This window comes from Mytilus galloprovincialis, chromosome 4 (assembly GCF_965363235.1).
Source record: "Mytilus galloprovincialis chromosome 4, xbMytGall1.hap1.1, whole genome shotgun sequence".
In the NCBI taxonomy this organism is placed as follows: Eukaryota; Metazoa; Mollusca; class Bivalvia; order Mytilida; family Mytilidae; genus Mytilus; species Mytilus galloprovincialis.
In genome coordinates this window covers 72142451-72286629 of record NC_134841.1, presented here as the reverse complement: position 1 = coordinate 72286629, position 144179 = coordinate 72142451, and the positions used below count along the sequence as shown (strand labels likewise).

Below are 144179 nucleotides of genomic sequence, written 5' to 3'. Positions count from 1 at the left end.
GTCTTGTCTGTAGGTCTGTAGGTCTGTATCTGCAAGAAAAAAACAAAGTCCACATTAGTTCCACATTAATACGACAATTTTGGAAAAAGGGTCCACTAACATTAAGGTCTACTTAACTTTTGAGCTGTGGGGTCTGCGCAGTGGCGGTCTGGACCCCTTCCGTCTTGTCTGTAGGTCTGTAGGTCTGTATCTGCAAGAAAAAAACAAAGTCCACATTAGTTCCACATTAATACGACAATTTTGGAAAAAGGGTCCACTAACATTAAGGTCTACTTAACTTTTGAGCTGTGGAGTCTGCGCAGTGGCGGTCTGGACCCCTTCCGTCTTGTCTGTAGGTCTGTAGGTCTGTATCTGCAAGAAAAAAACAAAGTGCACATTAGTTCCACATTAATACGACAATTTTGGAAAAAGGGTCCACTAACATTAAGGTCTACTTAACTTTTGAGCTGTGGAGTCTGCGCAGTGGCAGTCTGGACCTCTTCCGTCTTGTCTGTAGGTCTGTAGGTCTGTATCTGCAAAAAAAAACAAAGTGCACATTAGTTCCACATTAATATGACAATTTTGGAAAAAGGGTCCACTAACATTAAGGTCTACTTAACTTTTGAGCTGTGGAGTCTGCGCAGTGGCGGTCTGGACCCCTTCCGTCTTGTCTGTAGGTCTGTAGGTCTGTATCTGCAAGAAAAAAACAAAGTGCACATTAGTTCCACATTAATACGACAATTTTGGAAAAAGGGTCCACTAACATTAAGGTCTACTTAACTTTTGAGCTGTGGAGTCTGCGCAGTGGCGGTCTGGACCCCTTCCGTCTTGTCTGTAGGTCTGTAGGTCTGTATCTGCAAGAAAAAAACAAAGTGCACATTAGTTCCACATTAATACGACAATTTTGGAAAAAGGGTCCACTAACATTAAGGTCTTCTTAACTTTTGAGCTGTGGAGTCTGCGCAGTGGCGGTCTGGACCTCTTCCGTCTTGTCTGTAGGTCTGTAGGTCTGTATCTGCAAAAAAAACAAAGTGCACATAAGTTCCACATTAATACGACAATTTTGGAAAAAGGGTCCACTAACATTAAGGTCTACTTAACTTCTGAGCTGTGGAGTCTGCGCAGTGGCGGTCTGGACCCCTTCCGTCTTGTCTGTAGGTCTGTAGGTCTGTATCTGAAAGAAAAAAACAAAGTGCACATTAGTTCCACATTAATACGACAATTTTGGAAAAAGGGTCCACTAACATTAAGGTCTACTTAACTTTTGAGCTGTGGAGTCTGCGCAGTGGCGGTCTGGACTCCTTCCGTCTTGTCTGTCGGTCTGTAGGTCTGTTTCTGCAAGAAAAAAAACAAAGTATACATTAGTTCCACATTAATACGACAATTTTGAAAAAAGGGTCCACTAACATTAAGGTCTACTTAACTTTTGAGCTGTGGAGTCTGCGCAGTGGCGGTCTGGATCCATTCCGTCTTGTCTGTAGGTCTGTAGGTCTGTATCTGCAAGAGAAAAACAAAGTGCACATTAGTTCCACATTAATACGACAATTTTGGAAAAAGGGTCCACTAACATTAAGGTCTACTTAACTTTTGAGCTGTGGAGTCTGCGCAGTGGCGGTCTGGACCCCTTCCGTCTTGTCTGTAGGTCTGTTGGTCTGTATCTGCAAGAAAAAAACAAAGTGCACATTAGTTCCACATTAATACGACAATTTTGGAAAAAGGGTCCACTAACATTAAGGTCTACTTAACTTTTGAGCTGTGGAGTCTGCGCAGTGGCGGTCTGAACCCCTTCCGTCTTGTCTGTAGGTCTGTAGGTATGTATCTGCAAGAAAAAAACAAAGTGCACATTAGTTCCACATTAATACGACAATTTTGGAAAAAGGGTCCACTAACATTAAGGTCTACTTAACTTTTGAGCTGTGGAGTCTGCGCAGTGGCGGTCTGGACCCCTTCCGTCTTGTCTGTAGGTCTGTAGGTCTGTATCTGCAAAAAAAAAAAACAAAGTGCACATAAGTTCCACATTAATACGACAATTTTGGAAAAAGGGTCCACTAACATTAAGGTCTACTTAACTTTTGAGCTGTGGAGTCTGCGCAGTGGCGGTCTGGACCCCATCCGTCTTGTCTGTAGGTCTGTAGGTCTGTATCTGCAAGAAAAAAACAAAAGTATACATTAGTTCCACATTAATACGACAATTTTGGAAAAAGGGTCCACTAACATTAAGGTCTACTTAACTTTTGAGCTGTGGAGTCTGCGCAGTGGCGGTCTGGATCCCTTCCGTCTTGTCTGTAGGTCTGTATCTGCAAAAAAAAAAAAAAAGTGCACATTAGTTCCACATTAATACGACAATTTTGGAAAAAGGGTCCACTAACATTAAGGTCTACTTAACTTTTGAGCTGTGGAGTCTGCGCAGTGGCGGTCTGGATCCCTTCCGTCTTGTCTGTAGGTCTGTATCTGCAAAAAAAAAAAAAAAGTGCACATTAGTTCCACATTAATACGACAATTTTGGAAAAAGGGTCCACTAACATTAAGGTCTACTTAACTTTTGAGCTGTGGAGTCTGCGCAGTGGCGGTCTGGACCCCTTCCGTCTTGTCTGTAGGTCTGTAGGTCTGTATCTGCAAGAAAAAAACAAAGTGCACATTAGTTCCACATTAATACGACAATTTTGGAAAAAGGGTCCACTAACATTAAGGTCTACTTAACTTTTGAGCTGTGGAGTCTGCGCAGTGGCGGTCTGGACCCCTTCCGTCTGTCTGTAGGTCTGTAGGTCTGTATCTGCAAAAAAAAACAAAGTGCACATTAGTTCCACATTAATACGACAATTTTGGAAAAAGGGTCCACTAACATTAAGGTCTACTTAACTTTTGAGCTGTGGAGTCTGCGCAGTGGCGGTCTGGACCCCTTCCGTCTTGTCTGTAGGTCTGTAGGTCTGTATCTGCCAAAAAAAAACAAATTTCACATTAGTTCCACATTAATACGACAATTTTGGAAAAAGGGTCCACTAACATTAAGGTCTACTTAACTTTTGAGCTGTGGAGTCTGCGCAGTGGCGGTCTGGACCCCTTCCGTCTTGTCTGTAGGTCTGTAGGTCTGTATCTGCAAGAAAAAAACAAAGTGCACATTAGTTCCACATTAATACGACAATTTTGGAAAAAGGGTCCACTAACATTAAGGTCTACTTAACTTTTGAGCTGTGGAGTCTGCGCAGTGGCGGTCTGGACCCCTTTCGTCTTGTCTGTAGATCTGTAGGTCTGTATCTGCAAGAAAAAAACAAAGTGCACATTAGTTACACATTAATACGACAATTTTGGAAAAAGGGTCCACTAACATTAAGGTCTACTTAACTTTTGAGCTGTGGAGTCTGCGCAGTGGTGGTCTGGACCCCTTCCGTCTGTAGGTCTGTATCTGCAAGAAAAAACAAAGTGCATATTAGTTTCACATTAATACGACAATTTTGGAAAAAGGGTCCATTAACATAAAGGTATACTTAACTTTTGAACTGTGGAGCTGTGCTGGCGGTCTGGACCCCTCCCGTATTTGTAAAAAACAGAAAAAAATATATATATTTAGTTCCACATAAATAAGACAATTTGGGAAAAGGTCAATTAACTTAAGTTTTGAACTGTGGGCTGCTGTCGATTTATAATGAACTTGGCCCATTAGTAAAGAGGAAAATATTTTTTTTAAATTTACAAAAAAATACAAAATTTACAAAATTATTAAAAAGTTGACTATAAAGGACAATAACATTATATTTGTATAAAAAATATCTGTCCATCTGTCTGTAAGAGTGTTCCATAATTTAATTCAACTTTATAGGTCAAAGGTCAAAAACTAACTAAATTAAAGTTACAGTTCAGAAACCTGTGTCTTATGTATGGTAAAGATCGTGTATACTCTATAACTGAAAACCCTTATGCTTTCAGTGTTTATACTTGACACGTATATAAATCAACAGACGATGTGTCATAATTCTTGTATAAACTTGTAGGTCAAAGGTTAACGTCTTGGTTTGTTTTCTTGAAAAATCTTTGATTTTAGATATAAAAAAAACTATTTTAAATAAAATGACAGTGCTGCATTTTATTGTTGTTTTATGTCTTTCTTTAAAGGGATAGTAGCTACGATTTTGACAAAAATATGAACAAGTGAACTTTATTGCATTTTATTCTTGTTTGGGCTTTCTGTAGCGGGAACAAGGTATTAATATTTTGAAAAAAATCTTTGTCTTATATATATATTATATAATTCGGGATTATTTCCCTTGAATTTATAACTTTGGCTATTTTTAGGCTTTAAACCTAAATAAATGTGACAGATGGACAAATATCTTTAATGGGGGAGTTTCAGAATAAAAATATCTATCTTATCTGAAAATTATAGACTAATCTAATAACACATAATTAGTCGACGTGCTGTATTTGCACAGCATGAGATTTTTGGGGCAGGATAGTAAATATCATGAAACTTTTTAAAACGCACACTAACCCATATCTAATTGTTTAAAATTGTTTAAAATGTTAAGTGTAATTATGCTTTCAACTGCATATGTGTTGTATGATTTTTGATCATGAAACAAGGTATTGAAAAGATAAAACACCCAAATTCGGTTATTATTATATTTTTCTTTTTTAAATCCACATATTGCGTTTTTGTTAGAAATGTGATTTTTGGGGCGGGTTGGTGATAGTTAAAATAACTAAGAACTTTTTTTAATGTGCACTAACCCCTAATGTTTGTTGGCTTAAAATGTTTGTCTATGCTTAACTGCATATTAACTGTGGAAAAAAGTGAACAGAGGAAGTGTGCCATTTTTTATGTAAATGTTTGAATTTAGGCCTGTTTTGGTTGAAAATTTCTGATTTTTGGGGTGAAAATTATAAAAAAAACCAAACAATTTGTATGTTTTTATACTGTGTGTTTTATGATTTTTTTGTCTTTGAGGCAGATTATTAAAAAGATGAAACACCCCAAATAAGTATTTATTAGACAGTTTTGGAAAATTCATATATATTATGTGTTTTATGATTTCTTGTCAATGATACAAGGTATTAAAAAGATGAAACATCCAAAATGAATTTTTATTAGATAGATTTTGAAAAAATCCATTTATTGCTGTTTTTGTTGGAAATTAGTATTTTTCTCGTACTCTGTAAATTTCCCTTTTTCAGATGGCCATACTATCTTAAAAAGAGCACAAGCCTATGATTATTTTTTATGAATTCACTTCAGAAAACACTTATCTTCCAAAATATAATGACCATTTAAAAAGTTTAACACAGGAAAAATTTGACTCCTCAGAGGTGTACATCCTTAAGGGGTCAACTGACCTTTTTGGTCATGTTAACTTATTTGTGGATCTTACTTTGCTGAACATTATTGCTGTGTACAGTTTATCTCTATCTATAATAATATTCAAGATAATAACCAAAAACAGCAAAATTTCCTTAAATTTCCAATTCAGGGGCAGCAACCCAACAACCAGTTGTCGGATTCATCTGAAAATTTCAGGGCAGATAGATCGTGATTTGCAAAACAATTTTACCCCATGTCTGAATTGCCCTTAATGCTTTGGTCTCAGAGTTATAAGCCAAAATCTACATTTTACCCTATGTTCTATTTTTAGACATGGCAGCCATCTTGGTTGGTTGGCAGGGTCACCGCACACATTTGTAAACTAGATACCTCAATGATGATTATGGCCAAGTATGGTTAAATTTGGACCTGCAGTTTTAGAGAACATTTTTGTAAAAGATTAGAAAAAAATAGGAAAAATTGATAAAAAATAACTATAAAAGGGCAATAACACCTTAAGGGGTCAACTGACCATTTTAGTCATACATTATCTATGTATTAACATATTTGTAGATCTTACTTTGCTGAACATTATTGCTGTTTACAGTTTATCTCTATAATAATATTCAAGATAATAGCCAAAAAACAGTATAATATCCTTAAAATTACCAATTCAGGGGCAGCAACCTAACAACGGGTTGTCCGATCAACGACGACGGACGACGACGGCGGACGACATCGAATGCAAAATGATGAGAAAAGCTCACTTGGCCCTTCAGGCCAGGTGAGGTAAAAAGTTGATCAACCACCATTTTAGAAATAGTTTTGATATTGCTGATAATTACAAAGTATTAATTTTATAAAAATCTGGCAAATATTGTATCCATGAGAGCACTAACGAGGCCATTTCCCACAAATTCAATATTTCCAAGGGACATAACACTTTTAAAAATTGTTTATCGGCCCCAATTAAAGAGCTTGTCAAAAAAAAATAAGAGGCTCTCAAGAGCCTGAATCGCTCACCTTTATTTTTTGGCATTTATCTTCCGTTTAAGAGTGTAAGTGTCCAATTTCATCATAGTTTTTTTTTTTTAATATACATTGATAAGTGTTTGAAAATGTAGTTTTTTGTCATACTTTCTTCAATTTGGTTGGAATTGGTTCAGTAGTTTTAGAAGAGAAGATTTTTTAAAGTTAGAACACATGATAAAGAAATTGTGTAAAAATTGTCCTTAATGAACAGTTGGAACAAGTATGGACAACATTCAAGCGTGATACAGCTCTGAATTTGGATTGTGATTAAATATTTGACACAACATAGGTTTTTGACACAAAATGAATGTGTTCCAATTGAACTTAAAAAAATTAAATTAACCTACTATGGTCCAATACCCAAAACTAAATATATATATATATGGTAAGTTTCAGTATGTCAAAAAATTCCAAGAATTATTTTTTTGATGAAATCCAACGAGGTTTAATATTGTGGACCCTTTTGATCTCAATGTGGACCAATTTGATAATGGGACCAAAAAAACAAAAATCTAAAATTAAAATACATGGTGAGATTTAGCATATCAATGAACCCCAACAAATTCGATTTTTTTAAAAATTACTCTAAATTAAATTTTGGATCCTTTGGAACTTAAAGTAGATCAATTTGAAAAAGGACCCTGGGCCCCAGATTAAAAATCTAAAAACAGTTAGATTCAGCCAGAGACATATAATACAATTGTATATAAATTGTATTATATGTCTCTGATTCAGCATATCAAAGAACACCAATAATTCAATTTTTAATAAATCAAACAAAGCTGAAATTTTGGACCCTTTTGACCTCAATGGGGACCAACTTAATAAAGGGCCCAAATATCAAAAAATCTAAATACATTGTTAGACTCGGCCTATATTCAGTTTTTGTTGAAATAAAATAAAGTTCAATTTTGGATCCCGATTTGGACGAACTTGAAAACTGGGCCCATAGTCAAAAATATAAGTACATGTTTAGATTCAGCATATCAAAGAACCCCAAGAAATCATTTTTTGTTAAAATCGAACTAAAGTTTTATTCTAGATCCTTTGGACCTTACTGTAAACCAATTTTAAAATGGTACCAAACATTACGAATCCATATACATGCACATAGTTAGATTTGGCATATCAAAAAACCCCAATACATTTTAATTCAATTTTTTTATGAAATCAAACAAAGTTTAATTTTGGACCCAAATTTGGATCAACTTGAAAACTGAGTCCATAATAAAAAAATCTAAAAACATGTTTAGATTCAGCATATCAAAGAACCCCTAGCATTCAACTTTTAATGAAATCAAACTAAGCTTAGTTTTGGGCCCTAAAGACCTTAATGTAGACCAAATTGAAAACGGGACCCAAAATTAAAAATCTAAGTAATAGCTTTGACTCAGCATATCAAAGAACTCAAATAATTTCATTTTTGATGAAATCAAAGTTTAATTTTGGACCCCAATTTGGACCAACTTGAAAACTGGGTCCATAATAAAAAATCTAAAAACATGTTTAGATTCAGCATATCAAAAAAACCCTAGAATTCAACTTTTAATGAAATCAAACTAAGTTTAGTTTTGGACCCTTAAGACCTTAATGTAGACCAAATTGAAAACGGGACCCAAAATTAAAAATCTAAGTAAAAGCTTAGACTCAAATAGTTTAATTTTTAATGAAATCAAACAAAGTTTAATTTTGGACCCCAATTTGGACCAACTTGAAAACTGGGTCCATAATAAAAAATTTAATGTTCCAAGAATTCAACTTTTATTGAAATCAAACTAAGTTTAGTTTTGGACACTTAAGACTTAAAAGTAGACCAAATTGAAAACGGGACCCAAAATTAAAAATCTAACTAAAAGATTTGACTCAAATAATTTAATTTTTGATGAAATCAAACATAGTTTAATTTGGGACCCTTTGAACCTCATGTGGACCAATTTAAAATGAGGCCCAAATTCCAAATACTTAATATACGATTAGATTCAGCATATTAAAGAACCCCAAGAATTCAAGAATAAAACCCCATTGAAATTAGTCAAGAACCAAGAAATTTATACAAAATATTAGAAATGTTTTTGGCCCCTATAATTCCTAAACAGTTTGGACCGTAACACCAAAAATTAATCCCAACCTTCCATTTTTGGTATGGAACCTTGTGGTTCAATTTCAGAAAGATCTGTACACTTACACACAAGTTATTGTCTGGAAACTGGAAAAAATGCTTATTTGGACCCCTTTTTAGGCCCTGAATTCCGAAATTGATGTGACCATAACACATAAAATCATTCACTTAACCTTAAGTTATTGTCTGGAAACTAAGTGTCTTTGGAAAACACAGACGGCTACAATGTTATACCAAACTTTGTTTGCTGTCATATAAAACAATCTGTCAAAAAAAATTGCTGTAAGAGCGCTAACACAGTCATTTTCCATAAATTTGTAATTTTCAAGGGGTATAACTCTCTTCAAAAAAGTTGATTGGCCACCATTATAGAAAATAACAGTAACCCTAGTTATTTGAGATCTCTGATGATTTGTAATTAGGATATTTTGACAAATCACAATCAAATTTTAACCAACTTGACACTTACTCATTAGTATGTAGTAGCAGAAAATGAATGCTTGACAACTGAGTTAAAGAACATTTCTATCCTCTTATATAAGGGAACAGCAAGTCTCATAAACTACATAAAATTCAAAAACTGAAGTGAGATGAAAATTATCATGAAAGTCAATGAATTTTAGTCTTAATAAGAGCCTACCCTAAAGATTTAATGGGGGATTTTTCATTTAGTCAGAATAATTTGCTCCCATAGACTCAATGTAAAATTAAAATAAAAAATCCCTACCTATCTACAATGTACCCTACCTTTTATTTAGATGTAACAAGTTGGGCTCAAGTCAGAATAAATAGCTGTGACATGAGTGCATGATATGCCCTTCGTCTTGTGTAAGAAGTTTTATGCAAAGAGCAGATATAGTTTCTGAGATACAGCACGACATGTGAAAAAAAGAAACTCAAGAACTCTAAAATCAAATTTTGAATCATCACCAAAAAAATCAGATCTTTAGATTAATATAACTAAGAAGTGTGTTAAGTTTTAAGCAATAATCATAAATCATTTATGAGATACAAAGTGGCATGTGAACCCTCCCCCCCCCCCTTTTATACAAAAAACTCAATTACTCTAAAATAAAATTTTAAATCATCACCAAAAAGTATACAGATCTTTGGATTAGAATAATAAAAAAGTGTGTGAAATTTAAAGCAATAATCAAAAATCATTTTTGAGATACAACGCAATATGAGAAAAAAACACATCCCTGTTTTAGTTATAAAATCCCGTTACTCAAAAAGTTTAAATCCTATTTTCACCAAAAAGTATACAGATTGTTTGACCATCATAAACAACTATCTTCAGTTTCATGAAAATTTGGACAAGCGGTGCGTTTTTGACGTGCGTATAAAAAGTGGGGTATTCCCTGTTTAAGAGTGTACCAGTGTTTAGAAAAGGTATACAGGGACTTCCTTTTCCTATTAAAATTTATGGTATGAAATTTACCTATGAGCATTTTCAACTACATATCAGTTGTATTTGTAAATACTTGAAGCATTTCAGGAACAACAACGCATGATTAACTGAAGCATTGTTTTTTTCTAGAACTAAAAAAATGCAAATCTTTTATTTGGAAATCAATTGATCAAGCTACATGCTCCAGGTGTAACTGACCAGAACTGAATTATGTTCACTTCTATTGAAAAAAAATCTAATGGTTGAATTGAAATGCCTAAGTGATTAACTATCTTTTTGTCATCTCATAATTGATGAAAGATGAACCTTCTTTCCTATTGCTTCTTCTGCTTCTGTCAGATAATAGCCATAATCAACGAACTGATTATACTGCCATGGTTTGGTGTGCATATTAGACCACCCCTCTCCCCAAAAATTTTATAAAATTTAATTCAGCTTTGTCATATGAAACATATACATGATCATACATGACTCATACATTTCAGATCTTTTCATTCATTTCATTCATTTATGAATATGTAAAATTGTGCAACATCATAATAAACTGTCTTTTTAATAATGTTAATAATTAAAAAAAAAATTGACAACAGAGTGGATTGGGGGTACTGTATTTTTTTATATTAATCGGTTAACTTTAATCATAGCATTTACCGGTCTATTCGACTCATTTGAATTTGTCAACTTTTATTGGCATGAGAAATTTGGACTTGAAATGAATATGGTGGATCGAAGGTAACAATAAAAGACATTAATCTAGCCATAAACAGAAGGGGTATGAAAAGTCGGCTTAGCAAAATACAGGTTAAAGTCCATAAATATACTTAAAATTCGTTCTTCTTCTTTTTGTGGTATCCAGTCATCCATCAGATTGTTTGGTGTTTACTAACTACTGCGCATGCGTACTAGGATAAAAATATTAAAAAAAATATTTATAAAAGAATAGTACCAGCAAAAAATAAATAAATCCTAACATGACATGTGGTTAAAACTATTTACATGCCTACTAAGGTTTACTGTTCAATATTGTAGATAATTGTAGGTGTCAACTTTTCTCTAAAATATTTAGTGTAGCGGAAATTAACGTGGGAGAGGGGGAGGAGGAGGTCACATTTCAGTGGCGGAAATTTTCATAAGTGGGGGCCTACTGGCTGATTAAGAGGGAGCCCGGGCCTACTGGCTGATTAAGAGGGGGCCCGCTCCCGTCACGCTTCAGTGATTACCTATTTTTTTTCTCAAAAAGGGGGGGGGGCGGGCTACTGTAGTAGTCTCAGTTTATTAAGTACATTATGAGTTTAGTTGGGTTTTTTTTTAAGTCTGCGTTGTTGTAATAAAGGAACCTAGGCCATTTAAGAGTATTTAGCATGTCTGTATGATAACGATTACAGTTATACCTAGTCGCACTCCGGGTCATCTCAAGTTTATTGTATTGTTCACCAGTATGAGGGTTCCAAACCAAGCAAGCCGCATACTCGTTTTGGTCGAACATGTACAAGTGTCGTAAGTAGGTATTCCTGAGACTTATTTTTGACGTCCTTATGTTTGGGATAGATGTTTTGATATTTCTTTTAACAAAGTCTATGCTTTTGTTTGCATTTGCAATAATATTGTTTGTGTGTTGATCAAGTCCATTTTAAATCAGGTTGAAGAGTAATATCAAGATATCATGATGAAGAGATGATTATATACCGTAGGACTGCGACGAATGTAATTATGTTTGACGGTATAGCTTTCTTGTTTGAGGCAGTGTCAGGATGAAAAGCCATCAGCCAGTTTTCTGTTATCAATGGTTGTATCATATACGGTATAGTCTTCGTATGTTTTAGAGCTTTTTCCTAAAGCATGTAGTTTAAAGCTTTGATTGGCTTGTTTGCTTTGTTTAAATAAACTTTTTCTCAAGCATCAAATAACATTAAACAAGCTGCAGCCCCACCTATATATTGAGTGCAATGTAAATCTTAATTATAATGCTTGAGCAAACAGTTATATATAAATACAAACAAATCAAGCAAGTTCATATCAAAACCTTTAAACGTGACATGCTTTAGGAAAATAGCTGTAACTCGTTCTCGACATTTAAGATCACTGAACATATATATATATATATATATATAAACGTTCGCGTGTAAAATTCTAATTACGCCGTTAGTTACAGATAGGTCACTTGTATTGTACCGGCGAAGAAAAAATAAGACGATTGATAATATAAGGAAGTTCCAATCATGACTTTTATAGTAAAATAAATAACTCGATAAATACAAACCAATAAATAGATAGCCGGCCTTTATTAACCATGAATCGGGAAATTAAGGACGAACTATAAAACAGGACTTCACTAAAACTTTAAACTGGGACTAAATATTGAGCCATAGACTATAACTCAAGTCAAAATTAGTTTGTCTATAGTCTAGGTCGACTCAGAGTATTCAAATAAGAGGGGGAAAATTACACACGGCTTCCGTAAGACAGGTAACGGTCAAGGATTTGGAAAACGGTCCTCAAACAATCCAATTTTGAGATTGAAGTGTACATGTGATACAGATACTTTTTAAAAGAGTTTGCAGATGCGGATTAAGGGGGGGGGGGGGGTCATATAGCCCGTCCCGTTTTTATTGTGGGGAAAAATGGTTGATTATTCAGGGAATCACTGTCAAAGCATGACTGGACTGGGCCTCCTTTTAAGCAGTCAGTAGGCTGTCAACGTATATTTGTTCCACCCAACAGAAGTTCCACTGGAAACTTTGTTATAAACAATGTCATAATACCTATTCCTGTTGGAACAAATATTCTATACCATTTATTCCATTAGGAATATATACTGTAATATTTATTCCTGTGGAAATAATATTCCAGAATATTTTTTCCTTTTGGAACTTTTATTATGAGGGAACTTCTATTCCGTGACAGCCATAGGTCATATAACGGCCTTCAATAATGAGAAACATCAATACTGTGTAGTCAGTTATACAAATTCCCGACATTACTTAATGTGAAACATATCAAGCCAGGAGAAAAGGGGCCATTTAAACCTAGCTGCTCTGTGGGAGCAAAGGCTCCATGTTGAAGACCGTACATTTACCTATAATTGTTTCCTTTTATAAATTGTGACTTGGATGGAGAGTTGTCTCATTGACACTCATACCACATATTCATATATCCAGTCAATGACAAAGTGGAAAACAGTTGCAATAAGACAGCAAATAAAACGACATTGACCATGTTCCACAATCACACGAAGAGTTGGAATGGTAAAACATGTTTTTGAGCCCTCAACCTCCATCTAATTTGGGGGGAAAAGAGTGCCAATACACATGGAAAACAACCAACACTTCGAATCACCAAGTTATTTTTATATGTTAATCGAAATTTTGGAATCCTAATGAAGCATGCAGTGTAATAGTATCATTATCATAGGCCGTGTTCACATTGACCTAAACTCGGTGTTGTGTAAATGTAACCCACGCGTAAACTAAACAAAATTACGTTCCCATTGATAAAACTCAATGTTTACATGTAGTGTAAATCATGTTTTGTCTACATACAGTCGATACTCCATGTAGGCCTTGTGTAGATTAAGTGTACACAAAACTAGGCATTTAAAACATTAGTTTCACCTTGTTTATTTAACATGTTTAAGGAAGAAACAATTTTTGAATAAAATTGATATTTATAACAATTATTAATAAAGTTCTTATCAGAAATATTTGTCTAAACATGATATATATATATATATTTTTAAACTTAACGTAGCTTTATTAAGCCCTTATCAAGACTCAAAGCAGCATCATTGTCGAACACATAATTCATTTGAAAATTAATGTTCCGAATCGACTTGACTTGCACTGTATTGTTTGTATAGTACATGTATCTCGGATCCGTTAAATTACCCTTAAAACAAAAACAAAAACATTACCCCCTCCCTTTGCCAAATACTCCTTGGAGAAGAAATACCATTTGAAACAAACAGAAAAGATAAGAATATAGTGATCCGTAATTATATCATTCCTTCTTCTCCTTCAATCTCTGTACCGATGTAATGCATTAATAGGCTTTATGAGAATAAAAATATATATTCTTCGCATATATAGAAGCACGCTGCTGCAGCCTTCGTTTTCTAATGCTTAATCGAGACATCTTTATTATTTTTAAACTACTGTAATCATCAAAATGGCTTTCATAAAGAAGCAACTACTAAACTTAAAAAGGGGGGGGGGGTATTATCTGAGCCAGAAATTTTTCCGCGCAAACGTTTTATTCCGGTTTTTTTTTTTTTTCGATGCTGGTAATCAATTTTTTTTACAATATTTAACACTATAATTTATGGGGAAACTCTTGATTTAGAATATTTTTGTATCATCTGTAGGACCTTTTTTTTTTTTTTTTTTTATCCAATTGGGGTTCGGAATATTTCCAACAATTCCCCACCCCCCCCCCCCTGATTTGAAGTCAAATGGTCGTTCCCTTACTGCTAGAAAAGTTGTCTGAAAACTTTGCATTCGGTTCTACGTAATGAACATTTAAATGACATAGAGTTTACAAGTGTGAACACATCTTATGTACAGGTAATTAAACAAGGTGTATAGATGTGAACAAATTTAATGTGAAACCAATGTCCAGTAAATTAAACTAATTGTAAACAAGTTTACTGTACATGGCGTTTGGTGTGAACACGGCCATAAATACGGAAGCGTATTAGGGACATAGAAAAAATAAAATTGGCAGTGATTTTTTTTTTTCAAAGTCGAAATTTTGACTTTTCAAATCTCGAAATTTTGACTTTAACTTGAAATTTTGACTTTTCAAATCCCGAAATTTTGACATAAACTTGAAATTTTGACTTTCAAAAATCTTGAAATTTCGACTTTTTGAAAAGTCGAAATATTGACTTTTTTGAAACTCGAAATTTCGACTTATGAAAAGTCGAAATTTTCACTTTAAACTCGAAATTTCGACTTTTTTAAACTCAAAATTTCGACTTTTATAAAACTCAAAATTTCGACTTATTTTAAACTAGAAATTTCAACTTATTTTAAATTCAAAATTTCGACTTTTTGTAAACTCAAAATTTCGACTTTTTTAAAACTCGAAATTTTGACTTATTTTAAACTCGAAATTTCAACTTATTTTAAACTCAAAATTTCAACTTATTTAAACTCAAAATTTCGATTTTTTTTTACAATCGAAATTTCGACTTTGATCTCTTTTAAAACTTTGATGTTAGTATTCAAACACAGTTATTACAATTTTAGAAGGAGTAGACATGGACGCAAATTGTTAAAGCGTCATCAACACATTTTGGCAATTTATATTTTGAAATAGGTTTTGTTCCATGTTTTAGTTCCCACGACACTGTCATAGAATCGTCATATCTGAGAACATATAGCATCGCAGTTTCAAAGGCCTGTTTGGTTTCCCAATAGCAAGTCACTGACTTTGCCTTGTTTGAACAATGGTAAATCAAGTAGCCAAAAATGCCATGCCTATTCAGGACGACAAATGAGCTGCTCGGTTTTCTAGTTTTGGAATTTTGAAATAAATAAATGGTTCTTTTTTCTGAAATATTGATTAAACTCTACAAGTTGACATTCTTATGACACTACTATTAACCCTTGTCTTTATATATCAGACTGTTGTATAAAAGTATGTCGTAACATGGGTGTATCGGAATAACGGGGTTGTCTTGATATACATATCTGAAGTCCAGACTTGAAATATTTATTTGAACGTGAAACATATTTTACTTATTCTTCGGCAAGAACAAGATTTTCTATCGAAAATAACCTCTTTAAAATGGTTTAGTTTATTAAAATGTGCTTATTAAGTTTATGAATTATATATTATATATCCGCTTGCTGATATAAATGACTGTGAATGTGGTAATCGCAAACGTATAAATACTTAGGAAAATTCGAAATTTTGAGTTTAAAACAAGTCGAAATTTTGAGTTTAAAACAAGTCGAAATTTTGAGTTAAAAAGAAGTCGAAATTTCGAGTTTAGAAAAAACCGAAATTTCCAGTTTTAAAAAAGTCGAAATTTTGAGTTTAAGTCGAAATTTCGACTTTTTATAAAGGCAAAATTTCGAATTCTAAAAAAGTCAAAATTTCGACTCTTTGAAAAGTCGAAATTACAAGATTTTAGAAAGTCAAAATTTCAAGATAAGAAAAGTTAAAATTTCGAGTTAAAGTCGAAATTTTAAGATTTGAAATGTCAAAATTTCGACTTTGAAAAAAAAGTTCACTACTACTTTTATTTTTTCTATGTCCCTAATACGCTTCCGTACATAAACTAGGTAACTCTAAGTGTTGTTCAAAACTGCGAGACGTATTCTCTCATATAATTTTTCATAAATATATAGCATATGGAATATCATATTCAGCGCATTTTTAAGCATCCTGGTCTAGACATGTGTTTCAAGGGGTGTGAATATGAGTTCGCACCGAATAAAAAACACTTCCTGATTTAGAATAAAATATCAAATCCTGACATCCCGAAATTCGAAACAAGTGATCCCTGACCCCGAAAGTGTCAATCCCGAAATCCAGAACTTAAAAACACCCTATACTGACGTCCTGAAAAAAAATCCTGCCCCCTCTCATGTAACTTGCGTCTAAAAAGATGACTCAACTTTAAAATTTCCCTCTAATTTGTTCCCCTTGAACTCTATTTGGTCCCTTCCCCGTCATTTTCCTCTACATTTGTTTAAAAGTCATATATACTTTTTGGTCCATTTACAGTTACAGCTGTTTTGTGATTTTGATTCGGTTTCCATGTATTTGTGTCTTATATGAAGGAGGTTTTAGGTCATGTTTTCCTTAACATCTTATTGCTATTTGTCTGCCATGACTGGGCATCACCCAGGTTTATGTAAAATTTTGACTTCACAATACAAAATAACTGATGCCACAATGGAAACGGGATTGTTGTATGAAATCAATAGTTAAAGTGGGACAGATTATCTGGTCAGCCGACAATAGTAAGTGATATTAGGTGACTTGAATCTAAGAGTAATTTGCTCAAATTAGTTCCAAAAATGCATTGGACATACATAAATATGTAAGGTTTTTCTGTTGGTCAAGTGACAATTTTTATAATGTAATGATGTTGTCGTCGTCTCTTCGTCCGAAGACACATTTAGTTTCCAGACAATAACTTTAGTTTTAAAGAATGGATTTTTATAAATTTTAAACAGAAGGTTCCATACCACTAAAGGAAGGTTGGGATTGATTTTGGGGTCGTATAAAGCTTTATCCTGTGGAGCATCTGGTTGTAATATGTACAACTACTAGTATCAAACATCAAACTGAATGTAATTAAAAGACATCTAAAGGTCAATATACAGTCTCCAACAGAAGACAAAAAAAAAATAAAAATATAGCGAATTTTGGAGAAATTATATTGTTACATGTACATGCATTTGAAATATTTAAGATATATTGTTTCAAATTTTTAGTTTTAGGTTCCACCTAGCTACCATTTTAGAAAACTGGGATTTCAATGCTAGTCTATTAGAGGGATATTTGATTTTCATTGGTTGTACATGTAGATATGGAATCTTATTTTATCATGAAGTCAGATTTGAAAATGACTTGGGGAATGTAGTTGTCAGTAAAGACCGAATGTCAGTTTTAGTCTTATATATGTACTTTAAAATTTTAGTCTTACATGTATATAATTATGTGTACATATATCACTGATTCAGTGGCAATGGTAAATAGACACTGACAAGTCTTGGATAACATTTTATAGTTTTTAATGTTTTTTCATCAGTTAACTAAAATTAGGTGGAGGTGTATTCTTATTTCCAACATATAGTTTTGAATTTTTTTTCATCAGTTAACTAAAATTAGGTGGAGGTGTGTTCTTATTTCCAACAGAGGGGCACTCAACCTATATCAATTTGTGCATGAAGCAAGTTGATAGTTGAATGATTATACCACAAAAAAGTTTTAACCTGTGCATATATACTTAAAATACGATAAAAAAAATCACGTCTTTTTCAGGACTTCTGATCCAACCATGTAGTATGGCATGTTATTGAGATATGGTTTTGGTCGATGGATGTTCGTGAAGGACCTGCAGTACAAAGTATATCACTGGATTTAGCTCTTTGTCTAAGTGTATTATTAAATTACTTTGCTTTGAGTTCAGTTCATTGTTATGCAATTCATTCTTTGTGAAATAAAGATATGACAGACAACTCTCATGTACAAGGATTTGTCAAAGAAGTATCACCTCTATGTACAACGTAAGTAATAGGGAGCCGATAAAAGCATTCTATTTCGATTGTTTATTGACCAAATTTAAAAAAAAAACAAAAGACCAAATTTACCTGACAATGCTACTCCCGCTACTAGCAAATGATGCTAGGTTGTTTTAATACATCTGTACTGCCTACTGATGACTTGGTCCTGAGTGTAAATGGTCCTTCGAGTATGTTTAAAGGGGCACTAGCTACAATGTAAGAGCTAAAAATCTAAAGTATGATTTGTTTTTGTTCAATCAATTATAAAACTGAAAAAGTGAAATAATAATTCGCTTTTAGCAGCCAAAATGGTTCAATGTTGTCAAATTATGCTAAATAATATTGATAATGAAGTATTCACTTGCAAGTGATTAAGTCGACCTCATTAAATCCGTATTCATGTGAACTTCAATTTAACCTGATTTCTAAAACTATATTTTATTGTACATGTTGAACATTTTTCATTCATTTGTTTATTTCTTAATTTGTGTGAATTAACATTGATACATTAAATGTTAATTACTACACTTTCATACCACAACAAATACTGTATTGGTACACGTATCACTTATATTAGTATCCATATAACAGAAAAAAATGAAAAGAGAATAAGTTTGCATAACCTTTTGAATACTATTACTTTTTTAGATATTTAGACATATTAAGACTAATTAAGCTGTTGATAATTTCCACTTGACATGCTTGAAATTCTATCAGATTACTTTTGGAGCAGTTGTGAGTCTTTGAAGCATGCTCACAAAGGTTCTTTTGGTGAAATCATTGTCATATTGGTCAAAAATTTCTTTGCTTCGACCAGATTTGGAGGGGATATTATCAAAGAATTGATAAAAAAAATCAGCACAAAGCCCAAGGTTCTCTTCCTAGATCATATAGCCCCAAGCATCATGTCAGGCATTGTCATTACTAAAAACCAATAAATGTATTCTAATATGAGGAACATTTTAACAATTTTTTTTATTAATGATACTGATGACCACAAAATAATATAAATAGAACCATACAAATAGTAAGCAAATACATATAAAAAAGATGTGGTATGATTGCCAATGAGACAATTCTCCACAAGAGACCAAAATGACACAGAAATTAACAACTACAAGTCACCATATGGCCATCAACAATGAGCAAAGCCAATACCCCATTATCAGCTATAAAAGGCCCCGAAATGACAATATAAAACAATTCAAACGAGAAAACTAACGGCCTTATTTATGTACAAAAAATAAACAAAAAGCGAATATGTAACACACAAACAAACGACAATCACTAAATTACAGGCTCCTTATATCATGTTATCAAATATTTATATCATCTCCCATTTAGAAAAAAAACACATGAAAAAATGAACCTATTATGTGTTGCTCTCTTAGCTACAAAATGAATCCAAAATCAAAGATGTGGAACATATTCGATCATAATCATTTGGTAACTAATGTAATTACTGTCTCTTCCGTGCCCGTCTTGAACATAAAAACTAAATATTGAATAAACAATACTCCTAATGCTCAGGTTGGTTGTCATCGTGCAACGCCGTTAATAACACCATATAGGAAAACATAGAACTCCCTTTTGTCATAAGACACTGTCAAACATCCAATAAAATTGAGAATGGAAATGGGGAATATGCCAAAGAGACAACAACCCGACCATAGAAAAAAACAACAGCAAAAGGTCACCAACAGGTCTTCAATGTAGCGAGAAATTCCCGCACCCGGAGGCGTCCTTCAACTGGCTCCTAAACAAATATATACTAGTTCAGTGATAATGAACGCCATACTAATTTCCAAATGGTACACAAGAAACTAAAATAGAAATAATACAAGACTAACAAAGGCCAGAGGCTCCTGACTTGGGACAGGCGCAAAAATGCGGCGGGGTTAAACATGTTTGTGAGATCTCAACCCTCCCCCTATACCTCTAGCCAATGTAGAAAAGTAAACGCATAACAATACGCACATTAAAATTCAGTTCAAGAGAAGTCCGAGTCTGGTGTCAGAAGATGTAACCAAAGAAAATAAACAAAATGACAATAATACATAAATAACAACAGACTACTAGCAGTTAACTGACGTGCCAGCTCCAGACTTCAGTTAAACTGACTGAAAGATTATGATTTCATCATATGAAACATACTATCCACACTCATCTGTGTCCACACTTGTTTAGAATATTAAAATTCTATTTAGGTATTTGCCAAATCTCAGGTCAACAGAGTGAGCGTCTTCTGCACGACAAGCTAATCCATTTTGAGTTAGTTTTGAATTATATGACAGTGAATAGTACACCAAGTTTTGAGATCAGACGTTTTCTTTTTAAATACAAATGTAGAAGACAATATAATCTTATCATATCAATACAATTACATAGCTATTTTGAGGGAACAACATGGGAACGGGATAACTATCTTGTGGAAACGACAAAGCATCTTGAGGGAACAACATATTTGTTCTTTCATAGCTGCATTTTGCCGCCGTAGTTTATATAGTTTGATTGCAGTCAATCAAAATCTGTGCTTTAGCTTTTCAGACCTTTGTTGAATTTGAAAATGTAAATAAATAATAAATAGACGGAACATATCTTATTGAAAGCAAACGATATGTCTACTCTAAGCAGTACTGAATTTGCGCTGAAACTTAACTTAAACGGTACCACTAATAGTCGATAACCACTCTGACTGATTTACTACAATTAATAATTCTGAAAATGTATTAACAAACTGAACATGATTTGTTTAATAAATGATCAGTCTTTTAAGATATACGCACGTCAACAGACGTATTGTAATGCTTCTTTTCCGTCGCTTTAAAAATAACCGTTGACATATCAGCAAGCAATCTTGTGAATCTGTGCCAAAAATTTCACCAGTAACAGGATTAAGAGGACGACCATTTGATATTTCCCGGGGGAGGAGGATTGTAATCTTTATTTTAACCTCTTACTTTTTTCGCAGCGCAATCTAATTTTCGACATTTTTTACATCTAGCATAGATACGGCGTTGTTCTGTAATGTTCCCTGTAATATTGAGAACAGACACTTTTCTTTGAAATAGACCCGTTATAGCTAGTCCACTACCTACAAAGCTGAAAGGGGCTGTAGGTTTGCACTCCGTCCGTCTGTCTGTCCGTCTGTCCGTCCGTTATCAGTTCTGTTAATCAGTTTCACGATTTCCCCCGTTATATTTGAATGTATAGATTTGATATTTGGTACAAAATTTGATCCTGACCAATTATTACAAATCAAGTAATTTAGTATGTTATATAATGTCGAAAGATTTGTTTAAATAGAAAATTTAAAATCTTACTCAAAAACGCAAATGGAAAGGAATATGCATGAAGAAACATATAAATGTAAAAAAAAAATCTGCTGTTCCTTGCGGGCTAGAGTGCTCAAAAATGATTCAGAATGAGATGAACAATTGAATAAATATTCCGTGACTTTATTCACTTTATTCTCTTCGTTCACTTCATTCTCTTCATTCACTTTATTCATCTTTAAATGAAATAATATTAATATAAGATAAATGTTTGTCTAAAAATCAACCTACATGGTTTTTTTCATATATTTTCCTGACCATATGAGTATATTTGGACCGTAATCGTATGTGTTTATGTAACAAAAAATGTGTTCCGGTGTGACATTTATTCCGCTGGAACTAATAGGAAATATGTTCCACTTGAATTTATTTCACAGAAAATATGTTCCAGCACTAAAATTTGTTCCGGACCTAATTTTATGATTAAATGAGATATAAGTTCTGAAACAAAAATCATAGCTCCGTGAATTTTGTTCCGATTAATATTAAGAGTTTTTAAAAAGTTCAATAAATTCCTGTGATATTATTTTTAAACAAACATATACATATTTTAAAAAATCAATGAACAAGTTCCGTTCAAACCTATTTTCACAGAAACTTTGAGAATCAGAAAATAAGTACCTTTGCTTACTTCTAACAAAATTGAACCATACTGGGTCTAGAAGCGAATTATTTTACTATTCAACTTTCATCAATGTTTGGGTAAAAATCATACTTTTGTTTTGTTTTTATCTTGTAAAACTAGTGCCCCTTTAAATGCATTTCCCAAAATCTTAAAAATGTTGATCACGCGGACGTCGGAGAAGACATCACATGAACATGTATATTTATACAGTTCTTCTCCGTTATAGATTTATTCGTATCCGTAAAGTACCAAAGTATGGTAGCCAGAAAAAGAAAACAAGTTTTTCTAGTTCATACTTTGTATAACTTAACTTTGCAATAAAATATTACATTACTTTGTGAGAAACTATATATTTCCAGCTGGACCCCTATAATGGTTTACTTTTACATATTGTTACTTGGATGGAGAGTTGTCTCATTTGCATTTGACTCATACCACATCTTTTGATATCTACATGTATGGGCGTTTTTCAATAAAAACCTGATTTCTTGTCCCAGCCACTTTAAAAAAAATGTGTTTGATCTTTACAAGTAATTTTTTTGTGCAGTCAGTACATTGAATTAGATTTAACATTGTTACGCAAAGAAACATATAGTATTAACTACATACTCGTGGCAAATATAAACAACGCAAACATAATCTTAGTTTGCCGACAGCCCGTCATGTTCGATGGACGCCAGATTGTATTATAAATATTTACAAATATTATTATCATCATTATTACAATTACAATGCATATTCAAACATTCCAATGTACGTATTATCCTAAATACACCAAAACCAAACTTCCGACTAAATGCACCCCTTCATAGACGGTGAGGGCCGGCAAGGAACAACTAGAGATAAAACGATATAATCGACCAAAATTCTCTAGAAACCTGTGTCAGTGAATGCCAAGTGCGCAATCTGGTCTCCAGGGCCAGGTGCTCTGACCTACACCTTAAACATGTGTGTACTGGCAAATTGAATGCAGTAACAATATCAACGTATATACATGTACATCAAAAATTAAAATTGCCGGAGTGTTCACTCGTTGCACGACAGCTAGAAAGTGACCCTATGCTTTACTACCAGAAAGTATACCCATTGGTCACTCACTATGTGTGACCCTATTATATATTCAATCATACGACCTGTACCCGTCAAGACAATATTTTCCCGCTATACTAAACGAACCGCGGGAAAACACAAGTATGAACTACATACTCGTGGCAAATATAAACAACGCAAACATAATGTTAGTTTGCCGACAGCCCGTTATGCTCGATAGAAAAACACAAAGAACGGGGGATCAGGAAAAAAGTAACGTTACAGTCCCAGTGTTTATGACACTTTAAGCCTCTTTTCAATGGAGTCCACAATATAACTATCTTTACTTTTCTCAGTTTTCCATCTCCCGTGTCTTTTTCAATCATCTACTATCGTTAGCAACATGATTTGCGGCTGCGGTTGCCCCACCAGAACGATGAGAATGTAAACCTAAATTTAAATTACCAGAGACTGATTTAAGTCTAGAACTAATGTTCTCTCTAGCTGACGTGTAACTAAGCTTTTTATTTTTGTAAATTAATTTACAAGTATTCCCTGATCTAAAAACAGGTCTGAACAAAAACATTTCTGACCCCTCAACAAAGCCTGCTAACCGAACATATTTCAAATACATATTAAAAGGACAAGCCACTAAAAACCTTTGGAAATTAACACTTCATTTTCTTGCTTATATTGGTTAGTCTTGCTTTTGTTTAAATACAAAACTAGAAAATCATCTTTAACTTTAACATTGCTAAAAAGTAAAGAGCTTAATTCATCCTATCTTAGAAAGCCTGCAAACCCTAATAAAGTCATAGTTAAATCCCTTACAATCAACAAATCTTCCATCTTCGCTCAGAAGAGAGCGGGAGTGGATCGTAACCCTTGGCTAGCGAAGATGCAAATTTTCTGAATCTGAAAAATTTTCACAAAGTTGTATCAACAAATCAGTAGTAACCGGTTCTTTTTTAGTAAACGTTTTGTAAGCCGTACGTTTTGCAGCTTCCTGTATGGATGAAACAAATGAGTTTTCTGTAGGATCGGTCAAACCATTGATCTTGTGTGCCCATTTAATCCCGTACTTAGCATTGTCAATAGGGTGAAAAGTCGAACCTTGATCAAGCAAATGAGTAAAATAAAGTGCGATAACACAGGTTAGTAGTTGAAATGTATTTTGGAAATACTTTAATTTTTTTTAATTGAGTAAATAATATTTTTGCAATAATTGAGATGCAATTGGTATTTTTTTTTTTGTCATCTGAAAAACTATCATACAATTTCAGTGTATGATAAGTTTGGAAGGGTAGATTTTAAGTTTTTGTATGCATCTTTTATTAAATTTCTCATACATAGAACAACTGGTGAACATTGAACCTTGAACATCCACCTGAAACTTGAAAAATGCGTGTTTTGGGCCCCTAATTCCTAAATAGTTGGGACCATCATCCCCAAAATCGATCCCAAACTTCCTTTTGTATACAGCTACTTTTGCATAGGTACTATTTCTGTACCAAAAATCTGTAGTACTGAAAATTTACTTTTAATATTCAGTATAGTTTTGTTACCTTAACATTATTGTAATATTTAGGTACGTGTATTTTACAGTACTTGATTTGTACTTAAAATCTTAGTAATACAGAATTTTGGTTACACCGTTACATTTTCAGCAGTTTGTCTATTTAAAATCTCTAAAAATTTGATTTTTAAACATGGAATATTGCGATCGTTGTTGGTATTATTTCTGTACCAATATTTTAGTACAAATCAAGTACTTTAAAATTCAGGTACCTAAATATTACAATTATTTTAACGTAAAGTAATAGTACTAAATATTAAAGGTATATCTCCAGTACTACAGATTTGTTTGGTACAGAAATAGTACCTATGCAAAAGTAGCAGTGTAGTATTGAACCTTCTGAGAAAATTTCATAAAGATCTATTCACTTAAACTTAAGTTATTGTCCGGAAACTAATGTGTCTTCGGACGATGGATAAGACGACGCAGACGACGCTCACGACGACATCATACCATTATACAATCCCAAATTTTGTTTGGCGGTCATATAAAAAATGTGTACGGTGACCTGGCCAACTAACCAAGATGGCCGTCATGGCTAAAAATAGAACATAGGGGTAAAATGTAGGTTTTGGCTTATATCTCTGAAACCAAAGCATTTAGAGCAAATCTGAAAAGGGGTAAAGTTGTTTATTAGGTCATTACCTATTTGCATTGAAATTTACGAGATTCACGAGTATCGAGTATCGAGTTGTGAGTATCGAGTTGCAAGTTACAAAAGTCGAGTTGCGAGTTATGAAAGTCGAGTTGCGAGTTACGAAAGTCGAGTTGCGAGTTACGAAAGTCGAGTTGCGAGTTACGAAAGTCGAGTTGCGAGTTAAGAAAGTCGAGTTGCGTAAAAATGTGGAAACGTAACTATTTAAGTGATTTGGTGTAACTGTTTAACATTTTGGAAAGGTGATTGCTTATAGAATTGTATACAGTATTGTTTATTTGTTTTGTTGTTTGGACTTCATCTAAGTCTCTTGTAAAAGTAAAATGAATTGCTTACATAATCACTACGTATAGTATTTTCTGAAGATGCAGATAGCCTTTTGAAATAAAGCGGATCGCTTGCAGTTTAATTATTATTAAATTTCATAGCTAGCACCGTCATATTAAATGTAAAGGGAGATAGCAACTAAACTACAGTACATATATGTAAAAGACCCCTTCTGTAGATTTCGTTTAGAGTGGGCTTTTTGTGGCGTTATCCGTTAGGAACCGCAAATTTATTCTTTGGCAGTGGCACTCAACATTATGGACGTTAAAATTATATATGTTTACATTGGCTAGAGATGAAGGGGAAAAGATAGGCGTGCATAAAACCAGTTTATACCCGCCGCATTTTTGTGTCTGACCTTAGTCTGGAACCTTTAGCCTTTGTTGCTCTTGTATGTTTTTTAATTTTGGTTCATCTTTATATTTAGGAGCATAGAATGTCGTCCATATTCTTGATCTAATGAACATTGTGTATCGGGGCATGCTCGGGGATCCATCCAGGTGTATGATTTCTCGCTGTGTTGAAGACCAAATGGCCTTTGTTTGAATTGGATATTTTTTGTTGGGTTGCTGTCTCTTTGACTCGTTCTCCGTTTTCAATTCTTTAGCATATACATGTAGCTGTCAAAGATACTAAGATAAGAGCGCCATTTTATAGGTAAGATTTAATTGGAAAGTTTTAAAAGTTTATTGCTACATCGTAAATAAGTTTTTTTTTAAGTATTCCTCCTAGGTATTGGGTAATTTATATATTCATACTTATAAGTAACATATAAAACTGAGTCACTTAGGTTTAAAATTATATAGTGTTCACATGTTTGAGATTGCCAGTTATGAGTTAGTAAAACGGTTTCCGTTAGTTTTTTTAAGAATTCAATTTGTATTGTTTCACATGTTTCATGCTTGGGTCATTTATAGCAGACTACAAAGAATGGATTTTGAAGGCCATACGATTTTCTATAGTGGCTTTAATCCACTTTATTTGACCTTGATAGTGCCTCATTGTCAATCTTACCCAGGGGCGGCTCCAGCCATTTTAAAAAGGAGGGTTTCCCAACCCAGGACAAAATGGGGGGAGGGGGTCCAACTATATGTCCCCATTCAAATAAATTGATCGGCAAAAAAAAGGGGGTTCAAACCCCCCGGAACCACCCCCTCCCCTGGATCCGCCAATGATACCACATCTCCTTATTTTTATATAAAGGAAATGATTCTGTAGCTTTTTATGACCACACATATAGGCAGTTATCCAGTGTAAATTAGTACGTCAGACCCGTTGCTTTCAAGTCTTGTGTTAGAATAAACTTTTGGTTTAACAATAGTGTATATAGTGCTTTCTTTTAGTTTTTATGATGTCGTTAATTTATAACAGAACTGAGCTTTAACATTATTAGTGGTTACTATAACCGATTCTGGAAATCAGCAGCAATGTATTTCGGAATATCTCCAGAAATAGTTTTATGAAGAAAAAATCATTTGTTTTTCTGACATCTATTCTGGAGGGAATCCCAATCTTATTCCTTGTATAGTTTCCATCTAGGAATTCCCTTTCGAAGCCCAGTTACAATTCTAGCAGCAGCTTGTTGAACTGACGCAATTAGATCGGATTCTTCTTTTCTGCCGCTATACCAAATTATGTTCCCATATTTCAAAATAGGCCTTATAAATGCAATATAAAGTCTTTCCAGAGACTGTCTATCGTCTTATGTTTTAAATATCTGATAATATTAAGACGTCTACAAGCTTTTGAATAAATATACTGTATGTGACTTGCCCATCTGGCAATAGATGATAGGGTTATACAAAGATGTTTATGTTTTGTCACTTCTGAGATATTTTCTAGTATCATCTGCAAACCGTTTTATTTTGTTTGTAACTACATCTACTATGTCATTCACAAACAATAAAAGGAGAAAAGGACCCAAGATGGACCCTTGATGGACTCCTGCCTTGACAGTATTCCAATAAAAAAAAACAGTTACTCCAACTGTTGTCTTTCAGAAAGATAACTTTTGAACCAGTTAAGCAAATTACCCTTTATTCCATATTTTGTTAATTTATACAGAAGTCCCATGTGCCAAACGCGATCAAATGCATTTGACACATCAAAATAAATCTGACATATTTCCCTTTGTCCAGATTATTTACAATCTCATCATATACTTAAAGTAACTGATGTATAGTACAATCCTTGATACGGAACCCTGATCAGTAAATATTGCATGATCATGCATGTAGTTATGTAAAGACTTAAAAATATTTTTTTCTAAAACAATAAGTAACAGAGATAGGCCTGTAGTTTGAGACACTGTCCTGATCTCCTAAATACCCTTGTAGATAGGTGATACGTTTGCAAGTTTCCAATCACTGGGAACTTTTCCAGTTTGTAAGCTTTTATTAATTATGAATGTTAGAGGTGTAACCAGTGATGAGAACATTGCCTTAAGAAATTTTGGAGGTAGCTTTTCAGGTCCAGCTGGTTTGTTAAGATTTAAAATTTGGGAATGTTCAATCACTTCCTGCTCTGTTATCACTATGTCCGACAACTCATAAGGTGCCAAAGGTGGGACATTAGGCAATTGCGTTTCTGTGTCAAATCTTGATATTGATAAAAAAATAATCATGTATGGCTGTGGCTTTTTCAACGGGGTGAATAAGAATCTCTTCATTTACTTAATAAGAGAATTTTGACTCTCTTTATTTTTTAAATTTGCAAGCCAAACACTCTTAGCTATTCTCCGCCACTTTCCGAGGGGGGGGGGGGGGTTATCGACCAGGGACTTGTGCAAATTAATCAAGTACTGACGTTTTGCCTCTCTTACTAGATCAATCACTTCATTTCTAAGTTTTTTTTTATCTTTTTCCAATACGCTTTCCATTTTAGCTTTAATACTGGTTGTGATCCGATAATAATAATAATGATAATAATATCTTTATTTAGAGAGAGTAACTCATTTGGATTACACCAATTCTCAATAAGGCTCTCTTAATACAACAATAATTACATTAAAAATAAACAATACATTTGCAATAATAATGATAAATAAACATTAAATATAATTTCAAAATACAATAAACAATTATGATATGCAATATAGTACAGATATCATGGTAATGTTAAAAGTACATTGATTTGTAGTTATGTTTAAATTCTGATACTGTATTTGATTTTTTTATTGAATTAGGAAGAGCATTCCATACTTTTGGTCTAGTGTTCGAGAAACTAGACTTATACAACTCTGTATTTGGTTTTGGAGTTAAGAAATTATCTGAGGATGAAAATCTCGTATTATATTTTTGGTTTGCAGAAGCTGATAAAATAAGACTGGACATATATTCTGGAGCTAACCCATGTTTTGCTTTATACATTAGTAATGATTTATGATAAAGTATTCTTTGTGTGATGGGCAAGGTTTGACCCTAGGTCTAACCAGTTTTTTTCTATTTGGAATATATGTGTCCATGACTTGAATGAAGTTCATTCTTGGTTATAAATTAGACCATTTATTTTATTCGTGTCATGATTATTACATTCATTCCAGTTTTTTCCTTGTAAATACATGTTTGCTGATGCATTATCATCACTCTCATAGTGAAAGACTACTTTTGAATAAGCCTTTTGTCTAGCAGTGGAAAAAATTATCTCAATTAGTGTTGGACAGTGATCGCTACAGAAACTTGCATGGTAGTACCATACTGTTTCTTAGTATACTAATATTATTCATAGAAGGTTCCTGAACAACTTTTTCTATGCCATACATATCTTTCACAGATTCTTGATTTCCTACTAGTCGGACTTGTTTTTAGTAAATCTATATGTTCAGTCACCAAGCAATATTACTTTTTTATCAGTATCTATTACATTATCCAATAAAGTATCAAAATGATATAGTGATTTTACTGGTGCATTTGGAGGTCTATAAAAACATACAACTAAGAATCTACCAGTTTCAGTTCTTGTAATTTTTTAAAACGATGGATGGAATTCGAAAAGTAAACATAGATTCTGCTATTTTTTTTAATTATCTTCTAAATTGATAAGTTCTATTACTTTGCTGCAAATCCTCATCTTCAAACACATTGCAGAACGTTCGTTATTTAGCGATAGTCTACACACATGTCTTTGTTTGATAACTTGTGATGCATATGAACCACAAATAAATTATTAGTAAATCCATCTGAAATTCCAATGAGCAAAAACAAATTCTCCATGATTTTGCAGTGTGCTATAGTCCGCACGAGATGTAGAATTTCCTTTACTATTCTATTTTTAGGATTATTACTATACTATATATAAAAATATTAATTTTCGCGAACCCTTTAGGTCACGGAAATTCCAAAATATGTTATAGTTATTGACCAAGCAAGTCGGTATATAGAATTTAATCTGCACAGCTCAGGTGACACTTATAAGGGCCCCACCTTTAGGCGGGTCGCCCTATAGTGATCAGTCTGTCCGTCCATCAGTCCGTCAGTCAGTCCGTCCCATGAAACTTTCGTCACATTTTTCTCAGGAACTACACATCCACCCTTTCTGTAATTTGGTATCAACATTTATATATGTCAGCCATACCGTGTGATGCGTTTTCAGATTCATCACTTGACAACTTCCTGTTTACCGAACACTTGTATGATTTTACACATGATAGCCAAGTTGAAAATTTTCGTCACATTTTTCTCAGCAACTACAATACAAGGATTTCTGAAATTTGGTTTCAGGATTTATATAAGTCAGCTATACCGTGTGATGCGTTTTCAGATTCATCCCTCGACAACTTCCTGTTTACCGAACATTTGTATGATTTTACACATGATAGCCAAGTTGAAAATTTTCGTCACATTTTTCTCAGGAACTACAATACAAGGATTTCTGAAATTTGGTTTCAGGATTTATATAAGTCAGCTATACCGTGTGATGCGTTTTCAGATTCATCTCTCGACAACTTCCTGTTTACCGAACACTTGTATGATTTTACACATGATAGCCAAGTTGAAAATTTTCGTCACATTTTTCAAAGGAACTACAATACAAGGATTTCTGAAATTTGGTTTCAGGATTTATATAAGTCAGCTATACAGTGTGATGCGTTTTCAGATTCATCACTCGACAACTTCCTGTTTACCGAACACTTGCATATTTTTACACTATTAATATTATCCACTTGCGGCGGGGGTATCATCAGTGAGCAGTAGCTCGCAGTTTCACTTGTTGATATTATGTTGATAGTCCTCAATATAAAGCTTTAATTATTACAACTGTCACACAAACTTACCATTAACCAAGAAAACTAAACATTGACCAATGAACCATGAAAATTAGGTCAAGGTCAGATGAACCATACCAGGCAGACATGTACAGCTAACATTTTTTCCATACAACAAATATAGTTAATCTATTGTTTATAGCTGAAGAAAAACAGACCAAAACACCAAAACTAAACACTGAGCAATGAACCATGAAAATAAGGTCATGGTCAAACAAAACATGCGCGACTGACATAAAATATTTCTATACAACAAATATAGTATAAGAAAAAAAAGACCAAAACTCAAAAACTTGACTTTTGAAAACTGAACCATGAAAATGTGGTCAGATGACACCTGCCAGCTAGACATGTACACCTTACAATCATTCTATACACCAAATATAGTAGACCTATTGCAAAAAGTATAAGAAAAACATACCAAAACACAAAAATTTAACTATAACCACTAAACCATGAAAATGAGGTCAAGGTCAGATGACACCTGCCATTTGGACTGTGCTTCCATACACCGAATAAACAATACCTATTGCTCATAGTATCTAAGATATGGACTTGACCACCAAAACTTAACCTTGTTCACTGATCCATGAAATGAGGTTGAGGTCGAGTGAAAACTGATGGGCATGAGGACCTTGCAAGTTAATCACATACCAAATATAGTTATCCTATTACTTATAATAAGAAAGAATTAAATATTATAAAAAATGTTAACTTTTTTTCAAGAAGTCACTGAACAATGATGACGTGAAGGACATTGGACATGTGACTGACGGAAACTTCATAACATGAGGCATCCACATACAAAGTATGAAGCATCCAGGTCTTCCAGCTTCTAAAATATAAAGCTTTTTTTAAAGAAGTTAGCTAACACTGTTGCCGGATCACTATCCCTATGTCGAGCTTTCTGCGACAAAAAAAACAAGATGGCATATAGACAAAGCACATAAGCAAAAATGAAAGACAAGATAACAAAAAATGACCACAGCAGAACAACACATTGGCAGGATGTTTAAATACCAAGCCACACCAAAAATGGACTATAAAAAAATGTATAATCAGTAAAGGCAAGATCTACATGTCAAATTTTGCTGTTATAGTACTCACTCTTTATAGGAGTGGTTGTCTTTAATTGAAGATTTTTTATGAGCCACCTAGTGGGCATTATGTTTTCTGGTCAGTGTGTCTGTTCGTTTATTTGCCTCTCTGTCCTGCTTCAGGTTAACAGTTTTTGGTCAAGTTAGTTTTTGATGAAGTTGAATTAAAGTCCAATCAACTTGAAACTTAGTACACATGTTCCCTATGAAATGATCTTACTAATTTTAATGCAAAACGTTTTGACCCCTATTTAACAACCCAATGAACATAGAAAATGTTAGTGCAAGTGGGTTAGTGGGTTAGAAAATGTTAGTGCATCCGTTTACATCCATACATTCTTGTTTTACCCTAGTTTGTGTTTTGAGCAAAAATTAAAGAAGATAGCAGCTAATCACTGAATGATCAGCAATACAAGATCAATTAAACAGCTTTTTGTCATGAATTATATTCTTGTCTACAATGTTGGAGATTGTTGAATATACAAATAGACATAACTGAGCGACTTTAGAGCCTCTAGGTACATCAGTTATGCCTGATGGAAAGAAAAATTAAAATAAATCTAGTTTTGTGAGTTATTGCCTTGGGCAGATAAAATACTGTATAGCAGGTCATTTTCATGGGTGTAAAATTTCTCAATTTTCATTGAATAAGGTATACGAAATATTTTGGCAGATTCAAAACTTTTATTAATACCTTAGCATGTACACTTTTTTGCGGAATTTATTTAGGCAATTTTGTTCTAGCCGTGAAATTAACCCGCTATACAGTATGTGCTGCAGATGACATTTGAACACTTTTTTTAATTATTTGAAAGATATAAGGTCATGAGCAGCTAGTGTTGGTTGATTGTTGAACCCTTATAACTTTTTGAGTAAAGTTAAGGTTTATGTACCCTTCTGTAGCCATTTTTGTACGAATTTTTCAAACCTCAATTGTATCAAAACTAAAGATATAATAAATAATAGATATAGGCCATTTAGTACATGTTCCAAGGGGAAACTTGATGCAAAGCATTATTTTTTACTCACTTTCATTGCAAAATTGATAGAAAAAGAGGACTTTGTGGCAAATAAATCAAGATTTTTATAGAAAATCCACAGCCTTTAAGGCAGCAACCATTTGATTTTCTGGGGGGGGGCTATGGTTTTTTTTTCTGGACAAATATTTTTTTCGCGACAAGTCAAAAACAATTTTTTTCTTTCAATTTTAGCATTACATATAGTGGCAGCTGAGGGGGAAACAAACAAATTTTTTTTCTCAGAATCAAAAACAAATTATTTTTTTCTCCGAAAACTGGAAACAAACTTTTTTTTCCATAAAAAACCATAGCCCCCCCCCCCCCCCCCCCCCAGAAAATCAAATGGTTGCTGCCTAATACAGAGATTTTTGTTATAAAATTTGAAACATAAATTACTCACTTGATTTTCTATGATGTGCTAGTGTTTATTTTTTACAAAAAGTTCTAAGTAACCTGTAAATTCCAAAACACCTCGTGCTGAGTCACTAAAGTCGAGCGCACCCTAAAAGGTGTACTTGATTTTGGCCATATTTATACTTGTCTTAACCAATAACTACATTTATAAACTTGTTTTAAGGAAATCAATGCTATAGCACTGCATGCAATAATCCTATATCTATCAGTCATCAAATTGCCAAATATGAAAGTACAAGGAGAAAGGCTGTGGATTTTCTATAAAAATCTTGATTTATTTGCCACAAAGTCCTCTTTTTCTATTAAATGCAATGGAACAGTAAAAAATAATGCTTTGCATCAAGTTTCCCCTTGGAATATGTACAAAATGGCCTATCTCTATTATTCATAATATCTGTAGTTTTGATACAATTGAAGTTTGAAAAGTTCGTACAAAAATGGCTACAGAAGGGTACATAAACCTTAAAATTTCCATTAGTCTGAGAACCAGCACAAATTTTTGTTAGCCTAGTTCTGAAAGGTGTGCAGATTTTAAAGTCACTGTGCCCTGCATGTCATACTTCTTTTGACTTTGTTCCAGTTTGATAACAGACATAACATCTTGATAATAATAAATGATAGAACAGTCAAAACTTGCATAGAGATGTATCTTTGTGAGTAGATTGGTCTGGGAGCAAATGAAGATCAATATAACCAGCATTTTATGCTTCTTTGACTTTGACATACATTTATATCTTGGTACCTAAAAGGATAATTTGGACTTTTGCATCCATAATATATTTTCACATTATTTATCTAATTTGGGTTTTTTTCTGTGAGGGAATAGCAACCTAGCCAGGAATGTGTAAATATGCTGAAATGTTATGACCAAATAGAAACCTAAACAAAATAGCAATATTATTCATTTACATGTAAGGTCGACTTTGCCTGAGGGAGAATGTTTGAATTTACATAGGAGATATTCACCTTTTTTGTGTTGATAATTGAGAATATTATAGACAATTTCTACAGAATGTAAGACATAGAGATGCTTATCAATGTAATAGTCTTTTCCTCATTACCATAATTCATGATTTTTTTCAGTTAAAGTTTAATATATGAGACGTAAGACGGCCATTTTTGAAAATTAGAATGCATGCATATTTATCAATTTAACCGTTAACTTATTTCGTAGTTTAGTAATCAAAGATGTTATGTTTTCATGATAAGGAGTGTTTTTAGGCACTATAAATAGTACATAATTTATATAGGTTGTATAGATTGCTTTTTTTGCCTTGACCACACGTTCGTGGTTTATTGGTCAGGGTTAAGGTTATGTGCTAAGTTATGTTTTTCAGATACTTTAAGTAACATTTAACTATGTTTGGTTTAATGAATGATAGTAAGGTGTACATGTCCATCTGATAGGCTTCATATTAGCTCAACTTCATATTCATGGTTTATTTGTCACAGTTAAAAGTTTTTATGACTTGGTCATTTTTTCAGACACTATTTGTGCATCTCTTATTATATAAGTTCATTGAGTCTGTCTGTGCAGTCAGTCTAGTTAAATAAATTTTAGCAAATCCCTTGATATAGTGCAGTTTTCCTTGGAATTGCTTTTTTGTAGAAACTGAAGAAACCATCTTTTCGTACAGCATTCAAATACATGAAGATGTCATCTAAAGAATAATTTTTATATAGTCTGTCAAATTACAAACCATATTTTTTGCAAGATGGCCAATTCAGATTTACTGAAGGTCTCATCCTTCTCTAAATACATGTTACTAGTATTGTTTGCCAAAAAATGACAATCATTTTAATATGTGTAAATGCTATAAAACCGTTATCCCCAGACAATATAGCAACAATAAACTAACATTTTGAAAATTTTATTTTCAACATTCCTTTCATTGGATTGTCATAATTCATATTTGTAAATAAATAATGAAATGTCTAAGAAACAACATAAAATGCTCATATAATATAAAATAACATAGTAAATAAATACAACTATCAAAATTTCTACAGAACTATAATACATATATCAATAATCTTTAATGGAAAATAATTTTTCAATAAATAAATCAATTTAAGTAAGTCTCCAATACATTTTAATACTAACATTTTTCATTTTTGAGGCCATGAGGTAAAATTCTAAGTTATAAACTCTTGAAAGAGTGACATACCAATGTTCCATATTCACTGTATGTTTGAATGTAAACATATAGATTTATCATTAGTATTTCATTTGACCAAGCTTTGTCCCCCCCCCCCCCCAATAAAAAGGCATTTATTTTTCACAGGGTTAGTTCCATAATATATTCCACTGCTCAGCTTTTTTTTTTTGAGGATTCTGAACCATAACAAACTGTTAAATATCTAGTACATTTTTGTACACAGTATCAGAATAAACAGATTTTTAAATTTTATACCAAGAGCATATGATGGTAGCTCATAGCTAAAATTCTCAACTATATCAATACACATTGTTATGATATATAAATTATTCAAAGATGTTACATTGAAATGAAATCATAACATACTGTGGATTCATTATTATTCATTGGATATCAATTTTCGTGCTTTTCATGGGAACAGGTGAACCACGAATTTAAATGTTCAACAAACTACAAATTTATCTCATGTTGTATGCAGACTTTGGCAAAACCACGAAAAGGCAAGAATTCTGCAATCCACGTAAATTGGTACCCATGAAAATAAGTGAATCCACAGTATTTCATTTTTTTGTCATTCCAAAAGCATGCATATTACATATACAGTGAAATGTATTAATTAGTATCTCAAAAGCAAATTAAGGTGGTACCTTAAACACTACAGGCCCAAGACCACAATTAATGACCCCGCTTTTCGTTGTTCACGAATAAAGTTCCCTTTAATTATAGTGTATTTTTTCTTTATTTTTTTTCTTTCCCTTTCTCATTCATTTCGTAGCTTTTCTGGGGTGGAAATGAAAGAAGAGAGCTGAAATAAACTTTTGGATGTTTTATTTTAACTGATTTTAATAAGGAAAGAGTGATTAGGCCAGGTGCAGAAAGGTTATATTTACACTTTTCGGAACATCTCTTGACTTGCCTATAGGGGTATGGATGTGTATTGGCCAAATTTGTATGATGTAAAGATGTAATTTTTCTGAAAATTGCATATATTTTTGGACTTGTACTGTACATTACACACACACAAAATTAGACAAAAAGAATAGGCAAAATTTTTTTAATGCGACAAAACGTTATAAAGAAATGATAGAGGAATTAATTGTGGTCTCGGGCCTACAGGGAGATAACTCTGTAAAGTCAGCTAAACGTTTTAATTACATTGTGTTGTAAAAGGATTATTAAGCTTCTCAATGATCAAAATTGGTGTTTGTCAAATTGCTATATAACCAGTGTAATTTTTCTGACAAAACGGTTGGTTCAAAATTTTTTATATTTTAATATTTTTGTTAAAGGGTCAAAGTAAATACTTTGGCAAAATTTTATGAAAATTAAACGAGCCAAATTAATTTTAGTGAAAGTGTTGGGTACCACCTTAATAGTACCAATATTGGTATAAGACACATTTCCTATGAAATTTAGCAAAGCTAGTGATCTTTCAATGCCATTACTTCTAGGCAAGCTGAAATCTGTGATGTTTCAAGTGTGTTTAAAGATGTCCTGTTTTTGCATTTGCATGACATTATTAATATTTATATTTTTGTGGCAAAAATTGGCTAGATGCGATACATTTTACCAATATTTAAAAGAGTAATTTCTTTTAGAGTTTAGTTGTATTCTGCGAACACTTTATCTTTTTGAAACAATATCACTTTACTATATGTAAAAATCCTTCTGATATCTAGGTCACAGTGTCCTGGTCAGTAAATTGATATTTAGGTCTAAAAACAAGTGATATTTAGGTCACAGTAACTTTTATAAACAGTCAGTAAATTGATATTTAGGACACAGTGTCCTTGTCAGTAAATTGATATTTAGGTCACAAACAAGTAATATTTAGGTCACAAACAAGTGATATTTAGGTCACAGTAACTTTTATAAACAGTCAGTAAATTGATATTTAGGACACAATAGAGACAATGTTATCCATTTGTAAAATAAATTACAGAATGCTGCTGACTAATAAACAATTTAAAACAACTATTAAGATTCACTCTTCTCAAAGATGCAGAAAGTTAATGAACTCAGCAGACAACAAGAAAGAGGATCACTCATTGGATGATTGTAAGATTCAGCAGACAACTAGAAAGAGGATCACTCATTGGATGATTGTAAGATTCAGCAGACAACTAGAAAGAGGATCACTCATTGGATGATTGTAAGATTCAGCAGACAACTAGAAAGAGGATCACTCATTGGATGATTATAAGATGCAGCAGACAACTAGAAAGAGGATCACTCATTGGATGATTGTAAGATTCAGCAGACAACTAGAAAGAGGATCACTCATTGGATGATTGTAAGATTCAGCAGACTATATGATAAGGTTCATTAGTTAAACAAAAGGTCACTATAGTCATTCAGCAGACTAACAATACTGGTACAATAGTTCGTAGTGGTTCGTACAACCTTCTTTCTATCTGCTCTTTCAAAGTTTGATTTGACCATCTCGTAATACTCTCCATCACTCAGGGTAAACGATTTCATGTATGGACATCTCAATCTGAAATATAAAAACTCTGAATTCTAATGCAATTTGGATGTAACATTTTTTTTTCATTGGCTAAAAGTTGCCGTCAAATCCACAGTTGACCAGGCGTAACTAAGGAGAGACCCGCCATTTTGAATTGTTGAATCAACATATGTTCGATTACTACTATATAATCGAAACCAAAACAACACCTACCTCGAATTTGGCATTTTAATGTAATTTTATCCGAATTTGAAGCATACAGGTAATGTAAAAACCTCCAGTTTGTAAGTTTTCATTTGTATCATATGACGTCATGTTTAGCCATGATGTCTTTGTGCCAAAATCATTCATGAAAATTCCCGGATTTTTTTCTATTTGTCAAATTTAGACGTTTTTTAAAGTTTTATCGTACTTTTTCTTTTTGTAATGCATTAGAATCAGAATAACAGTACTGTAGTTGAAGAGTTGCCACCGTCAATTTTGATTTGACGGTCGCAAATCTCCGTTTTACTGTCTCCGCTACGCGTCTCCAGTAAAACTGCATTTGCGACCGTCAAATCTACAATTGTTTCATTGGTGAATACAATGTAATAAGTTTTCATGGTTTGGTCTCTTACTTGGAAACTGTAAGCTATAGGTCAACTATATTTGATGTACAGAATGATTGTAATGTGTACATGTCTGTCTGGCAAGATTCATCTGACCTTGACTAATTCCATGGTTCATTGGTCAAAGTAAATTTTCCAGGTGTGGATTCTTTCTTGGATACTATGAGCTATAGGTCAACTATGCTGATGTATGGAATTATTACAAGGTGTACACTCTAAAAAAAATTACTTGGAATTACCAAAAAAAAGTAATTCAATTACTTGATTCAAGTAATTGAATTTGTCAAAATTATTGATCATTGTAAGTAATTATTGGTGATGTTAAGTAATTTCAAGTAAATACAAGTAATTTACTTTTTAAGTAATTCTAAGTAATCCAATTCAGTAAACAAAATAATCAACATAAGTAATTCTAAGTAATATTTTTAGTAATTTCAAGTATTTATTACAAGTAAATACTAGTAATATAACAAGTAATTGTAAGTAATTAACAGTAAAACGTCAAGTAATTCACAGTAATAATCCAAGCAATTTCAAGTAATCCTTAGTAATAATCTTAAGTAATACTCAGTAAAATAATAAGTAATTACAAGTAATTCTAAGTAATAATTTCAAGTAATCATTAGTAATAATTTCTAGTAATCCTAAGTAATAACTGTAAGTAATCCTAAGTAATAATTGTAAGTAGTCCTTAGTAATAATTTTAAGTAATTCATAGTAATAATTTTAAGTAATTCTTAATAAAAATCTTAGTTATTCAAAATAATAATTTAAGTAATTACAATTTAAAGTAATCTGCTTAAAGTACACGAGTTCAAGAAAACAAAATCTAATCAATGAAATATTTATTCAAGAACAATCTAAGAGTAAATAATCTCTGTACTGATTAATCCACACTCCCATATATTTGTATGTCATGTGTTACTATTTATAGGCACTAATTTATAATATATTTATAGATTGAAATAAAAATTCTACCCTGTTTTATTATAAATGCATATAATTTGAAATAGTAACATACCTTTTTAAAGAATAATCATATACTATATCCTTTGTTATAATCCATAATTTCTCTTGTTTGTTTTAAGTTATTATGGGCAACCTCCCCAGCAACTCTTTGTGTTATATTTTCATTTAATTGAATAAGTACACAAAGAGTAGCCAGAAACATGAAAACCCACAAAGTGTCCTTTTTGTAAGGTTCTCCTATCCTTTCATGTATGTAACTCGTGTAAGTATTTCAATAAACTCTGTAAACTTATGTTCAAATTCAAAACTGAATGAGCTCCATCCAATTTTCAAAAATAGCTTACCAAAGTCAAATGAAACCTTAATTCTGATTGGCCGATTTTTTTTTCAGTCTCAAATCAAAAACTGCTTATTAAAAATACAGGAAATATTATACAATTTTGTACATTTATAATAGTTATTTTTTAATTTTAGTAAAACTAAATCATGTTATTTGACATTATAAAATTATATTAAAAATAGATAATAATAATTTAAGGATATTTTGAAATGAAAATAGGTTAAGTAATGACTAGTAATTATAAGTAATACTAAGTAATTCCGATCCAATGTTTTAAGCATTTCGAAGTTTTATCTAAAAACAGGCTATTTTTTCAATTTGGAATTATTTTTAATTATGTAATTTGCATGATTTCTTGTGCTTAAAATTCCATGTTTATTCTGCATTATTATTTTTAAGCATTGCATAATACTTTCCATACAATGTATTTTGTATAGATAGTATTGTGCGCAGCACAGTACATTGTTCTATTGAAAATGTGTTATCTACTTTGAAATAGAAAGTGTTAAGTGCCACACTGAACATTAGAATACAGAATATACATGAAATTTATGAAAATTTTCAAGCACAGGAAATTATGTAAATTCCATATAATTAAAAATATTTCCAAGTTGGAATAATTGCCTCTTTAAAAAAAAATTGTTATCCAAAGTTATGCAATTTTCAGACTTAAACCCACATATTGTTGAAATTGTTAAATTATGGAGTCAAACTTCATAGAAAGCAATTATCATTATATATAATAGAAGTTGTAAAAGTTTTAAATATATAGAGTAAAATAATAAAGTAATCATTTTTAGTAATTTATCTAATCCTACCTAGTAATGAATAGTATTTTTTTTTTTCAAGTAATCAGAAGTAATTTTAGTAAATCATTTACTGCATTTAAGTAAAAATAAATTACTAAGTAATTTTTGAAATAGTTTTACTAAATTCAAGTAATCAATTTTTACTTAAAACTATTTGGATTACTTAAATCAAGTAAAAAAATAAATTAAGTAATTTCAAGTAATTCCTTCAGAATATTTAGTAAAACTAAGTAAAAGTAAGTAATTGTAAGTAATAGTTAGTAAATATGTAAGTAATAGAATTACTCAAAATGAGTAAAGAAAAATTACTAAGTAATTTTTTTTTAGTGTGTATACATGGCTGGGTTTATCTGACCTTGACTCCATTTATACTCAACAATGGACCATAGATATAGTTGAGTTTATGAAATATTTGTAAAACAATGTAGTAAAACTCTTGTTTTTACATTTATCCTTAGACTTTCAAAATACAATTAATTATGGTCGGTAAAGCAGGCAAGACCTTTCAGAGATTACACTCTTATATTAAATTACTTATAAAAATAAGATGTGGTATATTAAATTGCCAATGAGACAACTTTACACAAGAGAACAAATGACACAGAAATTTCCATATCTTGTCTAAAGTAACTAACTCCTTTCTGTATTTTCATGACCTACCGTATATGATCTATAAATTTACTGCTCTTATCGCTGAATCTGATTGTATCAGGATCCCACTGAATTTCACATCTCAACATTTTTGGGCAGTTTTGTGCAAATGCTTCAATAATCTGATCAATATGAACACGACTTTGGATCTTTAGAAACCATCCATTAGCTGTTCCAAGGACACAAATTCTAAAAGTAGAAAAACAGGAAATGATTAAAATCTGTATTGAATGTCACTATTTTCAAATGTATTCCCCCAGGTTTGACTAAGATAATTAAATAATTTATGGATTAAATCTTCAGTTACAATAAAAGTATCATTTATACAAATGTATCATCATCAACATTTTTTCTTCTTCAAAGACTCTGATCTTTTTTTCAATCATAACATAAAGATCATTACATGAGAATATAGATTGTTAAAGGAGTAAGTTCGGTATGGGCCATATTTGGCCCCAATTATAAAGTTCATAGTTATAAGACAATAAATGTTTTAAGTTTATTTAAAGACATATGTGAGAAAGTTAAACAGAACTATTTTTGTCAAAGTTTAATTCTAACACGTTGATTTTTACATCCAAAAAAGGTCAAGATAAGGGACTTTGGTAAAATTTGACAAAATCTGCTGGATTTCAACCAAATTAAGGACCAGGAAACATAAAGCGCAGGCGTCGACAAATCTAAGTTTTAAATGAGACATGTAAAATGTCTCCACAAACATTATTTTAAAAGATCTTTGTTGTCGACGTATGCGCTCTATGTTTCCTGTCCCATAATCTATCAAAATTTACACATTTTCATTGATTTTTTCGTAAAAACCAATATGAGTACAACTTGTGACGTCATAATGAAACGCAGAAATGTAAAATTTTCAACAAAATGGCTTATTTCCTACCTAGTCACTGTATTAGCTATAATTTAGTGTGATATTGGTCAATAAATCCGAATTTGAAATTTACGCTAAAAAAGGGGGCCATTTTAGGACCTTACCGAACATACTCCTTTGCCTGTACCAAGTCAGGAATATGACAGTTGTTATCCATTCGTTTGATGTGTTTGAGCTTTTGATTTTGCCATTTGCTTAAGGACATTCCGTTAAGAATTTTCCTAAGAGTTCGGTATTTTTGTTATTTTACTTTTTGCTTGTTGGGTAATTAACATGTGAATGATTTAATACTGTATAGCAGGTTATTTTCGCGGGTGTAAAATTTCGCGATTTTCATTGAAAAGGGTATATAAAATATTTTGGCGGTTATTATTTTGGTGGATTCAAAACTTTTATCAATACCTTTGCATGTAAACTTTTCAATTGGCGGAATTTATTTTGACGATTTTGTTCTATCTGCGAAAATAAGTGAAAATTTACACCTCGCGAAAAAAACCCACTAAATGGTAGTAAAAAAACAGGCAAAGACCACAACTAGAGTACTGTTATGATAAAAAAACAACAATCTTTTTTGATTCATCCTTCTTCTAATTATAAAATGAAGATCTATAAAATACTTGACTATAGATATTAGATTGTAAATTTGATTGTTTTCGATATTAATTTTTAATAACATGTAAATGAATAAAAATTGCAGTTTAAAGTGATTCTTGCAACATATGAGAATTTAATTATCTGTCAGCAATATTGTTATGACATTTAAAGTTTTACATAAAAAGTCTGATATTAACTATAAATCTTTTTTTAATTGGAATTTCTACAAAGTTCGCCTAAAACTGTTATCAATCTTTATTTATCTTTTTCCTTTTATTGGTACGTTTTGATAATCAATATTGTTGTCTGTCACTTATATGCAGATCTCATACATTATTAAATTGATCAATTGCATGTTATACATACAAAGCAATATATTACTTCTAAAAGATATTAAATTTGTAAACGAAAGGCTGAAAAAGTTACAAAAGGCTAATAAAGTGATTTTTGACACTTATGAGAAAAGAAGTGTTCTTTACTAATTTTTTCATTTGTTTTTATGTTATTAAATCAAGCTATTTACCCTTGGTCAAGGATATTGAAAAAATTATAACACCTTGACATTTATAGATATATTGAAAAAATTATAACACCTTGACATTTATAGATATATTAAAAAAATTATAAGACCTTGACATTTATAGATATATTGAAAAAATTATAAGACCTTGACATTTATAGATATAAAAGGAAGTGAAAGTTTAGCTGTAGGACAAACAACAAATCATTTTAACAGGAAACAAGAAAAGTTATCCAACATTTACCACACTTTTCACACATTCAGGATGTCAATTTTTGAAGTTATTGCCAGGATTTGTTTTAATTTTATTACTATTATCCTGACTTGATGCAATGATAAACCTTTACTAATGATTATTTTTTATAATTTTTTATAATTAAAATGGCAAATTCATGAAAATATCAGAAGAAGCTTAAATCAGGAAAGGAAAAATAAGGCAAAAAATAATTAGTTTTCACAATAAATATAAAAAATGATTACAGAAAAGTTCCTTTGGTTAGTGCTTGTTATTTGAATGATATTTATAGAAAATAGAGTTATCTGTGTCCATTAAAAGTCTTTAAAAAAAATCCTAAAACCAAATAAAGAGTAAATCAATTTTGTGGAAGGTATTTATGAAAAAATCCGATAATATCATGTTATTTCTGTAAAACAAACATCATGTTGAAACTAACATTCAACATTGTTATTTTTTATTATCAGAAAGTTAAAATTGTATAACTGAATCAATAACCAATTTCAGCCAATACACAAGTTTCTGTTTTCCAATAACAGAACATTAATTGATCAATTATGTTGCTACAAATAACTTAAGTGGTGAAAGTGTGTTCAATTCTCATCATATGACTGATTGTTTTGTACTATACTGATCAGACTTATATAACATACAAATCATGTCAATACATGAAAGCCATGATCGCAATTCTAAACAGGATTTTTGCATTTGGAATTGATAATATTTTTCACGCTCTCACACAAATCAATTATTTTTACTATGTCAATTAAGAGATAACTGTATTGTATTTGAAGCTGTAAGGACGTCCATCGGTAGTTTTACTGTCGCAAATTTAGTTTACCTGGCGACGCGGAGCGGAGACAGGTAAACGGGTATTTGCGACAGTAAAACTACCGATGGACGTCCGAAAAGCTTCAAATACAATACAGTTATCTCTATTCTAATGCAAAACAAGTTCATAATTAAATTGCAATCATAATTTCAGTGTAAAATCTTCATTAAAGAAAACTCCGCGAAAAGATGTTATCTTCTTTGGTCCCTACACTACGTGACGTCATAGGTATGCTTCCGCCGTCAAACATAAACACCGGGCTTTTTCTGGCTTCTGTGTCGCTTCAGAATGTAATAAAATTTGATAAAAAGAAGATTTTTAGGCGCAACAAGTGAGTTTTTTGTTTATTATTGTAGAAATAACATGTCAAAACATTCCGAAATTCAAAATGTCGGCTTCCTTAGTTACAGACAAGGAGATATAGAATTTTACACTTGCTGTAATCCAATCAAAACAACTGTTACAAAATAATTGCATTAGAATTTCATATGGCTGTTTATTTCTTTTTAAACTAGCCTGGCATATAAAGCCAATGAAGATGGACTGCGGTTGTCTACTAGTATCTTGCATTTGTTCATCTACCCTCTGAGTCTGTCAGTCTGTCTGTCATGAAATTTTGATCATTTAAAAAAAAAAAATTAACTGACCCCATGATAGTAATTGAAAAAGCCTAGCCTGAGACATCCTTAAAGGTGTCTACTGAAATAAATTGGGATTTTGACAGGGAAATATCTTGAGGATAATAATAAAAGCTTCAATATTAACTCAAGCTTTTTCAAACAAGCATTACTTCTCTCTTAGGAATAATTATATCATACACTAATCCTACAAGAATAAATAATAATTGTTTCTATGTTTTTCTTGCAGCTGGTCACATTGACAACTGAAATCTCCTGACTAGATTTATTTCTTACTCTCCCAATAAATCTTATATCCGTTCTATCCCCTCCAGAGTACTAAGTACCAAGTAATATTATTAGGGTTAATTTCTCAAGCTCATAAGCTTGGTAGATTACACTGCTAATGTTTTATGATGATAAATCAATAATCTAGCTTTAGAATAGGCCTGTAATATCACTTGCTAAATTATTGAATGGGTTGTGTTGGCTTTATTATTTCATTAGTACTTTCCTCAATAATAGCTTCATGAAAGTGTGGTCTAGTAAGCTAATAACATTTTATGACTGGTAATACTTTTATTCCATCAGGGCTTTTTAGTAAATATTTTCAATACTTCCTTTTAATATCCCACTAATCTTCCTTTATGGCAGACCAAAAGCTTTATTGCATTATTGAAATAGCAATTTTATTGCACTATTGCTAAAGCAGTTTTATTGCATTATTGATACAACAATGTATTCGTCTTTTGTAGATGAAACGCGCGTCTGGTGTATATACAAAATTTAGTCCTGGTATCTATGATGAGTTTATTTATACTTATCTCAAAACTTGTCAATGTATAACGCATAAAAGTCACTTTTTTTCATAGAATCAAACACTATTCCCTAGTAAAGGTTTTGCTTATGATTAAGGGAAAAAGGGAAAACATTGGGTATTCCAACTGATTCTGTGGCTTGTAATTGGCTACCATATAATTTGATTTTCACATTAATGTCCTTGCTTTAAAAAACATAAGTACACCAGAAATAGATTGACATGATAAACTTATGTGACCCAGTGACCATTCTGGACTGTTTGGCTACCTAAACTTCTGTAAACACCTGCTTTTAACTGTCCTTTAATCTATTAGTATCTCTTATCAGGTGTGATCAACTATATTACCTTCTCTGTTCATATCTTAACATTGAAAGAAAAATTACATAAGACACAGCATATGTGTCCATCAATTTTCCTACAACTGGTCATGAGTTTAGTTCCTAAAAAAAAAAACTCAGGGAAAATGTAGCATAATGTCCTGCCAACTGTCACTATTTGCAGGGGATTTCCCCCATTGAGACTCCCAAATGGAAATTTTGAAAGAGCAATTTAATGTACACAATTTTAAACAAAATAATGAATTTTACAATGGCTTTAGGCTTATGAGAGTATAAAGAAGCCAAACAAAACCAACAAATATATTAAAATGCAAACTTGAAGGTTTTGTAGAACTATGAGAGCCATCTTGCATGTAAAACCCCCATTTGCACTATGAAAAGTTGGCAGGTATGAACATTTTAGACAAAATTTTGATGAAAGAAATCATAAAAAATGTCCTTTAGAACAAAAACACAGGCACTTGTCTCTGAAAAAATTAATATTTAATGAAAACTAAGAGAAAAAAATGCTTTTTTATGAGAGAAATCTGTGTTAATGCTTATTGAAATAACAAACCACCCTAATTAATAATTAAGGTCCTCTTTCTTGGAACTTTTGTTTAATTTTTGTGTACATGTATCTTGAACTATCACATTTTAGGATATTGAAATAAATCTTGTTCAGATAAAACAGCTTTCTTCAGTCACTTTACCATTACATATTGTACTTTAGTTCTAAAGAAACAAAAGCTGGTTTGAACACCTGTTTTCTTACTTTAAAGGCACTTCTCGATATAAAAACAAGAAGTGCACTGAACAAACTATCCAGAAATTGATTCATGGTTTCTTTGTATTCTAACAATCAATTATAGATTATTTTTTTATGTTTTCATGTAATTAATTATTTATATAAAAGTACAGCAAAGTACTTGTGTATAGAAAATAAACATATGAGCTAGCATAATAGTGCATCTTTCCTAAAAAAAAAAAAAAGACTCTAGGGTATCATTTCTGATGAAATAACTACACTTTTAAAGTGTGAAGAAGTAATGCACTAGTGCATTTTATGTACCAGAAGTTCTTAAAATACTGAAAGTACGCTTATACCTAGCACTGATCGATCGCCTCTTGTTTATTATCAATTTCTGTATACACCTGCTTTGAATGTCATTATCTCTGATAAAGTGAGAAAACTAATCTGTCAGAAAATTGATCATGTCTGCAGTGACTATAAAAATAAGGAGATGTGGTACTATTACCGATGTGATAACTATCTACTAAAGTCCAAATGACATTTGGTCACTGCTTGGCCTTTAACAATGAGCAAAATCTGTACCGCCTAGTCAGTTATCAAAATCACATGACAAAATGTGAAAAAGTTTAAACAGGAAATCCAATGAATGCATATTACAAGGGGTGTTGTGAGTGCCAATGAGACAACTCTCCATCCAAGTCACAATTTGTAAAAGTAAACCATTATAGGTCAAAGTATAGTATCCAACGCAAAACCTTGGCTCACACCTAACAGCAGCTATAATGGGCCCCAAAAATTACACGTGTAGAACCATTTAAACAGGAATGGCCTGATTCAAGCTTTGGTTTTGAATTCAATTAACTTACTGTATATTCTTTAGCAATGGTATGACATTCAACCAAAAGTTCTCTGTTAGTTTTGGTTTTCCACTCAGCATCAATCCAGTTAGTTGTCCCCCATGTTTCTGGATGAGTTTGTAAATGGTGTTTTCTGACAAGGCATTTGTGTAGCTTATATCAATAGCCTTGAGCTGATTCAATTTTCCTCTTTGTACCAGTGCCTCTAATATCTGCAAAAGATTTTTTAACTCTTTTTCTGTTGATAATTCTTTCAATATAATTAGAATAGTGACTTTAAATTTTTATTCTAGACTGTTCACTGATCATGACAGCAATTTTGAAAGTGTTGATTGTGAAAAGGATCGGCATGACAAGATGTAGCTTCTATAAACATTTTGAAAAAAATCTGTCTGTTTCAGAGATACTTCCCCTGAAATATTCATTTTACAGTTTTAGCTGTTATCATGAAAACTATTGGAGTAAGGTTAAAAGTATAAATTGAAAAAATTATCAGCGTGACAAGATTGATCTACTCTGAAAGTTTCATTACAATTTTTGGAGCACTACTCCTTAAATTTAGATTTATACTGGGTTTTATAAGTTTACGCTACATAAAAATCTTTAGTAACTTGTTTAAACACAAAATTGCAAAAATGATCAGCAACATAAGAGCAACTATAAAATTGCGACAATTTTAATAGAGGCCATCTTTACCCTGATTGTGGAAATTATTCATCGGAATTAATAATATTTCTAACCAAATTGCTCTATAAAAAACACACATACAAAAACAGCAGACAGTGACTGACAGTGTCATTCTTTTATCATCATTTTTCAAAGAAATTTTAAAAACAATTTCATTAACTAACGCTTTGTACAGGATGAGAAAAAAGAATGGTTGTTTATTATTTAAAACAAAGTTTCTTAAGTTAAGAGTATCGAACTTGAAAGCACCAATGAGAATAACATTAACTAAAGTAAAGTTCCTTGAAAAGTATTGGTAATGAATGAGATCAAAAGAGAAACATATACAAAAGAAATCCCTATAATTGAATAAAAACCCATACAGTCATTATATTTCTAAGGAGAAATTAATTTGAGACTGTCAGAAATCCAGGATATAAAAGAAGCTCTCCTGCAATCAATAAACAGATTAATTACTATATATAGACTTTTTTCTCGATAACTACCAGTGGTCTCTATGATAATATCTTTATTCAGTACATTTTATTGTACGGTTACAGACAGGCTGATTATGTTACAAGACATCACATCACTCCATTCATATACATTTGACCTTAATCAAATAAATTGAAAGAAACCAAAAATTGATTAGCCATGATGAAGGTGCTATTGGTGATTTAGTTTTGCTGGACAAATATGTCTATAGAATAGCAACAAGGAGAGGCTAATTTTGAGTTTATATTGAAATTAAATTGTGAGTCACAGTGAACTAGCAAAATATTTCCTTGGCTTACAATTCTAATTTGGAGAAATTTATTTTGATCATCTCCACTTTATAAATGTAAGACCAGCAGTGGTGGATCCAGGTGAAAAAATGGGGGTCCTGGGGGGTTGGATCCCCCTTTTTTGGACGATCAATTCATTTTAATTGGGACTGAAAGTTGTAACCCATCCTTTTTTTTGGACGATCAATGCATTTGAATTGGAACTTATAGTTGGAACCCCCCCCCCCCATGCATTTGAATGGGAACTTATAGTTGGAACCCCCCCATTTAAAATGGATAGATAAGCCCCTGGGCCAGGTTTATATTACTTTATGCACATCCACAAATAGTGTTTTTTTTTTCTTATTTCTTCATATCTATGCTTATTGCAAGTTTTTTTTTTTTGGTGTCTTTTAAAAATTCAACAGCCCTTCCTCCTCTATCAACTAAATCAATATTGGAGATTTTCTTACATCAGAAATAGATTTACTTGTATGGGATAAAGTCAAGCAAGACAAGAGGCTGTCACAACGACAGCAAACCGGATTTATTAATATTTATTTGTGTCCTGGCAATATCACAAGAACCATTACTGATGAATGGTGAAAGTGAAAATCGTCAATATCAAATTTGACCTCCATTTTGTCATCAGTATCAACATATTAAAATTTGAAAAGCTTAGATTAAATGGTTCATGAGTAAATGCAACAACTTGAATGGAAACGCCATTTTACAATCTTTCAAGAACCATAACTCCTGAACGGTAAAAGTCAAAATCGTCATTATTGAACTTGACCTCTATTTTGCCATCAGTAACAACATATAAAAATTTCAAAAGCTTTGGTTGAATGGTTCATGAGAAAATGCACGGACACGACTGGAAACACCATTTTTCAATCTTTCAAGAACCATAACTCCTGAACGGTAAAAGTCAAAATCGTCTTTATTGAAGTTGACCTCTATTTTGTCATCAGTAACAACATATTAAAATTTGGGAAGCTTTGGTAGAACAGTTCATGCGTAAATTCACGGGCACGACTGGAAACTCCATTTTTCAATCTTTCAAGAACCATAACTCCTGAACGGTAAAAGTCAAAATCGTCATTATTAAACTTGACCTCCATTTTGTCATCAGTATTAAACAACATATTAAAATTTGGGAAGCTTTGGTAGAACAGTTCATGCGTAAATGCACGGACACGACTGGAAACTTCATTTTTCAATCTTTCAAGAACCATAACTCCTGAACGGTAAAAGTCAAAATCGCCATTATTGAACTTGACCTTCATTTAGTTGTCAGTAACAACATATTAAAATTTTAAAAGCTTTGGTTGAACGGTTCATGAGTTAATGCACGGACAACATTTGATTGCCGCCCGCCCGCCCGCCCGACTGCCCGCCCGGCCGCCCGCCGTACATCCCCAAATCAATAACCGACATTTTTGTCACAAAAATCCGGTTAAAAATAGGTTAAATTCAAAAATAATTTTCTACTAAAAGTACCAAACTTCTTTAAAGTTTTTTTTTTTTTTGTGAAAGTAGAAAAGTCCAGTAGTATGGTATGGGTCTTATAAATATATTATGGGTCTTATATTCTATATAAATCTTGTAAAAGTCATATATTGAATAAGAGAAATAACAATTTAAGTCAATATCAAACATGAACAGAAGGAGACGTGTGGATGTAAATGACATAAAAAAAAGACGCATATATAAAAGTAAGCATTCATTCAGAGTTCAACAATTGACAGGTGTTTATACTAAATCACCCCTTGTCTTAATAAAGTTGTAAATAGATTTTACCTATCAAAGATCTACCATTCCCCGAATGACCAATAAAAGAAACATTATGATATAATATGTATTGGTTTCTTCATTAATGTTAATATTGGGAATAAAATGACACAGAATGTGTCACAGGCATGTATAGTGGTTGATATTATTATAATTATCTAGTTTTAGGAAAGCTTGAATCACAACTGAATAATAAAAAAGATTAGTTCACTGTAAGTGTACTTGCCAATGAAGAAACTGTCATATGAAGAAAATTTTATTCATAAATCTAACATTAGGGTATACCAATTGTGTTCTTATGTGACATGGCTTATATTTTTTGTTTCATCGTTAACTTCTCGTTAAACCTGTGTGTCAAAATCTCTCAGATGCTAAACCTTTATAAGCTAAAAAGTTAATGTGATAAATTTTTGGTTTACCACAAGGCTCAATTCTTGGTCCTTTGTTATTTGTTTTGCACATTATTGATCTTCCATTAAATATAAAAAATATGTAGTACTGATTTGAATGCAGATGGTACAATTATGCATGTGTCAGGATAATCTCCAATGGATTCAGAAGTGTTCTGATGAAAAATGTGTTCATAAAAGATTTGAACCTAAACTCAACTGAGCAAGTCATGTTATTTACTTGTGTTATCTGTTTCATCTAGACTATATACTTATTACTTTTGAAATATATATTCAAGAATCATTTTCATCCTCCTACTGATTGATTGCTGTTGTATAGATGTAAAACTTACCCTATCAGTAAAGAATTCACAGTATCCAAGTCCCAGATAGGTAAAGCTTGGAATACGAAGCAAAATATTTTCTAAGCATTCCTTTGAAAGTTCTGTTGATGTCAAATCAAGTTCTGTCACAACAGATGATTCCCATGGTGCATTTTTCATATGCTCATCTTCAACCCCTACAAAAAATATTGGAACTTTGAAAATAACATCTATCAGTTACATGAAAGACACAAAGTACTGATCTAAGAGTACTCACAATTTCTAAAGTAAAAAGACAAATTCAACTGAAAAATAAACTATTTTCTCAGAATCAATGTCAATCAGAACACCTCCAATGGATTTAGTAAGGATGTCAGATGCATTATGAGAAAAGCATACTTTGTGAAATGTTAAAATAAAGTATCTACTGAATGAAGTTCATATTAAAGTAGGTATTCTTTCAGAAGTAAATTTTCCAGTAGAAAATGGCAAAATAAATCATTGCTTTTATGTTATGTTTGAAAAAAAATATATACGAATACACTATAATGTATAAAAAACATTAAAATTAATTCTACAAAGTTGTCATGAAATAGCTGATAGAAAAAGATATTGGGAAAATATTTTAGGTAACAGTATATAATTGTGTGTGGTTTTTTTTATATATATATAAACTCTTAGGAACAACAAAGAAAATATAATTTATTATGTGCTCTTAGGATGATTTCACAAAATAAAAATTATGAATTGAAATGAAAATTAAATTATATAATAGGACAATTTCCCCACAACTTAATTGCTCAAAAACCATTATCTGATGTCATGTGAAGAAAGGCAATATTAAGAAGTCGTTAAATGTCAGAGCTATAAACTTGGCTTAATTTGAGAGGCTTGCCATGGAAAGTACCAAAGTAAACATATAATCATGAAACATTAATAAATGTTATCGTTAAATAACATGTAAGTACTTAAAACTTAAAATAGTACTCCAGCAATATCTATCCTGGTTACCATCTGGTAATCAATCTATTTGTAATTAGTTGATTCTATTCTCATTGATGTACAACATACTTTTTAAAAATATGAATTTATTGTGAGAGATGTACAATACATGTATAACAAGTGTTTTTAGAATATAAAAAAGCTTAGATTTTATATTAGCTATGGTAGTTACTGTAGGTTCTTTTGATTGCTCTAACTATATGTTACTTCTAGCATTCACGAATACAGTATTATTTATTATTGTTTCCTTAATATTCTTTTTGATCTGATGTCCATGCTTGTATGGAAGAGTTGCATTGATTTCCTGAACTGATATCTATTTTACATTTTTAATGTACCTATGGTGATTTCATAAGTCAAGATTTAAAATAAGTCACAAACTGTGTCAGTGGTTGCTTTAATTTTTTGTCCTTTCAGGGCCTTTTATAGCCGACTATGCAGTATAGGCTTTGCTCATTGTTGAAGGCAATAAGGGGACCTATAGTTTTTAATTTCTGTGTCATTTGGTCTCTTGAGAAGAGTTGTCTCATTGACAATCATACCACTTATATTTAGTATTTTTGGTTTAAGTTTTAACTTTATATATTTTATTGCTAATTAAAATCTTCTAAATATGTACTCAGGAACATGATGTTTTGTCGTTTGTTGATGTGGTTCATAAGTGTTTCTCCTTTCTCGTTTTTTATATAGCTTAAACTATTGATTTACAACGTAATTTTTGGACCTTTTATAGCTTGCTGTTCGGTGTGAGCCAAGGCTCTGTATTAAGACCTTACTTTGACCTATAATGGACCTTTTATAGCTTGCTGTTCGGTGTGAGCCAAGGCTCTGTATTAAGACCTTACTTTGACCTATAATGGTTAACTTTTACAAATTGTGACTTGGATGGAGAGTTGTCTCATTGGCACTCATACCACATCTACTTATGTCTATCAGCTCAGTTGGCACATTAAAGATAATGCTATAACATTGGTATTCACTAACAAAGTGTCATATAAACCCACCTGTGTGTTGCAGCAGCAGAGATTTCAGCTTTTTACATCTTTGGAGAAGTGTTTTGAATGAAGCACCTTTGACCCTCAGACAGAAGTTCAAGGCCAATGTTTCTAGATGGATACAGTTGGAAGTCAGTAATTCAATGTGAGAGTCATCAATAAATGAAATACCATATAAATTAACAACTTTTAAATTTGGTGTGTGTGATTTGATCTTCCCAATATTAACAACTTCATAGATGTCCTCCTCAGCCTCAGTTGACATTTCGAAAGTGCCTACAATATTAAATTAAGAACATCAATATCATTTAAAATTTATTCTTATAGATTTAAGGTTAAAAAGATATAAAACTCAGCATGTTAATACGATTAAAATATGAAAATGTCAATTAAAACAACAAAAAATCTGATTGAAACTTTTTACAGTTAGACTTTATAGTTAATAAATCAAATTTTATGGTACACTAAAATAAAGACACGGTAGTTCTTGCACAGATTTTAAGTAAACTTTTTGTTTGACCACCTCATGCTTTGCATTTCAAAGTCACAAACCGAATCATTTATTGCCTTCACAATATGGTTATTTTTTTGTCATTTAGGAATTAGATGTTTCTGGCAGATTTTTAATAATCTCCTTCAATCTTTTTCATAATTTGTATAGAGTGTAGTATGAGTATGACATATAAAGTTGATACTGTGTATTGTCGTAGACTTTGTTTTTCCCTCTAGTTATTGTTTTGTATTGTTTTGTTGCTGACCATTGATTGTATACCACACATTACTTTGTATTTATTATTTCAATATTTTTTTTCCTTTTAAGCTTATCCCTTGAGAAGCTGTGACATTCAAATCAATATAAAAGAATATAAAAAATTAATCTTGTTATGTTCAGTTTATATATAAGCGATAAAATTCTGTGTTATATTAATTAATTTGTAAAGAATCGTTAAAACAAAAATAGTAATACTAAATTTAATTTTCCAGTCAAGTTATATATTGACAGGATGATTTTATTAACATCATTATCAAAGTTTAATGTATCAAAGTTTAGTTAACCATGCTTCAAATGTTCAAATATAAACATGCTAAAACTTTTTATCGACTCCAATATCCTATGAAAAGGAAGCTGTAGGTTTAATTATTGACGGTTTGTGTAAAAATTTATTGCATAATATCGTTACAAAGCTTTCAACAATTCACTTTCAATTTCTCAAGCCAGGGTGCACTTACTGCAGTTAGAAGCCTAATTGAGAGAAAATTAGCCAATGATGGTCTTTTTATTGATTATCTTTAAGTGAAAAACAATAAGATAGTGAAGGTTAGGCAAGAATGTTACCACTGGTTTCTATGGTTACTAACAACTTTAACATTATAATTTGATATGAAAGTGTAAAAATAATTACCTATAAGATGCAACACCTCTAGAGAAGATAGACAGCTGTATATTCTTCTCATAAAACCTTCTAAGAATATCACTTCAGATAGACAAATACACATGGTTCTCAAATTGCAAGGAAACGAATTCAAATCATTGAAATCATGTAGTTGCATAGCATTTGAAAAATCAAGTGTCATGTTTTTTAAAATCGGACACTTGTTCGAAAGCTCGTGTAGTACTGGAGCAGTAATAAGTTCACTCGGGAGTTCAATTGTTTGCATAGTGTTTCCAAATCTAATGCCAATCAACTGCATCAAAATTTCGATGTTGTTCACATGGAGGCCACCGTATTCTGGCCGTAGGGATACATTTTTCCATAACTGTGTGCTGTAAACAATCATTCGCCATTTTTTGCAGACTCTTGCTAGTTTTCCGTAATCTTGGTGTTTTATGTAAGAGAATACTTTCATTAACAGTTTCTCTGGAAGCTGATGAATCTTTAATGACTAAAAAAAAATAAATTAAATCACTATATAATCCATCCTTCATACATTTTTTGCTTGTCAGGATACATATTCTTTTTTGCACTGATAAAAGCAACCATCCATCAATCAAACATGTGTGTTTCTTTGATATTTATAGTACAAAACTATATATATAATTAATTGAGAGAAAAGGGATAGTTCAAACCAGAAACACTTTATGTTAAAAAACTTAATATATGTTCACAGTGCATGGATTTGTTAATATTTTATATAAAAAGTTGTGTTTAAAAAAAAAAGCATGTATAGGAATGTGCTGTCATGAGGCTTTAATAATTTAAGCTTAACATTCAGTTTTGGTCAAATAATCATTGTTTTGTGTGTGTGAAGATTTTAGGCCAGGTTGAATAAAGGAAAACTTTTATAACAAAAAAGGGCAATAATAATGTTATTTCAAAAATATTATTAGTTTCACATGTTCAAACTCATAAGTCGAAAACACATTGAAATTTTTTCTACTGGCAAAAAAACCTAAACACTTACCAAGAGACAAACAACAGTAAACAAAACACAATATAGAGATCTAAAGACATGAACCCCTAAGGCCAAATAAAAATATATGTGTGGTTCCAGTTACCGGGTACCCTACATATGTACCTACCCTACTTTTTAGTCTTAAAAATAGCCTACCCTAAAGATTTTTTTATCATTTTTCATTAAGCACTGTTAAAGTCAGAATGTTGCTCCCATAAACTCAAGGTAAATATAAGACATAAAAATAAAAAAAAATCCCTACCTCACCTACCCTAACTTTTTTTAGTTGTACAAGGAACCACACATACTATTTTATTTTGCCTAATTATCCAATGACTGACAACTAACTTTGATACTTGATGAGGTATATGTATGATACAACATTAAACTTGTTCTCAATATTTAACTTAAAATTGTACTTGATTACCATTACAGAAATACACATTTTATAACACTTTAAACCACAGATATAAATGTGCAGGAACAGATGTTTTTGCTCTTTAATAAACAAATAAATGTTAATACAAAGATAACACAATATTACTGCTTTATAGATAAGAATTTATTGTATACATTTAACACTTGTTATTCCTAAATGTATGGTTTTTTTTTTGGTTATGTTTTGGTGGGTTTTTTTTTTGGGGGGGGAGGTAAGTATCTAAATTTTCTATTATTGCATAGGCGGATCTAGGGGGTCCTGGGGGGCCAGGCCCTCCCTTTAGCAAACAAAATTTGGTTGATTATATAGGGAATCACTAAGAGGGCCCACCCTTATGAAAAGTTCTGGATCCGCCACTGGATTGATTGGATGTGAAATTTCTTTTGGTCAAATTGATGAAATTATCATTACGAACACAACTTAATAATGAGAATTATATATAAATATATAAAAAAAAGTATATTATCAATAAAACATTCATAGATTTAAATTTGTATACGATCCCATATACATGTTCTTACTTAACAAATAAACCCTCTAGCTGTTTAGGGGAAAATATATAGGTTTTTCAAACCGAATATAAAAATTGTCAAGGTTTTACAGATGAAATTCTTCGTGTTGCAATATTATAAATTAAATAATAATAGTTTGTTAAATAATTTCCTTTAAATAATATATCATCAACCTATAGTTTGTGCTTTAAAAAAAACAATTGAAACTTTAAAATGTGTCGTGTTTTGTATTAAACTTTTCAGTTAAAAGAGTCATGCAAGCAATATAAAATAAAGAAAAAATTCAAAGTATTTACTAACCGATATGACAATGAAATGATCAAAAGTATCCTGTTGTGAATTAGAAAGTGCTAACTTTGTCCTGGCCGAATCAATATCAACATCATAAATTGTTGATCTTGCAAAATCCATAATTGAATGTTTTTAATATACATCATACACTCCTATCAAAAATATTTTAACATACTGACAAGATAAAAATTCTGGATGTTGTTAAAAATCGTCTGCAGAAAGATTTTCTATTATCTTGGAACACCTCTGAACTTATCCAATACAATTCAATTGATAATTTTCAATCAGTTAACCTTTTGATATAAGAACTAAATTAGAATTGACATTGTTGAAAAAGTGTACTAATGACATCAATACGTGTTTTAGAATTAAAATTATTGTTATACTTTATGATTTTTTTGTCCAGTTGATGTCAAAACCTTTACGTGCAATCCGTTATAGACAGCTGATCTTTATTTAATGAAAAAGGTCAAGGACGTTAACGTCAGTGAATGGTAAAAAGCCGAGGACTTTCGATATTCTATTTATGAATGGGATTTCCCCAGTCAACAACTCATCATTCGGAGATAGATAAATATGTGAACACAAACAATGACAGTCACCTCCCAATATTTGTTAACATTCACTATCTGTTTTATACTGATAGGACTGTCAAATGGAGAGATACATCGAGCTAAAAGTCCACATATCAAATCTAACGGTAGAAACACGAGGACAACATCTGCCGAATCAAACGTGGCAAACAATTTCGAGGAAAGATCAAACAGTAACAGCAACATTATGGATGGGGAGCGAAATATGTCTGAAGTGTGGATTTTTTCAGTGTGTGGTTCGATAGCCGTTGGTCTCAGTGGCATTTTCCCTCTGTTGATTATCCCGATTGAAGCTGGACCTGCATTGAAACACGGAGGTAAGTTGCTCTCTCAGAGATATCAAATTACTAACAGATGCCAACAATCTGGAACATGGGGCGACTTATATAGAGTGAAATCATGTGGAAAATATCTTACTCTGCTTACATGTTTTTTATTGTACAAAGAATGAATAGAGAATGACAAATAAACATTTTTAATAACTATAATTGTTTTATACTAAACTTCAATACAACATAAGAGAAACCCTTTAAATTCTTAGATTAAAAAATTAAAAATTATTTTTTTCATACAGTTACATATATTATAAATACTTACTGACAGATAGGGTGAACAAGCTTCACGAAAACTCTCTGAGGCTTTTATTTTAGATCCCATAGTCATTTTGAAATTTTCCAATGACACTTATACAAATGTGTGAATAAACAAATGATAACACTTTTAATATCACCTTCAAAACATCAGCCCACTTAATTAACTTTCCCAAGTTACAGTTACATGATTTTAAAATGTAATTCCAAGGTCATCATTAGCATCCATGTGCATTAGTTGTGCAGAATGATCATCCCAATACACAGTTTGGCACACATCACAGAATATGATCTAATTAAGACAAGATGTACAAACATTGTGACTCTATTTTATGGCTTTGGCTTATATACTAGTTAGTCTGTGATTGCACTATTACTACACATACACTGCTTTGTTTTGTAAATATCAAGAAACTAAAGAAAGTACAAATTAAATGTTACTTTTTATTCTAAATTTATAAAAAAAAATCAGGTAGACAAGTATTTGACTTATATTGTTAAAAATGATGACCTTTGATTAGGTATATTACATTTGACAACTTCTGACTTCAGGCCATTTTTAAATTAATTTTTGTTTAATTTGAAAAAAAAATTAACACTTGATAATTCCTTAATAGTTTAAACATTGTTAAATAAAATCTCCAAAGATTCAGTCCAGTTTTTCAAAATTTTATTGGTATTATAAAATGAAAGCAGTGTATCACTGTGAAACCTTTACAATGTACTAGCAATAAGGTTATATTATAATATTAGACCTTCTAATATACCTTCTAATATAACCTCCTTGGTACTAGGAATTCATTTAGTCTCTGTTCAGGGTGGATCGAGCCATTTTCAAAAGGGTAAAGGGGGGTTCCAACCATATGTCCCCATTCAAATACATTGATCGTAAAAAAAAAAGGAGGGGATTCCAACCCCTAGACTCCCTCCCCCATCCTTTGCCCCCTGGATCGGGCACTGCTGTTTTATCCTTATTTGATTTTAACTGAAAATAATACTCCACAAAGTGATTTTAATATTTGATCTCTGTGAAATTTTATTCCTTCAAACAATCAAAACATGCCATGTTTTATCTTATCTTTATGTAGAATTTACTTAGATTTATATCCAAAAGTGTCTTCATATGACCTTTTGTCAAGAACTTAGGTACATGTACTAATTCTTTACTTTCATATAACCATGGCAATACTTATGTAATCAGAATAAGAAAAATGCAATTATAAAGACAAATTGATTTGAATATATATCTATTTCCTGGGGTGTGTAATCATCTCAGAAAAAGACATAACCTCTGTTTATCATTGCTGTAAACTGTAACCCATTAAATGGTTCATTGCAAAGGAATGATAGCAAAGTTAGTAGTCTACTCTTACTTTAAGTCAAGGTAGACTAATGTTATGATTATATAGAACATATTTGAGTGTACTGTATATTGCTATGGTGTTGCATAGTTACTAGATCCCTGCATTAAAGGTATAGGTTTTGCTTAACACTTTCACTTTACAATGTTTATAAGTAAGCAACTAAAAAACTGTAGAAGTTTATATTATATTTCATAGTTGTATAATTAAGCTACATTCAAATAGTTCCACAACTGTAATCTTTTAAAAACTTAAGTGTGTACTATTTGTCAAATTAATAGCAGATTAAGAACTTTTTGTAAATGGGGGCCCACTGACTGACCTAAGGAGGGTCCACTCCAGTCATGCTTCAGTGATTCCCTATATAAGCAACCAAATTTTTCCCACAAAAGGTGGGCCTGATTTTTATTCGGCTCAAGCTTTTTTTTCCTCATTTATTAGCACTGTTGTGGAATTATGTTTTTTTTTCTAGTCTAAAACATCCAAAGTAAAAGATTTGTTAGTCTATCTACAAGCTAAAATGTATATGAAAATAGTGATTTGAATTTTAACTTTGCATAATTAGATGTACCTAAAAGATTTATGTTTTTCATGTAAGGACAGAATTTTTTTCAGTAACATATTGGTTTGACAACATCAATCAATTCCAGAGTTTAGTACAAGTATCCACATGGCCCAAGTGGGAACTAAAGTCGATGATTCATATATTTTATTTGTCATTTGTTAAAGTATGCTGTCCAAATTTCAATGAGAAAACTTTAAAATATGTCATATGACAGTAATGTGCACCTGATTTTTTCAATGTGGATGCTTAAGAATAATATATCATATGATAGAAGTTTGCCCCTGATTGTCATATGTTTATGACTTTCTTGTAAAAATAAGAATTAATAGTGTGCAAAAACAAAACATGTAGACAATACTACTAGACATATATCATAATCAGATAAAACATTTTTTGTGGAATATCTGATCAATGCCATATATAAATACCTGTAAATGCAATCCTATTCCAATTCTTTACAGATTTTAATAATAAAAAAAGGTGTTGTGGGGTATAAGTCATAATTGAAACAACGACCCAACCACACAAATAACTAAAAATATCCACATGTCAACATACAGTCTTTAATGTTGTGATATTTGACTCTATACAACATTTGTACAATAAGTGAAGCTTTATTAAACTTGCCAGTGTATTTAAAAATTGAATTTTTGTCTAATTGATCATGGAAGAATTGTATTGACAATATAATACTTTTATTATAAAGTAAAGTGACTTTTAAGCCAGTCTAGTGAAAAATTAAAAATCAACAGACATTTATAACATATTGTAGACTTACAGATATATAAAGAGAAGATTCCACTTGCTGTACTTCACTGTGCAGAGTCATCATTAGATATATCACCAAATTACAAGGTCATTCCATTAATAAAAAGATAACTATCTCCCAGCAGGTGCTCTTTTATAAGCTGAACCAGCTACTAATCACATTAATTATTTAATGGAAAATTATGCTCACAAATTGATTAATTGGTTCTGTGTTTAACTTCTGTAAACTTTGGGTGGGTAGATTAAAAAAAAACCAGCCCAATGTCTGGATAGGATAATTTGTAACAGAAGATAGTTTGATGGTTTTTCCATAGTTTTTTTTTCTATGGAGACATTAATATTTGAGTACTTGTTTGTCACTCTGTTGGTGAGAAATCAATAGAATTATTTATGAACTTAAAAGGTAACATAATATACTTCCATGTTCAATATTGGCTGATGTGAATTGTTCCTTGTTGAATTGAACAAAGGCTAATATCTATAATTGAAATTATATTGCATGGTCTAGAATTCACCAATGATTTTATTGGCATGATATGATTATGTTTACTTTAATTTTAATTCATATACTAATGGATCACAGGAAACCTGGGGATAAATATAGAAATGGATTTCTGGTATTAAATATATTTATAGAAGAGACAAATGTTCTGTGTGTACTCATGACAATTACCGGTAAGGAATATTCATGACTTCAAGATGAATATTAAAATAAAGCGAATTCAGACAAAACTTTACATCGTACCCGTAGCCAGGGGGTTTCGGGCGGTTCGGACGAACCCCCCCTTGAAAACAAATAAGCACTGTTAAAGTCAACGTTCAGTTCGAATTGTGACTGTTAAAGTCGAGTTTGTGAGTCCAAATAAACCCCCCTTGGAAATTCCTTGCTACGGACCTGTACATTGTTTGCATAACCAAAAAACATAGTGTCTAGGAAAGATGAGAATGTTTCTATTGCTGAGCAAACTAAATATATATTTTCCACATCGTCGCAACAAAAATGTTTTATGATAGTACTTTTAGAAGATGGGCATCATGATTTCAAGTCTGTGTATCCATAGATCTGTCTGTCTGTCCTGAATCTGGTAAATGTTTTGGTTTAAGGTAGATTAAAGTTTTCTTTTAGGCTAGTGTGTGGTCACACCACAATTGAACCTTAGACTAAAGTGCACATGTTCATTATGAAGTGAAATGCCAAAGTTTTGTTATTTAAAAGTAGTTTGTGGTCACATCAACTTGAAATGAAGTACATGTACATAAAATTTATATCAATTGAACTGTTATATATATGCTAAATAGGGTTTTGATCAATATTTCATGATTCATAAGAATCATTAAATATGGAAATTTGCTAGTTCTCTACTAGAGAAACATGAAAACATATTCTTTTTTTTAAAATAAAATTATATGATTGAATATTTAAAGCCATTTCAATTGATATTTGATAGTGTACGTGTCTTTCTATGTTGTGATGTTACACTATTGTTTCTGGTTAGGGTGAAGGTTGGCGCCTATTAAAATGTTTAATCCTGCTGCATTTGTTTGCACCTAACCTAAGTCAGGAACGTGATGTTCAGTGGTTGTAGTTTGTTGATGTGTTTCATAAGTGTTCCTCGTTTTTTTTTTATACAAACTAGACTGTTGCTTTTTCTGTTTGAAAGGTTTTACACAAGTAATTTTTGGGGGCTTTTATAGCTTGCTGTTCAGTGTGAGCCAAGGATCTGTGTTGAAGGCCATACTTTGACCTATAATAGGTTACATTTAAAAATTGTGATTTGTATTGAGAGTTGTCTCATTTACACTCATACCACATCTTCTTTTATCTATGAAAGTAAATGTGGGGTATATATCAGTGAGACAGCAATCCAGCAACTCTTTTCAAAAACACCTATAGGTCAACATACAGCTTTATTACTAAATACCATCAAAAGAAAGAACAAACACATTTACATAAAAGACTTTATACATATAATTATATCAAGTTGATTGACCCAACCTGAGAAAATGGAAAGTCAAGGTAAATGAGGATAAAAGATAGATGATAATATTACTATACAAACTATCTTGTGGACCTTTGATAAAGATATGGTGATTTTGATATGTTCTGAATTTTAAGCTTATCTGGTTAAAAGGGTCAAATAAGAATTTATTATGAGACAACTGTTAAACATTGTAACTGTAGGGCCTTCAATGATGAGCAAAACACATACCTCATAGTTTATTAAGGCCACTGAAGGTAAAACAATTCAAAGGGACAACTAACAGCTTGATTTAAGGAAACCACTTGAAATGATGAAGTGCTTATTGCACACTACTATGACAACCACTTGATTACTTGCTCATAGCCAGGGAAAGGGACATAAGTATGTGACAGGGTTATTTATTTCAGCCTTTCCTTTAACTTAGGACAGTGGTGCAATAACAAAACACACAATTTTCACCAAAGTGCATTTTAGTATAATTTTATTTCTTAGTACTGGTAGACAATGCATACTTTCGTCGCCTTTTAGGTTCAAATTATTTTTACGAATCCCTATTGAAAAAAAAATATATTATTAATACATTTGAGATCAAGATTGAAGTTTGTCTGTGAAAGTCAAGTGTGATGACCCCAAAATAACCACCCTCATAGACATCCAGACTATAGAGCCTGATGCACATGTATAAAAATGTTCACACAATAAAACAATTCAGAAAAAAACTTGTATCATGGAAAGCTACTATATGTATTTAGATGAACATTCTGTGCAGATGTCATTCAAAAAGGTCGCAGACTTCAAACTGAACTTAGAATGGATATTGAATCTCTGGCCGGATATATTGAAACATATGCAATTAGATACCTAAGAAATCAGCTTATTCTGAAATACTTATAAGGTACAATACGCTTTGCTTAGATACAAATCTGTGTGTTACGTAACCTCTTTTTATACTATAGGGAAAAGGAAATGAATAATATAATCACACTTATATCATGTATACATTATCTGTAGGATCTGCTTGAACTTGATAGCAATACATTTGTAGTATCAGTTTTATAAAAACAGTTATATAAAGTATAATCACAAATAGTGTCATATATATAGTTTTATATAGAAAAGTCTTAAAACTTAAACCAAAAAGCTTTGCCTTAAGTTTAAACCTAAAAACTTTGCAGTCATGGCGATAGCGACAAATCTAAATCTTTAGTATATATGTGTGTGTATTTTGTTGTGTTTTTCGAACATCTGCTGTATTAATTGAAGTATCGATAACCCCTGATTCTTGATCAGTTTTAATCTGTAGTTTATATTTTGCACATGTACATGTTTCACTGAACTCAATCAGATTAACACATAGGCAGTCATTATGCTACAGAGAACCTTGTATTCCAGCTTAACTTCTCCAATAGAACATGGAAGTATTATATTTTACTTCCATGATTAGAATATATTTTCTGCTTCCTTATCATGCTTATGTCATACAAAATATGTCACAATTAACGTATTTGATATGATTGATGCTTTTATGTATATGACTATGGAACAAAAAAGATTATGTTATATGTTTCAGTCTTAGTTGCAAGTATATGTCAGAACATTTAATTTACTGGTAACAAGTTTTGTTTTTCTTTCAGCTATAATGTAAATATTTATGTTATAAAAAGTTACAAAGTAAGAAATTATGTAATGCAATATATGTATATATAGAGATTTCCTGCAAGATTTACAATAATAATTGATTAACAGGCAAATAAAAAGTTTACAGACAAAACCAACCCATTTACATAATATCTAATGTGCAAGTTTAATTAACATTAAGGAAGGACTTTGTAATATATTTGTTTTACAAAATAAATCAACCTAGAAACAAACATAATTTGTTATCAGGGGTGGTTTCCCTTGTTTGTTTGTTATTTTTGTTATTTTTTTTATATTCTGTTTACTAGAAAAAGGGGTGGGGTGTAAAGAAAAAAAGTCTTTTCTTGTACAACTAAAAGTATATGTTTTTTCATATAAATTAGGGGAAAACACAAATATCCTTCATATTGCTTTGTAATAAAAAAAAAAAAAGTCATATTTTGTGCTGTTGTTTTGTATGGTCGAGTGAAGGTACACCCTTGTTTCACTTTCAATGTTGACATTTTTTTCCTTTAATTACTAGCACTTGTCCTGAATAGTTTGAATTATTTGCCACTGGATGTTGAGCAACCAACAATCAATCAATCTTTACTAGCTGAACTCGCCTAGTTCATGTGCAATCCATCTCTAGCTAAGAGGTTTGGTTGATTAGTTCACATGAATACGGATTTAATGAGGTCTATTTATTGACTTGCAAGTGATAAATTCATTAGCAATGTTTCTATGCCTGTACTGACAAAACTGAATCAAAGTGGTTGCTAAAAACCAATTTTTATTTAGATATTTCACTTTCATTAATAATTGAACCCAAAAAAAATCAAAATTTATGTTTTTATATATTTCGTAGCTAAGTGCCCCTGTAAGAGTGACTTTAAGCGCTTATATAATTTGACACAAATTCAAATGGGTAAATAGCAGAGTTCCTTACACACTTGTAGTATTTGATTCTAATTAACTTATTAACACTTGACAGCAATTACAGTTATTGACCCCCTGACCGTAAAACAAACATAGATCATTTACAAAAGTTAAAGTTACTGATGTACGCAAAAAATTTCAGGGAATTTTTTTCTGGAGTTTCTTTCATCCTTTAGAATAAGCGAAAATAAACACCTGTGAAAAATAACCTGCTATACAGTATTTTTTTTTTTTATCCAATTAAGTTTATAGAAAACTGTTCTTGGTGACGTTGCAATGAAACAATGTGATTTGCAAGTCAGATCTCCAAACCCTTGCAAATTCTTCTCAGGAATCCTTCTCAATGTCATTCAGTGGTTGTTCTTCTTTACTGTTTATCTTATTTGTTTTTCATTTGTTGTTTTGTACAATCAGACTGTAAGTATTTTTACATTTGTCATTTGGAGGCCTTTTATAGCTTGCTATGAGGTATGGGTTTTACTCTCTGTTGAAGGCTGTACGATGACCTATAGTTGTTTACTTTATTGTCATTTGGTCTTTGATGGAGATTTGCATTGATCACTCTCATGCTGCATCTTGTTCTTATTTTTATAATGTATGTTACACGTTAGAAAAATAATGCAGTCTTTACTAGACAAAACAAAGAAACACAAAATAAATAAAATGATATTTTCCCTCAATGAACTACTGACTTAACAAACAACATTGCTACAGATTATTATACATATTAGGTATTTCTTTACAATTTCCATTTATTCATTATTTTCTTTAATTTAGCCTCATTTTTTGAGAATTGACTTTTTCCTTTGATATCTTGATTAAGTCTTACCTGAGCTTTGCTATGGGATATATCCTTCAGACAAGATTTGATTTCAAATCTGTATGCTTTAGCTATCATTATTTGCATTTGGCCAATAGAGTTGCTTAATTCCTTTCTATTAGCTCCGTTCAGTTCATTTTGTTTCAACAAGATTTATTGAAGAAAAAAACCTATTTCTGTTAAGAAACTGTCAGCGCTTTTTGCTGTAAACAGAATTGTTTACAAGTTCTTATCTTGAAAAGACATGGTCGTCTTTAAAATGTTCCATTCATTGCATTATCTGAAAACAGATTTAATTTGCAAGATCTGACTTGTAATTTATCGTAATTTGCTGAAAGAAAGCTATCTTCTTGAAAATTTCCATTCAGTGCATTTTTACTGCAAAGAGATTTATTTGGTAGTTCAGAATGGAATTATTGAATATCTAACTCAGTGATGGATGAAGGCTTTGGAAATCATCAGATATATTGAAGGGAGTCTGTGCCGGAATCTATCTCAATTTATTTTATAAGTCATTGCAATAATAGGATGCATTCCATCAGAATCTTATATTGTCAGAAAACAGGCTTTTGAATAAATTACTCTAAATAAGTATGATAAAACATTAATTTAGGGATTATTATTGATTGTTTACTTTTATGAGAAACTGATCTATTTCACAAACTGTTACCACTATTTACCTAGATATGTTTTCTGATCAATACCCTGGGAAAAAATGTGACAGAGATTGAGAACATTCTCAAATTGATTTCTGGTTATCTATCCATAAATATTTCACAGCATCTGTAGTTAGGAGTAACCAGATTCATTGATTTGACTCAGGTGTGGTTTCAGAGAGTACCGTAGTAGGAAAAGATTGATGGTTCTATACATATCCAAATTGTTGTTGACCCTTTGTAATTTTCGCGCAGTTTGCAAAAAATGATGTTTTTATCAAAATTACATTAACCTTATAAACCCAATGGGTAAAATATTGAATTTTAACTTTAGTTAACTTTATTTACCATAAGTCCTTCTTAAGAAATCCTGTTGCAGCATCTTGTATATTTCCCCTACCTTAAATTAAATATCATGTAAAAAATGAAATGTATCAACTCTTTCTTTTAATGAAAATAATCTCTCTCCATAATTCACAACAAGTATTGGATGCAAATCTTAAATCTAGCTTTATACTTGTCAAGGACTTGCATACAATATCTATATACCACAATAAACAACCTCAAAAAGTTTTCCTTTGCCTGGGTTTTCCTTGCCATGAACACTTCCAATTAAAAGTTTTTGTGATGAAGTAAATGCTAGCGAATAAGGATAAATAATACCAAGGTCACGAGTATCAATGTATACTAGAAAACATCCATTGCAGTCTAAGACATGAAGAGCATGATTGTTGCCATCGGTTACAAGAATTTTGTCTTTTGGGGTTGTTGCTATGCCTACTGGTGTAAAGTTTACTTTGTTGCTAGGGTGACCTGTGTAAATTGATTGTTTGTTTCCATCTTCACTAAGAACTACAACTCTTCCTGTGTCATCTTTCGATAACTGGTCAATAACAAAAATATTTCCATTTGAAGTTGATGTTATGCTCCTTGGATATGTGAACAAATTCTTTTCATTATCACTTTCATGTACTGCAAGGTGTTTTCCCTTTCGGTCCATCACAATTACTACTCTTTTCCCATATGCTGGAAACACGGATCCTTTATTATCCCTAGCTCCAACTATTACTTTCCTATTATCTTTCGTCACGTGAACAGCTCTTACATGTAGATTTCTAACTCTATATTTTGAATTCCCAATTTTCCCCAAATTTCTTGATATTTGCATTAGTGATGATTCATATGGGCATATAAGAAGATTGCCTGTAGAAAAAGAGGCAATCCCAAATATTCTTATATCATATTTTGATTCAACTAATATGTTTTGTTCATCTATTTTGACTTTTTGGAGCATTGCTGATGTATTATCTCCAATCCACAAGAGGTCATAAGAATCAGATGAAATATAATGAATATTTGCTAAATCTGTTGTAAATTGCTTTGCCACTATGAATTCAGCTGATCCAATTTCACACTTAGGGATGGAGCTAAAATTCTGGTGATGTTTTAGCTCGCATTTCTTTACTAAATTTTTGTAACTTTCTTGTTGTGTTAAAATATCCATTTTTTCAGCATCCTCCAAAAAAGTTGCAAAATCAGTAGACTTAATAAGATTTTCAAATTTCATATTTAGGCGATGTAACAACTTCCTGTCCTCCTCAATCATTTTCTGTTTTTCCCGAAATGCTTTAATCACATTTTTCCATTTATAATTTATGAAATTAAGTTCAGCTTTAAAAGAATCAGTGTTTATAATGGACTTTATTTTTGCAGCTTTTTTCCTTGCCAAAATTTCTTTCCTCATCTTATAATAATTTGAAGTTTCAACTTTTCTTTTCTGATAAATCTCTTCTTTGGCCTCTTTTATGTACTTCAAATTTTTAAATGCTCTGTCTTTCTGGTAAATCATTATATCCAATTTTCTATTATATTCTTCTTTTTGTATAATACTGTGTCTTTTATGGTTTGCATTTAAGTTTTCTTCTATACATTTTAAGCAGAGTAGCTTTTTGCAGGTTCTACAAAATGATGACACTTTTTCTCCGTGTTGGGAGCATTCTGTTACTGGAAAATCTGAAGAATTTTGTGAATTAGCCTTTTTCAGAGAACCAATCAGGCGAATATCTACAGAAAAATGGTCAAATGGATGTTTTTCATTTCGGCACTTTGTACAAATTAAAATATCGCAGTCAATACACTTCCATTTGATTTCTTTTGCATCACACAAGTTACAACAAACTGAAACTTGTATCCTTTTCTGACCAGTAAGTGGTCTGATATCCTCCATGATGAATAAAGAAAGATACGATACGGCTCATCAAATATATCTTATAAAATTGTTATTAGAATTGACATAAAGCGTGTCCTTTGTAATCTAACATTACACTTTTGAAATTATTTATTTGACCTCTTTGTACTATGTAGAAAACAAATTAAAGTATGAAGTTTTTGTTCAAATAATTTAAAGAGAATAATAGCTGTAAATTTTCAAGTCTTTTAATGATAGGAACAAGGCCAAGATCAAAATGTTTAATATGGTATACATTGTACTGGTATAATTATTAGAAGTTTTTCAGAATAATATAGTCATTGAAATTCCTTACAACTGTTACAGGATATTTTTAAACTATTGAGACTTAGAACTGTGTTTGAATAGAAATAACTTTATAATTTCAAATTTACTGTGCAGTTTTAAACATAAAATATGTCACAACATTAGGCCACAAAACTCAACCTTACAAACAGGATTGTAAATATTAACTTTTCCATAATAAAAACATATACATTTATAGCTCACTCATAAAACAAATATTTTTCAAATATATTAACCTATTTTCTATTGAAGAGGGTCAGGATGGGGATGTGGATCCTTCGTTTCTGTATTCTGTAAATTTTACTTATTATGCCCCACCTACGATAGTCCGTCTGTCTGTCCGTTCGTCCGTTCGTCCGTCTGTCTGTCCGTTCGTTTGTCTGTCTGTTCGTCCGTCTGTCCCGCTTCAGGTTAAAGTTTTTGGTCAAGGTAGTTTTTGATGAAGTTGAAGTCCAATCAACTTGAAACATAGTACATATGTTCCTTATGATATCATCTTTCTAATTTTAATGCCTGATTATATTTTTTGTCCAATTTCATGGTCCATTGAACATGGAAAATGATAGTGCGAGTGGGGCATTCATGTACTTTGGACACATTCTTGTTTTCTCTATTCTTTTTTTTGATTTTGTTCATTTTTCTGTAATCATGGCCCATTATTCTCCATTCTGTATAAACCCAATCCACACCTTCATAGAAATGACTGACAGTGAATGATGAATTGATTGATTGATTGATTGGGGTTCAATGCCACTTTCAGCACTTTAAAGCTGTTATGTGGTGGTCAGTTTTTGTTGATGGAGGAAGGAAAACTGACAACTGTAGTCAATTAAGACCCCAGTCCAGCCACTTGCCACGTGCAGAATTCAAACTCTCAAGCTCAGTACTGACAGGCTTGTGAATGTTTGAAATATTTAACACCGACAATGTATAAGGCAATAAAGCTAGATATTCCTTGAGTTTTAGAGTATGTCAATCCCATAAATTCCCTATTTATTACACACTCATATATTTTAGTGAAAAAGATAGTGTACCAGAAACATTGTAATTATGTTTATACAAAAATGTAATAGCATGTTTATATTTATGTATTTTAGCTGCAGAAAAAAAGTTGAAGCTTTCATTATGTTTATTATTTTTATGTATTTTTAAGCTGCAGCAAACAAATTGAAGCTATTATTAGATTTATTATTTTTATATATTTTTAGCTGCTGCAAACAAATTGAAGCTGTTATTAAGTTTTGCTGTTGGTGGACTGTTGGGAGACGTCTTTCTTCATCTGTTACCTGAAGCATGGGAATCTTTAGATAAAAGTATGTAAATTAATTTCTTCAAATATAAGTATATTTTAATTTGTACATGAAAGGTAATGCATGAAACTGTATTTATCTGATTTTAAACATCAGGTCAATTTTGTTAATTTTATTGTCTTACAAGTGAAAGGATTTCATTCTCATCCTATTAGAATTACATCCCCTGTTTATATCACTTCTACATATTTTTTGCAAGTTTTGTAATTTTTCATGAAAAAAGCGAAATATTCTTTAAATTCAGACTTGTCTCACCTGCAACAAATATCGCCAGCAGCCAACAGTTGTAAATTTCTAGGTCATGATCCAGCAAATTTCAATTAAATTACCAATTTCAATGCCCTAAGTCTTTTTCTTAAGTTAGCTTTAAAGGAACTACTTATGATCGACAATGGTATTTTCTATAAAGTTACATTACTATCAGTACATCTCAGATTGACCCTGCCCTCCAGCAACTTTGAATTATCAGCAATGTTGCTGTCCATTAAAGACAGATTATCTTTAACTGAATTGACTGACGACAGCCAAGACATATCTCTTTGTCAACAGTTTATTAATGTAAAGACTCACTGTCATATCTTTTTCAGTATTTCACCACTATTGTTGTATACAGGCAATTCTGTTTAGCAATATTTGGGTCAGTGTGACCTACATTCACAGTGCAATGCTGTTCAACCACAATTTGCTTTAAAAACTATATCCAGTGATTTTCGTTAGCCCATATTTGTGCACAGGCACTTGTTTCTATCCATGCAAAGACCCACTATCAACATCTGAGATCAATGTTTTTTTTAATGAGTGGTAAATAATCATTGATAGTGGGTCTTCCCATGGATAGAAACAAGTGACTGTGCATTTGTGGGTTATAATTCTTACATACTTGTCATCTAATATTTTTTATATTTCAGATAGCCATGACCATGGAGGTCACCTGTCAGTTGGATTGTGGGTATTAGCTGGAATACTAACATTTTTAGTTCTAGAAAAGGCTTTTGCCAAAGAAGGAGAGTTTGATCATGTATGTATATTTTTCTAATTTTTGTGCTATTTTCACATTTCCTGACCGGTGTGCGAAAAATATTTCTCCTCACTAGTGAAAAATTTTCTTGGCAAATGATTAGTCAAAATTTGATTATGACGTCAAAATGTTTTGTTTTCTTCTCAATTTTCCTATTGTGACACCATGATAAAAGGCGACCTTACCTGATGATGTCACATATAAAGAACACAAGTTTCTGAAAATCTTTGCAAAAGAATGATAAAAATCATCAGAGAACAGATTCGGACACTATAACTTTAAATAATAAAATTTAACTGTCTCGAGTGGAAAAATATCGTAATAAACTAGTTGCAGTGTAGGAATCTATATATATCAACAGATTGTCTTTTGCAAACTAAATGATAAAAAACAATGTGATGTAAATACAGATCCTGTAATAAAATACTGTGTCATTACTTTGCATCCCAAAATCTGACAACATTCTGTCAGCCAATTAAAATCCTGCTTACAAATTTTTGAAGGTGTGTATCATTACAAAATCAGAGGATCCAAAAAGATCTCTAAAACAAAAAGTTGTTTACTTATAGCTGAAAGCTGTAGGATGACCTGTAGTATTCACACCCTTGTCCTTTGGTCCTTGGTGGTTAGCTGCCTCATTTGCAATTATACCAAATTTCCATACATTTATAAGGATTTTTTGATTTCCATTGATGAACTTAATCAAGTGGATGCATATATACATATGTTTAACCCTGAGCAAATTTTGCACCTGTCCCATTAGTCAGGAGCCTCTGGCCTTTGTTGGTCTTGTATGATTTTTAATTTTAGTTTCTTGTATATTATTCGGAGTTCAGTATGACATCCATTATCACTGTACTAGAATACATTTTTTTTAAGGGGCCAGCTGAAGGGCGCCTCCGGGTGCGGGAGTTTCTCAATTTTACTAGTCTTTGTTTCAGAATTATTTTTTAATTTATCAAAGCGCATGCAAAGCACCAACAATTCAACTTTTGTTTTGACAAGTTTTGTTTTTTAAATAAATTGAAAGTTTCCAAATTTCTTCAACAAAAGAAAATTCATTTGTTTTAGAAGAGTAGTGAAAAAAATAGTGAGTTTCAGTAGAAAATTAAGAGAAAAAAAACATTTAAATAATTACACGTTCCAGTTTGCAATTGGGAATAAGGTTTGTATTAGAGAAAAATCACCCTCATCACAAAAGATTAATGTTCAGTGCCTAAAGAAATTTGCTGTAATATAATGATTTTGAAACTGGCTTCTGGTGAGAGACATAAATATTGATATGCAATGAATATTTTAGGATTAATATTATGTAATACTAAAGCAAGAAATTGTCAATAATAAATTAAAAATTGCCATATAGAAATCCTTGTATTGGAATCTAGCACAATAAGTTTAATACTGAAAAGACAATCAACTTCATTGTTAACTTATTTGAGTACATGTGTACCATGAATTATAAAATTCACTCCTGTACCAAGTCAATTAATTTTTCAAGCCAATTATTATCACAGTGGTATTAATGTTCAAAAGAATAATTAATTGTTACAATCAAACATTGATCCCAAACCATGAGGGAACAATTTTCTGCCGGTGAAAGAAGGATTATCTATGCTTTAATCTCTGCAATTTCTGGAGAATTCAGGCAGAAAAAAATCATCTATAATATATATCTGTGTTGTTTGGGGGAATGCTGTATCATTAAAGTGTACCTACCATCTCCTTTTATTGTTATGTTACTGGTTGGATGGCAAAGGAGAAGGTCTGGTAAGGACCGATTTTGGCCTCAAATTTCAGGTTCATCTGACGAAAGATGTTGACCACTTTTTAAACACTTAAGTGTCTATTTTTTTTTATTCAATTAATTTATGTGAAAGATTTTAACTAATTTAGTCATTAAAAACGCTCCAATTCAAGCTCAAATATGAAAAATCTACCAAATATGCTGAAAAATGTCACTTTTAAGATGGTTTTAGTCAAAAATGAAAAAGGCCGCTTCCGTGTTCATCCTCAATCTTTATATATAGTATGAAATTCAAAACAGTGTAGCTGTGGCCATTGATTGACCCATCAAAATCATCCATTGACTGGGACAATTTACGTGAACGTTTGTCTGTAACAACCACTGTTCATGACGTACCTACGATAGACATTTAAACTGTGGGGTCACCAAAGGTTTCTTAACGCCTTTAATTATAAAATAATTCGAAAAATTAATCAGGAATAACCTTTGTGTTTTGATTTATATAATTGATATAAATCAAAATATCGTGTTATTTCTGATTAATTTTTCGAATTACTTTATTTAGGTGTTAAGAACCTTTGGTGACCCCATAGTTTAAGTGTCTTAAAAAAGTACATAGTGAGCATTGGTCGTTACATACAAACGTTCACCTAAATTGTCCGAGTCAATGAATGATTTTAATGTGTCAATCAATGGCCACAGCTACACTGTTTTGAATTTCATACTATGTATTATCATCAAATACAACTAAAGTTTAAATATTTTGGATGAACACGAATGTGACCACTTTCTTTTTACACGGAAACCGTCTAAAATTTGACCAAAATGCTGGAATTGTGAAGATTTCAGTAATTTAGCATGACTTAATGGTGCTAGTACTGGATATATGTACATCGTATTGTCAAAAACAGCCCATATTTATGTAGCAGAAGCATTCTACTGTCAAATAAAAAACTAAAAGTATACATTTTAACAGTTTTGTAAAACTGCTATATTTTGGGGCCAAAAAGGGGTCTTACTGGACCTACTCCTTTATCTATGCAGTATGGGCTTTGCTCATTGTTGAAGGCCGTAAAGTGACCTATAGTTGTTAATGTCTGTGTCATTTTGCTCTCTTGTGGACAGTTGTCTCATTGGCAATCATACCACATCTTCTTTTTTATATTATACCATAAGAAATGTCAATTTGCATTAGGTGACCCATAATGCATTTCTTCAGAGCAAATTTAAATTTACAGGATAACATGCATACATATAATCTTTATCAGCAGTAGATATTCATGTGGGCATAAAAGGACTCAACAATTACAAATTAGCAACTATTATTTATACAATAAACTTCATTGCTGATAAGTTTCTCTTTTGTATAATAACCTACTAGTATATGGAAACAGGACTTTATTTTTATAAAACATTAAGACTCTATTTGATAAGTATCACGGTTTTAATGGAAAAATGAACAAGTTCCCAGAATAGTAGAGAAAACGGGATATGCCTTCATCCACCACACTTTGAGAAAAGCTTCTTATGCTGATGATTTGATAATAATTATTCAGTTACAATGTATAAATTCAGTAATAATGTATTATTTCAGTTACAATGTATTATTTCAGTTACAATGTATAATTGCAGAGTTGCAATGCATTATTTTAGTTACAATGTATTATATCATCTACAATGTATAATTTCAGCAACAATGTATAATTTCAATTACCATGTAAAATTTCAGTAACAATGTATAATTTCAGTTAGGTGATGAATGTGAAGAGGAAGAAGTGTTGGCAGAGAAACAAAATAAAAATACAAATACAAAACATAAAAATTTACGGAACAGAGATAAACATAAGTCCAATAAAACTACCGAAAATGGAAGTGTTCAGGAGAATGGTAAATCTGTACCACAGTCAAAAAATATAAAGAAAAAGACTGGTACAGTTGAACAGCAGTATAAACAGCAGCAAAATGGTGGACATGTGCAGCTGTCGAAAAATACTGAAAAACCACAGGACATAAAAGTAAGTTTATATTTATTTGAAAGCTTTCTTTTGTTTGATTGTTTAGGTTTTTTGAACATCTGTAATTTGTATATCAGTGTTTACAGATAATCTTTCATTTGCCAACTCAAACTTCTTTATACTGCATCTCAATGATAATAATAAAGAAAACCATGCAGTTATATTTAAAAACCTCAGAACAGTGATAAGTCTGCCATATTGCACTGCTGGTTAATGTTCAGATTTCTGTAGGTATTAGATATTCTTCAGAAGTTCTTTGGTTTTGGTTTAGAAGAAGATGTTTGAACATGCCTATTTTACATCATTCATTCTGTATCTTTGACATCAGAGTATAGCCATTCTTTCTAGGTCCTTCAGTTCCTTGTATCCATGTATTTTTATGGTTAACCTCAATTCATATTTTAACTAATTTCAACTGAATATCTGCGACATGTTTGAAACAGAATCTATAGTCCCTTTTCGGTTCAGTTTTGTCAATTTTCACTGTCAATTTTCTATATACAATCAAATAATTATCTAGGTATAATTCTCTGTAAGCTAAATTGGATAAGACGTGAACAGGATATGGTGACAGATTGAAATGATGATGTAAACTGATAATCTCTCTCATAATTACCTCATTTTTCTTGGAAATTGACTTTCAAAGGGCATAGACAAAAAAATCAAATATCTAATAACATGCACAAGGAAACAGCTGATGAAGGAAGGCCAATATAAGTATTAAAGATTTAGCAGATATTTCTTGATATATATATAATTGAAATGTAAAGATTGCGCATTTTTGTTTAAACAACTGTTAATTTATCAGATTTAATGTGGTTTTTCTCAAGTTTACAAAGACCCAAAGAAAAACATCAACATACACACATAAGTCATCGGAAAACCTGAACAAAAACTTTAAATCCATTACACAAGAGAAAATTAAATTACTGTGGATTCATTTATTATTGTTTGATACCAATTTTGCGGTTTTGTGGGTACAGGTGAACCACAAATTCAAATGTTCAACAAATGACAAGTTTTCTATAAGCCTTGTAGGCAGAGATTGGCAAAACCACAAAATCTGATTTCCACGAAAATGCAAGTTTTCATAAATCCTTGAAAGTTGATATCCATGAAAATTAATGAATCCACAGTACATCATTTCAAACTTTACCAAACTGATACAAGGTTTCCCTTTGATTTTCATATATATACAGAAGCCTGTTTTATTTTCTCACTTGTAAAAACTCATCAAAGATACCATACATGGTCCGAGTACACAGTTATCGTCCCTTGATTTTCGTTGTCCACCAATGTAGTCCCTAGTATGGACAGTGCGTTACTTGCCAATTTTGTTTATACCCCTTCCAAATGTATTTCTCCATGTTTTATGCCTCATATAGTAAGTCGAGGGATGAAATGACACTGTAAAAAAATTTGGGTAATGAATTTTAGAGTAAAGAAGTGATTTGGTCCAGTTGAAAAAGGTTAAAAATTAGAACTTCGGAAGCTGTCAAAAGATTTCAAGACCCCCTTAATAGGCCTTAACGTAAAATTGTCCATATTTTGAGTTAGAGCTGATGAAGTTTTCTATAATTTTGATATAATTTGTCCCAAAAGTAGTACATAACACTGTAAAAATATTATTATTGAGAAAGCGCAGGTGGGATTTTTTATGCCCCACCTAAGATAGTAGAGGGGCATTATGTTTTCTGGTCTGAGCGTCCGTCCGTCCCTCCGTCTGTCGTACCGTTCGTTCGTCTGTCTGTCCCGCTTAAGGTTAAAGTTTTTGGTCAAGGTAGTTTTTGATGAAGCTGAAGTCCAATCAACTTGAAACTTAGTACATATGTTCCTTATGATATGATCTTTCTAATTTTAAAGACAAATTAAACTTTTGACCCCAATTTCACGGTCCACTGAACATAGAAAATGAAAGTGCGAGTTTCAGGTTAAAGTTTTTGGTCAAGGTAGTTTTTGATGAAGTTGAAGTCCAATCAACTTGAAACTTAGTACAAATGTTCCCTATGATATGATCTTTCTAATTTTAATGCCTAATTATATTTTTTACCCTTTTTCACGGTCCATTGAACAAGGAAAATGATAGTGCGAGTGGGGCATCTGTGTACTTTGGACACATTCTTGTTTTATTTTCATTTATTGTCTAAAAGAATTGCACTACGAAATAACTGTGAACTCGGACAGCATGCATTTCATCTTCATTAGACACATCCAGTGGTAGATCCAGGGGGGGGATGGTTCTGGGGGTTAGAACTCCCCCCCACCCTTTTTTTTGGACTATCAATTTATTTGAATGGGGACATGTGGTTGGAAGCCCCCTTTATCCTGGGTTGAAGTTGAAGAACAAGTTTTCAAAAAGCTTTGTTACCAATTTGTAGGAGGAGAGATAAATTGTTATTAAATTAAGTTCTACATTGATAACCATGACAGATATTTTTATATCTTGTATCATTAAAAGCTGATAATAGGTAAACATCAATGAGACAGTAACCCAATGACACAAAAATATAAAGATATCTGGAGGTCATTTGTAGAGTCTATACAATATGACTAGGTTCATGATATATTACTAATATTTGCCAGGTAAATGGATTTGTTGAAGATGTCTGTCTGACAGATGTCATATAGCCTTGACTTTATGACTTTAGTCCAAGGATTGAATTCTATCTAAAGATTACATGATATTTGTTAACAATTTTTTGTATGTGAATTTATTTTTGTGGATTTTAGTATATGTGCATTTTACTGGGTTTTTTTTGCCAATCTTGATATCAGGGTTTACTGACTTGGAAAAGAAATCAGAGTGATTAGGTTTTGAAGCAGCAAGAGGTTTTTCAGTTGCAGTCCTTGATTACCAGAATTGAATTTTATATATATATTTTTCTTTTTTAGATAAGTGGTTATTTAAACCTTTTTGCCAATGTGATAGATAATTTTACTCATGGTTTAGCTGTAGGTGGTAGTTTTATAGTTAGTAATAAGGTAAGCCTTAAGTCTATCAAACAGATACTAATGTTATAATTTTCAGACATTAAACTGGGAAACAGCTTTAAATTACCAACTCAAATTAAGAAGTTTCACATTTTACATTTTTTGTAAATGAAAATGTTTAGTCATCTTTCTTTTCTGTTTATTATCAATCTATCCCCTATTAGATCGTATCCAGTAGCAGGAACACTTTGTGTATGTAAGTTATAGAGCGCATTTGTTTCTAACCTAAACAATGTAAACGATTACGCGCGTAGTCGCTTAATCCATTTGTTTCTTACATTTTTTTGTCAACGTTGACATCGTTCACGTAAACGATGTACGCGCAAAATAGTCGCGTAGTCGTTGATCGTTTATCGTTGAGACGTGTAAACGATCAATTTGTTTCTGCATCTGTCGTTTAAATAATTACGAGCACGTGTTGTTTTCGCAAAGTCCTGGTTATTTATTTCCCGCACTTTTACCTGTTTGTTTACAGTGCGTGAGTGTAATCTATTTCTGTCTAACTACGTGGGGTCGATTAAGTTTATTAAACGACGCATTTGTTTCTAGCAGCTAAAACGTTTACTAAACGATAGTCATCGATGACAAAATTTCGGGTTAGAAACAAATGCACTCTAAATAATGTAACTACAGCTTATATACTATGATCTATCTGATTGATGGTAGTTTCACTGATAACATTATTTATTTTCATGTACTTTCTCAAATCCCTGAAATGAGATAGATAATGAGTCCAGTGGTCAAGCAGCCACCTTGGGTCCTGAGTGACTAAAAATGTTTGTATGGATCCTGTTTCTTTAAAACAAAGACTACTTTTACCTTTATGCATCCAATTTTGTGTTTTATCAGTATCAGATAATGTAACCTATAATTCAGTAACTATCAAAGTTATATAATGTTTTATTGATACGAAACTTTAAGATGAGATACCTAGATTTGACCTTAACCTGATGTTAACTATCTTTGCCCTAACTGACCTTATTACAAAGCCGCAGTGTCAGTATACTAGTAATTGACCTCTTACTTATGAAAACCAACATTGAATGTAATTAACAATTTAAGTATGTGAAAAATGATCACAGAAAATTGCTGATAAAGATTTGTCAATCAGAGGTCAATATTTCCTACATGACCTCATTCCAAACTTAGACTAAGGCAAATGGATTTCAAACTAAACAATACATTATGGCCCGGTCTTGCAGTCATATACATATGATTATTTAACGAATCAAAATAATGGATTTAGTGTTTTGAGCACAATGTTTGTACTGCAAGCACTGAGTAAATATAAAAAAAGAAGATGTGGTATGATTTCCAAAGAGACAACTCTCCACAAGAGACCAAATGACACAGAAATAGTTATTTGACTGTAGGTCCTAGCCTGTGAAGAAATTCATGAAGACAAGACATTGATGATACTTTTTGGGGTATATTGAAACCCTTTGCAGAATAAGTACTTCTGACTAACAATTGATATTTTGTATATCATTGTTTAAAGATCGATGTAGTCAGTTGCAAGTTCATTTGTAGTAATTAATGTATGAGGAGTATAGACTTTTAAAGTTTGTTAGGAATCAAACATTTCTTCACTTCTTCAATAATGCTAAATTTTAGATCGTTTAAATGTTGTTTTATGATGTTCTATTCACAGGTTCGGTTGAAGTGGACCTCAGATTTAAATTGAAATGTAAAAAAAAAAATCACACTTTGACTAGAATATATTTGGATTGTTTTATTTTCATAAAGTTTTGACAAAATATCTTGAAGCAAGCAAGATATTTTAATTTTCAAAAACTTTTTATTTTTTTAAATGTTTCTTTAATATTTTGTTATTTTCAGGTTGGATTTATAACACTTTTAGCAATTTTACTTCACGAAATTCCACATGAAGTTGGAGATTTTGCAATTTTACTGAGGTCAGGGTTTGACAGATGGAAAGCAGCAAAAGCTCAGGTACATTGGCCTTTTTTTCTAGTAATATCATATCAGGATGTAGATTTGTATCTAAGGTTAATTAATGGTTAATATAGGTAGTATTTGAAAATAAACTGATTTACTGCAATGCAATCGTCATTTTAAAAGAAAAAGGATAGCAGTAAATACAAAAAATGTTTGACATAACAACAGACCATAACAACCACCAATCCCCAACTTCCCAGAAAAAAATAGGCAACTTTGAAAAACCCTGGTACAGGCACATAACACAAAGCAAGTATAAAGATATAAGAATGTGTAGTATGAGTGCCAATGAGACAACTCTCCAGCCAAGTCACAATTTGTAAAAGTAAACCATTATAGGTCAATGTACTGTTTTCAACACAGAGCCTTGGCTCACACATACACATGCAAAAAAACCTCCCTCTGATGGTCAAGATTATATTTTGAGGAAGAAAAACAAATCATAAAAATCTTCAAAGCCCAGCCATAATCACCAAGCCAAACAAATATTTGATAAAATAAGATGTTGACATTTAACAGCTATTGTTAGCTTTATTTTGACAAGATAATTGTCATATTTAATGTTCCCTATACAAGTAGATGTATTGTTTTATCCTTTTGTCTGTTTGCTTGTCTGTCAAATGAATTAGTTCACATAGATTTTTACAGACAACATAATCTTGGAACGAAGTGTTAAGTTATGCACCTTTATTTTTATATTTGATTGATACTTGTGGTTTACCACAGAAAAAAATGTACTTTCTACAAAATCTAGAAGCTTCAAAGTGCAAAAAGTTCAAAAGTTTACATAAACATAGAAAAAAAATGACAGAATTACAACATGTATAGTTTTACAATCCCTTTTTATGATAGAGATAGATTTTGTGGGTATTCTTTGCCAAAATAAAGGTGAATATAAAAAAAAAATTAAAAGATATGGTATGGTTGCCAATGAGACCCCTCTCCACAAGATACCAAAATGACACAGAAATTAACAACTATAGGTCAGTGTACGGCCTTCAACAATGAGCAAAGCCCATACAGAATAGTAGGCTACAAAAGGCCCTGAAATGACAATGTAAAACAATTCAAACGAGTAAACTAACGACATAATTTATGTATAAGAAATGGACGAAAAACAAGTCTACAAATTTACAATTTATTGATCAACTCATGAATAATATGCACCATTTATGCACTTATTTGATAGGTTTTTTTTAAAAGAATGTCCTGTGTGCCATAACCAAACAGTAGGGCTATTATCTTTTTTATAAATACTCAGGTTGAAAAAAAAAAATTCATACTGTATTTCATTATGATTTTTCTCTTTTGTTTTAATGTTTGAAATTTAACAAACATGTCAAATTATAATGCACAATTGTCTGACAATGCCTTTGTCTGTCTTTGTGGCTTATGCCTAATGTAGACAAAAAAATGATAATGCACTTTAATTGCTAGAACATTTGTGTAAATAAAAAAAACATAAAAGCAAAATGTTTGTAAGTCAGTCCACAGAAAGAGAAATAGGCTATTAAGACCCCTTTGAAGAATAAACAATTAAAGATTTTTAGCATAATTATTACCTTTTCAATAATATTTATTAAAAGATTTTGGAGTTTGATGTTTTATAGACAAATCTGACTCATACATCTAGGACTTTGATAATTCCTGTGTGGCATGTGATAATATGAAATATTTGTTGATGAACAAGATGCCAAAAAAGCTTGTTTTAACGTGAGAAATTTAACAGCGGTCAAAATATAAATAGATGCAGATTTAGGATGAAGATAGAATTGAAAGTGGAGATGAATAATGTGTCAAAGAGATAATAACACGACCAAAATTTAAAAAAAAACAACAGTTGAAGGCCACCAATGGGTCTTCAACACAGCAAGAAAATCAGGCATATTAAAGGTTTTTATGTGTTTTGTGCTTGAGAAAGAAAAAAAGATCTTTCAATTGCAGAATAATCCAAAAAGTGCCAGTAGGAAAAGTCAATAGCATCTAATGTTGCCTTTTCAATGCAGTTTTTTATTGCCTTGTAATTTATCAACTTATAATTTATTTCTAGTTGTTAACGGCAACAGGTGCATTAGTCGGTGCTATGACTGCATTACTTGCTGACTCAGCTAAAGCTGCTGGAGACAGTACAGCCTGGATCCTTCCCTTCACTTCTGGTGGCTTCATTTATATTGCATTAGTAACAGTAGTACCAGATTTATTACAGGAAACACATGCAAAGTAAGTAAGGGGTGATAAATCTGAAAAATACATGCAGGAATGCCTTTAATAAAATAAACGTTATCAATTTTCTTGCACCAGATGCGCATTTCGACAATACATGTCTCTTCAGTGATGCTCGTGGCCATCAAAATATTTGAAATCCAAAGCTTATATAAAAGATGAAGAGCTATAATCCAAAAGGTCCAAAAAGTATAGCCAAATCCGTGAAATTGGGGTCAATACTTTAATTTGACATTAAAATTAGAAAGATCATATCATAGGGAAAATGTGTACTAAGTTTCAAATTGATTGGACTTCAACTTCATCAAAAACTACCTCGACCAAAAACTTTAACCTGAAGCGGGACGAACGAACGAACGAACGGACGAACGAATGATTCTAACACTTGATACAGCACAATTTTTCTCCTGTATAAATAAGTTCGATTAAAAAAATAAGAACTGTTACCGTAAGATAAATACTTCATTGATAAAGTGGGTAAATCTGTATCGCATTTTAATTTCTGTAATTTTGTAAAGAATTGACATCTTGGTGTTCCCCAAGACATACATGATATCTTCTTTAAATCAGCTTATATTGGTTGAAACGTTACTGTAAATCCAGAAATTATTGCGTGCATTTATTATTGCGATTTTGTCATTTTAGACTTGAATGTGTTTTGAATTTTTACGCTTTTGAGAAAAATCCTGTTCAATTCATATAAAATATTTCAAAATGCGAGTTTGAATTATTGCGTTTACAACTCAGTCGCATTTTTCACAATAATAAAAACCTCGCATTAATTTCTAAATTTACAGTATTTCACTCTTAGCCCATTTCTGCCGACTTACATATTGTATTTCTACGGGGAAAAAGATATACTGATTCTTTATCTTACTGTGATGTTTTTTCTTCTTTCAGAGAATCAATGAAACAGCTGCTGTGTCTGTGTGCTGGGATATCATGCATGTATGGTGTATGCATGATACATTGACAGTGTAACAGTGTTCTGTGATAATCTCAATATACAGTGCAGCTGGTTGTGTTCATAGCATTATAGTCTATAAACAAGAATCTTTTGTATGTCAAGTTCAGTAGAATTTACTCAAATGATATTTGTATGGTAGATTTCCCAATGAAAATTGATCTCTCCATTACAACCAAACTCATACAAGTGTTAGTGTTCTTGCAACTGGTCAATTCTGTGAAATTTTTTATTGAGATCTGATTTAATAAATTTTAGAACGGAAATAATTAATTTTTTTTAAAGATTCTTTACAAAATAAAGAATAGAATGACCACTTGCAAGAGAAATAGGATAACATTTCTATGATTTAAGTTGTAATCGGACTACAAAAGTATTTTTTTCTTGGACCCTAATTTGAAGGTTTTTTGGAAAAGAAGAGATTTTTTATTTTGACATTGAAAGTTGACACCTACCAATAAACAGGCTTCCATAGCAATTTACACATGTCTGGCAATGCTAAAATATTCATGAAGATTTGTTCTTGAATATTCTGCAATACCCTTATCAAGATGACCTCTTCAAAATATGCACAAGTAGAACCTTTAATGGGCTCATATAAAAAGATTTCTTAATCCCCATATTCAAAATATTCCAGCATTAGGCTTTTGATTTGAGTTATTTTGGAGTACTAAAATTATTAGATATGTGATTTGATTTGCTCAAGAAATCCTGGTAATATATAATGTAGATAATTAATTAGAACAAATTATTATGCCTAATGTAGGATAGATTTCTGGTTTTTTAACTTTAACCAAACATAATAATTTAGCATTTGTACCCAAAACTGATGTCTTTTGAAATCAAACTTCCTCTGTTAGAAGTAGGGTGAATCTAGGATAAGTTTTGTAAATAATTTAAGCCACTTGACAGGAGCAATTTGATTTTAGCAGGTAATAATTACATTAGATGTATGTTTCATTATAATACTTTATGTTGATTGGCTAACTGCACATCATGTGTTATTCCTTAAGCAATTGCATTACACAATAAAACTTATCATTCATGATAACACGAGGTCCAACAATATTAAAAGTGCACAGGTGAATTAAAAAAAAAATTGATAAAAATCGTGTTTTCATTATCCTAGCTAAAAAATGTAATTATAAGTATTGAATGCTTCTTTTTGTAACTTCATAGGGTTGTAAAAGCGTTGACCGTGCGCACATTTTTAGAATGAAGCGCTTCCGCGCTTCATACAAAATGTACTTCGGTCAACGCTTTTACATCCCAATGAAGTTAAAAAAAGAAGCATTCAATTCTTAAATAATTTTTAATAGCTTCTGTATTTAGACAATCGACAGTAAACAGATGAATGATATCATTTGTAAAATGTGCTGCATTTTGTTGTATGTATTTATTTATTGATCGTTATTTATCATTCATTATCTCGTTACATTATTTCACAAGTCTACATTCAATTGCAATGCAATTATTTTTTTCTCTTTTATTTGTTTATTTATATGAAACATTATTATAAATATTTTATGATAGGTACAACTTGTTATAACCAAACCTGAAAATTACTGCTGTAATTCATATATTTCAATTCTGTCGATCATTATTCTTTGGGGTTTTTTTTAAACATCTTTATTTTACTAGAACCTGATTATATATTGTCTGAAAAAACCTAACAACAGTGTATTTATAATAGACTGTTAGTTCCTGACACCAGAGAAAGACTGATGAAATAGATCAAAGTTTGTCCCGTGTCTTTATTTTGCTCAATGCATTGCATGTTGTTGAAAGTTTAAACTTAATTATAAATCTTTAGCTATAAAGGGAATACCAGATCAATAGTAACTTAATGTAATGCATTATGGGAAAAAGGCAAAAACGGACAACATTGAATGCCATAACAGAACTAATTTTGTTGGTAATGTTATCAGTACTTGCATTTTTCTTGTCCACAATCTTTATGCTGCATACAAGTGTTTTGTCTAGTCAAGATTAATTTACTTTCATTATTGTCTTATTCCTTTGAAATTGTTTAAGATTGATTTCTTTCATGTACAAAAGATGAACCTATATCTGCTTTCATCAGCCACTTAGGAATTCATATTTAACAATGAACTACACTTTGAAACCTTTATTCAAAGTATCAAGTATCAAAGGCTAAACATTTGTGTTGAACTAATTTTAAGACGACTTTTTTTTATTAATATCCAAGCAGAAATGCATTATTATACATGAATCATATAGATATAAACCAAAATTGTAGTGCAAATATGATAGTAGTGTATAATATGTCTTTTAATGAAATATTTGTCATGGCTGAAAAGTCATTATACATTGAAATTGTCGCAAATATTTTAAAACTGTGTTTTAAATCCGTTTTAAATCCAACAATCAAAATAGAAAGTATGTGATATTAGTTATTTAAAAGGACCAACTTTTCTGTACATTTTGATGTATATATATATGTTTATGTTCATTATAATATATCAATAATATCCTTAATGTCTTTTCAGTTGCTGCTTTTGTGATCAGTTAAAACATTTATAAAATATTTTCAGTAAATTTTTAGCCTTTTTGCAAAGTTGTCAATTTCAGCTTATTTGATTTATTAATTTTCATAGGTATCAAGTTGGTATCATTATGGTCTAAGCGTGATGCGGGATTGCCGATTTTTCGTAAGCGTGAAAGTCAAATTATTGTGTCGTGAAAACGCGTAATGAGGTCTTGCGGGACCCGGGAAATGACAAAAAAATGAGAATTGCTTACGCACATAGTGTAAGCAGGATACGGGAATATAACAAAACAGTAAGCAGGATCTGGGATCGGAACCCCCCAATGTGACCCCCTATCAATGGTCAATGATTGAACAATTCTTTTTTTTGTGGCGACATGATTTTCAGGTTAAAATTTTTTTGATATATCAGTGAACAAATGCTTGAATTTTTTTTTAACACTGAAATTTGCAGTTCCCATTTCCAACAAAATTCAAGAAAAGAGTAATTATTCCAGTAGAAAATCTTGTTGTAGAAGAATTGGTTAGCAATCTTGACATGAAAAAGTTCTCAATACAAATTAAGGATACTACTTATGTTATATTTCTCATTTAATGGCAATACTTTTACTTTGTTTCAACATTAATTGATATTAATAAATCATATTTTTTTGCTTGTAAATGGCAAACATTTGTATCCTTCTCAAATATTGTAAGTTTGATTTCCTTTCGTTACTATTTTAGTGCCATAATCCAGACAGCATTGGTGAAATGCCATGTTTTAGTTTGTCAAAAGAGCTGTAATATGCCTTCCTGTGTTCTCAAAATTAGCATTTATTATATTTATTTTATCACTTTGCTCTTCGATGACTTGACTGTGGTTCTTCTTAAGCAGTTTGTTCAAATTTCTGACCAGTCTGATTTGTAACTACTCACCTACTTCACTGGCATGGTTAATACATTCTATTGACTGTTAGTGTACCTAAGCATTTATAGGTGTCTATATTGACTTCAAAAATATTTTGCTGACAAAATGAAAGAAAAAATGGTGTAATACGTCAAATTATTATGGCAGATATTTGTTGTAACTCCTATAATATAATCATAATTGAAAAGTTTCTAATTAAAAAGTATGGTGATATCATATATCAAGGAGATTGTAAATTAGGTAGGTCTTTGATAATGAACTGAACTATTAAGTCTATTGTTAATTGTGAGAACATAGAAAGGCCGAAGGCATAGGTAGAGGTGTTTATTTCCAGACTAGCCATTTTCAGCTAGAATTTTTAAGGTTTTATTGGTACATCAGGTTATCTTTTATTTGGTAATAGTTTCTATTTTAATCATTAAATCCATATATATGAGCTGTTAATGTGAAATGTTTTGAATGATTTTATGGAAATAGTATATGCTAAATATATTTTTATATGAATTTTAAGGTCAGTAGCAGTAGATTTTTCATATGCAAGATGTAGTATTATTGTAAAACAGTAGACTTTTGATAAATGTGCAATATTTGAATATTTTGTTTTATTTGTACCAACTAGTATTTAAAGTATAATCCACTGTCATTTACCTCTTATCTTTGAAGTTGTTTAATATCTGATCTCAGAAAATTTGTTCTTTGGTAATCTGAATTATTTTGTAGATAATAATTTCTTTAGTAGATAAATTATATAATTTTCCCTCAAAACAGCCATATGTTAAATGATAATTCTGAGGAAATAACCTGTATTGAGTGCTGAAATTTTATAAGCAGAGGAAAATATTTTCCATATATTAGAATAATGGCAACATGTATTCATAGATTGTATTAAATATGAGATATTTTAAGTTATTTTAAGAATACAAAACAATGCGTTGAAATAAAAAGAAAGAAGAACTTATGTCTTGAATGGTAAAGTTTTTGTTACATTTAAAGAAGAGGAACAAAAAGAATATAAATTAGGACGTTGCTTTTGTGAAGATTTTCCTCTTCCCTATAACTGTATATATTTTGATTGTTGGGCACCTTCCTGTGCTTCTGTGTTGATATTTTTTTTTTAGAATGATTACAATGATAATTATCTTAATTTATTCTTGTCAAGTAGTGAATTGCTTTGAGAAACTTTTGCCACATATTGTTCAATATGTATCCATTCAAGTGTATAATTTTCTCATCATTGATAATATAAAGTAGCTAACATGAGGGAGAAAAGTTCTTGCTTTCTGGGTAAGAAAAGCAGATGAAACTAAAAATTAAATTGAATATTGCATTTCATTAATGATAATTCTCTTTTACAAATAAAATTATACATTTTATTTAATTCTGTCATATGTAATAAGATGTTCTTTTGAAACAAAATTAAGGCCACTGCGATGACATATAAGGACAGAATTTAAATGCATCAGAAATATCAAATTTACACAATACACTTATTCTTTCAAACTTAAGAATAGCTTAAATATTATCATTTATTTTAAAATTATATGACATAGAGTAAGAATTCCTATCTATCATATCATATATACATTTACAAATGTCATCAGATAAGTCTCAAATGAGGTGCTTTTTATCTTTCTACTTTCTTTCTACTAAGCTAAGAGGAAATACTTTGTCACATTCTTTAACTAATCAGAAACAACTACATGTATTTGATTGTGATCTTGCAGAAGATTAGCATACGTTTTTTTGTTTATAACAGTTTCATTACTTATTATACAATCAAAACCTTATCTTAATCATCTTAATTGGAGGCTAAGGACTTTGTTTAATTCCCTCCTGTAAATGCTGGTAAACATTGTTGGCTGAATAGGAATTTTGACTTTTTAAATGACCAAATAATTTATCATTCTTCATTATATAATGTGTTCAAATAACTTTTCTTTTTTTCATCAAAATTTACGCATGGGTGTATTTTTTCATTTTAATTATTTCCTATCAAATGAATATAATATTTGCTGATTCTTTGCCAAACAAATATTAATTGGTGCTTTGTATTTTTCTCTGTATTATGAGGGTACTCATATACATGTATTGCTAAACATGTATTCTAAATCATTATTAGTAAAATCATTATTAGTAAAATCATTAATAGTAAAATCAAGGAGGTTATACCTCCTTGGTAAAATTTAGTAAAATCATTATTAGTAAAATTTGGAATTAAATGTACCAACAAAATAAAATCCATAATTCAGATATCAAGAAAGTTTCTATGTTCAAATTTGAAAATGAAGGACATGATTTAGTCTCTGAAATGATAATGTATAGATCAAATGAAAATTGCAAACTTTTATCTAAATACCTTTAAAAGAAAATTTTCCAACCTTCAATTCCATTACTTTTCTCAAATAAGTGTGCAGTTAGTTAGGCATTATAACTTAATTTGTTTGTAAGTTATATAAATATGCAATCCATCTTTCTATAGCATATGTTTGTTTTTAGTGATAAATATACGATACCAAGTACTATCATGTTTGTTATAAAAAATGTTTCAAACCATTCTTGTTATCATGCTTTTATCATGAACATCTAAAAATAAAAGAAATATATTGTCATTTGTTGCTTTTTATATATAAATGTTCAAAGAGGCCACAGTGATCAAGTGGTTTAATGAAGTTTTAACTACTGTATCAATAGCAAGTCAGCACTGAAGGTGTGAGTTGAAATCCCTCAAGTGAAGGTGTGCTAGACTCCAATCTTAATTGACTAGGATTGTCAGTTTTCCCACCAAAGGCTGGTGATTCTCTCCAGCACTCCGGTTTCCTCCACCAATTAAAACTAACCACTACGAAATAGCATAATAGTTTTAAACACATATGTACAGTTCAGGATTTCAACCTGTAGTCACATTAAGTGTTTGTACATTGTTTTCGTATTGCTTTGTATTGTTTATCCTCTGGTTTTGTGGATAAAGATTTGCAAGAAATGCAATCAATACCCTTATGTCACTACTGGCTAGTTAATTATATCTACCATGAGTTTGCATCGTGTATGAACCTTTTTATGCCCCACCTACGATAGTAGAGGGGCATTATGTTTTTTGGTCTGCTGCGTCCTTTAGTTCATCCATCCGTTCGGACATCTGTTCGTCCATCCGCCTGTTCGTCCGTTCGTCCCGCTTCAGTTTAAAGTTTTTTGGTCAAGGTGGCTGTCGTCTTGATGAAGTTGAAGTCCAATCAACTTTAAACTTAGTACACATGTTCCCCATGATATGATCTTTCTATTTTTAATACCAAATTTAAGTTTTGACCCCAATTTCACGGTCAACTGAACATAGAAAATGATAGGGCGAAGTTCAGGTTAAAGTTTTTGGTCAAGATAGTTTTTGATGAAGTTGAAGGCCAATCAACTTGAAACTTTGTACACATGTTCCCTACAACAAATGGAATTTTTTAACGACCTTGACTGGCTACACAGCCCTTGCACGGTCGGTTGTTCCCTATGATATGATCTTTCTAATTAAAATACCAAATTAAAGTTTTGACCCCAATTTCAAGGACTACTGAACATGGAAAATGATACTATGGACACATTCTTGTTGATGTAAAAAGTAAGATAACTCCAATTGAAATTACCGAATTGTCTATAGTTATCTAAGAGAACAAGCTTATAATTTAATACGTCAGACACACGTAACGTCTACATAGACTCATCAGTGACGCTCATAATCAAAATAGTAAGGAAGACAAACTAGTACAAAGTTGAAGAACATTGATGACCTAAAGTTAAAAAAAGTAGTGCTGACTACTGGGCTGGTGATACCCCCGAGGACGAAACGTCCACTAGCAGTGGCATTGACTCAGTGGTGTAGATCAAAAGGTTTCAGGCTTATAATTTAATACGCCTGTAATGTGTTCTGTTGCTAAAATACATTTTATTCAGAATCAAGTTCTATGATGGTCTTTAAGACCCATTAGTCGTTTCAAGTTGCTATACAAAGACAATTTTATATTAAAGTGAGAAAGAGTAAACAGTTGGTCATATTGAACAGACTGACAACTATCCATAGATATCCGTTTAGAAAATATAAACCCTTATCTCCTTATCTCGATGAACATTTCGCTTTTAAAAGTGGCATCTTGACTTCAAACTCGGTACCACGATTTCCCGAGAAATACAAGAAAAACGTGATATCCCAAAAACAAGCTGATATTTCCCGAGAAAAAGTTTTTTTATGGTTTAATCACCGGTCATAATCTGACACGTTTAATCAAAATTATAAGGTAACAAACAAAAGGTGTGAAATAAGCCATAAATAAGTTTAGTTTGTGATGACAGTAATTAAAATCACATATAGTTGGGGTTTTTTTTTAATATTTTCAGAGTAGAAAGTCCCTGACTTAAGCGACTGCATGATGTCAAAAATGTGATTATAATTCAATAAATCTCAATTGATCTAGTTTAATGCGCTATATTTCCTAAATTGTAAAATGAATATATATGCATTAACAAGTAAATATTTAACATCTCTCTCTTAAATATTGAAACAATTGTATACTGATCCTTTGTGTCTTTTTGTCGTTTGACTTTCTGTCCGCCAACGTACATTTGTCAGCTAGGTCAAGTTTTTACCCACTAAAAAGTGTTTTTCTTGAGGTTCATTTTCTAGAAATATCTTATTAATTATGGATCAAAATTTAAGAATTCACGTTTTCGAAAGTTTAAGAATGTCACGTTTTCGCAAGTTTTTGATTTTTTTTTTTTTTTTTAATAAAATTCATGTATTGAAAGATGACTTCTTATTTTAAATTTAATTCCTTTGAGAAATAAAAAAGTTATTAGCATTTTTATTTGGTCCTGTCATTGTCGATGTTGGCCCTGTCATTATCCGCGTTGGTTAGGTCATGTTTTCTGACGTTTTAAAAAAAAGAAATCTATTTATTTCTTCTTACATCGACATATAAAATGGTAAAATCTTATTATATTTCAAATTTTAGATAAATCCTTGGAGAAATGAAAAAGTTATTAGCATTTTTCATTTAGTCCTGTTATTCGGTCCTGCCATTCGATGGATATAACACGATACAAGATATAAAAATCGATTTTATGAAGATTGCGTGTACTTTTATTAAATATGAACGCCTTAAACCTTATTATTGTACGCTGTTACATTAATTTAAGCAGTACAACACCTATAACACCATTAAAAATCTTTTTCTCGGGATATATCAATTTGTTTTTGGGATATTACGTTTTTCTCGTATTTCTCGTGAAATCGTGGTACCCCTTCAAACCAGCCTTACAATGGATGTTTGTTTAGAAAACTAGGTTTAGACAATATAAAATCCTGTACTATCCACTCATTGACTTGTTATATTATTAACAAGTGGTCTAAATACATTTTTCGTGTTCTATGATCTTTATAGAATATAGATATAGGAAGATGTGGTGTGAGTGCCAATGAGACAACTCTCCATACAAATAACAATTTAAAAAGTAAACCATTATAGGTTAAAGTACGGCCTTCATGGTCGACAGTTTATTAATATTACCATTATTAAGCTGCAAGGAATTTCTGAGACATCGTAGCTGAATCATAACACTAAATTATTGTCACAAGTTCAACAGTCATAAAAGTCTCTGCAGATTAGATCAGATCAAAGCCTGGATTATAGACAGTTAGCTTTTATACAATCATAGATTCGTCTTTACAACATGTAATATAATTTCAATTCGATTATTCTTGTATTCTGCTTTTCTGTTGTCATATTCATTTGACTGCTCATCTTCTCTCATCTCTGAATCTCTGTCGCTCTCTGCATGTGGTTTGATGTCTTCAGCCGATGGTTCCATCCTTTGCCAAATATTTCGACCTCCGCTTGGTTGGTCGGTAGAGGGGGGCCAAAACTCTGCTCATCAGCATTCGGCTTCCAGCTCAGATCATCTCGGCGATGCCATAACCAGCAAAATTAACGTTCTACTGCTAATCTTCTGAAGCCTCCTTCTCCTGGGAACAGCCACGCTTTCCAATCTCTCTCTCAAAAAAGATTAATGATTATTGCTTAAATTTACACTCTTCTTAGTTGTATTAATCTAAAGATCTGTATACGTTTTGGTGAAGATTCAAAATTTTATTTAAGAGTAATTGGGTTTTTGTAAAAAAAAAAAGGGGGGGGGGTATGTCGCGCCGTATCTCAAACACAATTTAAGATTATTGCTTAAAACTTTACACACTTCTTAGTTATATTAATCGAAAGATCTGTATACTTTTTGGTGACGATTCAAAATTTTATTTTAGAGTTATTGATTTTTTGTAAAAATAAGGGGGGGGGGGAGTCACATGTCGCGCCGTATCTCAAAACCAATTTATGATTATTGATTAAAACTTTGCACACTTCTTATTTATATCAATCTAAGGATCTGAATTCTTTTTGGTGATGATTCAAAATTTTGTTTTAGAGTTATTGAGGGTTTTTTATTTTTTTAAAGGAGTTTTTCACATGTCGCGCCGTATCTCAAAAACTATTAATGATTATTGCATAAAACTTAACTCATAAGACGACAAACGTATCATGCGCTTGTGGCGCAGCTGTTTATTCATATATGTTAGACTTGAATGGTTTATTTATATTAGCTATTGTGTATATATGTCTCTGGTTTAACACTGGTAATTTTTGGGGCCCTTTATAGCTTGCTGTTTGGTGTGAGCCAAGGCTCCGTGTTGAAGACAGTATACTTTGACCTTTAATGATTTGCTTTTATAAATTGTGACTTGGATGGAGAGTTGTCTCATTGGCACTCATACCACAGCTTCTAGTTAAGGACACAAGTTTAAATGACTTGCTTCAAAACATTGACTGAATGTTTGCCTTAGAATACTATGACCTATAATGGTTTACTTTTATACATTGTGACTTGGATGGAGAGTTGTCTCATTGGCACTCATGCCACATCTTTTAGTTAAGGACACACGTTTAAATGACTTGCTTCAAAACATTGACTGAATTTTTGCCTTAGCATTGTCATTGATATAAGAGTAAAGTAATTGTTTCAAATTAAAGAAGAGAAATTAGGCGTGCGCATGTCTATAATGGCAATTATTGACACATACATTGTATTCATGTAAAGATTGAAAGACAAAATGAACTTGCTTTTTTGTGAAATCTTGAAAAATATGCATTTTTGGAACCTTTTATAGCTGACTTTGTGGTTTGTGGTATGGGCTTTGCTCATTGTTGAAGACCGTACAGTGACCTATAACTGTTAATGTTTGTGTCATGTGGTCCTTTAGGGGAGTTGTCTCATTGGCAATCATACCACATCTTCTTTTCTATAAATCTATCTCTGTTAATTATAAGAGATAAATCTGCTACGTCGACTTAGCCAACTTATGTGTGTAAAATATTTGGAAAAAAAAGACAATTATAACGAAGCAATCTTGCACAATTGAAATAAAAATTTGAAATTTCGCGCTATCCATAAGCTTTTCTTGATATACCTACATCACAAGAACGCTGAAAGTCATGGATGTTAAAATACATAGGAAAAAGTAAAATCACAAAAATACTGAACTCCAAGGAAAATTCAAAACGGAAAGTCCCTAATCATTATCAAATGGCGAACTCAAAAGCTCAAACACATTAAACGAATGGACAACAACTGTCATTTTCTTACTTGGTACCGACATTATCGTATGCAGAAAATCGTGGAAATGATAGGAGCTACATTACTATAGAAGAGAAAAAAACAAATGTATCTACTTAAGGTCAACTTTGCATGAGGAAATTGGAACCTTAGTTTCTGAAAATTTTCTGATATTTGAGATAATCACGAAGACACGAAAGTCAATCATAACTCATAACGTTATAATCACAACAAATTGCTACTATCGACAATCACAACTGGCACCAATCACAACGCTTGGACACAAAAGACAATCACATCACAGCAACGCTCTATGGCAACGTATAAGTCCTTGCATTCTTGAGCATCTGTAATGTCGTACGAGTGGATTTTCAGTGACAAGTTTGTTGTAGGAGCAGCTGCAATTACAGTTGCAGCATATGGATTGTACAAAATATGGAAATGGTGGCGATTTGAAGATGAATACTTCCAGAGAATAACACACTCTGGTTCACCGGTTTGTATATACACTTGGAAAATCATTGCACACATACTTTCATATCTCATAACTTCAACAATTTCTCCTGTTAGTGATTCTTATAATCATGCGGTTATAGCTACTTCTGATCAAGAAGTTGTACACGGTGTGCAGTCGGTCTGTGTATTTCAAAACTAGTTTCCAATAAAAAAAAAAAAACTATGATAGCTAAAATGGAATATACTTTATTATACTTACTTTTAGGTAAAAACAAATAGTATCCTATCCGGAAGATATAGCTGCATAATTGATTTGTCTAAGTATACCATTGCATGCTGCGATGACACCAAAAAGGCTACTTGTTTAATTATTGTCTGTTTTTAACGCTGTTTTTTTTTCTCCATACGAATCAATTCTACGATTGCACTACTTGAACGTTTAAATTTATAACGAAATGCAAGGATATAGCCAGTATATTGTTACATGTTCCTTACGGTTCACGGCGTATCTTTTCAGATCTTTCTTGATTTCCCCCTAAAAAACACTCCTCTTTCTTCAATACTGTTTCTTTATCATTTCGTATAGGTCTTTATAAAGCACACGACTTAACAACAAAATAGCAGCAAGCAGTCATTTGTTTATTAAAATTTGAGACGGCTAGAATTAATTCTGTAGAGATATTATTTTGTTCTTGTACTTTGTCCGTCCAACCTATTTTGTAATGTCATATTAGCTATTGACAGCAATGAGGTCAATTGTATCACAACTTTCAAAATAAGACATTTTTGACCCAAAAAAATGAAATAAAAAATAAAAAACGAAATTAGACTATATAAGACTAAAGAAAACTTGTTTGCGCTTCTTAGTCCCAATAATCTATTTTACGTCTACTCCTAGGCCAATGATTGATATCCGCCCGCTTCAATAGAGCTCATGAATAAACACCAAATACAGACGAGTACTCATTTGTCATCCATCAACTATCATTTTTTTAAGTTGTATTACACTTGTTTCTATCTCATTGTCTGTAAATTATAATAAAAATTGAAAAAATCAGCAGGCATCATTAGGTGCAAACAAAATGTTGACTCGGAATTATTGATACAACAACATTTTTCTCTCTTACATTTCAAATTTAAAACTGTTGCAAATGAAATATTTTAGGTAGAAATAATCAATTTTGAATTTGAAAAACGTGAAAATTCTGCAAGCATGCATTCCTTCGCGACGTCATAGACAAAACTCTACGGAAACACATTATAAACGTCACATACAATGCCAGTGACCGTATATAGCTCACGTATCAGAGTTGCAGTATCAAAACAAAAAATGTATCAAACCTTTGCATATTTTCAAACTTACCTGTTACCTAAACTGGTCAAGACATCTCTAATTCTTTCACTCCTTTTAACATGATTTATGTGTAATATCAGTCTTTAGCATCATATTTAAGTGGCATGAGTGTCAATGAGACAACTCTCCATCCAAGTCACAATTTATAAAAGTAAACCATTATAATTATATCAAGGTACGGTCTTCAACACGGAGCCTAGGCTCACACCGAAAAGCAAGTTACAAATGACTCCAAAATTTACCTATGTAAAACCTTTCATACATTTTCTATCTGATATACGAAATGAACATGCAAAAAGACACACTAAGGTTGCTGCGTTTGGAGTTGTAGTAGTGCACCAACGCGTACTATTGATGATAGTCAAATTTCTCACTACTTATATATACAGTTCAACAGCCGCGTCTAAATTAATGCCGGTTTTTTCAGTTCTGGAGAATTTTGAATTTGTACCATTAACCACTTTCCTATTGATAAAAATCCTTACGTAGGTGTATTCATAATTATCAAAATCAACTGTCTAATTATTCTTTATATGATGTACCGCAAAAGTCGCCGCCATAGATTTTTTACATTCTTTTTTACTTTCAAACAAATATTTTATAAAAGATACGTCTTCAATTCTTAACAAAACCAATCTGTTAATCTAAAATACATTACAGTCAAGGAAGTTATTGGTCCTGATTATTGGCCTCGATGGTAGTGGAAAGACCTGCTTCCTGCAGTCCCTAGGAGAATCCCGACACCAGATTCCTTACCCTCAGCCAACCAGTGGGGTAAATTCCATCAGGAGAACCATTGGAGATGTAGAATATTCTTTGTATGAAAGTAAGTTGCTAGTCTTCATGGTAATGGCTGATCTGTATCAGTGATTGTTTTCCGTCCTCGATTTTCTCAAAATATTACTATTAACGTTTGCCCAACCAGCTCTACGAAAATGGTTGAAATGTACTCTAATCAATTGCGTTTCATATGCATTCATGTGCCACAGTATAAAAGTCACCAGGATGATATTTGGCTGGTTTCACATCGAGATTAACTTCAATAATTTTGAGTTGTTTTCACGTACAAAATAGTCTTTAATAATATAAATTTGTGTGTAAGGATGTATCATAGGCTGTATACCAGTACCCACCAGAAGTTTTTACCCAAGGACGATACGAGACTGGAATGCCCTACCACATACTGACACCAATGCAGGTAGTCTTGAATGCGTCAAGACTTACCTACATGAGATGATCTAGGATGTTTTTAAATTCACTGTATATATGATGTATAGCACAAATTCAAATCAATTAATACTAATTTTCTTGTCTAAATTTTGAATGCGCATCCAAAAAGAGGCAAAATAATCAACTTATTGATGGTGGGCGCGTATTGGTAGAAGTAGAAAAGTCGGTCACTGTGATCTTCAGGTCATGCTTCATTGAATTTTATTAAGGTTTGCTTGCGATATCTGATACTGAGAGACTTACAATAGCACGTCTTGGTGCTTGCAAATATGTATCATTGGGAATGTAAGGGCTTCCCTAGAAAAGCTTATTTTGAATACTTTTACTTTTATAATAAATAACTCAACTGAATAGGTTGGGAAAACTTGGTATTCAGTGGTTACAAATTTTTGCTTATAATTTGTTCGATATTTCTGAAGAAGGCTTAAAGCCTTTTGAAGTTTAGGTAATTTGTCAAAAAGTCACTGAGGTTTTATTGTGGCTTAACGGTGAATCACAAGTCGCAAATAGAAATATACAAAGTTATAGTCAAGTGATTGCGACACATACATATATGTTTAGCCTTTTTATTTAAAGAATTTCTTTTCATATAAATTTTAGTCGGTGCTGGTGGTGGTTTGATCAAAGCAAGGTTATACTGGTCTGAATTTCTAAAAGAATTCAAAGCAAAAACCGTTGTGTATGTTGTGGATGCTGCTAATCACCAGAGGATAGACGAAGCAAAGACAGCACTGTCACAGTTTTCTGAAAAGAATAAGACAGAAAACCTCCAACTTCTCATCGTCGCAAATAAACAGGTGAAGTATAGCTGGGAACAGTATATGTTCCAGAGTATAATGAGAAATAAGGAAACGTGGTATGATTGCCGATAAAACAAGTATCTATTATAGAGCAAATAATAAGTGGATTTGAACATACTTTTTGTTTGAATTAGTTGGCTCAATTAGGCACGTGTTTGAAAAAAAAATATATGTGAAAAGTTTATCGTGTTCAAGACTTTTATTTTTCAAGGCAATCACGATTTTTAGAGCAATACTGAAATCACACGAATTGTCGGTCATTCGTTTATACTTCTCGATCTACAAGTATAATACAGATATGGAAAAATAGTATTTTCCAATTACTTTTCCGACAACGGTAGGAAGGTATTTGGTAATATAAAATTGAAGAGTGTGAAATATATCCAGTAACCACGAGTAAGACATGTTCCCCAATCCCCATTTTGCAATGTATGGGCATATCCAACATTTCAAATCTCAATATACTTATACTGTCTTTTATTTTGTAGGATGTACCTGGGGCCCTGACACCAGCACAGGTTCTTCAAAGAGTGAAAGAGGTCAAATACAAATACAAGAGTGTACATGCCGTGGGAACAGTTTTAAGGCCAGGAAAAAAGAGAGAAGGCGTTTACGAATCTTACACCTATTTGCAATCATGTGTTCCAAAACAAATCTAACAATATTTTTTATATGCATGTTTCCTAAAAATAAATTTTTATAGATGATGTATTTTTTTGTTTCCATTATAAAGGTACTGTTGAATAGATTAAGTAACGCTCCCCAAATCAGGATTCAGTGGTTATCGTTTACTTTGTGGCTTTATATCATATTTGTTTTTTGTTTTGTACATAAATCAGTTCGTTAGTTAATAGTTGTATCGTTTGTTTTTCACTTGTCATTTCGGGGACTTCTAATTAAAGATCTTCAAGATATGCGATATTGGTTTTGCTCCGCCTTGAGGGCCCATGATGGTGACCTGTAGTTTCCAACTTCAACGTCATTTGGTTTCAGGCGGAGAGTTGTCTCATTGGCAATTATATCATAACTTCTTGTTTTTATTTCGATGATTTGTCTCCTCGTGTTGTTGGTTTACTATCTTATTCTAAAAGACTACAATACTGTGACTCCCCATAGTGATGTTATCACAAAACAAGAACGTTATCACCCAACCCAACTTAAATGTCTGGCATTAAATTCACCAACCATGCATTTGAATCTATAATACGTTATCAAATCACTACCATAAGAACTTCCCTTTCACTTTTTGACGGATACAAAATTCGTCATTTGTAAATCATCAAGAAATGTATTTTTTATCCAATAGAGAAAGGGTGGGTGGAATTGGTAAATAAAGCCCAACAGCAAATATATCATGGTTTCTGTTGGTCCAAGGACATGAAAATTTTATGGACCATGCTGTGTGCTTGACTGACACAACAAGCTGTGACATAATATAACACGACATATTTCTGAAAAATTTGAAAATTTTAAATTTGCAGTTTATAAATGTAAAGTATCTTCAAAACAACTGCTGCATGCAATTACCTTAATTACTTTGAAAAGTATGATAACATAATTTATTTTTATGCCCCACCTACGATAGTAGAGGGGCACTATGTTTTTTTGGTCTGTTCAGGCCTCCATCTGTCCCGCTTCAGGTTAAAGTTTTTGGTTAAGGTAGTTTTTGATTTAGTTGAAGTCCAATCTACTTGAAACTTAGTATACATGATCCCTACCTATGATATGATCTTTCTTATTCTAATGCCAAATTAGAGTTTTGGTCCCAATTTCATGGTCCACTGAACAGAAAATGATAGTTATTTCATTTTATCAATAGGTAACATATATAAGTAACATCATCTTCCTTCATAGATTATGCAAATGATGAAAAGCACCAAAAAAAAAAACCTTGACAACAATCTCATAAAACACCACTCTTTTTACACACAAAACCAGATCATTTTGATATATTGAGTCTTGAAAAGTAAACCCTCAACATTGTTTTGAACAGCCCTTATTATTTATATATCTGCGAAGCAGTAAGCAATGGTGATAAAATACTGAAATACTACTTGTGTATATGTAGTAGGACTATGATGCAACACACACTTAGTGATTGATTGTTGGTTACTTAACATCCAGTGGCAATTATTTCATGCATGTTCAGGACTATAACAAGTTAATCATAAATAAATCGATAGGTAGTCCGGTAATAGAGTCTGTTTTGGATGAAGGTCAGGGAAATTTGGACTACCACTTGAAATTGAGAATACATTGGAAAGGCACAGAACTTCTGTATGCAACAGGCCTACTTCAGACTCCTCAAATAGTTGTTGATATGGTTATTAACATGCAAAGAGTGCACACACTTTACATCAGGCATCAGATTTAACTGGATGTGGCTGCAAACTTGTACAACCCTGCACAACTAAATGGACGCCCTGCTTTGCCAATGGTTTTACTGATGGTCAGAGGAAGACCTGTTGTAATCATATTACTATTCCCCAGTCACCCTTGGAGGACACTCTTAGTGTGTTACTAGTTTTAATAAACTGATTATTAATCAATAAAACAAACAAACTATTCAGTAAACTATGGACACAGAAATGATTTGCCTGCATGTAGTTTTGATAGTAAAATCTAAATGTTTAAATAAAACAAAAAAAGATGTGCCAATGCTAAAACAACCCCATGTCATAAATCATTCACTAATAGTTAGACCTTATAACATAACTTAAACATATTGTTGATTCAGTTGATGCTTAAAACAGTACTCTTGTGTCCTGACTTGTCAATTTTGTTGTGGTGAGACAAAGAACAACTACTCCATGCAAATATTTTTATTACCCTGAAAAATATGGCAATAGAATTTTCTTTGATTTCATTTAAGTAATATGTAACATTATTTACATTATCTTACATCATACATAAAAAAAACAAGCAAAAAACGTAACAGTATTAAAAAAATAACATGGATGCTATAAACAATACAGCAGTTTACAATTACAGTATGGCTGCATTTTGCAACTGGTTTAAAAATGCATACAAAATCTTAGTAATCATTTGAATTTATATATGAGGACAACAAGGTTTCTCATAATTAAAATAACATTTTACAAAAAAAAAAAAACACAAAATATTAAACCTTAACAAATATTTCGACAATTTTTGACCTGTGTTTTTAAAATGTGTTTTGGGATATATTAGTTTTTTTCTACAAATCTTTAAAACACAGTTTTGACTTTGAATTATTACATTTTAAATCTGAAATGGTTTAAGAAATGATGAAATGCAGGAGCAAAATTCTTCTGCCATCTAGATGATATAAACAGGATAAACATGACTAACTTTGAACAGTTGAAATCCTATACAATAAATGTGTGTGGACTCCTTTGAAAAAAACAAAAATGTTGGAATCTAGGAGCATATAAAATAAACTATTTGATGTGTTTAGAAAACTAATACAGATGCTTCACCTTAGTATACATTGTACCATGAGACTAATGTTCTTCAAACATCACCAAGTTCCAACTGTTGCTGTACAGTATTGTTCTAAAAATAAGACTACAGCAAAAGGAAGCTGAAAACAATCAAGTTTTATGAACCCACAAAAAAAAGGGTCTGGAAATTTCATGAATCTGTAGTGTAGTATTTGACTATATACAATGTATGTCAACTATTTCCTTTTCTTTTGACCTTGTTTATTATAATCTCATTATGAATATTTCTAAAATACAGTGAACAAAAAAACAATTTTAAACAAGAACACAATTGATATATACACTGTACAAAAGTTAACTTCAAAATTTGAAATATTCATTTCCTGCAAATGCTACATGTATTAACTAGTACTTCAAGATGTTATCATTGAAGTATTTGACTAGATGTAACCAAAGGATATTTCATTCGATGATTCTTTCTTGCATGATGGCAAATTGCCCATATCATTTAATACATAGGACCTCTTTCCCTACCATATCATTTAATACATAGGACCTCTTTCCCTACCATATCATTTAATACATAGGACCTCTTTCCCTACCATACGGATTGAACCTGTTATGTTCTGCATGGTTTTGAAAATGTTCATGGGATAACTCTTCCTCCTGATAGGGTTGCCATTGACCATTGTCGAAATTCAACATCTGAAAATTGTCATTTCTGAAGTCTTGTTGTTGAAATGCATTATTCCTCAAGTTCTGATTCTGAAATGGATTTCCAACCATGTTTTGTTGATGAACCATGTTTTGTGAATGAACCATGTTATGTGAACGAACTATGTTTTGTGAATGAACCACATTTTGTGAATAATCCACGTTTTGTGAATGAACCACGTTTTGTGAATAATCCACGTTTTGAGAATGATGAAATTGATTTGATGGGATTGGTGGATTATGAAATGGGTTTGGGCGTGGAACAAAGGGATTTTGCTGTATCTGATTGGCTGACTGGAAGTTGAAATTAGCATGCTGTACATTCTGTGGCTGATGATTATAGTTAAATACTTGAACATTATCATTATGCATAGTAGGCACTGGACTGTGTCTGTCATTTTGCCATTGACGTCCTTGTCTGCGCTTCCTTTTATTGTTTCTGTTTCTAGCTGACTTTGGTTTGAAAGTTTCTGGTTTTGTTGCATTTGGTATGGGTTTGTTCTTATCTTTAGCTACTTCAACTTCAACAATATCATCATGTTTTGGTTTTTCTGGTATTTTCTTTTCAACATCAAAAATACTTTTAAATTTGATTTTTTCAGTTTCTTCACGACTTCCTGTGTTATTAGGTTGTGAATTCTCATTTATTTCATTGCCATTATCATCCATCTGTATTTTAATATGCTTTGGCATTTTAACACCCCATGTTTGAGCAATATGTGATAAGATTAAGTTTGTTATCCTACGATGCCCTGTCATATCCCAATGGATCCCATCTTCAGCACGTCTATGAATTTGATGACGAAGGAAATAATGTAGGTCAATGACATCATGGCCGTACTCCACAGCAGCCTTAGAGGCATAATAATTAGCCTCTAAGACATGTAACTCCATCGAGTCCTTCAAGTAATCAAGTCCTGGTATAAAAACTCCTCCCTTAGGGTTATGAGATATAGCAGGATTTGTATTCCATATTACAAGGCACTCTGGTAAATCAGATTTCAGCTTTTTGAAAAGTTTATGCAGATTTTGTTTGTATTCAGGCACTGGTATTTTACCATATCTAAAATATAAAATAAAAAAAACATTCAATTAACCTAAACCAACTTCTTCTGTTAATTGCAGTAACCAATGCATTAAAATTGTTTCAGAGAGGAATCTGATTTTTGAATAAGTAAAAAATGGATGACAGACAATGTACAAATCAAAGGAGCAGAACAGGCTCATATTGACTACTAGGCCAGGGAAGAGTATAAAGAGCAGAACAGGCTCATATTGCCTACTAGGCCAGGGAAGAGTATAAAGAGCAGAACAGGCTCATATTGCCTACTAGGCCAGGGAAGAGTATAAAGAGCAGAACAGGCTCATATTGACTACTAGGCCAGGGAAGAGTATAAAGAGCAGAACAGGCTCATATTGACTACTAGGCCAGGGAAGAGTATAAAGAGCAGAACAGGCTCATATTGACTACTAGGCCAGGGAAGAGTATAAAGAGCAGAACAGGCTCATATTGACTACTAGGCCAGGGAAGAGTATAAAGAGCAGAACAGGCTCATATTGCCTACTAGGCCAGGGAAGAGTATAAAGAGCAGAACAGGCTCATATTGACTACTAGGCCAGGGAAGAGTATAAAGAGCAGAACAGGCTCATATTGACTACTAGGCCAGGAAAGAGTATAAAGAGCAGAACAGGCTCATATTGACTACTAGGCCAGGGAAGAGTATAAAGAACAGAACAGGCTCATATTGCCTACTAGGCCAGGGAAGAGTATAAAGAGCAGAACAGGCTCATATTGACTACTAGGCCAGGGAAGAGTATAAAGAGCAGAACAGGCTCATATTGACTACTAGGCCAGGGAAGAGTATAAAGAGCAGAACAGGCTCATATTGACTACTAGGCCAGGGAAGAGTATAAAGAGCAAAACAGGCTCATATTGACTACTAGGCCAGGGAAGAGTATAAAGAGCAAAACAGGCTCATATTGACTACTAGGCCTGGGAAGAGTATAAAGAGCAGAACAGGCTCATATTGACTACTAGGCCAGGGAAGAGTATAAAGAGCAGAACAGGCTCATATTGACTACTAGGCCAGGGAAGAGTATAAAGAGCAGAACAGGCTCATATTGACTACTAGGCCAGGGAAGAGTATAAAGAGCAGAACAGGCTCATATTGCCTTCTAGGCCAGGGAAGAGTACTTATAAAGAGCAGAACAGGCTCATATTGCCTACTAGGCCAGGGAAGAGTACGTATAAAGAGCAGAACAGGCTCATATTGACTACTAGGCCAGGGAAAAGTATAAAGAGCAGAACAGGCTCATATTGCCTACTAGGCCAGGGAAGAGTATAAGGAGCAGAACAGGCTCATATTGCCTACTGGGCCAGGGAAGAGTATAAAGAACCTGGTGAAAATCTGAAATTCCTGAAATGTTGCCTCCCCTTATATTGTTCTTTCTATAAAATATAATTTTACTGACAATTAAAAAGAAAAATACAAGATTTAACAAACAGATTTAGTTAAGAAAACTTTGACTATGAACCTTAAAAATGTAGCCAATGTAGGATTTACCCTCTCAGAAGGATATGTTACCTTTGAAACAAATTTTATACCAACTATATTTTTCTTTGTTATTGATTTATCATTGTTTGCTCTACATATAATACATCCAGTGATAACATTAAGTGACTTCATGCAGAATAAAGATTATAAAAAAGAAATATGAACATGAGTCATTGAGGACACTGAAAAGGAACATGATCCAGTTGGAAACTTTACAAAAAGAAGAAAACTTTCTATTGATTACTTTTGTCAAAATGTTTGTTTTGAACAATTTAAGATAACATAAGGTTTTTATCATTGCAAAAGCTTAATTAGCTACCAACAGCTGTTTGTCAGCATCATGTATTTGATATAATTAGTCTAAAATTTAATATAACTTTTGCCTTAAGATACTACCAGCAGTCAAAAAAATATTTCAAAAATTGAAAGGTTTTTCTCTACTTTTATCTAATGGTTAATCAAAATTTTAGCTAGTATACATTAATCCTATTTATGTATGTGGCTGTGCCAAATAAAATATAGCAGTTTTATATTTCAACCACTTTAAACATAATAAAAAATAGTACTTTTTTTTTGCCTGTGATATTGTTAAATTGTAAATAAGTAAGTGACACATCTCCATTAATCCCGACAGGAGTGTACACGGATTCCACTTTACCCTCACAGCTCTTGAGGGGTGCTCTGAATAACGGAGGAATCTACCAGTACATACATGTGAGAGAGCTATCTACATTAAGGCTATACTGTGACCTACAGTTGTTAACTTCTATGTCACTTGGTCTCTGGTTTTGTGTTGTCTCATTGGCAACCATACCACATATTCTTATTATAATTATATCAAATACCTTGTGATATCCCAGAGACATGAATTAACAATGATAACATCTGGTTTCTGTTCTGCCAAAGCTAACTTGTTTATAACTGACTCTATATAAGTATTGTAAGATCTTGTCATAAAGATAAACTGTAGGAAATAGAAGTCTGTCTGGTACTGTCTTACTTCTCTGTAACCTATCCCTTTCTTGTCAGCTCCTCTCATACCTCCATCTAACAGTTTATCATGAAGACAGGAATCTTCACCCTGGAAACATAAAATATATCTTGTTCTACAAAAAATCACTTTTAAAAGATTTCTTTTAACTTTCAAGCATATATTCTTAAAGTTCATTCATTCAGTTTGGGAAATTTCTGAACAAAGAACAATAACTATGATATTTCACTTTATAGGACCTCCTTCCATATTTCTAAATTACCGACTTAATAAACAACCAGATGCTCCGCAGGACGCAGCTTTATAAGACCGCAGAGGTTGAACCCTGAACGGTTGGGGCAAGTATGGATTCAGCTCTAAATTTGGATTGTGATTAAAAAGTTGACACAGCATAGGTTTCTGACACAGAATGAATGTGGTCTAAAGAACTTAAATTTTTTTTTTGGCCTTTGAGCAATACACTATGCTGTTGAATATTAATCCTCTCAAAAAAATGATTGAAGAAATTTACTTTTTATTTATGAAATCTGAAATGAGTAAAAATTTAAACCCCCCCCGTTTTTTTTTTTCACATCCCCCTTTCCCTTTTTCCAAAACTGATCTCAATTCAAATTTCTAATGGAGTGTGCAACAATAACTACTCATTTAAATAAATCATAAAATATTAAAATGTAAAATAAAGTGCTTGTTATCACTGAATGGTAAAGATTGTTTTAATTTATCAGTTGGTAGTAAAAGTGAATATACATTGTATATTGTATAAAACAATGATTTAAGTTGATTCAACTACTATTCTGGACAAAGAAAGATAACTCCAATCAATTGAAAATTTCTTGCTATTGCACAATATTGTGCAATTAGATATTTCTTGCTATTGCGCAATACTGTGCAATTGAAAATTTTTGCTATTGCACAATACTGTGCAATTGAAGATTTCTTGCTATTGCGCAATACTGTGCAATTGAAAATTTCTTGCTATTGCACAATACTGTGCAATTGAAGATTTCTTGCTATTGCTGAATACTGTGCAATTGAAAATTTCTTGCTTTTGCACAATACTTAATATAATAATTTTGGATCCTGATTTGAACCAACTTGAAAACTGGGCCCATAATCAAAAATCTAAGTACATGTTTAGATTCAGCGTATCAAAAATGCCCAAGAATTCAATTTTTGTTAAAATCAAACTTAGTTTAATTTTGGACCCTTTGGACTTTAATGTAGACCAATTTGAAAACGGGACCAAAAATTAAGAATCTACATACACAGTTATATTTGGCATATCAAAGAACCCCAATTATTCAATTTTTGATGAAATCAAACAAAGTTAAATTTTGGACCCTTTGGGCCCCTTATTCCTAAACTGTTGGGACCAAAACTCCTAAAATCAAACCCAACCTTCCTTTTATGGTCATAAACCTTGTGTTTAAATTTCATAGATTTCTATTTACTTATACTAAAGTTATGGTGCGAAAACCAAGAATAATGCTTATTTGAGCCCCTTTTTGGCCCCTAATTCCTAAACTGTTAGGACCTCAACTCTTAAAATCAATCCCAACCTTCCTTTTGTGGTCATAAACCTTGTGTTTAAATTTCATTGATTTCTATTTACTTATACTAAAGTTATTGTGCGAAAACCAAGAATAATGCTTATTTGGGCCCTTTTTTGGCCCCTAATTCCTAAACTGTTGAAACCAAAACTCCCAAAATCAATCCCAACCTTCCTTTTGTGGTCATAAACCTTGTGTCAAAACTTCAGATTTCTATTTACTTAAACTAAAGTTAATATTGTGCAAAAACTAAAAGTATTCGGACGACGACGACGCAGACGACGACGCCAACGTGATACCAATATATGACCAAAAAAAATTCAATTTTTGCGGTCGTATAAAAATGTGTCAATAGTACATGAATGCCAAACCTGCACTATCATTTACCATGTTCAGTGGACCTTGAAATTGGGTACTAAGTTTCAAGTTGATTGGACTTCATCTTCATCAAAAGCTACCTATTGGGACTCATCACTTTTTGGATTTGCCTTTTATTTGCTTTGAGACTATCCAACCATAAGAGTGCAACATTTCTATTCGAGGTCTAATGGTTTAACTAGAGCAAGGATCTGCACAATCCAAGATATAAAATCTATCTAAAATTTGATTATAATGGCTTCATTAGCTATTGTATTAGTATATGTAATGAATTTTAATAGTTGCTAACGTCAAACATGAAACAACAAAGACAAAATCAATGTTTCATGTCTGCATTCATAAAACTGATAAGTCAGTTATTGCTAAGATTTGTTTTGCTATTCTTGCCATTGAAACTCAATTTTATTACATTCAATCTTACCTTCATTCTTAGAAGATTATCAGTAAGAAAAGTGTTTCCTTGTATAAGTCTGATCAAGTCTTTGTAAATGGACCGCTGAACTGTAAATAGAATAAAACTTAAGAAATAACAGAAACACTATTTCAACACTCAAATCTGAGACTACCATAATATACAAGTTATAGTTGTATCAGCTCAAATGCAGTAACAATAGTGCTATCTCATATGATTCATATCATTAGCTTTAAAAGCACTTGCTTTCATAGATGGTCTTGTCTTAACTGTATTATTTGACAGAATACATGTTTTATTGTTTATATCTATAAAGTCCTGCATTATAAATGAAATTTATTATAATACATATATTGTTGCAGCACAATGTTACATATCCCTTGTATTGCACATAATCTAATAGTATACACCTATTGACTGGTTATGAGGGTAACAGCAAGTTTGTTGTCCCTGAGATACCAACAATAGTTAGTATCAAAGGGACAACAAACTTGCTATTACCCTCATAACCAGTCATTAAGTGTTTTATTATACTGAACAATTCAACTTTCTAAAAAGTCTACATAAATCATCTGAAAGAATAAGAAAATGTCACATAAACATGCACATGATGAACTTTATTTTTTTTTTATAGCTTTGGTTGTATTTATAAATTTTTCATAAATTGTAATCAAGAGTCAGACTATATAAAACTCCTGTGCATAACATAAATTCTACTAGACTAGCTAAAGTTCTGTACACAGACCCACATTATACATTTAATATATTTTAGATCTTTTAAAAATGCATCGTGAAGATTTTCTTATTCTTTTTTTATTGCTTCTGGTAAGTGATATATTAATTTGAAACTAGGACAGACACATGCAGATTTAAAAATTTACTGTATCACAGTTAGATGTTGCCAAGCGCAAAAATTCTAACAGAAAAGTTTATGACGTCATTATTGTCCAATGAAATATAAATATGAAAAAGTACAAGAAATATGTTGATGAAACTATTAACCGGGGTAATAGTCTATAAAACTATTGACTAGCAAATAGTCTGTGGAATGAAATAGCACAACTATTTCATTACTTTTTATACAGAAAAAAACATACTGAGATATAATAATCCCTGGTATTGCACATAATCTAATTGTCAGTGACTTATTTTTTGTTGTCACTGAGTCCTTCTCGCCCTCCATTACCTTCAATGGTGCAAGCTCCCGGGTAGATTATCTGGGGACGATAGAGGCAATACCATGGCGCTGAAGTACGAAAAATGTATAGCAAATGGTAATTTGATAAATTAAATTCGTTTTGTCTACGTTATAGCGTAGAAACGTCACGTTTCGTAATATAGCGTTACTGATGTAAACAAGATCTCCACAGCTCCGACTGCAAGGGATTTCCATTTGTTAAGATGAGTTTCAATATAGTGTACAAGCTTTTCAGGTATGAAACTTATTTATTTTATCAAGTTTTACCATTTGCTATACATTGCACCATTGAAGGTAATTATAATGGAGGGGGAGCTGGACTCAGTGACAACAAAAAAATTAAAAAATTAAAATAATTCACTGAGGCCAGGGCTGGACTAATAATCTAATTGTCCCTGGTATTGCAGGCAGTGCAATATCATGAATATAGCAATTAGATTTGATGTTGTCAATAGGAAAACAAGATACTATTGTTATTTCAAACAGTTTTTGCCCAAAATATGTGTGGTTTTGCAAATATAGTCATGATAAACCTTGTAAGGATAGTACATATTATAAAAGAAAGTCCATGTTTTAGATTCTGACTAATAGATACAATATTTAAACAATTTCCCTACAGTTCCTTTTATAATTACAATTGGGCACATTTACCTGTTTCCTGTAAGAAATTTTTAACATACATTACATACAATGTACTTGTGTTGAGGCTCAGTGTGTAAATCAAAAATCAACCAAATAAATCATTGAATAAACACACTTCTTCTAAGGCTGTGTAAAGCAACCATTGATCAATAAAAAATTGAATGCACACTTACTTGATCCTCCCATAACTATTACATATTTGTTTTTTAACAACTCTTGTGCATCCTTCTGAAGAAAGATGGCTGCCATAACTCAGGTTACCTAAAACAAAAATAAACACAATTTAATAGATTCAGAATGCATGTTATATTTATAAGTAAGATTGTGGCCTTTTTCACAAAGCTCATTTGAGAAAAAGCAATTGTCAGACATGAACAAGTTGAGTAATTCACATACAAATTTTGTCCACTGAAAAAACTAGAGGCTCTAAAGAGCCTGTGTCGCTCACCTTGGTCTATGTGCATATTAAACAAAGGACACAAATGGATTCATGACAAAATTGTATTTTGGTGATGGTGATGTGTTTGAAGTTCTTACTTTACTGAACGATTTTGCTTCTTACAATTATATCTATAATGAACTTTGCCCATTAGTAACAGAGAACTATATTTGGTAAAAATTTACATATATTTACCAAATTAATGAAAATTGTTAAAAATTGACTATAAAGGGCAATAACTCCTTAAGGGGTCAATTGACCATTTAGGTCAGGTTGACTTATTTGTAGATCTTACTTTGCTGAACATTATGGCTGTTTACAGTTTATCGCTATCTATAATAGTATTCAAGATAACCAAAAACAGCAAAATTTCTTTAAAAATTACCAATTGGAGGGCAGCAACCCAACAACCAGTTGTCCAATTCATCTGAAAAATTCAGGGCATATAGATATTGACTTGATTAACAATTTAACTTCTTGTCAGATTTGCTCTAGATGCTTTGAATTCATAGTTATAAGCCAAAAACTGCATTTTACCCCTATGTTCTATTTTTAGCCGTGGCGGCCATCTTGGTTGAATGGCCAGGTCATCGGACACATTTTTCAAACTAGATACCCCAAAGATGATTGTGGCCTAGTAGTTTCAGGGGAGATTTTGTAAAAGATAACTTAGATTTATGAAAAATGGTTAAAGATTGACTATAAAGGGCAATAACTCCTAAAGGGGTCAACTGACCATTTTGGGCATGTTGACTTATTTGTAGATCTTACTTTGCTGAACATTATTGCTGTTTACAATTTATCTCTATCTATAATAATATTCAAGATAATAACCAAAAACAGCAAAATTTCCTCAAAATTACCAATTCAGGGGCAGCAACCCAACAACCGATTGACCGATTCATCTGAAAATTTCAGGGCAGATAGATCTTGACCTGATAAACATTTCTATCCCATGTCAGATTTCCTCAAAATGCTTTGGTTTTTGAGTTATAAGCCAAAAACTGCATTTTACCCCTATGTTCTATTTTTAGCGGTGGCGGCCATCTTGGTTGGTTGACCAGGTCACGCCACACATTTTTTAAACTAGATACCCCAAAGATGATTGTGGCCAAGTTTGGATTAATTTGGCCCAGTAGTTTCAGAGGAGAAGATTTTTGTAAAAGATTAATTTAATTTATGAAAAATGGTTAAAATTGACTATAAAGGGCAATAACTCCTAAACGGGTCAACTGACCATTTTGGTCATGTTGACTTATTTGTAGATCTTACTCTGCTGAACATTATTGCTGTTTACAGTTTATCTCTATCTATAATAATATTCAAGATAATAACCAAAAACAGCAAAATTTCCTCAAAATTACCAATTCAGGGGCAGCAACCCAACAACCGATTGACTGATTCATCTGAAAATTTCAGGGCAGATAGATCTTGACCTGATAAATATTTTTATCCCGTCAGATTTCCTCAAAATGCTTTGGTTTTTGAGTTATAAGCCAAAAACTGCATTTTACCCCTTTGTTCTATTTTTAGCTGTGGTGGCCATCTTGGTTGGTTGACCAGGTCACGCCACACATTTTTTAAACTAGATACCCCAAAGATGATTGTGGCCAAGTTTGGATTAATTTGGCCCAGTAGTTTCAGAGGAGAAGATTTTTGTAAAAGATTACTTTAATTAACGAAAAATGGTTAAAAATTGACTATAAAGGGCAATAACTCCTAAACGGGTCAACTGACCATTTTGGTCATGTTGACTTATTTGTAGATCTTACTTTGCTGAACATTATTGCTGTTTACAGTTTATCTCTATCTATAATAATATTCAAGATAATAACCAAAAACAGCAAAATTTTCTCAAAATTACCAATTCAGGGGCAGCAACCCAACAACCGATTGACCGATTCATCTGAAAATTTCAGGGCAGATAGATCTTGACCTGATAAACATTTTTACCCCATGTCAGATTTGCTCTAAATGCTTTGGTTTTTGAGTTATAAGCCAAAAACTGCATTTTACCCCTATGTTCTATTTTTAGCCGTGGCGGCCATCTTGGTTGGTTGACCGGGTCACGCCACACATTTTTTAAACTAGATACCCCAATGATGATTGTGGCCAAGTTTGGTTTGATTTGGCCCAGTAGTTTCAGAGGAGAAGATTTTTGTAAAAGTTAACGACGACGGACGACGACGACGACCGACGGACGACGGACGACGACGGACGACGGACGCCAAGTGATGAGAAAAGCTCACTTGGCCCTTCGGGCCAGGTGAGCTAAAAACCAAATGTATATCAACATAGGATTCTCTGTGAGGAGGGAAAAATACATGTATGAGATACATTTTGTACATTAACAAGTTTAATCAAAGTGTAAAAGTGCTGAAAATAGAATTTATAGATACTAAAATATGCATGTGTGAAAGTATTTCCTTTCTAGAACAAGTACAAGATTAGTTCCTTTGTCACAAGTCATGAAATAATTTTAAACCAAGTATCATCAGTAAAACAATAATCAACTCCCATGCAGAGCAACTAAGCATAAAAAGAATGAGCCAGTATAGAGATTTTATTTTAATAAATCTTAAGAGTAGAGTTCCACTGTTCCCTGCATTGCACATATTTCATCTGTCTATTAAGTTCAAAGTGCAATACTTAAAAAACATTTTTTTCATATTTTTTTTTTATAGAAACTAGAGGCTCTAAAGAGCCTGTGTCGCTCACCTTGGTCTATGTGCATATTAAACAAAGGACACAAATGGATTCATGACAAAATTGTATTTTGGTGATGGTGATGTGTTTGAAGTTCTTACTTTACTGAACGATTTTGCTTCTTACAATTATATCTATAATGAACTTTGCCCATTAGTAACAGAGAACTATATTTGGTAAAAATTTACATAAATTTACCAAATTAATGAAAATTGTTAAAAATTGACTATAAAGGGCAATAACTCCTTAAGGGGTCAATTGATCATTTAGGTCATGTTGACTTATTTGTAGATCTTACTTTGCTGAACATTATTGCTGTTTACAGTTTATCGCTATCTATAATAGTATTCAAGATAACCAAAAACGGCAAAATTTCTTTAAAAATTACCAATTGGAGGGCAGCAACCCAACAACCAGTTGTCCAATTCATCAGAAAAAATCAGGGCAGATAGATATTGACTTGATTAACAATTAAACTTCTTGTCAGATTTGCTCTAGATGCTTTGGTTTCATAGTTATAAGCCAAAAACTGCATTTTAACCCTATGTTCTATTTTTAGCAGTGGCGGCCATCTTGGTTGAATGGCCAGGTCATCGGACACATTTTTCAAACTAGATACCCCGAAGATGATTGTGGCCTAGTAGTTTCAGTGGAGATTTTGTAAAAGATTACTTAGATTTATGAAAAATGGTTAAAGATTGACTATAAAGGGCAATAACTCCTAAAGGGGTCAACTGACCATTTTGGTCATGTTGACTTATTTGTAGATCTTCCTTTGCTGAACATTATTGCTGTTTACAATTCATCTCTATATATAATAATATTCAAGATAATAACCAAAAACAGCAAAATTTCCTCAAAATTACCAATTCAGGGGCAGCAACCCAACCGATTGACCGATTCATCTGAAAATTTCAGGGGAGATAGATCTTGACCTGATAAACATTTTTATCCCATGTCAGATTCCTCAAAATGCTTTGGTTTTTGAGTTATAAGCCAAAAACTGCATTTTACCCCTATGTTCTATTTTTAGCGGTGGCGGCCATCTTGGTTGGTTGACCAGGTCACGCCACACATTTTTTAAACTAGATACCCCAAAGATGATTGTGGCCAAGTTTGGATTAATTTGGCCCAGTAGTTTCAGAGGAGAAGATTTTTGTAAAAGATAACTTTAATTTACGAAAAATGGTTAAAAATTGACTATAAAGGGCAATAACTCCTAAACGGGTCAACTGACCATTTTGGTCATGTTGACTTATTTGTAGATCTTACTTTGCTGAACATTATTGCTGTTTACAGTTTATCTCTATCTATAATAATATTCAAGATAATAACCAAAAACAGCAAAATTTCCTCAAAATTACCAATTCAGGGGCAGCAACCCAACAACCGATTGACCGATTCATCTGAAAATTTCAGGGGAGATAGATCTTGACCTGATAAACATTTTTACCCCTGTCAGATTTGCTCTAAATGCTTTGGTTTTTGAGTTATAAGCCAAAAACTGCATTTTACCCCTATGTTCTATTTTTAGCCGTGGCGGCCATCTTGGTCGGTTGACCGGGTCACGCCACACATTTTTTAAACTAGATACCCCAATGATGATTGTGGCCAAGTTTGGTTTGATTTGGCCCAGTAGTTTCAGAGGAGAAGATTTTTGTAAAAGTTAACGACGACGGACGACGGACGACGACGGACGACGGACGACGACGGACGACGGACGCCAAGTGATGAGAAAAGCTCACTTGGCCCTTCGGGCCAGGTGAGCTAAAAATGAAATATTTGAGAGAAAATGGAATGCAATGATCAACATAATATTTCCAAGAGGCAATAAAAATCCACACTAGTTATAAGTAATTCATTATTGATCAGGTGTTATTTCTAAATTGTCTGATTGATTGCTGATATAAACCCAATATATAACTTATAAAATCCAGCAAGAAATGTAAACATGATAATGCTACCAATACATTTTTTGTAAAAATCAATATTTCCAAGAGGCACATACTGTAACACTTTTAAAAATAATTGATTGGCAGTGAATTTCAAACTTGTACAAACAGTGCTGATTTAATTTTAAAATGATTTAGTTTCACTAAAAAACAGGGGACAAAACTCTTAGTTCATTGACACTGATTTTCAAGCTACATGTAATTCAAGAAATTGCTGATGTTAAGCTATGATATAAATTTTATCATATGTATCTCGCATACATTTTGCAGGTGCTACTCAGATATAAATACTGTGTGCTACTATGTGCTGATATTTGACATTTGCTTAGCTTTTATTTTTGCATGTGCTATCTATGTATTAATGAGGGTGGTAATGGGGGTACCTTCATGACGATTACGTTAAAACTCTTGCCAAATGACATTAACCGTATTTTTTGGTGCATGATGATAAAATATGCACTTTTTAGACGATAAAAAAATCGAATGATTTTGACGAATCACGTTAATTTTTTTCCCAAAATAACGGTAACGATAATTATTTGAGACCTCTGACGAATCACAATTACGATATTTTGACGAATCACAGTAAAATTTAAATCAATTTGACGCTAATGGTAGCTGAAAATGGCTGTTTGACGCCCAACGGTAAAGGGCATTACTACTCTCATTAATGCATTTATATGTGCTGTCTGTGAGTGTTTGTATGTTTGTGTTGTATATGTATCTGATGTTTTTACATGTTGATGTATGTTTTGTTTATTAATATCAGTCAGTTAAAGAGCTCTTAACAGCTCATGTTCCTTGTTATTATATATATATGCAACCCGACTTTAAATAAAGATTACTTTACTTTACTTGAAAGAATTGTACACTTGAGAGAGCTTACAAGACTTAATTAGTAGATGGACCCATCCACAGACAGATAGACACCCAGCATTTATGCAGTCGGTCTCATTGGGTCAAGGATGTCTAATGGTAAAGCGGGATTGGCTGTTTTTTTCAAAGTTAATTAAATGTGAAAACCGGAAACAAAGTCTAGCGAGATATGTGAAATTAAATGCGCTATTAGAGCAACGAGAAATAGGATATGGGATTCTCACTAAACAATAAGCGGGATCTTAGATCAGACCATACCTGTCAACCTCTGAAAATGAAAAGTCAGGTCATGACCTGCATTGAGAAAAAAAATCTCAGGTCATAACGCGTACGACATTTTGCGGGCTCAATTGAAGAACAAAAATATGTTTACATATAATTTATATAGTCAATATGTATATAAAACAGTTAGAACATGTATACAAGTTTATTTCAGACTATTGTTATATTCCATAGTAGCAGAATTGGCATTCTTTAAAAGAACTGCACTTGGTTTCAGTTCATAGCAATGCAAATGTATATTCATTTTACAAGAAAGAAGAGCACACAGTGTATCCTTATTAAGATCAGCCCTAAACTCTGTAGCTATTTTCTTTACTAAAGAAAATGCCCTCTCACTGTCTGCATTGCTGTTTGAAAAACCAGTAATGTTTTAGCAAGTTTTGACAAAACAAAAAATCTTGGCTTGTTAAGAAAAATGTCATGCAACTTGGACATTTCTCCCCAAAATGTACCAATGTCAGTTTCAGGGGAAGTGCAAAGTGGAAGTTCATCTAATGGGGTCAACTGATAGTCACTGAACTCATCTTGTAGCTTGTTGAAAATATCGTTACGTAGCTCAGGTAAACAAGTCCTACATTTTGACTTTTGGTTACATTGAAAAAGACCGATAAAACCGAAGGTCGTATTACTTCTAAATACCGGAAACAATTCCGGTCAGAAATCCGGGTGAAACGGGTAATGTTAGAAATTCCCGGGACCCGCCGGGTAAAGAAAAACTCCCGGGTGAGAGGTGAAAATAACGGGTGTCACCCGCAAAAAACGGGTGAGTTGACAGGTATGTCAGACCCTCCCAATGAGACGTACTACCTCCTACATGTACATGTATGCAAATTATGCATCTCACTTGAACTGTCACAAGGGACAATAAGGCATGGCCAGTTACTAGAAAACATGGTTAGACACTTATTTCATCCTATTGTTAAAGCTCCCGCACTCTTTTTTCCACAGAAACAGAAACAGGATTCTTTAGACTTATGAAACAAGTGCCTGTGATCATGTCCCTCGTTGTCACATTGTATATTTACACTGAACCTTCAGGTCTAATATCTTGCCTTGTTTTGTTTATAATTTGGATGATATCTCATTGATTAACACCTGGTATGTACTATCTAATAATTCAATTGTAGAATGCTTTACCAGACACCAGTGTTCTTTTTTGTTTCGTTTTCCTCTTAATTAAGGGCTAGTTGAGAATGGGGAGTGAAGCGTACAAAACTTGACTGACTCAGTTTCACAAAGCCTTGTGTTTTTGTTTGTTTGTCTGTTTGGTTTTATCACAGGGATGGATAGTTTTATAGGATCTGCACACTGGGAGTTCAGAAGTGAATATATTTGACATAAAAAGTCTAAAAATACTATAGTGATGGTCTTCATAACTTCTGACGAGATTTCTGTTTTCCGTTAAAAATTTTATAGTTTTTTTCTTTTCAGATATTTTCAGATAAGAATATAGAATTAATTCATATAAATTTTTAAGGGGCCTCTTAGTATAATCTCTGTTCTTTTTAATTGTCCTTATGGCTTATTCTCTCTTTTTGCAACCTGAAAATTAAAAAAATCTAAAATCAGCAGTTGTTTTATTTTCACGATTTAACCAGACCAGAGACATATAACGTGACGGTACCCAAATTGCACCTATTTTGACAGTTTTTTCAACTAAGTTTTTTTATGATCAAGACAAAAATTTCCATTTTGTGTTTATTTTGTAGCCGTATCCTTCTTTATTATAAAGGTACACCAATTTGATTTTCAATCCATAAGGAATCATAGAAAAATTGGTCTGAACTTACCTCCAAACCATCCCAGATTCTGTAATGAGGAGTACCCAAATTGCATCCATGCTTAAATTCGCATCGTCAAAAGTCGAATAACAGAGCTTTTGTTTATTTTTTTCAAATATTTTGAACAATTGGATATTTGTCCATGCTTACTCTTCATTTTTTTAAGAAATGGATACTTGAAACGTATTGTATTTGTTAATTTTAAAAAGATGACGTTTTGATGACGTCGCATGGCGACGTTTCAGTACATTTTGCTTTTTCAGTAAACACTTCATCTGTTGATAAATATTGTGAACGTTTTGTGTATATCTAAATATTTTTACCTATGTTGAAAGACGTGCATAGTATCAAATCATAAAAATACCATTTTTTTAGTCTCTAGGAAATCTTGTTAGATTTTCGCTGCTATTTTTGATAAATAGGTGCAATTTGGGTACTCGGTGCAATTTGGGTACCGTTACGTTATATGTGTAACGTTGTATCTGTCTCTGACCAGACATTTCCTTGATTTGAATGGTGATATAGCTACAGTATACTTACTCGTCTTCTTGGAGTACCACCATGAATGCCGGGTAAAACTTATTAAAGCGCTTCTGAAATCTGATATATATTGAACACAGTATATAGCATATCATTACTGTACTGACTGTACCAATACGTAATTAAAATTCATATTATGATTGGGTACACGATCAGCTAGATAGCCAATCGCTGACCTGAGACTAATATAATGTGTTATAGACTTAGTAGTCTCGGCTGACGGCAACAGTTTGAAACAGTTCACCCATGCGGTACTCAAGTCATACAGAAATAATGGTGCAACAGTCTGAAATTATTGGATAAGATAAGATAAGATAAGAAAACTTTATTTTGATTCGGCATGAGTACAAATAATCAACACAAGCTCTAAGGAGCTTTTGACCGAATATAAAAACATATAAATAACATAAAAACAGTGCATTTTGACATATAAAACAACCTGTAATACAAAGTTGAAACTCACATACATAGCATGCAATAAAAAATAATCAACAAATTTAGAATGAAGTAAAAACATGTTTGACCAGAGCAACCAAAAGCAGCATAAATAATAAAACAGTTTAAGAATTATCTGCAAGCAGAACAGTGACATTCCAAACCGTTCCAGGACTGAACAAGACTTTTAAAATGTGAAAAACTGTTTTCAGTCCTGAAATGGTTTGGAAGACTGTTCCATAAAGTAGCAGCAGCAAATTTGAACGATTTTTTACCGTAACGGGTTGACTTTACCTGTGGAATTTCAAGAATATTTACATACCTGAAAGAATATTTAGATTTTTTGACATTCACCAAATTTTGTAAGCACACAGGAGCGATGTTGTTTATAATTTTAAAAGTTTCTAGAGCCATTGTTCTTATCCGTCTGATCTGCAAGGAAGGCACCTTAGCTTTAAGTAAGAGGTCCTCGTAGGAGCTGGTAAAATCCTCATAAACAAAACGGAGTGCTCTTTCCTGCACCTTTTCTAGTTTTTTGGAATTTTTCTCAGTGCAAAAATGCCATGCCAAAGGGCAAAAATTAAAATTACTAAGAATAAAAGTATGAAATATAGTAAGTTTACTAAGTCTATCCAAAAATGAGCCTAAACGTTTTAAAACATTTAATTGCTGTGATGCCTTCCTACAGATTGAGCTGACATGAACATCAAAATTTAGCTGGTAGTCTATTTCAATGCCTAATAATTTTACTGTTTTTTCACATGTGAGGTTCGAATTTTGAATATGTATAGATGGGTTCTTTTCAAAGGTCTTTTTGCCAACAGCCAAAACTTGAAATTTGTCAGGATTTGCTTGCATTTTATTTACCCTGAACCACTCAATAAGTATTTTTGAATCAGATTCCAAAGTTGAAATTAATAAATCGAAATCTGGAGTACAAAAAGATAAAGTATTGTCATCTGCATAGTTATATAAACTACCATTTTTAACAAAAAGAAAAATATCATTTATAAATATATTAAACAACAATGGCCCTAGTATCGAACCCTGTGGTACGCCTTTATGGATGTCAGCCCAACCACTCAGAACATTGTTGACTTTAATTTGCTGTTTTCGATTAGATAAATAGGACTTTAAAAGAGCAACTGCATTGGGGGTTAAACCATATGCTGATAATTTATCTAGCATAATATTGTGAGGCAGGCAGTCAAAAGCCTTAGAAAGATCCATTATTACTGCTGCAATGTACTGGTTTTTATCAAGAGCTTCTCGCCAGTCTTCTATGAAACACTCTGAGAAGTGTGGTCTGACATCCATGTCCACGTCTAAATGCACACAAAAATGGATTAAATATTTTATCAAAATAATCAGTTAATTGAATTTCATATATTTTTTCAAAGATTTTAGAAAATATGGGTAAGACACTAACTGGTCTATAATTTGTTTTTAATAATGGGTCATTTTTTTTATGAAGGGGGGTCACTTGGGCTTCTTTAAGTTTATCGGGGAAACAATTATTATCAATTGACAAATTTACAAGAGTTGTCAGCTGTGGTGCAATATAAGATTTACAATTTTTCACTATTTTTGCTGGAATACCATCAGCTCCTGTAGCCTTCTTTATGTTTATTTTATTCAAAATTTTTTCAACATTTTCATTTGATACTTTTTTAAATTCAAAATCAGAATTATGTTTTCTGTTATCCAAAATTTCTTTTATACTAGGGTGATTTGAGGGGTCATATACAACATCTGCTCCAATTTTGTCTGCTACTGTGGAGAAAAAATTATTAAAAACATTTGAAACTTCATTTGAACAATTTACAATTTTGTCATTTTCACATAATAAATTTTTTTGCTCTCCACAGTTCCCCTTTTTTGAGAAAAATGGTTTGACTGTTTTCCAAAAATCGCAAGATTTTGACCCACCGGAGCAACGTTCTAAAAAGTATACTTTTATTGATTTTCTCTTTATCTTTGTTACCAAATTTCTTTGTTTTCTAAATTTCTCCCAATTTTTGTCACTCCGGTTTTTAGTATATTTTGAATAAAGCATTTGTTTTCTATATATGGCCCCTCTCAGTTCTTTATTCATACATGGAAGTGGTTTATTTCTTTGACCCCTAGATTTTACAGGTGCATGTTTATTTAATATGTTTTTAAAATCTTCTTCATAATCATCATATATTCTATTTAAATCTTTTTCATTACAATTTTCTGAAATCTTTATTTTCTGTAAATCATTTGTAAATTCATCAATATCAAAAGTTTTGTAACTTCTATATGTTACATCCTGGCGTTTTTGTGCAGGTAAATTTCCTTTCACAACTGCTGAAATAATATTATGACAGTCACTAACACCATTTGGACCATTTGGACAATTTTCAGGGTCTCAAGTGGGTGTTGGAATACAGAAGTTTTATCCCGAACTATACGTTGCAAAAAAGTTTGGATGTTTTGTTAAATATCTTATAATTGCCAAAAATAAATATTCAGTCAAGCATGAGAAAGGGGTCAACATAATAGTTCTGTTTGGTTAATCAACTCGCGGCATGAGAAAGCGGGATCAAGATAATAGTCCTATTTTGAAAATGGATCTTTAATTATTCAAGAAACAAACTTCATGCTATAGCAAAATAACCAATATGAACATCAGTTTCTACGTTCTAATCAAAAGTAAAAATACAGGAAATTAGATATATAAATAAATGTCTTAATTTTACAAAACAAAATTCGTCTTCGGCTAGGAAGCACCCTCATTATCATCGTTAAACAGCTATACAATCAGGTACGTATTGCCTTGGCAGATATATATTTATTTAAATAGAAGAATCTCCAAATTCTCTCTTCAATGAATTCGTTATATAGAAATTTACGTTTTGGAAAATCGATTATATTGCCACCCACAGCCTATGGGTTGGTTGACCTCTCCTGCGTCAAATGGAAATCAAATGGTTTCTGTAATCAAGTTGGCTCAATTTTTTTTATAAATTTTAAACTTTTATGAGGGAATTTTATTTAGCTAGCACCTTACACTTCTGGTTCGTGTAGATAGTATAAAAGGTATTGTAATCGACTAGTTATGGATTTTCGAAACTTGGTTTTTGTCTACCCTTGAGAAAATTGAAAACATAAACTGATGAAGTCTTTTTTAGTGTTGGGTCGAAAAGGGGGGGGTTCCATTCCCCGAATACCTTTGACCGGAATGAGTTTATAAAAGACCATCAGGAAAGAAGATTTTACGACCATGCAGTTTTGGTAATCCTGTAATGCATATAAATTGGTATACTATTATAAATTGGTCTCTTGACTATACTCCGAGTACTTTATCAATGAATTAACTGAAAACGACGAATCGATTGAATAATATTTTATGTAAAACATTTCAGTAACATGAAAATACTTCTCCATAATAATAGACCATGTATATAGTTTAAATTCGATTTTTTATCAGAAACAGGAATTTTGTAGTACATATAAAATATAAACAATGCTTCCCAGAACAACATATAAGAATATGTAACCGAATTTTACAGTCAATGCAACAAAAAAGAGAGATTGAAGATAACAAATAGACACTCATAGCTTATATTAAGCCAAGGAGAGACACACAACCACGACAGAAAAAAAAATGAAACGACAAACAGTCTCAAAATACTCCTAAGAAAAAATAATGACAGCAGTAAAAAAAATCACCAGAAACCTGGGATTTAACTTTTAATGGTTTGATATGTTTCTCAGAAAAACACAATATAATTTGTGTCTATAACAATTAAAGAAGATATAGACGGCGTGCACAAAGTTGACGGCAACTGTAAAATGCGCTTTTTAAATTGTTGTATACAACCGTGTTTAAAATATTTTTGAATAAGAATAAGAATAAGAATTTTTTATGATAAAATAATGAATGCATGCCATTAAAATCCACACTACCAGTAAGGTAACTTAAAATTTAATCTATAAAGCATGAAACGGACATATAAAAAACGCCAAAAATACGGTGTAACTTGTAACATTAAATAAGCATAAATTAGAATTGTTGAATGGACGTCAAGTTGGTTACTTATTTCTTATTCGTTACTTATTCCTTATTCCTTATTCGTTACCTATTCGTTACTTATTCCTAGATTGTTTTCGGATAATAAGTTTTGAATAAGTAAAAAGAAATCAATTAAATTTTAACACAGTGTTTATAACCACAAAAGGAAGCTTGGGATTGCTTTTGGGGGTTATGGTCGCAAAAGTTAAGGAATTAGGGGCCCAAAACAGCATTTATGCCATCAGTAAAAAGCAGATATTCCTTGGTTTCTATTCAGAAAGCTTATTCATGAATCTTTTATTTTTAGTAGCAAAAAATTATATATATAAATGTAAGTTTAAGGAACTTACTCCTAATATTTTTGGTTTTAAAAATAGAATAAAACAATATCAGTCATATGAATATTATATTGCAAAGAAAAATAATAATGTTGATGTATATGAAAAATTTTGGACCCCATTACAATATATATTTCCACCATAGAGTATGATATTAATCTGTGAGCAAATTTTTTGATTAGATTTTGTTTATTCTTTGATGCATATAATTGTAAACAATAATTAGGTACATAATTAAGTAATGTGTGTGTGTATGTAAGTAAGAATTGTATGTGTGTATGAGAGACTGAGAGAAAGTGAAAGTGAATGCAAGTGGTTCTCATTTCTTTTTTCTATTTACCTCTTTTCATTGGTATTTCCTGATATTTATTTATATATTCATAAATTTTTACCCTTTCCGTTTTTTTTGTTTTTTTTTTGGCTTTCTTATTTCTTAATTACTTTCAGTGTGTTTTAAAGCTTATCTTAGTTATTTATTTATCTATTTTTATTTTATTTATTTATATTTTTTTTCTTGTGAGGGAGGAGTTAAAATTTAATAAAATCATTTAAACATTTATTGCTTTAAAAAAGGGAGGGAAGAGAGAAGAAAGAGAAAAAAGAAATGAAACTACTCTTGATTTATAATCTTTGTTTGATTCCTTAAAATCCAAAACTAAATAATATGTCATTTATGAAGAATTGTTTATTTTTTGTTTGTTAGACATTAGACATTTATGTCGAACCATCTTTATATTTGTTAGCATTTATAACTTACATGTGTTTATACCGGTATATTATATGGGTCATTTTCAAAAAATGTCGAATTTTGAAATTGAAAAATTTATTAAAAGTTACTTATTCAAACAACCCTCTACATAAGCAAATCAAAACAAACAGTACTTTAAGAACAACATATTAAAAGATGCAATCTTAATGATGTCATACAAGAATATCTTGAAACATTTTTTGATCGGTGGTACAATATTTTGTCTATCCTGTTACCATTTTCAAAAGAAATTTTGGGTTATTAAGAAAAGGTTTAGATAAAATGTTAAGCTTGTTTAACGTTACCAATTAGATGGTTTTCAAGAGAATAAACTTCTATATATATTCATTCTGTAAAATAATAGATTATTTGCCAATTTTCTAGGTTGTACTGAAAAATGGCTCTAAAAATTGGTTTTCAAAGGTTGTAAAAATTACCACCAGTAATGCAAGTCTAAGATAGCAATTTATATTGTTCGGCCTTTTTCCACCCTTTCGAATAAACCCAACATCAAGTAAATCCCTCATAAGTTAATTTACTTTTCTCTTTATTTCGTTGGTAACAGGAACGTACGTTTCTGATATATCACTATATAAAAGTCTATCCTGTTACCTTTTTGTCTATCCTGTTACCGATATCAGTATTGCACCTGCAAATGCTTAATTGGGATGATTAAGACGTTATAACCTTAAGATGAGTTCAAACAATGAAATATTTCATTCGTTTTCCACCTACATGTTAAGATAAAAAAATTAACGACGTGTTTGTCTATAATTGTCTATCCTGTTACTGTAACCATAGCAACCATAGTAACAGGATAGACATAACAGGATAGACAAATTTCTTCGTTTTTGATTGCTGTTGTGAAATAACTACTCCCTTTGGTGAAGTGATTATGGTTTTCTATTGTGAATTTGGTTTCCAACACGTTATTGCACTTTTTACAACCATACTGTTAGTGTAATTAATCAAAATGGTCGGTAACAGCATAGACATGAAAAAAAGTACGCTCTATTTTTTTCACTAAATGTCTTGAAATTTCTTTTCTCTACACTGTCGTTCAAGAAACGAGGCGTTTTAAATGTAAAGATTACTTTGCATTTTTGAAATCAACACTGACTGATTCAATATTCATAGGGAGTATAATTTAACGACTGATTTAAGTAGCGGTAACAGGATAGACATGAACCTCCTGTACGCTGATTGAATTTAGTTTGTAGATAATCTGTTACATACAATGATAAAGAAGCTACGATTTTTCGTTAGAATTATAATTAACGTTCTTAAAAAGTCTCTTTTGCAGATATCAAGGCGATCAGAAAATCGGAAAAAAATCATTTGAAATGTGTTTTTCTGACAATGTACGCACACAAATACCCCCAAAATCGGCCTTAAATGCAGTTTAATCTTATCAAAATAGATGTAAGGTTTGTTTATTATTAATGTTCTGAATCACAAATCCGACAAGCTTTCATTTAAACCATTACAACTGAAATTTCCATTAGAAATAAAACTTTTAGCATGGGTGTACTGAAAATTCGACATTTTTTGAAAATGACCCATATACATATATATATTTGGTGAATATTACTAACAACCACTAACTTCTGTATATATAAATATCATTACTAATGTTAACGAGGCCGGGATAAGGTACCGGTAATCGATGTTTTAAACTAACAAATGTAAAGATTTCAATACAATATATAAACCTTAAAAAAAAAAAAAAAAAAAAAAAACAGCATTTATCTAGCTTCTGGACATAATGTTGTATTAGTATTTCAATTGTTCTGAAATAGTACCACAATGTTTAATACCATAAGTAGAAGGTTGGGATTGATTTTAAGGGGTTATTGGTCAAACAGTCTAGGAATTAAGGGCCAAAAAGTGGTCAAAAACAATCTCTTTTCTAATTTCCAGACAATGAATTGTGTGTAACTGTATGGATCTCTCTGACATTGTACCACAAGGTTCCGTATACACAGGGAAGACTGGGATTCAGTTTGGGGTTAATTTTCCCAAATATGTAGGAGTAAGGGGCCAAAAACAGGGCCAAAATGAAGCCTTTTTCTAGTTGACAGACAACAACTTGTGTTTAAGTGTATGGATCTCTATACATTTTTACCAGAAGGTCCAATACCACTAAAGGAAGGTTTGGGTTGATTTTGGGGGTTATGGTCCCAATTTTTTCGGAATTAGGGGCCAAAAGGGGCCAAAAATAATCATTTTTGTAGTTTCCAAACAAAAACTTATGTTTAAGTGTATGAATCTCTCTGAAATTAAACCACAAGTTTTCATACCATGAATGGATGGTTTTTTCGTTCCCTATTGTTAATTTTCCATTTTTAGATGGTGATGTTCCTTTGGCACCATCTTACTGTGTTTGTATTTCACAACTTGTTCGCTATGCCCGTGTCTGTTGTGACGTTTTTGATTTTAACGAACGCAACCTATGTGTTACTGGTAAATTATTAAACCAGGGATATTGTTACCATAAATTACTTAAGTTAAAACCTTTACTAAAATTTTCCATAGATATAAAGATTTGGTTTTGAAGTTTGGTTGTACCTGTAGAAAACTTATTTCAAACGGGATAGCACATCCTCATTTTTACGGAAATGTTGTTAACCGTGCCCTGAAATTTAGAAATGATCCATGTAAACTTGTCGCTCCTTTAAATAAACTTATTCTAAAAGGTTACCTATTCAACACTGTAATAAGATCATTGAATATTGTTTTTATTGGTGTAAATATTGATTTTGTTATCAGTGAATTAAAAGCTAACTAAATATTTCTAGTATTTTATATACATATACATATTCATTGATCCACAATCTCTCGATACCTGTAACCTGACATTGCACAAGGTCATGTTTTTCTCTGGCTGTTTATGACGTCTTTATACACTAAATCCATTGGATGTTGGATGTGTACGGATTGATAGTTTAGTCTTAGATGCATGGTTTTTTTTATTAGTTGTTAGTGGCTTTGAACTAGCTGTCAGATAACTGCGAGTACTCTCAGATCTGTACATTGCGTCTTTTTGTGTCGGGATGTATAAGTACCCGGCCACGTCCACTTGTATTTTTGTCTATCTGATGAGTTAAGCCTTTTTTAACTGATTTTTATAGTTCGTTCTTATGTTGTACTGTTATACCACTGTCCCAGGTTAGGGGGAGGGTTGGGATCCCGCTAACATGTGTAAGCCCGCCACATTATTTATGTATGTGCCTGTCCCAAGTCAGGAGCCTGTAATTCAGTGATTGTCGTTTGTTTATGTGTTACATATCTGTTTTTCGTTCATTTTTTTACATAAATAAGGCCGTTAGTTTTCTAGTTTGAATTGTTTTACATTGTCTTATCGGGGCCTATTATAGCTGACTATGCGGTATGGGCTTTGCTCATTGTTGAAGGCTGTACGAAGACCTATAGTTGTTAATGTCTGTGTCATTTTGGTCTTTTGTGGATAGTTGTCTCATTGGCAATCATACCACATCTTCTTTTTTATATTAGTATTGACTTTGGGGGCTTATGGCTCAAAACGTTTTGAAATTAGAGGCAAAAAAGGGGAAAAACTAGGTATTTCTGGTCAATGGACAATTAAGACAATTTAAAAGCAGTATAAGGGAGGTAATTCTAAAACATTTAACATACAATGTTGGGTATATTCAGATTTACTCCCTTACACTACTTGTATATTATGTATGAAGAAATGTCAGTTTTGGACTAATTGCAAAAAAAAGGGGGGGGGGGTAGTAGTTTTCAATTTTTTTTTTTTTTTAATTTCTCAAATTCTAAATTTTTGAAAAGTTTAAAGAAGAAATCTTTAATTGCACAATATTGGGCAATAGATTTGTAAGATCTTGACAAATGTTTTGTGTCAGAAACTCATATTATGTCAAAAATTTGGTCGCAATCAAAATTCAGAGCTGTTATCAAGCTTGAATGTTGTGTCCATACTTGCCCCAACTGTTCAGGGTTCGACTTCTGCGGTCGTATAAAGCTGCGCCCTGCAGAGCACCTGGTTCATCAGATATTAGGATTAGGCACATACCATGTATATTTTTCGATACTGTGTAATTTGAACGTTTGATACTAAAGAAATGGCTACTTCTTCTCGTGCACATTTGAGTATTTGTGACTTTAAATAGAATATTCATTATTATCTAGGCCTAGGATATAGTAAAACTTATTCTATGTCAATGGACAACCCGCTTAGGACATATTGTTAGTGTGAATAATTTTGTTATTGTTGATGTTATCTTTTACTTTGGCATTGTTGTGAACCGAACATAACAAACATTGCAACTACAAATTCTGCTACAAAGGTTCATTTAGGAGCAAATTGATATATTTTTCTTGTTTGTTTTGAACATTTAAGCTTAATATTATTAAGGGATCTATTCATTGTATTGCATTACTTGTATTATGTTTAATTACAATACATGTTAAGAAATAACTTAAGAACAATTACTTATGATTGTTTATTTTTGTTGTAGCTTTTTACCTTCTCCTGGGAAGTTTGTAGTGAAATAAAGAATTACAAGAAATATTTTGTTAGTCATTAGGCATTACAATAAAATTACCTATATGATAGCGTCTTTTTAATGAACGGTCATACCATATGAAGAGTTTAGAAGTATTAAAAGTAAACTGTAACAGAGTGTTAATTACCCCGACCATACGCGTACAGTCGGACCATACGCGTATGGTCGGACCATATGAGTATATACCCATATGGTCCGGAACAGTTACATGATCATGTTGACTCATGGAGAGTACAAGTTATGTGATAAGTCAGTGACTTTCTATACTAGAGTATATACTTAGTATAGAAAGGCCCTGGGTAAGTCTAGGTTTTACACATGAAAATGGCGAGAAAAGATGGCGATAATGTGATTTCAACAATTGAAGCATATCCATGGTTATTCATGACCCAAATATATCCACAACTGTCAACTCAATCTTGACGACTTCTGTGTAAACTGTTAGAAGTGGTGAATTCAACTTCAGCACTAGGGCCACTTAGTTCAAACGTTTCATTTTACAAGAAATACTTTATCAAGTGAATTCATTTAGGAAACTTTACTGGGATGTATTTATATGTCATGGACACTAGCTACAATTACGTTAAACACTTTTTAAAATTGCTGAAAATCACCAAAACTTGCACCAAACTTTGACGACAGCTTCTAAATAGCAAAAAAACAAATTCAAGATAAATGCTTGCTTCTTTTTAATTTTTCATGAGAACCTCCTGTGTGAAGTTATATCCGTATACAGAAATTGCTAACAAAAGCACATAAGTTTCACATGTGAAGCACATGAGATGCAAGTAAGAATTGTATGCAAATCAGGTTGCTCACATGTGCAGTTTGGAAGTTCATATGTGCCAACAAAAATCTAACATAATGCTCACATGTGCAATTCAAACCTCAGGTGAGCTTTTATCATCCATGTTAGTTTTGTGTTAGTTTTGTACTTTGAAAAGTTTTTCCATTCTTCTAACCATTCAAAACTGTTAAACCTACATCATTGCTCATTCTAGCTTTTTCAAAATGACATGCCCAATCATGCACTTCCTGTAAATTCAAATTCAAAGCATGCAATAATTGGAGGGAGATGGATATGAAAAATGTTAGCCCTATATTGTGCTATTTGAAGAAAATGGCATGGTTGAAATCTGATAAAACCAGTGTGGCTGTGGTTAATTATTTGTAAGTTATCATTTTTATTTCATTATGTTCATTTTTGTGTTAGATTCAGAAATATATTACAATTTTAGTCCTTTTTCGGAGTATTATTTTGCAGATTGCTTCAAATAGGTATTACATGTATATAGAATAAGAGGGTTTCTTATCGTCGAGTTGCAAGTTGCGAGTAAAGAAAGTCAAGTTGCAAGTTACGAAAGTCGAGTTGCGAGTTAAGAAAGTAGAGTTGCGAGTTACGAAAGTCGAGTTGCGAGTTACAAAAGTCGAGTTGCGAGTTAAGAATGTCGAGTTGCGAGTTACAATATTTTTTGATAAAGTATGCATTTACCCGAACTTAGTTATTCCCGTGATTGCAGGATTTAAAAGAGTTATATGTGATACTTATATCTAAAAGTCTAATATAAGTTAAGTTCTGGTAATTTGATTTTTTTTTATTATATCCTTAAAGGACGAGATCGGTCTTATTCGATTCAGTGCGTTCACACTACAACATAAAAAGAACCAGTCTGACCATAAATTACCTTATTACCTTAAGCTTAATATATTTCGTAAACAAACAAGTATGGACACAGACGCAAATTGTCAGTGGGGTTAAAGGTCGTTACAAATGTATTGAAAGCTAGACTGGAAATGTGTATTAACAAATTGAGTTGATGTGTACATGTCTTCATTCAAATGCATTGACTGATAAAAAAAAGGGGGGGCTTCAACTTCCACCCCTCTCTGTGAATTAGTTGTTTGAGTGTTTGAATATGGAGTTTGTTAATAAATAGCTGCACTGTAAGCGCATGATATGTCTTGATTCCTTTTAAGCTTGCCTAAAGGTTGAACTATTTTGTTTTGTACAATTATTAGTCTATTTGTTTTCTCATTTCAGTTGTTTTATATTTGTCATTTTAAGGTCTTTTATAGCTGACTGTGCTGTATGAGCTTTTGTCATTGTTGAAGGCTATTTGGGGACCTGTAGTTGTTAATCTTGTTTTAAATTTTGGAATGTAGCTGAAGTCAACAGACATAGACAATTCACCCAAGTTTTATAAAATGATGTGGAAGTGTTTATGTGAATAATTGAGATGGGAAATGAGGAAAGTGTCAAAGTGACAACAACCCAACCATAGAGTAGACAACAGCTGAAGGCCTCCAATGGGTTTTCAATGTAGCCAGAAACTCCTGCACTTAAAGGTGTCCAAAAACTATAAAATCCCTTCTTTTTTTTAGCATATATAAAAATTCATAACACAGAAATGTATAATCTGAAATTTATTACAATCAAAAGGGACCTTAGGTCAATGGTGTAAACAATTCACCAAAGTTTAATTAAAGGTGATGTATGCATTTTTGTGTTATTGTTCAAAATTGGAAAATTCTCTCTTTTTTAAGGATAAAATCTCTCTTCATAACATGATAATGAAAATTCTAAAATTTATAAAATCGATGTGGAGCTTATGTCAATAGATATAAACATTTCAACAAATTTTCTTGAAAGTAGGGGGAAGTGTTTTCTAGTTATTGTCTGAAGTGTGGATGATGGACTAATAGACAACAGTATACTATATTATGTTGTGTGTGAGACATTGGTATAATAAAATGGTTTCGAATGAATAATGATTAGAAACTGTTTAATGCAGTTATTGAGGGAACGACAGTGAAGAAATTCCTGAGATCAATGCGTTTGAATCCTAAGAATTCAATTTTTGTTGAAATGAAACAAAGTTCAATTTTTGACCCTTTGGATCTTAATGTAAACCAATTTGAAAAAGGGACAATCCTGTGCAATTGAATATTTCTTGCTATTGTGCAATACTGTGCAATTAAAAATTTCTTGCTATTGCACAATACTGTGCAATTGGAGATTTCTTGCTATTGTGCAATACTGTGCAATTGAAAATTTCTTGGTATTGAACAATACTGTGCAATTGAAGATTTCTTGCTATTGCAGAATACTGCGCAATTGAAAATTTCTTGCTATTGCACAATACTCAGTTAGTATAATAATTTTTGACCCCGATTTGGACCAACATGAAAACTGGGCCCATAATCAAAAATCTAAGTACATGTTAAGACTCACCATATCAAAGAACCACAAGAATTCAATTTTTATTAAAATCAAGCTTATTTTAATTTTGGACCCTTTGGACTTTAATGTAGACCAATTAGAAAACAGGACCTAAAATTAAGAATTTGGACATGGTTAGATTTGGCATATCAAAGAAGCACAATACCGTATTTCATTTTTTTGATGAAATCAAACAAAGTTTAATTTTGGCCCCTTATTCCTTGGGACCAAAATTAATCCAAACCTACCTTTTGTGGTCATAAACCTTTATATATTTCAATTAACTTATACTAAAGTTATTGTTCAAAAACCAAGAAAAATGCTTATTTGGGGCCTGTTTTTTGGCCCCTAAATCCTACACTGTTGGAACTAAAATTACCAAAATCTATCCCAACCCTCCTTATGTGGCCATAGACCTTATGTTAAAATATCATAGATTTCTGTTAACCAACTTAAGTTATGGAGCAAAAACCAAGAACAATGCTAATTTGGCCCCTTATTCCTAAACTGTTGAGACCAAAATACCCCAAATCAATCCCACCCTTCCTTTCATGGTCATAAATCTTGTGTCTAAATTTCATATATTTCCATTTTACTTTTACTGAAGTTAGAGTGCGAAAACCGAATGTCTTTGGATGAAGACGATGATGCCAACGTGATACCAATGTACAACCAAAAAGTTTTCAATTTTTGCGGTTGTATAAAAATGATGTCAAATCAAATTTTTAATGGAGTTTGCAACAGTAATTATTCAACTACTCATTTTAATACATCATAAAGTATTAAAGTGTAAATGTCATACAGTCATGGTGATGATGCCTCCGCTAGCATATAACGTTATAAAGGTACATAAATCAAGAACTGTAAAAGTGAAGCTGCTAAAAATTGAACTTAAACCAAGTTTAGAGGTACCGGTAATAAGCATTTGTATACACATTTCACTAAATTTAGTTGAGACAAACTTGAGAAATTTTTCCATTTGTGAAAGGGGATAACCCTAGAATGATAATCAAAGTGCTTGTAATCACTGAATGGCTATTAAAGACTGCTTAAATTTATCAGTTGGTAGTAAAGTGAATTTTGCATTGTATATTGTATACATAGCATTATTTTAAGTCGATTCAACTACTTTTCTGGACAGAGACAGATAACTCCAATTTTCAAAGAAGATTTCATAAAGCAATGGTTTTAGGTAATATTAATTCAACAACCATTCTGGACAAAGAAAGATAACTCCAATTTATTGCCTTGAATCTACAAAAATGTTTGTTTTTGGCCCTCAATTCCTCGACTGTTTGCCCCATAACCCACAAAATAGACCCCAAACTTCTACTTATGGTATTAAATATTATGGTACAGTTTCAAAACAATTGAAATACTTATACACAACTTTTTGTACTGACACAAGATTAATGCTTGTTTTGGGCACCTTTGGAACCCTTATTCATAAACCTTAGGGACTATATATATATAACCGCCCCAAAACAATCCCAAGCTTCCTTTTATGATTATAAATATTATGTTATAATTTAATGGCTTCCTTTTTACTTATACTGAAGTTATTATCTGGAAACCATCCGTCTTGGGAAGACGACGACAGGATACCTACATGTATTTCAACTGCAAAAATTTCTGTGGTTGTATAAAAATTTCAAATATGTACAATGAAATATAGTTTCAAAATTGATAAGCCTAGATAGGCCTTATAATTTTTTCCCCACATAGTTGAAGGACCATTTACACTCAGGACTGAGTCATAAGTAGGCAGTAAAGTCTACAGATGTATTAAAACAACCTAGCATCATATTGCTAGTAGTGGGAGTAGCATTCTTGGGTAAATTTGTTCTTTTTTTATATAATATGTTTGGTTCAAATCAAAATAGAATGCTTTTATCTCCCTAATACTTACATTGTAAATAGAGGTGGTACTACTTTGACAAATCCTTGTACATGAGAGTCTTCTGTCAAATCTTTATTTCACAAAGAATGAATTGCATAACAATGAACTGAGCTCAAAGCAAAGTACTTTAATAATACACTTGGACAAAGAGCTAAATCCAGTGATATACTTTGTACTACTGGTCCTTCATTAACATCCATTGACCAAAACCACATCTCAACGACATTCCATACTACATGGTTGGATTCGGAAGTCCTGAAAAAGACATGATTTTTTTTAACATATTTTAAGTATATATATACACAGGCAGGCGCGTAGCTGCATATACGCTAACACGCAGTTGCGTGCACATCGATTCGGCATCCAAAAAAAAATATGGCAAAATAAAAATATAAATTAAATGATTAAAGGAAACACATATGTTGTCATTTTTTTTATTAATGAAATGTCATTAAATAACGGCATTTGGTTTCAAAATAAAAGTTTTATTGGAGATCATGACAAAATCGGACAGTAACTTGTATCTTTTACAAGATTTGAATTTGTTATACTCAGTCTAAGACATGTAGTTTCGGAGCACATTTTACTGAGTACGGTTTATCTGTTTGGAATGAGATGTACCAATCGGCATTAGATTTATCAGATCCCGAGGCGATGTTTTCGACAGACAACAAGACCCAATCACCCTGCAAACACGCCAAAACAGTATTGGAAAGTCTCATTATATTTTGCGTTCATAGACCATATGATAATGAAACTGGAGAGTGGAGTCGCGTCTGGTATTATTAGAAAATCGCTTCTTTGCGCCGTATCTGCTTCCTTGTGTTGTTGGAAATATAACAAACGAAGAAATCTCTGAGACATACGAAACTGACCTGGCATGTAATTTTGACGAATTCAATTGGGAGGTCGCTCGATGGCGAACACGTACCCTGATTTATAACACCTCGCGAGTGCTACCGTGGAGATATATCAAGGTACTACGTCTGTTGGAAACTTGCAAATGTACGATCAACAATGAACAACGACAGGTTATCATCGCTAGCATTACTGCATATTCATCGGGAATTCAGTGTTAGTATTGACAAAGTAATAGAGAAGTTCGTTTCTGCCTAGACCCGAAGAGAAGATTTTGGACAATTTTGAGTAATTTCGGTATCACAAAAATGTGTTGTTCATGTATTCAATTTACCATGATTTACTCTATTCAGGCAGAAGATTAATTAATAGTTTTCATTCATAAATTGTTTATAAGTCCTTTCTACATGTAGCTCCTCTTTTAACCGTCCTATGACCGAAAACCGAAGAAAAAAAAAAATCTGCATAAAAGGGTCCGAAAATTTTTTTGCCTCGCTCCGCTCGGCGGTAGTTGCTTGCACATCGTTTCGTTCTAGCTACGCCCCTGACAGGTTAAAACTTTCTTGTTGTATAATCATTCCGTATCTAGCAACTATCAATTTGCTTAATGCACATATTGATATATGTTGAGTGTACCTCTGTTGGAAATAAGAACACACAAACCTCCACCTAGTTTTAGTCAATGGACAAAACATTCAAAACTATAAAATATTATAGATCTAAGACTTGTCAGTGTCTATTTACCATTGCCACTGAATCAGTGATATATGTATTGTACACATAATTATATACATGCAAGACTAAAATTATAAAGTACATACATGTTTGTATATAAGACTAAAACTGACATTCAGTCTTTACAACATCTTCATTCCCAAAGTCATTTTCAAATCTGACTTCATGGTAAAATAAGATTCCATACATGTATCTACAACCAATTAAAAGGAAAAATCCCTCTGATAGACTAGCATTTAAATCCGATTTCTAAAATGGAAGCTAGGTCACCTTGGAACTTAGAACTAAAAAAAATCAAACAATATATCTGATATATTTCAAATGCATGTACATGAAATAATATAAATCTCTAAAATTCACCATATTGTTCCCTTTTTCATCTTCTGTTAGATACTGTATATCCAGTGGCGGATCCAGAAAATTTTTTAATGATACAAAATGTTCTAAAGAAATGATAGAGAAATTAATTGTGGTCTGTGGCCAAATGGCACACTTCCGGTTTTTGAAACTAATTATGGATCCGGACTTGGAAAAAACATGATAAATACTTAATAACTCAAATATGAAATTTTGAATCATCACCAAAAAGTATACAGATATTTAGATTAATGTAACTAAGAAGTGTTTAAAGTTTTAAGCCATAATCAAGAATTGTTTTTGAGATACGGTGTGACATGTGAAAAAAACACCCCCCTGTTTAAGTTACAATGTGCCGTAACTCAAAAAGTTTTAATCTTATTTTCACCAAAAAGTATACAGATCATGTGACCATCATAAGAAACAACTATATTAAGTTTCATAAAATTTGGATAAGTCGTTCTCAAGTTACGGTGCCACATGTTTACGCTGGACAGACAGACGGACACCTGACATTTGTATACCATAATAGGTCCCGTCTTTGACGGACGTATAAAAAGCAGTACTAAGCGTGCATGTTACGCTAGAAACATATTCAAAGAATACAGTTTTATAACTTCTTAATGTCATATCCAATATTTATCAAAACCTAAAGGGGAGTTACATGTATCTTACTTCCTATATTTTTTCGTGGATGTCAATACACCTAATCGCTATTTATTCCATACCGGATGAATTCTAAAATTACACAACTTTTTCATCCAGTTGAAGCTATCTGGGGGCCGTTGAAACAATTCACCATGCACAATACTTTTTAATGAGACCCGTTTTAACTTATTGTAAATACTTAAAACAAAATAATTTTTTACTTCAATTTTCAATTTCGAAAAATAGTGGATTATTAACTATTAAAGTTTCTTGATGATCGCTTTCTAAAGTTTTTCCTCCCTCAGCTCTCTGACTAGTAAAAAACCTTTATTTTCAGTCGCATGACCCAAACAGAAAGTTGTACATACAGTGTATTACTGTTTTTCCCAGATTGGACTAAATAGCGATAATTAAATAAAGTGTAATTTCCGGGATTGTTGAAAACTTGCATATTCATCACTATCTGATTTTGTGGTTTTAACAATCCAGACAGACAAATAGCAATAAGGTGTTTAGAAAAAGATGACCTAAAACCTCCTTCATATAAGACAAAAAAACATGGGAACTCATACTGAATGGTCAAATGTGTTCAATATGAAAATTTGGTAAAATCACAAATCAGCCGTTAATGTAAATGGACTATAAGTATGACTTTTGAGCAAATTTAAAGGGAAATGACGGGGAAGGGGCAAATTAGCTTTCAAGGGGAGCAAATGCTGTTTAAATTGGTAAGCGGGTTTTAAATATAGAGGGAAAGTGGAGTCATCTTTTTAGACTTTAGTTACATGTAAATATAACTTATGTAGACTTACCTTCTAATTGTATAGACTATTAAAAAAAAACACACACACAACTCGGAACTATTTCTAATTCACTTGGACTACTGATATGCAAACCTAAAAACAAAAAGAAAAATATCATAAAATAGTGATTGAAAGATTCATAACACTTTAAAAGGATAATTCAGACACGTGTTACACGGGGAGCATGTTTGTTTACATATAATAAAGTCACGTGATCGCGCACTGACCTCGCATGCTGCATCGCCCTTACAATTCACTAATACATGTACATAACCATTTTCATGCAAACATGCAACGTGAATGTGATTGGTTATCAAATAATACAAAAATAATGCATGAACCGTTGAAGAAGAAATTATTTCATCAAATAGAGTGGATTTTCACTTTCGACACGAATAGGTCGAGTTGACATTCCTGTCATCGGAGATAGTATTGAGATAAAAAGGATAAAACGGACCGTCAAAAAGGTCTAGAGAATCACATCAGTAGAACCTTAACATAAATAAGTAATACTTGCCAACATTTCTCTAATTGATAACCTATAGAACTGAAATTTCACAAAAATACCGGTAAATAATTTTGTTGTGATGCTGGTTAAATTGGCGCTAAATAAATATTCTTACTCCTATTGCTTCATGTAAAAAAAATGTATAGAATTGAATTCGACTACAGTTCAGAATAAAAAATAGTGAATATGCAAAAGCCAGGTAATATGTTAATGATAAAGTGTGTATAAATTTTCGTAAACGAAGTTACCCGTATACTTCCCCAAGAATTACATTTGAGCGCAAAGTTCTGTAATTGTGTGATATGGTTTTGGGTTTATGTAACATAATTTAGACTGGGATCCTGGCTAATCTTGACCTTACGACGCGCAGCTAGATTGGGCCGGATCCCAGTCTAATGTAACATCGTAGAACTCAGGGTAACGGAATTTTTTGCGTTGCTATTAGATCATTGAGGCCATCTATTTTTATTGCGGGTTCCACATATTTAAATCGGAATTATAGAAAAAATGGAATGTTGTGAGCAGAATCAAAACAGAAATGATGAACACTGCAACATTTCCAGAAAAATATAAATAGGATGGAGGATCTGTGTATTCACATTATTTGTAAAACTCTCCTTATTCATGTGAAGCGTGTGCTTTACATCGAGGCTTATTCTTTACATCGAGGCTTATTATGCTAATCATTGACGCCACGTAGTACTTCAACCAATCAGACAATGTTTATTTGGGGCATTCGATCGATTTTAACTCAGATTTTGGAATATTTCAATCGAAATTATAGAAAAATGGAATGTTGCTGGTACATATAAAATAGAAAATGATGAATACTTTTAGCTAAAGATAATTTGGATGGGGGTTCTGTGTATTCACATTATTTGCACAACTCTCCTTACTGATGCCATATTTTGGAATTTCCGTGACCTAAATGGTTCGCGAAAATTAATATTTTTATATATAGTATAGTAATAACAATTAAGGGACTGAATATTTGTTTTCACAATTAAATATTAAAACCAGTGGGGTCCAGGATATTTCATTTTGTTAATTTCTTCATTTCTACTAAATTGAGGATGTGGAGCCAGGCAGTGCAATAACAAATTAATGCATCAATTGTTAAAGCTTCTCTGGTCATATCTTTTTTCTATTACAATGGGATAGTACAGACCAAATGGTAATACAAGTGTTATATATTAACCATTTTAACAGAGGTTCACTCACTAGCAGATCAAAAGAACAGTAAACTTTTATGTTACAAATACATTGCTATTACATTTCGATTAAAAGTACCGTCTACAGAATGCACCGCAAAATGCATACTTCATATTTTAAAGCATGTTTTTTTCGTTATGATTTATTAATAACTTATTAATGTCACGTGTAGCTTGTCGTCATATATCTACATTTTAACCTTCCTGGTTCATAAACCTTGACGGAAACTCATCATAGATACTATGATAAGATATTTTAGACCATTCAACGAATTTGCAAGTAAGTTCCAAGCTTTCATTAAATCGTATTCAAGGTCAATTTCAATTACCAATCCATGCAAACGTCAATTAAGCTCAAGCATTAATGTTTCTACGAATAAAAATGTCATCCTGCCTTTTTTTCCAAAGTGTCTTATCCTGCAAAAGTCCTGTGCTTCCTTTTTTTCAAATTTCATTCTAGTTCCCCCTCCCTTTTCCTATAATTCAAATGTTAACTCTCTTAGCTATATTTTGCTCGAGTTCTTTTGTAAAAATGGGCCACGGTTGCTAATGTTGAAGACCATATGACTGTATTGAAGACGAGAAAACGGTACTGTATAAACACTCATCATGTATACCAATTATAACTCTCTGAATACATTTTAACAGAACTTCTGAGATTGTTAATTTTAATGGTGTAACTTTTGCAAGACCTTTCGTAAGATAGGTCTGACCCGGGATTTATTGCCATGCAATAAACGCCCCTCCCCTCTTCATTATCATTTGAGTCAAATAAGCCTACTTTTTTATCGTCATTTTATGAATATTCATCTCCCTAAAAGAGGCATGTCTTGTGCCGCAGCCGTATTTACAAAGTGCAATCTTATTGATGTTACCTGTTATCTTGAAAACTATTCAATATAAATCGATACTGTTAAAGAAAACATGATGATCTAGACAAGATCTAAAAATAAGTTAGATTTAGCCTCAATCGTTTGTGCATACACTTTTAGTAAAGTAGCAATTGACCTGTAATGCCTATTTACCTTTTTTGGTGTTTTGTGCAAAAACTATGAAAAGATATCTTGGCTGTTTAGATATTGTAAAATAAATATTTTTCCTATTTCTTATTAATTAAGTTATTATACTTATTAGTTCTGTTTTTGGCAGTTTAACATTACACGTTTACATTGACGCAGTAATTGCAGGCGTTACAAAATGTTCCGTGGAGTCCTTCGTAGAATCTTGTCCTACAATATCTAAATTGGTAGGGCATAATAAGTATGTATGCTTTTTGTGTTGAAAATGATTTACCGACATCTAGATTATCCGCTCAATAATAAAACAATGTGACAAAAAAGCTAAATTCTTCAAAGTAACATTTGTATTTAACATACTTAGTATTTTGTATTTTGCTTGAATCTCCCAGTAACAGTCACTTTTGAATACCGCGATTCCTTCAATAACTCTCTATAAAAATATGTCGCACTGTGACCTATGATTGTTCACATATTGGTCATTGTTGTTTCATTTTCATAAATACTGCATTTTCTTAATCTGTATCTACCGTTTATCAAGTGGCAAAAAAAGTTTTACCCGGCAACAAAATAATGAACGAAAATGTCTTTGTAAGGAGTGTTTTACTATGGAACATTTACAGAAAACAGTAAATTTTTAAGTCTTTAATTGCCGTGATGGACTAGTTTTCTAGTAAGAGCCGTACAAACATGTGCAATCATTTTAACTCGTTCCTAATTACAGGATGCCTGACATGAGATACATCTCAATTTAAGTATATTAATCCAAGATTACCATTTTGTTTAAATGCAGCATAAGCAGCCTCGTTTAAATGCCATTTTACTTTAACAACATTTTTCAACAACAGCCCAAATATTGTGTGACCAGATGTACTAATGTAGGAATCTTTTTCACCATAACAATATTTAAAGATCTCTTTTAAAGTGACACAATTTGTCTTACGGTCTCATTTTTAATTTTCCACAGTGAATACAATCATGGCATCATCCAGCACATGTATTTGTGGTGTTTGTGAGTCTCAACACATGACATCGAATGCCGACGTCTGGTGTCCTGAGTGTGACGAAGGACTTTGTTCCGGATGTCTGAAGCATCACAATGCATCAAAGGCCACTCGTAACCATGGCGTTATACCTGTCGACAACTATAAACAATTACCACCGTTGATAGCCGATATATCACAATACTGTTCCCAGCATGACAGAAAATTCAAGAATTATTGTCCACAACATGAAAGTGTCTGTTGTCCACTGTGTATTCACTCCAACCATGCTAACTGTGTTGGGATATTATCGCTGGAGAAAGTCATACAAACAGCTAAGACTTCCGTCTTATTGGAAAGTTTTGATCAGAATGTGAAAAATATCAAAATGAATATCGAGCGAGTCGTTAAAGATAGAAAACAAAATCTTCTTGAAATCCAGAACCAAAAGCAGAAATTTCATGATGAAATAAAGCAGGTCCGATATAAAATAAATGAACACCTTGACACTCTAGAGCAACGACTACTTCAGGATCTATATGCTGTCGAAAAGAAAGTTAAATCACAACTTGAGGAATTACTGGCAAAACTCGCTGAAAATACGGAAAAAGTTATTTCAATGGAAAATAATGTTTCAGCCATAAAAGATTATGCTTCAGACCTTCAAACATTTTTAGGGAGTAAAATGATTGAAACAGAAATTCAAAAATATGACACATTTCTGCAGTCTTTATTCGACGATGGAAGTTTGCGGATGATAGACATAAACTGTAAAATTGAGGACAAGATAACCGACGTATTGTCAACTGTAAATTCACTAGGTTCAATATCCATCGAATCAAGCACTCCATTGGTGTCTATGAAGACAGGAAAAGAAATACAAGCACAGACAAGGTCTTGGCAGCACGTACCAATTTCATCTATCAATGATATAACAATGGCATTAAAAAGTAAATTTCAATTCGATCATATCACTGGATGTTGTTTTTCATTTACAGGAGAAAACTTTTTAGTACAGTACAACTGTCAGCGTCTGTTGATTTTAAAGGAAGATGGAACCTTGAAGAACGAAATACCTCTATCAACTTCACTCCCAGTAGATATTACCTGTATTGATGACAAAACAGTCGCCGTTTCTTTTCCTAATTCTAAGCAAATTCAAATCATAAAAGTTTCAACTAAAACAGTTGAACGCACAATAAAAACGGCCGGTGATTGTTACGGTTTATGTCACTCAGATGACCATTTGTTATACTGTGATACTGGCAGAGGTATTCAGAAAGTAAATATGTCAGACAATTGTTCTTCTACTTTAGTTAAAGACCACACCTTATCCGCCTGGAGTTATGTAACAACATCTAAAGACAAGATATGTTATACCAATAGCTCCAAGCATACAGTAACATGCTGCTCGTTGACTGGAGAGAAGATGTGGGAATACAAAGATCAATTAGTTAGTTATCCACGAGGGATAGATGTAGATAAAAACTTGAATATTTATATTGCATCGTGTGGTAACAATAGTGTAGTTGTAGTATCGCCAGATGGTAAACAAGCAAGAAAACTGCTTAAGAAAGATGACGGATTTGGTAATCTTTTTGGACTCGCGTTTGATGTCGAGAAAGAAAATTTATTAGTTGTGAATTATATGGAACCTGCGTTATACAGACTAAGTTGAGACTAATGTAATGATAGTAATAGCGTAGTTAACAACTTCAAAGCAGATTTAGTAGGAATTTTAAATTTGTGTATATATATTAAGTTACTTAGTTATTGTCTCCATTTGTTTTTGTTGTTGTTATATGTCACAAACTGTAAAGTTTATATGGCAATAAAACTTTGAATTTAAAAAAAATAATTTAAAATTTATCTGAAATGTATTGAAATGACAAACATTAAAAAGAGTATAAATCAAATATACTTAATTTCATTTCAGATATTTGCTTTAATGTGTTGAAACATATGATATACGAGTTACCTGGCATTATTTTTTTATTTTGACATTGTCGATGAACATTTAAATCCTGAAAAGCGCTTTGAACACAAAAAATAAAAATAGGGCGTTATCATTTCACTCGTGACAATGTTAGCAGTATCCCTTGTGTTGTTCTTTTCATGAAATGTATAAATGAAGAAGAGGTATGATTGCAAAAAACTACACAATGGACAAAAATAACCAACTATAGGTCACTGTAAGGCCTACAACAATGAGAAAGCCCATACCGCATAGTCAGCTATAAAAGGCCACAATCGCAAATGTAACGAGAAAACTATACTAACGGCCAAATTTATCTACAAAAAAAATGAACGAAAAACAAATATGTAACACATCAACAAACTACAACCACTGAATTACAAGCTCTTGAATTGGGACAGGCACATACATACAGAATGTGGCGGGTTTAAACATGTTAGCGGGATCCCAATCCTCCCCT

The 144179-nt window shown here is 32.1% G+C and overlaps 4 protein-coding genes across 11 annotated transcripts; 2 read left to right on the top strand and 2 right to left on the bottom strand.

Annotated features, from left to right (window-relative positions):
* Window positions 1-37396: 37396 nt before the first annotated feature.
* LOC143072881 (uncharacterized) lies at window positions 37397-66805 on the bottom strand. Of its 5 annotated transcripts, none has more exons than XM_076248015.1 (7): window positions 66663-66805; window positions 55186-55666; window positions 53792-54058; window positions 51816-51982; window positions 47859-48061; window positions 41427-41606; window positions 37397-38070 (listed from the first exon to the last, which is right to left on the bottom strand). In XM_076248015.1, the coding sequence occupies exons 1-7, from the start codon at window positions 66738-66740 to the stop codon at window positions 37899-37901; spliced, it is 1548 nt and encodes a 515-aa protein (XP_076104130.1). In that variant the 5' UTR covers window positions 66741-66805; the 3' UTR covers window positions 37397-37898. The 5 variants fall into 5 exon arrangements, with proteins under 5 accessions (XP_076104130.1, XP_076104132.1, XP_076104131.1 ...); XM_076248017.1 differs by lacking the exon at window positions 66663-66805 and adding an exon at window positions 61306-61458; XM_076248016.1 differs by lacking the exon at window positions 66663-66805 and adding an exon at window positions 58609-58880.
* Window positions 57918-90091, top strand: LOC143072882 (zinc transporter ZIP13-like). Its single transcript, XM_076248019.1, has 8 exons — window positions 57918-58328; window positions 71051-71155; window positions 72061-72170; window positions 75663-75929; window positions 78822-78911; window positions 80760-80873; window positions 82930-83099; window positions 84003-90091. The coding sequence occupies exons 1-8, from the start codon at window positions 58010-58012 to the stop codon at window positions 84073-84075; spliced, it is 1248 nt and encodes a 415-aa protein (XP_076104134.1). The 5' UTR covers window positions 57918-58009; the 3' UTR covers window positions 84076-90091.
* Window positions 90092-95418: 5327 nt separating this feature from the next.
* Window positions 95419-99667, top strand: LOC143072880 (ADP-ribosylation factor 6-like). Its single transcript, XM_076248013.1, has 4 exons — window positions 95419-95616; window positions 97591-97756; window positions 98761-98957; window positions 99449-99667. Exons 1-4 carry the CDS (start codon window positions 95473-95475, stop codon window positions 99617-99619), a joined length of 678 nt encoding a protein of 225 aa, XP_076104128.1. The 5' UTR covers window positions 95419-95472; the 3' UTR covers window positions 99620-99667.
* A 2100-nt stretch (window positions 99668-101767) lies between these two features.
* Window positions 101768-119418, bottom strand: LOC143072879 (uncharacterized). Of its 4 annotated transcripts, none has more exons than XM_076248010.1 (6): window positions 119399-119418; window positions 110996-111083; window positions 108992-109071; window positions 106497-106732; window positions 102973-104159; window positions 101768-102904 (listed from the first exon to the last, which is right to left on the bottom strand). In XM_076248010.1, exons 2-6 carry the CDS (start codon window positions 111069-111071, stop codon window positions 102891-102893), a joined length of 1593 nt encoding a protein of 530 aa, XP_076104125.1. In that variant the 5' UTR covers window positions 111072-111083; window positions 119399-119418; the 3' UTR covers window positions 101768-102890. The 4 variants fall into 4 exon arrangements, with proteins under 4 accessions (XP_076104125.1, XP_076104124.1, XP_076104123.1 ...); XM_076248009.1 differs by lacking the exon at window positions 119399-119418 and adding an exon at window positions 118222-118306; XM_076248008.1 differs by lacking the exon at window positions 119399-119418 and adding an exon at window positions 118130-118247.
* Between the last annotated feature and the right edge of the window lie 24761 nt (window positions 119419-144179).

Coding starts and splice junctions, on each gene's coding strand:
- LOC143072881 (XM_076248014.1), bottom strand. CDS start 57,538: ATGGATTTTGCAAGATCAACAATTTATGATGTTGATATTGATTCGGCC. Junction 54,059..55,185: donor AGAGGTGTTGCATCTTATAG/GTAATTATTTTT, acceptor TTAATATTGTAG/GCACTTTCGAAATGTCAACT. Junction 51,983..53,791: donor TCTGCTGCTGCAACACACAG/GTGGGTTTATAT, acceptor TATTTTTTGTAG/GGGTTGAAGATGAGCATATG.
- LOC143072882 (XM_076248019.1), top strand. CDS start 58,010: ATGACAGTCACCTCCCAATATTTGTTAACATTCACTATCTGTTTTATA. Junction 58,329..71,050: donor ACCTGCATTGAAACACGGAG/GTAAGTTGCTCT, acceptor ATATATTTTTAG/CTGCTGCAAACAAATTGAAG. Junction 75,930..78,821: donor AAAAACCACAGGACATAAAA/GTAAGTTTATAT, acceptor TTTCTTTTTTAG/ATAAGTGGTTATTTAAACCT.
- LOC143072880 (XM_076248013.1), top strand. CDS start 95,473: ATGTCGTACGAGTGGATTTTCAGTGACAAGTTTGTTGTAGGAGCAGCT. Junction 95,617..97,590: donor TAACACACTCTGGTTCACCG/GTTTGTATATAC, acceptor AATACATTACAG/TCAAGGAAGTTATTGGTCCT. Junction 98,958..99,448: donor TCATCGTCGCAAATAAACAG/GTGAAGTATAGC, acceptor TTTATTTTGTAG/GATGTACCTGGGGCCCTGAC.
- LOC143072879 (XM_076248010.1), bottom strand. CDS start 111,071: ATGGCAGCCATCTTTCTTCAGAAGGATGCACAAGAGTTGTTAAAAAAC. Junction 109,072..110,995: donor AATAGTTATGGGAGGATCAA/GTAAGTGTGCAT, acceptor TTCTATTTACAG/TTCAGCGGTCCATTTACAAA. Junction 106,733..108,991: donor ATAATCTTCTAAGAATGAAG/GTAAGATTGAAT, acceptor TTATGTTTCCAG/GGTGAAGATTCCTGTCTTCA.